The sequence below is a fragment of the Loxodonta africana genome, chromosome 3 (genome assembly GCF_030014295.1).
Source record: "Loxodonta africana isolate mLoxAfr1 chromosome 3, mLoxAfr1.hap2, whole genome shotgun sequence".
Classification (NCBI taxonomy): domain Eukaryota; kingdom Metazoa; phylum Chordata; class Mammalia; order Proboscidea; family Elephantidae; genus Loxodonta; species Loxodonta africana.
This window is the reverse complement of record NC_087344.1, coordinates 8,614,880-8,757,710: the sequence shown is the minus strand read 5'-3', so window position 1 is coordinate 8,757,710 and position 142,831 is coordinate 8,614,880. Positions and strand designations below refer to the sequence as shown.

Genomic DNA, 142,831 nt, shown 5'->3' with positions numbered 1-142,831 from the left:
CTATTTTAAGCCACTAAGTAATCTGACAGGCAACAATAAATAACAAATACCAAAACCCAAAAATGATAACCAGGACAGAAAAAATTACACTTGGAAGCCTGGTGTTCAAGTTGTCCACTTGTAACATCTCTGTTGTAGCAGCAGTAGATAACTAAAACATACACAAAGGAGAGGCGAATGACGAGGGAAAACGGAAAACTCCTCCCTGGATCTGGGCTTCTGAGGACGTCAGGAGGATGGTGGCCAGGAGTGCACCCACTGAACCCCGAAGAAGGTGTCATCGGCGTTGCGGGAGGCCTGCAGCGGCACTGTGAGGTTGGTGCAGAGGGTGTCGCCCTGGGCCAGCGGTGTCAGGCGCTGGGAGGCGACGGTGCAGCCGAGGTAGAAATTGAGACGCAGCAGGCTGACGCGGCGGGTGGCGGGGGCACAGATGCCCACGGCCAGGGTGGCCTCTCGGGGCGTGGTGGTCCTCGTGGACGAGCAGTTGGCCAGCGTCACCTGGATGTGTAGCTTGTAGATGCCATCACGCTGGACACGAAGCTGCCCGTTGTCCAGTGTGGGCCCGTGCAGGAAGGAGCGGCCCAGCGCGGGGCCCCCCTGCCAGCGCAGCCTAGGGTCCTGCTGCCGCAGGCCTGCGGGTGGAAAGGCAGGGATGAAAGGACGGAGGTTTAGGAAAACTGAGGGCCAAGCGGGCAGAGGGACAGTGGGGTAGAGGTATAGGGCGTCAGAGAGATAATGGGACACAGGGTCGGAGACCCAAAGTGTGAGAATGAGAGAGACAGGGAGACAGGAACTGGGGGTCATAGAGACAGAGGGATAGAGGGTCAGGGAGCCAAAGGGTCGGACACAAGAGACAGGAAGTGGACCTCACAGACACAGAGGGTCAGGTGAGACATCCAAAAGGTCAGAGAGAGATGGAGAAAGAGAAGTAGAGAGGGGGAAGTGAAGGGAGGAAAGAAAAAAAGAAGGAAGGGAGAAAGGAAAGAAAGAAAGAGATAGAGAGACAAAAAGAAAAAGACAGGAAATGGGAGTAATAGAGATAGTGGGATAGAGGGTCAGTGATCCAAGGGGCCAGAAAAGGGGGACAGGAAGTGAGGATCATAGAGAGAGTAGACTAGAGGTATTGAGCATCAGAGAGATAGAGAATAGAGGGTAGAGATTCAAAAGGTAAAAGACAGAAGTGGAGTTTATAGAGACAAAAGGATAGAGGGTCAAAGACCCAAAGGAGCAGAGGGCAGAGAGACAGAGGAACGGGGGTGCCTCCGTGACAAAATGGGATGGACACAGCTCCCAAACTTCCAGGGACTTTGATCTCAGGAAATGAGTGTGGAAACAGAGGAGGAAGGGGCTTAGACAGAGGTTGAGAAGGAGGGCAGTTCTTCCCACAGACAGCCCAATGACTCATTCCCTTCTCTCCTTCAGGGCTTAGCTCCAATGCCACTGTCTCAGGGAGGCCTTCTCTGATGACTTTATTTCCTTTTCTTTTTTATTGTGCTTTAGGTGAAGGTTTACGGAGCAAATTAGTTTCTTACTAAACAATTAGTGCACATATTGTTTTGTGACATTGGCTGCCAACCCCACGACATGTCAACACTGTCCCCTTCTTGACCTTGGGTCCCCCATTTCCATTCATCCAGCTTTCCTGTCCTCTCCTGCCTTCTTGTCCTTGCCCCTAGGCTCATGTGCCCATTTAGTCTCGTATACATGGTTGAGCTACATTTTTTTTACATGGTTGAGCTACATGTATTATTGTTTGTTTTATGGGCTTGTCTAATCTTTGGCTGAAAGGTCAACCTCAGGAGTGACTTCAGTATGGAGTTAAAAGGGTGTCCGAGAGCCATACTCTTGGGGTTTCTCCAGTCTCTGTTAGACCAGTAAGTCTGGTCTTTTTTTGTGAGTTTGAATTTTGCTCTACATTTTTCTCCAGCTCTGTCTGGGTCCCTTTATTGTGATCCCTGTCAAAACAGTCGATAGTGGTAGCCGGACACCATCTAGTTGTGCTGGACTCAGTAATGATTCCATTTTAAGTCACAGCGCCCAACCTTGGCATGCCTGATCCTTCTCCCTTTGCTTTGTCTTTCTCCAAAACATATCATGCATGAGACTCACTACACTTGACATGCTACACATTTTACTTGGGCGTTTACTAATCACCTGTCTCTCCTCCATAGCAGGGCAGCTTCTTTCTGGTAGGAATTTTTGTTTTGTTCACTGTTGGGGCACCTAGAACAGAGCCTAGCTCACCACAGTTGCTCAATGAATGTTGAAGGAATGGCAGCGATTGCTAGGGCTGTTGTTAGGTGCCATCGAGTTGATTCTGACTCACAGCGGCCCCATGTGACAGAGTAGAACTGCCCGATAGGGTTTCCTAGGCTGTCATCTTCACAGGAGCAGATCTCCAGTTCTTTCCTCCATGGAGCCACTGGTGGGTTCAAACCACCAACCTTTTGGTTACCAGCTGAGTGCTTTACTGTTGTGCCACCAGGGCTTCTTATAGGAATTATTGGTACTAGGGTAGCTGTTGTAGTTATTTTTGGCTCTTTCAGGGAAGGAGTTAAAATGTGAGGAAATTTGAGAAGATAGCATACACCCAGAAACACACTGCCTCCCTCTCTTCCTTTTCTTTCTTTCCTTCCTTCCTTTTTTCATTCTTTCCTTCTTCCTTACCTCGCTCCCCCCTCTCCGTCCATTTCTTTCCTTCTTTCTCTCTCCCGCTCCTCTCATCCTCTCCCTCCCTCCCTCATCTCTTCCCTCCCTCCTCTCTCATCCTCTCCCTCCCTCCCTCATCTCTTCCCTCCCTCCTCTCTCATCATCTCCCTCCCTCCCTCCCTCCATCCCTCCCTCATTCCCTCCATCTCTCTCACAAACACACACCCCTGCCCTGTGTTACCTGTGTGATTTAACTGGAGCTCAGCTATGTCCCACTGGAAGAAAAGACCAGAAAAAAGGACAGTTACCCAAGTGCTGGGGTTTTCAGTGCCTCCCCTCCAAGCCAGGAAGTCTCTTTTCTCTGCCTACTCTCATCCCCACCCCTCATCCCACAGGGCCTATGTGTGACTTTTTAAAAGATAAAGACCTCAATGAGGAAGTAGGGTTGAAGTAACAGGGAGCATGAAGATGATGGCAAGACCTTCAGAGGAACTTCCTAATTTCCTGGATCTACAAGGCGTGCGTGTGTGTGTCCCCTGAGCAGTCTCCAAAGGAGAGGACTATGGTTGGTGTCCAGGGCCCCCCAGTGAGCGTCTGCTGTCTGTCCTGTCCTAGGAGACCCCCCGGAAGCCCCCATCCCAGCTCTGTGAAGCCCCCAGCAGCCCCTGAGTCATCCTGGTGGGGAAACACCAGAAATAAGTCATCATCCAAGCCCACATAGATGGAGGCACCTTCCCCAGCTTCAGGTCTTCTTTCCGGCCCGGGATGCCCCTTCACCTCCACACCAGGTCCTGGGGTGGGACCGACTGTCGTCTAGCCCCAGGCAGTCTTGTACTGCCTCGCTTTGCCCCTTTCCAGCCAGATCACCCTCCCTGGCCTCTTCTGATTCACCTCAGTCTGTTTTTGCCTTGCTACTCTCGAGTTCCTCTGCCTGGTTGTCATTCTGCTCTCCAGATTGCCATCTCTCTGCCTCTCTGTTTCTCTCCTCCATTCCCCATCCCCTCCCCTGACCTTGGGCCCCACTCAGGGGTTCCCAGGCTCCCTGGGACAGAGGGAAGGTGGCAGATATGTGCCTCTCTCCCACTCGCCCTTCGTGACTCACCTCCCGTGACTCCTGAGGCTTCTGAAGGCAGAGGATGCAGCAGACCACCATGGTGCTAACCACACCAGTGAGAAATAGCAGGAAGACGCCCCGCAGGAGGGACGCCCAGGCCAGGCGGGGCACCAGGCAGCCCGAGCCCTCCTCCGCCATCACAGTCCTCAGCCAGCGCAGCATTCACTGCTCGAGGCAGGGTGAGGAGGAGGAGGAAGAGGAGGCAGTGGGCCAAGATGGGGAAGGAAACCTCAGCTCTTAGGAAGTTCTCGGGCACCTGCTTGCCCCGGCTTGCCAGGGACCAGCCCCGCCCCACTCTGGGGATGTCCTGCAGAAGGGAGGGACTTCGGCGTGTCCCATTGTGCAGGGGAGGGAAGTCCCCTCCAGCTTCGGGCAGCCCCACCTCCCTGGTGACATCAGATGGTCGTAGGGTGGCCTGAGTTGTCTGCGTGAAGTGGTTGACCTCCAAGCTTCCTACCTTGTTCTCCATCCTCATCCTTCTGGGTGCTCATTCATCGATTCATTCAACAACTCTCAGTTGAGCATCTCTTATGGACCATATACTATGTTGGGCTCTAGGGGTACAGCAAGCAGCCAGGGGTTGGGAGTGCTCCCCAAATGTCCACGTGCTCCTCTCTGTGTTCCCACCCTCCTTGGTGGTCAAGGAGGACCTGCCCAATGGGAAGAAAGTGAAAGTGAAGAGCCATCACTTCCGCCCCTGGCTCTCATAAACACCCCACGTTACCCTTCAGTTCTCCTCCCCTGTCCTCGGAGGCCACCTGTTCATCGTATTTATACTTTTGCTGTAGTCTGAAACTTCTAAGTGTTCACTTCTAATTTCTGCCCAATGCAGTTGTTGTCAGTTGACTTTGAGTCGATTCTGACTCATGACGACCCCATGTGTTGCAGAGTAGAACTGCTCCATAGGGTTTTCAATGGCTGTGACCTTTCAGAAGCAGATTGGCAGGACTTTCTTCCAAGATGCCTCTGGGTGGGTTCGAACTGCCAACCCATCGGCCAGTAGTTGAGCGCTTAACAGTTTGTGCTGCCAGGGACCTGTTCTTGATGGCTGTTGTTACAGATTGAATTGTGTTCCCAAAATATATGTGTTGTGAATCCCTATGCCTGTGGAGAGAAATCCCTGGGTGGAGCAAATGGTTAAATGCTCAACTACCAGCTGAAATGTTGGGGATTCACACCCACCCAGACATATCTTGGAAGACGGGCCTGGCGACCGGCTTCCGAAAGGTCACAGCCTAGAAAACCCTATGGAGCAGTTCTCCTCTGTACACATGGGGTTGCCATGAGTTGGAAGCGACTTGATGGCAACAAATAACAACAACAATACCGGTGGATGTAACCCCATTTGGGAGTGGGGTTTTCTTTGTTATGTTAATGAGGCAATTGTCAGTGTAGGATGTGTCTCAAGTCAAACACTATGAGATATAAAAGGCACAGAAGAAGCAAGCACAATGGGGAAAGATAGAGACCATGATTTATGAAGACCTTCAAGGACCCAAGGAACAGAAGCTAAAAAGAGGCAAGGACATCCCCCCAGAGCCAACGAAGAGAGAGCCTTCACCTAGAGCCTATAGCCTGAATTCGGATTTATAGTTTCCTAAACTGTGAGAAAATAAATTTCTTTTGTTTAAAGCTGCCCACTTGTGGTATTTCTGTGATAGCAGCCCTAGATAACTAAGACAGATGCGGAAAGACCACTTGACAGATGAGGAAATCCTCACAGGATTGTGACGGGACTAGTAACAGTGCATCAAATCACTAGCTAACCACTAATTCCTGTGGTGTGAACACTATTGGAGACAATGTGCAACAAGTGGGTGTGGCTGTGTTCTAAGAAACTCTATTTGTAGACAACTGAAATTGGAGTGTCATGCAGTTTCCACAGGTTACGAAATATTATCCTTTTTTATATATTTTTTGCCTCCTCAAATTAAAGAAAGTGAAAACCATTCTTAGCTCATGGGCTGTACAAAAACAGGGGGCTAGCTGGATTCGGCCTGCAGACTGGATGGAGTTTGCTGACACCTGGATTATATAATAGGGAGGGCATAGGGTGGAGAGGAGCCAGGAGCCTGGGTGGCAATGGGAGGGAGCCAGCCACAGGAGGAAAGACTGCACCAGGTGGTGAGCACAGCATGTGCAAAGGCCCTGTGGTGGGAATGAGCTTGGCACACTTACAGGCTTTACAAGAAGATCTGTGTGAGCAGGAGATGGAGGGAGACACTATGGGACATTGTAGGTTTGACGGGGAGTTTAGAGCATATTTACCGTGCTGCAGGAGAGCACCAAAGCAGCCCTGGTGATGCAGTGGTTAAGCCCTCGGCTGTCAACCAGAAGGTCAGTGGTTTGACCACACCAGCTGCTCTGTGGGAGAGAGATGTGGCAGTCTGCTTCTGTAAAGATTACAGCCTTGGAAACCTTCTGGGGCAAATCAACTTGATGGCAACGGGTTTGAGGACGGCACCATTGAATGATGGATTCTGACTAGTGTTTTTGAAATTCCCTTAAATGGCCACGTGGAGAAGGGACCACACAGGGCAGCTATGGTGGCAGGAAGAACAGGGAGGAGGTTTATGCAGGTGTCCAAGCAAGTGGTGATAGTTGCCTGGACTAGGGGGGTGGTGGCCAGGGCCATGAGAGGAAGGAGGTGGATATAGGATAGATTTCAGAGCTTGAGATAAAGGAATTTGCCGATGTGTGTGGGGGGCAGGGCTGAAAGAATGAGGGGTGTCAATTTGTGATCCAGGGGAGCACCCTAGGACCCCCACCCACCAAAGGAATTTCCTTCACTAAAGCCCCAACAAGACACCATGGTTGGTAAAGTAAGAGGGTCAGTGAAAATGAGGAACGCCCTTAATGAGATGAATTGACACAGTAGCTATGACACTTAACCATTGCAGTGGTCATGAAGATGGTTCAGGACTGGGCAACGTTTGGTTCTGTTATACATAAGATCACCATGACTCAGAGCCAACTCAATGGCAACGAACAACAGCAACAAAGCCCAAAGATTCCAGGTCTGGGTGTTCAGCTTATAACACCCCCAAAACGGGCCCCTTCCCCCAAATATCCCTGGCATGGTAACATTATCCTGGCAACTTCTCTCAACCTTTCTTTCTTTCCATGTGACACCCGATATGTCCTGGGGTCTAGCTCTGTCCACAAACTCCAGTTCCAGAACCTTCCATGCCCCGCCGTGCCGCGTTCCCACCGTGGGCCTTTGATGTCTGTGCAGCCCACCTGGTGCCCCTTCCCCGCCTCCATCTAGCTGCGTGCTGCCCACAGTGACCTGGCTGGAGGCATGTGGAGTTTTGCGTCTCTCAGCACACGGGCTCCAGTCTCAGCCTCGAGGTTTGGAAAGCTCACGCCTTTGCCAGCTTTAAGTTCAAAGCCTTCATCTGTGGGGCGGGCAACGCCAGAAATGCATCCAAAGCCCTTAGCGCAGTTCAAGCTCCTGGCAAGAGCTGGGTAAAGACCAACTCTCGACTCTGTTGTTTACCCCGTTGGATGAGTCTCCTAAGGCTGCTGTTAACAAAGTACCACCAGCTGGGTGGCTTGTGAGACCAGAGAGGCCTGGGTGGCTAAGTGGCAGAATTCTTGCCTTCCATACAGGAGACCTGGGTTCGATTCCCAGCCAACACACCTCATGCACGGCCACTGCCCATCTGTCCATGGAGCCTTGTGTGTTGCTAACCCTGATGGCTCAGTGGTTAAGTGCTGGGCTGCTAACCAGAAGGTTGGTGATTCGAACCCACCCAGCTGCTCTATGAGAGAAAGACCTGGCAATCTGCTTCTGTAAAGATTACAGCCTAGAAGAGTGTATGGGGCAGTTATATTATGTCGTGTTGTGTTGCTGTGAGTACAAAAGGAACTTGACGGCACCTAACACCACCACCATGATGCTGAACAGGTTTCGGCAGAGCTTCCAGACTAAGAGGGACTAGGAGGAAAGGCCTGGCAATCTACTTCCAAATACCAGCCAATGAAAACCCTATTACAGATCACAATGTTTGGCTCCACGACCAATCGTGGGGATGGCACAGAACCGGGCAGCGTTTTGTTCGCTGTGCGCGGAGTCACTGTGAGTCAGGCCTACTCAACAGCAGCTGATAACAACAGGAACATAAACGCAGAAAACAATCTGCAGCCTCTCTCAGCAATGAGATGTGAATGAAGCCCATTACATATTGACAGAAAACGGTACAAGATGACTAAAACCAAGGGCAATTGCAGGTGACTCAAGGATTTCAGGGTGAAAACACGAAACCATAAAATTACAAAAATATGAGAACTACATAAAAATTATGGTATAGCGAAGACTTTTCAAGCATGTTAAAATAAATAAAAAGGCACAAAATAAAGCATTTATATGTCGTGTATGTAAATTGGTACTTTCTCCTTTTAAAAATACCTTCAAGTGAATAAAAAATAGAAAAATAAAAATACTTTCAGGTTAAGAAGGGGAGAGTGTTGACATGTCATGGGGTTGGCGACCAATGTCACAAAACAATACGTGTATTAATTGTTTAATGAGAAACTAATTTACTCTGTAAACCTTTGTCTAAAGTACAATGATATAATAATTAAAACCTTCAAGTTAAAAAAAAAAAAAACCCACACACAAAAGACAAGCAGCAAGCTGGGGAGAAAAAAAAAGATTCGAAAGACCAATGATGTAAAAGAGGCTGATTTTCTTAACATATCAATAGAGTAACTTAGAGGTTAAGTCATTATGAGTAATGCCTATTGGAAAGATGGAAAAAAAAAGAATATGAATAGCTAGTTTATGAAAAGAAATACAAATGCTTATGGAAAGGAGCTATTTCATGACAAGAGAATTAGAAATTAAAACCACAATGAAAAATATTTTTCTTTTTCCCTGACGATTTGGCAGAGGGCAGTGGCGGCTAGGTAAAAGTCTTGCCTTCTTTGCTGGAGACCGGGGTTTGATTCCCGGCCAGTGCACCTCTTGTGCAGCTACCACCCAACCTGTCAGTAAAGGCTTATGTGTTGCTTTGATGTTGGACAGGTTTAAAGGGAGTTTTCAGACTAAGATGGACTAGGAAGAAAGGCCTAGAGATCTACTGCTGAAAACCAGCCAGTGAAAACCCTGTGGGTCACAAAGATCCTATCTGCAACCAATCATGGGGATGGTGCAGGACTGGGCACTTTTTCATTCTCCTGTATGGGGGGTCGCCATGAGTCAGGGCAGACTTCGCAGCGGTTAACAACAACAATAGCAAAAGACAGAAGCATCTGATTATTCATCGAATGGCAAGTGTGTGTGTGTGTGTGTGTGTGTGTGTGTGTGTGTGTGTGTAAATCGTTCTCATACCTGGCTACCGGGCTTTGAAATGGATGCAACCATGGAAAGAAAAACATCAACAAGCCTACCAGCAATTTTACCTGCTGGGCACCCAGGCCTGGTGGAAAGGTCACAGCCTTGAAAACCCTGTGGGGCCGTTCTCCTCTGCACACATGAGGTCGCCATGAGTCGGAATCAACTCGACAGTTAACAACAGCAACATGTCACAAATACCCACATACACGCACCTCAGTTCAGCGTGACATTACTTGTCTCAACAAAGATACAAAAAACACCTCAAGACCCATCCATGATTGAGGCCTTGGGTCATTGTTATTCTTATTTCCACTTTCGATATGAGCAGTTCAGAGAGAGAGAGAAGACCCACTTAGTCCACAAAGCCAGGGGCCTGGGGTGTGGGAGCCTGGGTTTGTATCTGGATTTGAATCACCTTCTTGACCAGGGGCTTCCCCGTCTCACCACCACACAATCGATCCCTCGTGTCCCAGCCTGCATCTCGTTTCTGAAGGTGGGGGCATCTTTTGTGATGTGGAGGGGTTTTCTGCAATCAAGGTTTCTTAGGCTGCAGGAAGGAGGTGTCAAGGCCGTCCCTTAGTGCCAAAGTCCCACCTCCCCCTGCTAATTCTGGAAAGTCAGGGGAGCTGGGGACCCAGCACAGGGGTGGGAGTTGAGGCAAGAGGCCCAGGGCCAATTTGGGCACAAGAAGTAAACCCCTTTCCTCCTAAGGGAAACCTCATGCCCACCAAGTAGACTTTTATCTGCCTTCTGCTTTTCCCGTTAGGATTTACGACACACATTTTTGGGGACACAATTCAATCCATAACGACAGCTATAACAAAAAGGTCCCTGAGACCGAAGCGCTGGGCTGAGGGCTGTGGGGACCACGGTCTCAGGCAACATCTAGCTCAATTGGGATAACACAGTTTATAAAGAATATGTTCTACATTGTACTTTGGTGAGTAGTGTCTGGGGTCTTAAAAGACTGTGAGTGGCCATCTAGGATACTTCACTGGCCTCACCTCTTTGGGAGCAAGGAAGACTGAAGAAAACTAAAGATACAAGGGAAAGAGTAGTCCAAAGGACTAATGGACCACATCTACCACAGCCTCCACCAGACTGAGTCCAGTGCAGCTAGGTGGTGCCCGGCCACCACCACTGACTGCCCTGACAGGGATCACAATGGAGAGTCCTGGACAGAGCTGGAGAAAAAGGTAGGGCAAAATTCTAACTCTAAAAGAAAGACCAGACTTGCTAGCCTGACAAAGACTGGAGAAACACTGAGAGTATGGCCCCTGGACAGTAATGAAGTGCTCCTGAGGTTTACCCTTCAGCCAAAGATTGACAGGCCCATAAAACAAAACGAGACTAAAGGAGCGCAGCAGCCCAGGGGCAAGGTCTAGAAGGCAAGAGGGGAAGGAAAGCTGGTAACAGGGAACCCAAGTTCGAGAAGGGGAGAGTGTTGACATGCCATGGAGTTGTTAACCAAGGTCATAGAACAATGCGTGCACTGACTGTTTAATGAGAAACTAGTTCGTTCTGTAAACCTTCATCTAAAGTACAATAAAAATAAAAATAAAAAGAGCAGGTCCTGAGTGGCAGAAATGGTTAAGCGCTCTACTACTAGGCAAAAGATTGGTGTTCGAACCTATCTAGCAGTAGTGCAGAAGAAAGGCCTGGCAGTCTGCTTCCGAAAGGTCACAGCCTTGAAAACCCTATGGAGCACAGTTCTACTCTGCACACATGGGGTCACCGTGAGTCAAAGTTGACGGCACCCAAAAACAACAAGCTTTTACCAGTGGACCCTTTTCCCACTGAACACTGGCAACTTCAGCATCCCTTTTTTATTCCCCTGGGAGTCCAGGGCAGGCTTCCTCTCTGTCTTGCCAGGGTTTGAGGTCACCAACAAAAAGCACAAACCACACGCTGCGATCGTGCAGGGAACAACACTTACGGAGAGAAGACACAGAATGAGAACAGCTTCCCTTATGGGCCCCGGTATCCCCAGGCCAGCAGGTTCCCCTCTTTGTGGCCGCTGTGGGGCACATGTCTCACTTATCTTGTGCCCTGGCGAAAGGAAAGACCCTGTTCCCTCCTGCCTGGAACAGATACAGAAGTGGGGGTGGCCACGTGCCATATGGTTTCTACGCATGAGCAGCAGACAGGCAGTGACCCTGTGCCTGGAAAGGACAGGGAGGCTTCTCTGATGAGGAGAAGGGACCGGGAGAGAGAGAGAGACCCAATTTGCAGCCTCCTTAACAGGGAATGTTCTGGGCCCTTTTTGGGTGGCCCAGATGGGAGCCATTGAGTCAGACCGTCCCCCCAACACTCTGTTCAACTTGACCGCCCTCCACTTTCCCTTTCCTGTGGTTGTCCTGAGCTGCTGAAAGGCGAGGCCCTGGGTGTTGTCTCTGCCAGAGTCCTGGACAAGAAGGGGACCAACACCCCACAGCCGCGAGACTTTCCCTAGCTTCCTATCCTGCCTCCCACCTCTAGGATCTCAACCTCCATTTCCCCCAACTCCATCCCTGGTCCTCTTCTCCATCCCACTAGCCACTAGGATTGGGAGAGTTGGAATTTTTTCCCCTTTCCTCCATAGCAAGGTCTTGTAGGATCCAGAGGCTAAAAACTCAGATTCTAAAGCCAGCCTGGGTGAGGCACGTGAGGCGCTTGCCTCAGGTGCAAAATTCATGGAGTCACCAAAAACTCATGTATCAAGGTAAGTAATAGTCTTAGGCAACATTTATTAATTTATTTTTTATTGTAGTGAATATATGTATATATACGGAAACCCCTGTGGTGTAGTGGCTAAGTGCTACGGCTGCTAACCAAGAAGAGGTTGGCAGTTTGAATCCACCAGGTGCTCCTTGGAAACCCTATGGGGAAGTTTTACTCTGTCCTATATAGGGTCGCTATGAGACAGAATCTACTCAACAACAGGTTTACATACGTATGTATGTATATATATATACTGTTGGGGCAGTGGTTAAGGGCTTGGCTGGTAAGCTAAAGGTCAGTAGTTTGGTGGTTTGAACCCACCAGCCTGTCCAAGGGAAAAGATGTGCCAGTCTACTTCCTAAAAGATTTACAGCCTTGGAAACCCTATGGGGCAGTTCTACTCTATCCTGTAGGGTCGCTATGAGTCGGAATCAACTCAATGGCAACAGGTTTGGTTTTTGGTTTTGGTTTGTATATATATATATATATATATATATATATATATATATAAATCAAGTCGATTTAGACTCATGGCAACCCCATGTATAGTAGACTGCCCCATAGGGTATTCTAGGCTGTAATCTTTATGACAGCCGATTGCCGGGTTTTTCTACCATGGGAGTGCTGAGTGGGTTCCAACTGCCAACCTTTTTTTCAACAGTAAATATCATGAAATCAAAATATAGATCAAGTGTTTCTCATGAAATGTTAGTGTCCGAATTAAGATGTGCTGTAAACATGAAATTCACAGCAAGTTCAGAGACTGGGTAAGAAAGAAAGTAGAATATCTCATCACGATTTTGTGCATTGATTAGATATTGAAATGATACTATTTGGGATATATTGGGTTAAAAAGAAATAGTATTAAAATTAATCTCAGCTGTTTCTTTTTACATTTTTTAAATGCATTTACTAGAAAATTTAAAATTCCATGTGTGGTTTCCATTATATTTCTCTGGTTACTTAACAGTCTGATTAAGACAAACGTCTCACGCTGCCCCACAGCGCCCCCTAATGGGAGCAAGTTGAGCCACAGCCATTCACAAAAACCAGTCGCCTTTGAGTCCATTCCGACTCATGGCCGCCCCCTGGTGTCAGAGTAGAACTGTGCTCAGCAGGGTTTTGAATGGCTGATTTTTTGGAAGTAAATCACCGTGTCTTTTCTTTGAAGTACCTCTGGGTAGACCACAAAGTAACACAAGCTGGGTGGCTTAAAACAACAAAAATGTAATATCTCCCATTTCTGGAGGCCAAAAGTCCAAGGTTGTCAGCAAGGCCATGCTCTCTTCGAAGGCTCCAGGGGAGGCTCCTTCCTTGCCTCATCCAGCTTCTGGTGGTCTCAGGCATTCCTTGGCTTGTGGCCACATCACTCCAATCTCTGCCTCCATCTTCACATGGCTGTCTGCCCTCTGTCTCTGTGTCTCTTCTCTTTTTATAAGGATGCCACTCAGATCAGGACCCACACTACTCCAATATGGGGGCCATTGGTGGGTCAGTGTGTTAAAACAAAAATACCACTAAGTCAATAGTAGAAATGAAGTTTATTTAACATAAACCCGTTGCCGTCGACTCCGACTCATAGGGACCCTCTAGGACAGAGTAGAACTGCCCTATTGAGTTTCCAAGGAGCAGCTGGTGGATTCGAACTGCCAACCTTTTCGTTAACAGCTATAGCTCTTAACCACTACACCACCAGGGTTTCCTTATTTAATATATGATTTGCAAATTGGGGTAACATTTCCACTAGGGAGTCCCAAAAAAAGTTCCAAAGAGGAAAGAACTTGCAGAGATTCTTATTTCCCACCTTATCACGTTTGCCATGGAAACTGGGCGAGAGCAGTGTTCACATAATGACAATTTACCCTAGCACACAGCTTCTGGTCTGACCTGGACTCTCTGTTTCTCGAAACTGACTGCACATGCAGAATTCTTCAAAAGAGCCTGTCTTACAGAGACTGGAGAAACCCTGAGAGTATGACCCCTGGAAACCCTTTCGGCTCAGTAATGAGTCACTCCTGAGGTTCACCTTTCAGCTAAAGATCAGACAGGCCCATAAAACAAAATGAGACTAAAGGCACACACCAGCCCTGGGGAAAGGACTAGAAGGCAGGAGGGGACAGGAAAGCTGGTAATAGGAAACCCAAGGTTGAGAAGGGGAGAGTGTTGACATGCCGTGGGGTTGTTAACCAGTGTCATAAAACAATACGTGTACTAACTGTTTAATGAGAAACTAGCTTGTTCTTTAAACCTTCATCTAAAGTACAATAAATAAATAAAAATGCCTGTCTTAGTCATCTAGCGCTGCTATACCAGAAATGCTACAAGTGGATGGCTTTAACAAACAGAAATTTATTCTCTCCAAGTCTAGGAGGCTAGAAGTCCGAATTCATGGCTCCAGCTCCAGGGGAAGGCTTTTTCTCTCTGTCAGCTCTGGGGGAAGGTCGTCATCATCAATCTTGCCCTGAGTCTGGGAACTTCTCAGCACAGGGACCCCAAAATCAAAGGACGTGCTCCACGCCCAGCTCTTCTTGCTTGGTGGTAATGAGGTCCCTCTCCTCTGTTCACATCTCTCTTTTATATCTCAAAAGAGATTGACTCAAGATACAATCCATTCCTGTAGATTGTGTCCTGCCTCATTAACATAACTGCCTCTAATCCTTAACATCATAGAGGTTAGGATTTACAACACGTAAGATAATCACATCAGATCACAGAATGATGGACAACCACACAATACTGGGAATCAAGGCCTAACCAAGTTGGTACACATTTTGGGGGGCATGATTCAATCCGTAATAGAGCCCAAGACCTAAATCACAAGTCTGTACTAAAGGTATTTAAAATAGGCTATTTTTTGCTTAACAGTGAGTTTAGGAAACCAGTAGTCTAAAGACTCAAGGTCCAAAGATCATTTCAGAGCAATAGCTTCAGGGGGTCACCTCAGCCTCCATAAACCAAAACCCACTTTCAGCCTCCCTAGAACCCAGAAGTCTGGATTCCACAAGAATTAGAACTCCGTTTCTCAAGAGGTAGAATTCTTGCTTCCCATATGGAAGACCCAGGTTCAATTCCACCCAGTGCCCCTCATGCGCAGCCACCACCCATCTGTCAGGGGAGGCTTGTGTGTTGCCGAACAGGTTTCAGCAGAACTTCCAGGCTAAGAGAGACTAGGAAGAAAGGCCTGGCGATTGACGTCCAAAAGTCAGCCAGTGAAAACCCTGATGATCACAACCAATCATGGGGATGGTGCAGGACAGGGCAGCATTTAGTTCCATTGTGCATGTGGGCACCATGAGTCGGGGCTGACTAACAACAACTTATCATCATTACAACTAGTGCAGTTGTGATGAAGCTAAGAATCTAACATTCTCAGCTTCATTTCTGTCAAGTGGGCTTTTGTTATTGAAACTGTTCAGATTCTCTTTCTGTTTTGTTTCTTAAACCTCTTTCCTTCTCATCCCTGCCCCCCGCACCACCACCACGTCCATTTCTTTTCTCTTTTTCCCTCTTTCCTTCTTCTTCTCATTTGCAGTCTGTATAAAACATGACACGGCCATTCTATTCCACTACTCCCTGGTTGCCTAGAAGTGGTTAATAATACATTTGGCTGAAAAAATGAGTTTAATAAAAATGGGTTTAGCCTGTGTTCAGCCCACCCCTTGGAAGGCTGTTCGGGATCACAACAGCTTGCTATGGAAATGGTTTGGCATTGCAGAGAAATGTAGCCGGGAATGGCACAAGGAAGCCAGGAGAAAAATCAAGCTCTTCATGGCACACAGGTGTTTTCCACACAAAATTCACTCTTCGGAAGCGCCTTCGTTATGGAAACAGTCCTTTTATCCTGCCTTTGAAAAGATCAGATGTTCACACTCAGGTTTGGGCCAAATGAAAAGTTCTTAAAGTCACTCATCACTGCATAAATGTTCTTGAAGGTTCTAATACCCACCCCCCCCCAAAAAAAATTTTTTTTTTAATCTGTTCCCATCGAGTCATAGCAACCATACAGGACAGGGTAGAACTGCTCCACAGGGTTTCCAAGGAACGGCTGGTAGATTCAAACTGCTGACCTTTTGGTTAGCAGCTGAGCCCTTAACCACTGAGCCACCAGGGCACTGGTTAATTAGCAGCCATTAGTCAAATAAAAACAGTCAGTTAAGAAGAGGTTGCCTGGAAGAAAAATCTTTTAACAACCACTGAAGGAAATCCTCAAATAAATTTGGAAGGATTGCAGGGGTGACGTGTTTGTACCCTTCTTGTAGTCAAACTGCTTTTCAACGTTTTGTGTTTAACGAGCCCTGGTGGTGCAGTGGTTAAAGTACTTGGCTGCTAACCAAAAGGTTGGCAGTTTGAACCAGGGCTTCGAGCTGATTCATTCTGGTTTGAACCCTAGCTTAGAGTTTGCATTTCCACCCCCAGATGTACTGAACCAATTTGAATGAACTGGTTTGAAAGAACCAGTTTGGAGCCCTGGTTTGAACCCACCAGCCGCTCCATGGGAGAAAGATGCGGCAGTCTACTTCTGTAAAGACTTCCAGCCATGGAAACCCTGTGGGGCAGTTCCACTCTGTCCTAAAGCGTCGCTATGAGTTGGAATGAACTCAACAGCAATGGTTTTTTTTTTTTTTTTTTTTTGCTGGTTTTATTAGGAGTCCCTGGGTGGTGCAAACAGTTTGCACTCATTTATTAACCTAAAGGTTGGAAGTTTGTACCCACCTAGCAGCACTGCCAAAGAAAGGCCTGGTGATCTCCTTCTATTAAGACTAGGGCCAAGAAAACCTTATGGAGCTTGGTTCTACTCTGACACAGACACACATGGGGTAACCATGATTTGGAATCAACTCCATGACAACTGAGTGGTTTTTTAAAAAATTTTATTGTGCTGTAAGTGGAAGTTTACAAATCAAGTCAGTCTCTCATATAAAAGTTTATACATGCCTTGCTATATACTCCTAATTGCTCTCCCCCTAATGAAACAGCACACTCCTTCCCTCCACTCTTTTCTTGTCCATTCAGCCAGCTTCTGACCCCCTCTGCCCTCCCATCTGCCCTCCAGACAGGAGATGCCAGCATAGTCTCATGTGTCTACTTAATCCAAGAAGCTCACACTTCACCAGTATCGTTTTTCTATCCCATAGTCCAGTCCAATCCCTGTCTGAAGAGTCAGCTTTGGGAATGGTTCCTGTCTTGGGCTAACAGAAGGTCTGGGGACCATAACCGCCAGGGTCCTTCTAGTCTCAGTCACACCATTAAGTCTGGTCTTTTTATGAGAATTTGGGGTTTGCATCCCACTGCTCTTCTGCTCCCTCAGGGGTTCTCTGTTTTGTTCCCTGTCAGAGCAGTCATCGGTTGTAGCCAGGCACCATTTAGTTCTTCCGGTTTCACAGCTGAGTGGTTTTATTGGCTAATCCTTTTCTTGTAAACAGGTGGTTTAACACTTTTTGTTGGATTTTTAGTTTGTATTTTAGCATAAAATAGTCATTGCTTTTATTATGCCTGTGGGGTTTTTTTCGGACCCCCCCAAAAAGAAATTGATTGAAAAAGTAATGCTTGCATTTGTAGTAACACACACGCAGACATACAGACAGACCAACAGTTCGAAAAGATCTACAATGAAAAGTTAAGCCTCTTGCTTGTGGTTGTTGTTTGGCGCCATAGAGTCAGTTCTGACTCCTAGCGACCCTGTGTACAACAGAACGAAACACTGCCCGGTCCTGCGCCATCCTCACATTCGTTGTTGTGCTTGAGCCCCTTGTTGTAGCCATTGCGTCAATCCATCTCATTGAGGGTCTTCCTCTTTTTTGCTGACCCTCTACTTTAGCAAGGATCATGCCCTTTTCCAAGGACTGTTCCCTCCTGATTACATGTCCAAAGTGTGTGAGATGAAGTCTTGCCATCCTCACTTCTAAGGAGTATTCTGGTTGTTCTTCTTCCAAGCCTCCTGCCTACTGTTATGTATATGCTTAGTTTATATTTATTATTTTTGCTGGAATGTTCTCAGAACATACAAACCTGTTGTAAAAGAGCATGGCGGAGACATAGTGTGGGACAGAGGTTACAGCCAGATTGTGGTTGCTGTTGGATGCTGTCTAGTCAATTCCAAATCATAGTGACCCCATGTAACAATGTAGAACTGCCCCATAGGGTTTCTTAGGCTGTAATCTTTACAGAAGCAGAACAGCAGGTCTTTCTCCTGGGGAGCCACTGGGTGGGTTTGAACCTCCAACCTTTCAGTTGAAATCCCAGCTCTTCCGTTTATTCTCTAGCTCTGCGAGGTTAGGCATATTATTGAGCCCTCCTGTACCCCAGTGTAGTGAGGAGGCTCTAAGACGACTCCCAAAGACTCACTGTTCCATATTCATGCCCTGTGTAATTCCCTCCCCTTGAGTGGGGGCTACAGGTCCCCGGGTGGCACAAATGATTTGCACTTGACTACTAACCTAAAGGCTGACAGTTCGAACCCACCCAGCAGTGCCTTAGAAGAAAGGCCTGGACATAATATAGTTTATATAAAGGAAATGTTCTACAGTCTATTTTGGTGAGTAGCATATGGGGCCTTAAAAGCTTGTGAGCGGCCATCTAAGATACTCCACAGTCCTACCCCACCTAGAGCAAAGGGAGAATGAAGAAAACCAAATACAAAAGGGAAAGATTAGTCCAAAGGACTAATGGACCACATCTACCACGGCCTCCACCAGACTGAGTCCAGCACAACTAGATGGTGCCTGGCTACCACCACTGACTGCTCTGACAGGGATCACAATAGAGGGTCCCAGATGGAGCTGGAGAAAAATGTAGGACAAAATTCTAACTCACAAAAAAAGACCAGACTTACTGGCCTGACAGAGCCTGGAGAAACTCTAAGAGTATGGCCTCCGGACACCCTTTTAGCTCAGTACTGAAGTCACTCCTGAGGTTCACCCTTCAGCCAAAGATTAGACAGGCCCATAAAACAAAATGAGGCTAAAGGGACACACTAACCCAGGAGCAAGGACTAGAAGGCGAAAGGGGACAGGAAAGCTCATGATAGGGGACCCAAGGTCCAGAATGGAGAGTGTTGACGTGTCATGGGTTTGGCAACAAATGTCACAAAACAATATGTGTACTAATTGTTTAATGAGAAGCTAGTTGGTTCTGTAAAACTTCGTCTTAAGTACAATAATAAAAAAAAGAAAGTGCAATCAAAAAAAGAAAAGAATGAAATTAAAAATGGGGAAAAAAGAGGAAGAAGAAAGAAAGGCCTGGTGATCTACTTCCATAAAGAGTTAAAAAAAAAAAAAAAAAAAAAACCCCATAAGGAGTACAATCAGTAAAAACCTATGGGCAGTTCTACTCCATAACACATGGGTTGCTATGAGTTGGAATTGGCTTGAGGGCAATGAGTTTGGTTTTTTTGAGTGTGGGCTGGACTCATTGACTTGCTTCTAACAAGTAATAGGATGTTCCTATGAGGTTAGGTTAAAAAAAAAAAATCTGTATAAGACCAAAGGGTCAACAGCTATTTTAAACCATAGATGAGAAGTTTGGGGGCCAGGGAGTTTAAGTTAGTGGGCGTGAAATGTCTAGAACAGAAATACCAAGAATGTTGACAAAATGTGAAGAATGTAACTAGTATCACTGATCAGCATGTCTAGAAACTACGGAATAGGAGCAGGGGTTGCTATGCGTATTTTTGCCAAAAATAAAATAAAATATTAATTAAAGATAAGATTAGGTAATAAAAAGACTGGCTTGTCTGTAGCGTACAGGGAAAGCCAGCTGCCATGTCCCTGTGGCCGTGTTGTGAGGACACTCCGGCAGCCTGTGGAAAGGCCTATGAAGAGATGAACTGAAGTCTCCAGGCAGCACGCACGTGAAAGAGCTTAGACGTGGATCCTGCAGCCCTAGCTGATCACGTGATCATCACCTCATGGGAGGCTGTGAGCTGCACCTGGATTCCTGACCCACAGAAACCATGAGACAATGACTCTCTGTTGCTTTAAGCTGATAAGTTTAAGGAAACTTTGTCACACAGCAATAGACAGCCTTTGCTGTTGTCAGTTGCCGCCTGTCAGTTCTGACTCATGGCGACCCCATGTGTGCAGAGTTTTCGACGGCTGGTTTTTTAGATCACCAGACCTTTCTTCCAAGGCACCTCTAAACCAAAAAACCTGTTGCCATTGAGTCGATTCCGGCTCATAGTGATGCTATAGGACAGAGTAGAACTGCCTCAGGGTTTCCAGGGAGCAGCTGGTGGGTCCCAAATGCCAACCTTTTGGTTGGCAGCCAAGCTCTTAACCACTGCACGACCAGGGCCAAGGCACCTCTGGGTGGACTTAAACCTCCAACCTTTTGGTTAGCAGCTGAGCACATTCACTATTTGCAACACCAGGGACTACGTACATATATACGGTCCCTAGTGTTGCATGATCCCCCAAAGCCCACTGGGTGGCATTTATAGAAACAAAAATCCTCACAACTGGGCCACTAAGCAACATCATGATAAATGGAGAAAATATTGAAGTTGTCACAAGATTTCATTTTACTTGGATCACAATCAATTCCCATGGAAGCAGCAGTCAAGAAATCAAACCACGTATTGCACTGGGCAAATCTGCTGCAAAGGATCTCTTTAAAGTGTTGAAAAGCAAAGATGTCACTTTGAAGACTAAAGTGCACCTGGCCCAAGACATGGTATTTTCAGTCGCCTCATATGCACGCGAAAGCTGGACAATGAATAAGGAAGATGGAGAATTGCTGTTGTCAGGTGCCGTCAAGTCGGTTCCGACTCACAACCACGCCATGCACCACAAAATGAAAACTGCCAGGTAGTGTCCCCGTGTGTATATATATAGTCTGTGTGTATATATATATACACACACATACACGCAGTGTCTATATATATATAGTGTCTGTACATATTTATACATATATTGTCTGTGTATATATAGTATATGTGTGTATACAAACCAAATCGAACCTTTTGCTACTGAGTCAATTCTGACCTTTTGGTAAGCAGTCATAGCTCTTAACCACTGAGCCACCAGGGCATGTATATATATATATATATATACATATATACATATATATATATACCAAAAAGAAAGCCAAACCCATTGCCATCGAGTCCGTTCCGTCTCATAGAGACCCTATAGGATAGAGTAGAACTGCCCCATAGGGTTTCCAAGGAGCAGCTGATGGATTCAAACTCCTGACCCTTTGGTTAGCAACCTAGCTCTTTACCACAGCACCACCAGGGCTCCATGTATACACAGTGTCTGTATATACGTATATAAACGTAACCCGTTTTAAAACAAGTACAGCCCTCTAATAACACAAATGGGAGCACACTATAAACCCTGCTCTGCCCTGACGTTTTGGTTTTCACTTCATGAGCAGATCGCAGCAATTCTCATCCGTCTGCACAGACGGCCACCTGGGCACCCTCCCACTTCTGTAGCCCCGTGGCCGCCTCCACCGCCCACTTCAGCTCTTCCACGGCCCTCACGATGTGCTGAACACGGTCCCCCAAAGCCTGCCGCGTGGTTTCAGCGGCTTCGTTACGCGGGCAAAACTTTCTCTGCCCAACAGCCGGGAGCCGAGTCCACTAGGGGGAAATGTTAGCCTTCCCTAGATCCCTTCTCGAGGGATCCTCCCTGCCCTGGTGTCCTATGACAGTGAGGAAGCGACGCTTCGGTAATAAGGGGTTACATGGGCCAGTGTTGGGATCCTGGGGAACTGACAAAGACTGGAGGGAGGGTAAGTGGTCTGGGAGTCAGAAGGGGGTGGGAGTTGCTGGAGGGCACCCACCCGTGTCTCCTCCTGGCCTAAGCAGTGCACCATCACTGCTCGATGGGAGGATTGGGGAGTGAAATGAAGGCAAAGACGAGATTCAGGGCGACTCTTCTGTAGCTTCCCTGGGTTATACCCAGAGGCTAAAATCCTTCCTGTAAACAGAGTGCATTCTTTCCTTCTACATATCCCTGACTGCGGAGTTTCTTCTGAGTTTCTGCCTACTTACTCCTAACAGTGTGAGGCATCGGTTTTTCAGTGATAACATTCTCACCTTCCATGCAAGAGGCTCCGGGTTCGATTTCTGGCCGATGCACCTCACACACACCAGCCACCCATCTGTCTGTGGAGGCTTTCATGGTGCTAGGATGCTAAACAAGTTTCACTGGAGCTCCCAGACTAAGACAGACTAGGAATAAAGGCCTGGCAATCTACTTCTGAAAATCAGTCGATGAAAACATTATGGAGCACCACAGTCCAATTAGCAACTCATCATGGGGGTGGAGCAGGGCCGGGTGGTGCTCCGTTCCATGGAGCATGGGGTCACCGTGAGTTAGGGGCTGTATCAACAGCAATGGCCTCAAGAGATTTGGGCAAGAAGTTTGCACTTGCTGGCTTGCTGTTCCACCATTCATTTACTTGACAGTTATTTACTGAGAGACAGCTCTATGCAGAGCCTGACTCTAGAGTGGGATTTTTCAGCCTCACCACTGTCAGCATTTGGGGTCAAGTCATTCTGTGTTGTAAGGGACTGTCCTGTGCATTGTAGGATGTTTAGCAACATCCCTGGACTCTTCCCATGAGAGGCCTGCAGTACCTACCCCAAGTCATGACAACCAAAAATATCTCCAGACATTACTAAGTATCCCCTGGCAGGCAAAATTGCCCCTGGTTGAGAACTACTACCTAGATGATAAAAGTACAGGGGAGTGAGACAGAAACGGTCCCTGCTGTTGTGGAATTTACGCTGAGTGGAGTAGGGGGAGTCCCTGGGTGCTGCAAACTGTTAACACGCTTGGCTGCCAACCCAAAGGTTGGAGGTTCAAGTCCACCCAGAGGCACCTCAGAAGAAAGGCCTGGCAATCTGCTTCTGAAAAAATCAGCCACGGAAAACCCCATGGAGCACAGTTCTACTCTGACACCCAGGGGTGCCAGGAGGTGGACCCGACTCAATGGCAACCGGTGGAGGAGGAGGAGGTGGTGAGAGAAAACACAAGTAATGGCGTGTGCTGAAGTTTCAGCTCGCACTCCAAGACACAAGGGTGATGGAATTGAGTTCCACAGTCAGGTGCAGATTTATAGAGGAAATAACTTGGAAAAAGCTTCCCACCTCTAAAGTCTACTCATCCACTGTGAGGGTATAAAAGGGTGAGGGGTGGAAACGGGGAGAAGGCTTTTAAAAGAATTTCTGTGCCGCTGGGAATGGAAGACAGTTTGGGGGTTCCTCAAAAAGTCAAACATATAATATGCTCTGTCGACTTTCACCTAAATCACACACACACACACACACCCCAAGTTAAACATAGGGTTATGATGTCGTGAGGTGCCATCGAGTCGATTCCAACTCATAGTGACCATATAGGACTGAGTAGAACTTCCCCATAGGGTTTTCTAGGCTGGAGCCTTTATGGGATCAGATTACCTTGTCTTTTCTCCCATGGATCCATTTGATGGTTCGAACGGACGACCTTTGCGTTAGCAGCCGAGCACTCAACCATTGTGCCGTACAGCCCAGCAATTCTGCTCCTAGGTAGGTACCCAAAAGACTTGAAAGCAGGAACTCAAACAGATATTTTTACAACGATGTTCTCTGCAGCACTATTCACAATAGCCGAAAGATGGAAATAGCCCAAATGTCCGTCAGCAGACGAATGAATAAACGCACTGTGGTGTATACACACAATGGAATATTATTCAGTCATGAAGAGAAATGAAGTCCTGATGCATGCTACAACCTGGATGAGCCTTGAAGACATTAGGTTCAGTGAAGATAGCCAATCAGAAAAGGACAAATATTGTGTGATCCCACTGGTATGAAATATCTAGAATAGGCAAATGTATAGAGACCAAAGTTTACTCATGGTTACCAGGGGCGGTAGGAGGGGGAAACAGGAAGTCACCGTTCAGGAAGTATTGAGTATCTGTTAATGGTAATGGAAAAGCTGACAGTGGATACTGGTGATAGTTATACAACAGGATCCATGTAACTGGTTTCACTGAATTGTACGTATAAAAACTACTGAAAGGGCAAATATTGTGTCATACGCATATTTTAAAAAATCAGTTGCCGTCAAATTGACGCTGGTGACCCCAAGTGTGTCAGAGTAGAACTGTGCTCAAAAAGGTTTTCCATGGCTGATTTTTCCGAAGTAGATCCCCAGGCCTTTCTTCCAAGGCACCTCCTCTATGTGGACTCGAACCGCCAACCTTTCAGAGAGCAGCTGAGCGTGTTCACCATTTGTGCCACCCAAAACCAAACCAAACCAGTTGCCGTGGAGCCAGCTCTGACTCTCGGGGACCCCGCGTGTGTCAGAGCAGAACTGCGTTCCATAGGGTTTTCCATGGCTGAGTTTCAGAAGTAGATTAACAGGCCTTTTTTCTGAGGAGCTCTGGATGCACTCAAACCCCCAAACTTTTGGTTAGCAGCCAAGCACGTTCATCGTTTGCACTACCCAAGGACTACTATATACATATTTTTATCCCAATTAAAAAATTAATAAAATTTCTGGGCAGAGACCTTCTGGTGTGTTGAGGGATGGGTGTGGAGAGGGGCCTGGTTGCCTCTCAACTGATCTAGGTGAGGGGATTTCCTGGGCCCACCTTCGCTCTAATGGGACCCTGAGTGCAGGATCTGTGATGCTGCCATTGTGGCCTGGCAAGAGGACTGGTGTCTGCCCCTTGCCAAAACATGTAGGATGGGAAAGGAGCTGGCTGGCACTTTTGGCAGCTGAGTAAAGGCGACTTGCTGCTAAATCAGGACCGGCTTTAAAGTGCTGAGTTTGTTTGGGCAGACGTGTTGGTTTCTCAGGAACTAGATGTCCACAGGAACAAGAGGGAGCTGGCGTGGGGGGCATCTTAGATCTTGCCCACTATGGCCTCCCAGAGGAGCAAACAGCCTGGGCAGAAACCAAGCTCCTGAATTCCTAGGGACTATGCTGCTAACCAAAAGGTTGGCAGTTCAAATCCACCAGGCGCTCCTTGGAAACTATGGGGCAGTTCTACTCTGCCCTGTTGGGTCACTATGAGTCAGAATTGACTCCACGGCAATGGGTTTGTTTTTTTTATAAGGAGGGAGGGTAGAGCAGTGGTGGTTCAGTGGTAGGATTCTTGCTTTCTGTGCAGGAGACCTGGGTTTGAGTCCCAGCCCGTGCACTTCATGCCTGGTGGTACAACAGTTATGTCTGGGCTGCTAAGAGAAAGGTTGCCAGTTTGAACCCGCCCAGTGGCTCCAGGGGTGAAAGACCTGGCGATTTGCTTCCATAAAGTTTACATCCTAGCAAGCCCTATGGGACAGTTCTACTCTGTCACACAGGGTCACTACGAGTTGGAATCCACTCGAGGGCAGCAACAGTAGGGGAGAACGACGGGTGCAGCTTTGCTTCAGGGTAGGTTTGAAGGATTGCCCTCACAGTCCCCTCTGAATAAATGTTTTTGGCTGAATTAACAAACGAATGGCAGGGACGAATTGCTGCAGTGCTAAATTGAAGACTCTCTCATGTGAAAATCTGCCAAAAGCAACCAATTAGAAGATCATGGAATCAATTTATGCAGTCACCATCAGTATTTGAATTAAAATGAAATAGTAGCAAATATGGAAGTGTGTTACACAAAGTATCGTCTCATGAATAAACGTTTTTAGTTATACTGTATACATGTTTGTGTGTACTGGGCCTCTGGGTTAACTGTATTTCCTGTTGTGTGTTGTTGTTAAAACAAGTTTGAAAGCCACCCAGCTACTAACTGTTGACGCTGGGCAAATTCACTCATTCTTTCTGGGCCTCAGTTTCCCGATCTGTAAAGTGGGGATAATTGGTAGCACCTTCTCAGGCACCTTCTCAGGATACGACTGTGAAATTTGACTGAGTTGTTGTTGTTGGGTAACATCGAGTCCCTTCTGACTCATAGTAACCCTATGTACAACAGGACGAAACACTCCCCAGTCCTGTGTCATCCTCACAATCTTTGTTATACTTGAGCCCATTGTTGCAGCCACTGTGTCAATCCATCTCGTTGAGGGTCTTCCTCTCTTTCACTGACTCTCTACTTTACCAAGCATGTTGTCCTTCTCCAGGCACTGGTCCCTCCTGATAACATGTCCAAAGTACATGAGAACAAGTCTTGCCAACCTTTCTGGCTTGACTGAGTTAGCACGTGAATGTTAAGGACACTGCCTGGAACATAAGAACAAGTTAATCAATGCTCACTGTTATGATTACTTGTTGAATGAATGAGCTGATGCCTAATCTTTTCTTTAATTGCCCTCCCTGCTTCTTTTCAGAACTAGCTTTTTCTCCTAGAGTTTCTTTCTCCTGATTTTAATTTGTACTGTTAAAACAAAAATCATATTAAGCCAACAACAGAAATTGATTGAACTTGATTGGATATATGGAGCCCTGGTGGCACTGTGGGTAAGCATTCAGCTGCTAACCAAAAGGTCAGTGGTTTGAACCCACCAGCCGCTCCCTGGAAACCCTTTGGGGCAGTTTTACTCTGCCCTTTGGGGTCTCTATGAGGCAGAATCGACTTGACAGCAAGGAGTTTTTTGTTTTGTTTTGTTTTGATTCAATATAAGATTTGCGCTATGAGTCGGAATTGACTCGAGGGCAATGGGTTTTATATGATTTGCAAATCAGGGTTAACATTTTCATTAGGAAGTAAAAAATGTTCCCAAGAGGAAAGAATTTCCAAAGAGTCTTATACCCCATCTTTTCAACATTGCCATGGAAACGGGGCCAGAACAGTGTTTACATAATGACAATTTATCCTAGCACACAGCTTCTGGTTTGACCTGTACTCTGCTTCTCAAAGCTGACTGTACACAGAGAATTCTTCAAAAGAGCGCAGTGCCTAAGTCAAAACGGTCTTTACTAAGGTTTACTAGGCTATATTGTTTGACTTTAAAGGTGACTTTAGGAGACCAGGGAGCCCTGTGGCACAGTGCTTAAGCATTTGGCTGCTAACCAAAATCTACCAGCCACTGCTTGGGAACCTTATAGGGCAGTTCTACTCTGCCCTATATGGTCACTCAGAGTCAGAATCGACTGGATGGCAACAGGTTTGGTTTTTTGGTTTAGAAAACCAGGGCAATGGCCTGGGTGAGTCACCCCAACTCCATGAAACCTCAAAACTGTATTTCACAAATGAAGTAAAACTGTTTCTCAGTACTCACACCCATTCTAACCTCTTTTCCCAAGCAACTATACATATTTTTACTTATTTATTCTGTTTGTTTTCCATGTCCCCCCACTAAAATATAAGCTCTATGAGAGTGGATGAGATGGTCGTCTGTCCTGTTCACAGCTAAGCCCCACCACCTACACACCAGGAGTGGCAAACATTTTCTCTAAAGGGACAGACAGTCTTCTGGGCTTTCCTTATGCATTTATGCTTATAACACATGGTTTTCTCGAAACTACTCAACTGGCAACTACTCAACTCTGTTCATGCTGCCTGAAACCAGCCTTCCTCATTGCTTAACAGAATGAGCATTGGTGTGTTTCAATAAAACTTTATTTACAAAAACAGGCAGGCTGAATTTGGCCCACAGGCCGTAGTTCCTCAACCCTTAAACTACTTGAAAATACTGGCTGCAATAATTTGAACCTGAGTTTCATATAGTTTTTACATGTCACAAGAGACTCTTCTCCTTTTGATTTTTTAACCATTTAAAAATGTTTATTTCAATTCTTAGCCCACGGCAATGTCATGGAATTGTACGTGTAGGAATTGTTGAATTGCTCTATCTTTTGCTGTGTATATTCTCAAAAAAAAAAAAAAAAAAGTACCAAACCAGAAACTATTTTTTTAATTCCTAGCTTGTGGGCCACACACAGATTTGGCCTAAGAGCCCTAGTTTGCTAACCCCTAACCCAGACTGTGCTTGTTGTTTGCCGTGAAGTGACCAAGTAGAACTGCCCCATAGGATTTTCTAGGCTATAAACTTTATAAAAGGAGCCCTAGTGGCACTGTGTTTAAGTGCTGGGCTGCTACCCAAAAGGTTGGTGGTTCAAACCCACCTCTCTGCAGGAGAAAGATGTGGCAGTCTGCTTCCAGAAAGATTACAGTCTTGGAAACCCTATGGGGCAGTTCTCCTTTGTCCTATATGGTCGCTACAAGTCAGAACCCACTCCACAACAACGGGTTAATCTTCATGAGAGCAAATGTTGTTGTTGTTAGGTGCTGTCGAGTCTGTTGCGACTCACAGTGACCCCGCGTACAACAGAATGAGACACTGCCTGGTCCTGCGCATTTCGCACGATCCTTGCTGTGTTTGAGCCCACTGTTGCAGCCACTGTGTCAAGCCATCTCCTTGAGGGTTCTCCTCTTTTTCACTGACCCTCTGCTTTACCAAGCATGATGTCCTTCTCCAGGGACTGATCCTTCATGATAACATGTCCAAAGTATGTGAAACATAGTCTCGCCATCCTTGCTTCTAAGGAACACTCTGGCTGCACTTCTTCTAAGACAGATTTGAGAGCAAATAGCCAGGTCTTTCTTCCGCACTTCCACTGCGTGGGTTCAAATCATTTACCTTCCATTAGCAGCAGAGCACATAACCATGGCACCACCAGGGCTCCTCAGATTGTGCCTAGGCGTCCGATGATCGCTTGTGGAACAAATATAGGTGCCTGTGTCCCTGCAACTTGTCCTTTTCCAAGCCAGCCACCGTCCCTGCCCCGCGCGCGCCTCCCTCTCGCCAACCTCCGGTGCGCGCGCGCCGCCGCCAGGCCCCACCCTCCCTCGAGGCAATTGGCTAGCCATCGGTCTCGGCCTGGGGGCGCCCTCTTTGACAGGCATGACGGGCATCCAATAGGCGACCGCAGAGACTCGCGCCCCGCCCCCCGCGCCCGTTGGGGGCGGGCCTGGGCGGGCCGTTGAGGGGTGGGGCGTGGGCCTGGTAACCGTTGCCGGTAACAACGCCCCGCCTCGTCCTGGCGGGAGGGCGGCGCGAGGCGGGCTAGCGGGCGGGCTGCGGGAGCGGGAGGAGGAGCGGCCGCCGCCGCCGCCGCCGCCGCCATAGAGACTGTAGCCGTGGAGACTGTTACTTACCAACGGGGACCAACACGCAGCAGCCGCCGCCGCCGCCGCGGGAGCCGCTGCCCGAACTCCCGGCCCGAACTCCAGGTGACCGATGCGACCGCCCTGGGCCCGGCCCGGCCGGGGGCGCGGGGGGCGGCGGGGACCCCGCGGGGGTTGGGGGCGCACCCCCGGTCACCCCAACGTCCGCACGACCCGCCCATGCACCCCGGTCCGGAGTGTGGGGCCCCCTGGCGACGCCCCCTCGCTCCTGCTCCGCAGACTCGGGGGAAGTGGGGACCCATCTCACTTTTCACGAGACTTCCTGGATCAGGGACGCCCGGGGACCCCTCTCTCACCTTTACCTTCAGGCTCCCTGAAATGGGGCACCCCGGAAACTCCTCTCTCACTTTTCTTTAAACTTCCTGAATTTGGGGCGCCGTGGGGACCCTTCCCTCACTCTTACTCTCAGGCTCCCTGAGTTGGGGATGCCTGGGTACCCTCTTCCTACTTTCACCCCAAAATCCCGGAGATTGGGACACCCCTAGGGCCACGCTCTCACTCTTACCCTCAGACTCGTTGAATTGGGGGCTTCCAGGAACCCTCTTTTCACTTTTACCCCCAAGTTCCTGAAATTGGGGCACCCGCAGGACCCCTCTCTCACTCTTGCCCTCAAACTCCCTGAATTGGAGGTGCCCTGAAGACCCCCCGCTCACTTTCACCCCAAAATCCTGGACTTAGGCATCCTGGGACCCCTTCTCATTTTGATCCCCAAATTCCCTGAATTTGGGGGCTCTGCCTGAGCCGCCTTCTCACTCTTTAACCAAAACTCGGTACGTTTGTCCTAGGGTGAACCCCCTTCTGACTTTTTCTCCGCAAACTCTCCAAAAATCGGGAGTCCGGGGGAACAGTTCCTCCCCTTTTGACCAAAAATCCTCGTGTTTCGGGTTCCTGGGACATCTACCCCCTCTCCCTTTTAGCCCTCACATCCCTCAGTTTGGGGGACCCTGGGTCCGCCCTTCCTTCCCCGCCCCTCTAGAAAGCTCCTTCGCACGCCCGCAGCTCCTCTATTTGGATGGCGAGGAAAGTTTCACCCAAGGTTTCGTTTTGTCGTAATTTATTAATTTATTATGTGGTTACAGAGCCGAGCCTGTGGCCCAAACTGCGCGGTGGCATTTTCTGCTGGTGTTGTGCCAGTGCATATGTGTGTGTTTGTGTGCTTAAACCCCACCCCTTGTCCCCCAGTACACACGCGCCCCCCAAATGCGCTTGATTCCTTTCTCTTTCTCTCTTGGAGCAGCCTTCCCGGTCCCCTGCTCTGTCCCGGGTTGGGCTTTGTCGCGGCTACGGTCTCGGAAAGTTGGGTTTCCAGGTCCCAGTGGCTATTTCCAGGGCTCCCGGGCTGGAACTGCCCCTGCTATTCTGGCGGCCGGCAGGGCAGTTCATCTTCTTATTTTAACCTCCCGGTGGCCCCCAGGAATGGGGGCGGGGGACACAGAAGGACAGATGTAGCGCCATTGCAGGGCTGCAGACCTCATTTGTGCCACAAGCACAAAATTCTTTTCTTGCTTTGTGCAATAAACTGTCAGTGCCGGCTCTGGCAAGTCTTTAAATTTTTTTTTCTCCCCCCCCAAGTCAGCGTTATTATCTGCAGATCCAAAATGTCAAACCTGTACGAGTTCATTCTCACTTTCAACTAAGACTTCTCCGCCCCCCCCCCACACAACATCAACGGCAATAACTTGTTTTTTGCCTGAACACATTGTCAACATGTTTTTATCCTTTCATGCTCTGAAACATTGTTGTTATGTAAACACTTTTACTCTCTGTCCCTCTGAGGGTTACTTGGGGAAGGGGGTTCCTGGTCTTTTTCCCTCTCTGAGTTTAAAGACTTGAACTAACTGGAAAATAACCTTACAAATGGCTTCTCACCTCCTCAGACCAGAGAAGTAACAGTTTATGGGAAGCCCTCCTAGGGAAGGAATTTTGTTTCCTTAATTGTCAGGGCTCCTCCACAGGGGAAGACAGACTGCCAAAGCACTGGAGTGTCGGACTGGTCGTTTTTTAGGCTTCTGCTAAAGGCTTCTCATGGTATAGGGTGAGAAAGATAACTGGTTTCTGATTAGGTGATATTTCAACTGCTTTGAATCGGGAATGAGTTCAGAAGTACAGTTGTTTGCAGTCCTGAATGATTTAGCCCTTTGGGTACATTCCTACCTCATCCCAGATGAACCTCCTAGTAAGGTCAAAAAGGGAAGGAGAGGGGAGGGACAGATTTCTTAATTACCCCAAGTAACAGGCAAGTCCTTCGAAATTCAGTTGTTATTTGCTTTCTGGGTGAAGGGCACATATTACCTGAAAGTGGTTTGTTGTGGTACTATTCATCTTTTAGCAATATCTATCATGGAAGCACTGCTAGGACCAGTCGATTCACCAGAAAGGCAGATGCCAGGAAATTGCTTATCTGGGCCTTATTTCGTAGGTCTAATTTGTAGTGTGCATCAGGGTTGTATCCTTTCTCCATACCTATTCAATCTGTATGCTGAGCAAATAATCCGAGAAGCTGGACTGTATGAAGAAGAATGGGGCATCAGGATCAGAAGAAGACTCATTAACAACCTGTGTCATGCAGATGACACAACTGTGCTTTCTGAAAGCAAAGAGGACTTGAAGCACTTACTGATGAAAATAGAAGACCACAGCTTTCAGTATGGATTACACCTCAACATAAAGAAAACAAAAATCCTCACGATGGGACCAATAAACACCATCATGATATGTGGAGAAAAGATTGAAATTGTCAAGGATTTTATTTTACTTGGATCCACAGTCAACATCTGTGGAAACAGTAGTCAAGAAATTAAACGACGTATTGCATTGGGCAAATCTGTTGCAAAGGACCTTTTTAAAGTATTAAAAAGCAAAGATGTCACTTTGAGGACTGAGGTGCACCTGACTCAAGCCGTGGTATTTTCAATCATGTGAAAGCTGGACAGTGAGTAAGGAAGACCGAAGAAGAATTGATGCCTTTGAACTGTGGTGTTGGTGAAGAATATTGAATATACCAGAAGAATGAACAAAGCTCTCAAGAAAGAAGTACAACCAGAATGCTCCCTACAGGCGAACATGGCAAGACTTTGTCTCACATACTTTGGACATGTTGTCAGGAGGGCCCAGTCCCTGGAGAAGGACATCATGCCTGGTAAAGTAGAGGGTCAGTGAAAAAGAGGAAGACCCTCAATGAGATGGATTGACACAGTGGCTACAACGGTGAGCTCAAGCATAACAACGATTGTGAGGATGGCGCAGGACTGGGTAATAGGGTCGCTATGAGTCGGAACCAACTCGACAGCACCTAACGACAACAACTTTTAGTTTCAGGTTAGAGTTATAACTAATTCATATTAATCAACAGTTAATTTATCTTTAATTAAATTTCTTTAACACTGTAATTGAATCCAAATTTGGAATGTACTTGTGAGATTTTTATAGTAACAAGTGGTTGTTTAGGTCCCTGGGTAGCACAGAGAATTTGCGAACCTCCCGCCGTTGAGTCGGTTCCGACTCATGGTGACCCCACATGTTACAGAGTAGCAGTGCTCCAGAGGGTTTTCTTGGCTGTAATTTTTATGGAAACAGATTGCCAGGCCTTTGTTCTGTGGTCCTGCTGGGGGGATGCAAACCACCAACTTTTTGGTTAATGGTTGAGTGTGAACCGTTTGGACCACCCCGGCATCTAGATAAGGACCATAGATATGACCTCATGTCAGTTCAGGTCCAGCATTGTCACAAGTGAGTCTGTGCCAAACTTAAGAAAATCTTCCAGTTTTCAGAGGTTTTTGGATTTCAGCATTGTCATAAGGGATCATGGACCTTTGTAGAAAAACAGACTTTCGACTCTCTTTCTATAATTAATGGCCATTAACTCCTTCTCTGCAGGCCGTGTTCTCCTGGGTATGTGTCTGGCGTGTACCATTTGCATCGAGTCAGCTCTGAATCATGGCAGCCCATGTGTGTCAGAGCAGAAGTGGGTCCACAGGGTTTTCAGTGGCTGATTTCCCAGAAGGAGATCACCAGGCCTTTCTTCCAACATGCCTCTGGGTGGACTCGAACCTCCAGCCTTTCAGTTAGCAGCTGAGCACTTGACTGTTTGCACCACCCAGGGACTCTGTTTGGCAACAGTATGTACTTAGTTTGTTGAATGAAAGAGTGTATGGGAATTAGAGAACTGAAAACCACCTGTATACCTCTTGGAAATCTCAAGATCAGCAAAAGAATTCTTATAGAAAAAAAAGAGAGTGAGAGAGAACTTTATGAGAGGAAGCCCTAGAATGAGTTGGAATCGACTCCACAGCAATGGTTTTCGTTTTTGGCAGGAAAGGGGAACCCCTGTGTGCAGCAAACAGTTAACACGCTCAACTTCTAACCGAAAGGTTGGAGGCTCAAGTCCACCCGAAGGAGCCTCAGAAGAAAGACCTGGCGATCTGGTTCTGAAAACCCAGTCATTGAAAACCCTGTGGGGCACAATTCTGCCCTGACGCGCACAGGGTCGCCACGAGTCTGGCAGCTCGGCGGCAGCTGGCCTGGCATTCTGAGGAGTGGGTGAAGGACAGTGGGAGGAAGAGCAGGGATTGCCCATGCCAAGTCTGGGGAGAGTTGGTGCCAGGGAAGCGCCATCTGACCGGCAAGGATGGCTCTATTACAATACTAAATGTAATTAAAGTTAAATTAGCTAAATATGGATTAATATTAATGACCAATAAGGCTGATATGAAACTAAAAATTAGATCCACGAAATAAGAACCAGATACACAGTGCAGGGGACTGGGTTCTAAGATCTTCCCAACAGAAAGAAGCTACCCAGCTGCCTGCAGGACACCCCCAGGTGGCTTCTTAGCACTGGCCTGTCGGGACCGTGAACTTGTATCTCCCTCTCACCAGCTCAGCAGCCAGTCGGAGCCTGGTAACATGGCAGCCACATTAAGTCCCACTGGGTTCTCCTCTCTGCTCACAACCTCCCATAGCTCCCATCTCACTTTGCGCAAAAGCCACAGTCTCTCCTGGCTCCCCCCACCCCATAGCTTTGTGACGCCGATCCCTTGTGCTCACTCAGCTTGGGCCCTCTGGCCTCTCGGAAGTTCCTCAAACCCTCTCTCTGGAAGGCTTCTTACCCAGGTATTGGTGGGGCTGGCTCCTACAAAGACCTCGCTTCCTTCAGCCCTTTTTGAAAATGTCACCACCTCCAGGAGGCCCTCCCAGGCCACCTACTCAAAATGACAGTGCTCCGACCCTTCTTGGCCTCATCTCCTGCTTGCTTTTTCTCCTTCGCACTGATCACCGTGAACACACACTGTAAATTAAAACCAGTTGCCGTCGAGTCGATTCTGACTCATGGCCACTCCACGTGTGTCAGGGTAGGACTGTGCTCCAATAAGGTTTTCAATGGCAGTAGATTTTTTGGAAGTAGATCACCAGCCCTTTCTTCCGAGGCAATTCAGGTGGACTCAAACTGCCAGCCTTTCGGTTAGCAGCTGAGTGCTTAATCATTTGCGGCACTCAGGGACTCCCACAGTGTGTCATACATGTTATTCTGTTATCACTATCCCCTCGTTAGAATGTCAGCTTGGGCAGGGCAGGGAATTCTGTCTTGTTTTATTAACTTCTTTATCCCTGGGGCCAAGAATAATGCCTAGCACCAAGCAGAGCGTATGATAAATATTTGTTAAATGAATGGGTAAATGGATTTCGTTGACACCTAGGGGGAACGCACGTGCAGAAATTAAGAGTTGCTTGTTACGGGCCATATGTTGCTGCCTATGAGACTGGTGGGCCTCCAAAGGGAAGAGTGAGGGAAAAATTATGGGCTACAACACTGGATGCTGCAGACATGGGCTTTGGGGCCCAGCAGATAAGGGGTTAAATTGCGGTGTCACCGTTTATTAGCTCATGGACTGGGTAAGGTTCAGCATCTGTGAACTAGGTAATAACACTTGTATGGTTGCCATGTTAGGAATAATATCTGTGAACTATTTTAGCACAGCTCCTGGCACGTAGTAGGTGTTCAACAGAGAGTTGCTATTATTATAGTTATTGTTATTATTAGAATGACGCAAACAAGCAGTAAGTGGCCTGGGATTATCTATTTTTTCTTTTGGTTTTCTGACCAGTGCCAAATGCTGAGGAGGCATGCGGTAAATCTTCCTCACTTGGTTGAGTGGTTGAGCCTTGCTGTTAATTGCCGGAGAAGGGCTCTGACTCATGACTCCCGTATGCAGAACAGAACGAGAGGTGCCCAGTCCTGTGTGGCCTTCATGATCGTTGATGTGCTCGAGTCCATCGTTGCAGCTGTTGAGTCAGTCCATCTCATGGAGGGTTTCCCTTGTTTTCTCTGACGCTCCACCTTACCAAACACAATGTCCCTTTCTAGTGATTGGTCTTTCCTGATGACGTATCCAAAGTAACAGCCGAAGACTCTCCTTGCCCGTGTCTAAGGAGCATTCTGGTTGTATTCTTTCCTAAAACTAATTTGTTTGTTCTTCTGGCAGTTCACGGTATAGTCAACATTCTTCGCCAACACCATAATTCAAACACGTCAGCTCATCTTCTGTCTTCCTTTTCCATTGTCCCATTTTCTCCCCACGTTTTACTTGGATCTGCAATTAACGCCCATGGAAGCAGCAGCCAAGAAATCACACGACATGTTGCATTGGGCACATCTGCTGCAAAAGACCTCTTCAAAGTTTTGAAAAGCAAAGAGGTCACTTTGGGGACTAAGGCATGCCTAACCTACGCCATGGTCTTTTCAATCGCCTTATGCACGCAAAGCTGGACAATGAAAAAGGAACACAGAAGAAAGAACTGATGCATTTGAACTGTGGTTAAGCCTTACACTGTCTGTTTTAGGGTGGGAAAACGCCTTACGTTAGGTTAGAAAGTCACTGATACAAATATGATACTCTACACATGTAAGCGTTCAACATAAACAAAAACAACAACAAAAAAAAGTCGCTTGGAGTCCTACATCTTGGTTGTGCTATATAAGTCCATCTTAAATTAGCCCCCAGACATCACACTTGCTGAGGAGGTTGTGAAATGGCCAGACTCTTCAGGCAGAACTTCTAGATGAGAACATTGTAAAATGAGTTTCCCTCCCCTGTTATCTCTGGCTCTTCGATGCCAACGCGGTCGAAGTTTTGGAAAGGAGCCATCTGGAGCCCAGACCCTGCCTGCTCTTCATGCCAGGACTTGAACTGGGTCTGTAGGAGCGTTCCACGTGGCCTCGCTCCTCACTGCTCCTCCGCGCTTTCCTCCTGAAATCACATTCCTGGTGTGTGACACACAGCCCTTCCTCGCAGGCTTTAAAACTCTGTTTTACGCCCTAGCAATTTCTCTCTCTTTTCCAAATTTTATTGCGGCGAACATATACCTAACCAAACATCCGCCGCTGCAACAGTTTCTTTGTGTTTAATTTAGTAACGTTGACTGCATTCTTCAGGTTGTACAGCCATCCTTGTTACCCTTTTCCACATCATTCCACCACCATTAACATAGGTTCACAGCCCCCTAAGCAGAAATACCCCCTTTCTCCCTCCCTCCCACCCCCGCTAACCACTTAATAAGCTTTGGTTTCTATATATCGTTTATTTCTCTTAAGTGAGATCACACACTATTTGCCCTTTGGTGACTGACTGATTTCGCTCAGTGTGATGTTTTCAGGGTCCATGCAGGCTGTGGCATGTGTCGGGACTGCATTCCTCTTCACGGCTCAGTAGTATTCCATTGTGTGTAGAGACCACATTGTGTTTCTCCATCATGTGTTGGTAGACCTCGGGGTTGTTCCCACCTTTTGGCTCTTGTGAAAAGTACCCCAGTGAATGTTGCTGTACAAGTTTCTGTTTGCGTTTCAGCCTTCAGTTCTTCTGCGTAGGTACCTAGGAGGGGGATTGCTAACCCTGGCAATTTCTTATTCTTATTTTTGTTTGGAATCCTATGAATTTCCTAAAATTATAGTTGACATCTCATGACCATAGATGATACTACGGTGCTAGGATAGCACCTGCCGTGGTTCATGTTTAAAAATGAATTAAGAATATGTACAGCTTATGTAATGGAGCCCTGGCCGCACAGCGGTTAAGCATTCAGCTGCTAACCAAAAGGTCGGCAGTTTGAATCCACCAGCCGCTCCTTGGAAACCCTGTGGGGCAGTTCTACTCTGTCCTATAGGGTCTCTATGAGTCAGAATCGACTTGACAGCAGTGGGTTTTTTTGTTTTACATGAATGGCCTGGTAGAGTGATTATTTGTTGTTTACTATGTAATGAAGCCTCGATGTGCTACATACAGTAAGCCTTTTTAAATTAAGATCTGTGCAGTTATTTTGAGCATGTATGTCTGTGAGTGTGTGTGTGTGTGTGTGAGTGAGAACAGGGGCAGGGCATAATTCACAACAAGAGATTCCCCATATGTGAACTTTAGCCACAAACTGAATGATAGAGGCAATAAAGGAGCCCTGGTGGCACAACGGTTAAGCGCTTGGCTGCAAACCAAAAGGTTGGTAGTTCGAACCCACCAAGCGACTCCACAGGAAAAAGACCTGGGGCAATCTGCTCCTGTAAAGATCACAGCGTAGAAAACCCTGTGGGGCAGAGTAGATAGGAACCTTAGGGGCAGTAAATTTATGCTAATGAGGGAGGAACAATTTGGAAAAGCATGGTGAGAATGGTTGCCCAACTCGAAGGGTGTACTCAGTGTCTCTGAATTGTACATGGAGAAATGGTCGAATTGGTGTATGTTCTCTGTGTATATTCTCAACAACAACAAAAAATAAATTATATATATATTTTTAAAAAACCCTATGGGGCAGTTCTGCTCTATCACGTTGGGTGGCGGGAGTTGAAAATTGACTCCACAGCACCCAACAACAACATCAGAGGCAATAAAACAGGGCGGGGTGGTGCTGACTGGGAGCCTCCCGTGTCCAGGGAAGCTCCTAAAGAGGTAACAGGTGAGCTGAGACCGAAATGGTGAGAAGGAGCCACCTTACGAAGTTCAAGGGAAGAGCCTCGCTGGTAGGGGTGGCAGGGGCAAAGGTCCTGTGGCGGGTGGAGTCTGCTGGGCCTGGTCAGGGCAGAGAAAGGCAGCCAGTGTCGCTGGAGCCCAGTGTGGGAAGGGCGGTGAGACAGCCTGGGAGTGTGTCTAGGCCACAGGGAAGAGTTTGGATGCCGTTGTGAATATGAGCAAGGTTATCCATAGGTTTCACCCCAGCGTGTAGCTGTCAATCTGTGGTGTTGAGCCGGGCACTGGAGGCCCTGCTGTCTTGACCCCTGACATTTGTTCATCATTCATTCATTCACTTATTGCCGTCTTTGAGTCAAACACCATTCTGTGAGGTTACAAAGATTAAAGATCAACAAGGAGGAGGAGACGGTCTCGAAAAGGGGATGTACCGCTGGCAGCTGGGCCATGGTGGGACAGTGGTGGAATCCTCACCTTCTGTGCAGACCTGGCTTCCGTTCCCAGCCGGGACACCCCATGGGCAGCTACCACCTGCCCGTCAGTGGAGGCTCGTGTGTTGCTACGATGCTGAACAGATTTCAGTGGCGCTTCCAGACTAAGATGGACTAGGAAGAAAGACCTGGCAATTAACTTCTGAAAATCAACTGATGAAAACCCCATGGATCACGGAATATTGTCGAAGACTTCGACTCACTTACTTTGAGTGTGTCATCAGGAGGGACCAATGGGCGGATAAGGACGTCATGTTTGGTAAAGTGGAGGGCCGGTGAAGGCACAGGACACCCTCCGTGAGATGGATTGATACAATAGCCATAACAGTGGACTCGGACATACTGGTGTCCGTGAAGATGATGCAGGACCAGGCGGCATTTTGTCCTGTTGTGCTTGGGGTGCCCTGAGTCAGAGCTGACTTGATGGCAACTAACAACAACGACGGCATGGGACCTGGTGACTCGCTGTGGGGTGCAGAGGGTGATACCCAGATGTCTGATTGTAGGGAAAGGGCAGAAGATGATGCGTCAGTGAACTAAGGGCCGTGGGAGAAGCTGGTCTGGGGAGAAGTGATGAGTTCACCGTGCGCTTGTGCAGTTGAAGATGTTTGTGGGCAGTTCTCCATCACCCGTTCCCGTGGAGACCGTTCTCCATCACCCGTTCCCGTGGAGACCGTTCTCCATCACCCGTTCCCGTGGAGACCGTTCTCCATCACCCGTTCCCGTGGAGACCGTTCTCCATCACCTGTTCCCCATCACCTGTTCCCGTGGAGACCGTTTTCCATTACCTGTTGCCATCGAGTTGATTTCGACTAATAGCCATCCTGTAGGACAGAGTAGAGCTGCCCCATAGGATTTCCAAGGCTGACATCTTTACGGAAGCAGGCTGCCACGTCTTTCTCCTGCGGACTGGCTGGTGGGCTTGAACTGCTGACCTTTCTATTAGCAGCTGAGTGCTTCATCATAGCACTAGTAGGGCTACTTAGTTTTCCATCAGGCAGTTGGATTTCCAGGCCTGGTGCTGCGGGGCAGTCAAGATTTCGGAACTGTCAGCATAGAAGTTGACATGAGAAGTCCCGAGAATGGATGGCATCACCCAAAAAGAGGGTGGAGAACGCGAAGAGGCGCATAAAGACAGCGCCATCAGAACTTACGTCCACCACTGACTGTCGAGGCAACTCCAACTCGCGGCGAGCCCACGTGTGTCAGAGCAGAACTGTGCTCCACAGGGTGTGTCAGAACAGAACTGTGCTCCACAGGGTGTGTCAGAGCAGAACTGTGCTCCACAGAGTGTGTCAGAGCAGAACTGTGCTCCACAGGGTGTGTCAGAGCAGAACTGTGCTCCACAGGGTGTGTCAGAACAGAACTGTGCTCCACAGGGTGTGCAGTGGCTGATTATTAGGAAGCAGATTGCCAGGACTTTCTTTCCAGGCACCTCTGGGTAGACTCCAGCCTCCAACTTTTTGGTTAGCAGCCGAGCACATTAACCATTTGCACCATCCAGGGACTCCCATCAAAACTTAGGAGGCAGGAAAGCAGTGAGGAGACAGCTGAGGAGGTTTTGGAGGGACTTAGTTGGAAGGAGAAGCTGGAATGAGAGGCTCAGAAGGCAAAGGCAGAGAGAACTTTAAGGACGGAGTGTCCATATCACCATGAAGAGGTCAGGCCCAACAGAGACTGGAAAGGTTAGACTTGGACAGTCGCCCCGAGAAAGGATCCCGACCTACCAAAGCACAGAAGGCCTGGCTCGGGAGCACCTCTCTCCCTGGAAAATTGTTGAATTCATGCCAGTGATATAGAAGTCTGTTCCTAACGTCATACCAGCACTCAATTATGCTGCTTATTTTTTTTTAATGCAAACTGTTTATCTTTTAGAAACAGCGCCATGTTTCCAAGGATACATTTCTGTCCAAAAGGTGATCTGTGGGGTAAGGCCTTGGAAGCTGCTTCCCCCCAAAATTACCAGCCCACAAAAATGTGTGCCTGCTCCACCCCGGCCAGCGTGAACCCAAAGAAAACACCACTCAGTGCTTTTTCCATGTCTCCCATTCTTCTGAGAATACGTATAAACTGATGAGGCCTGCTTTGAGAAAGAATACACTTGAAGATGCAGGCCTGCAGAACACGTGAAAGTATGCACTTCTAACTTGAAGAAGAATTCTTCATTTTCTAAAAGAATTCATTATAGTAGGGACTTCTTTTTATGAAGAACTCTCTGGGGTCTGTATTTATCCAGCAAGTATTTGTGGGTCCAATATATTTAACATCTGAGGAGCTTGTAATTAGTCAAGTGTTTAAATGTGTTAATATATCACCATGTGGAAAGTTAAGGAAGGAGATGCTAGAGAAATTTAAAAATGGTTAGCAACTGTTGGCAACTGACATTCAGACGTGAAGTTAAAACGTAAACTCGGTACATTTCAGGAGCAAAGCAGCGGTGTAAATCACGGCACGGTTATACCACAGGTTCTTTAAAATGACAGACAGGAATGAGTAGAAAGTATTTCTGGAAGCGCTGCAAGACTCAGTTAATTGCTAGCTTAGCTCCTTAGAAGCGAGGATGACGAGACTTCGGTTCGCTTACTTTGGACATGTCATCAGGAAAGACCAGTCACTACAAAAGGACATCGTGGTTGGTAAAGTAGAAGGTTAGTAAACATGAGAGAAACTCTCAACGGGATGGACTGACACAATGGATCAGCTCAAACATACCAACGATCGTGAAGATGGCGCCGGGTCAAGCAGTGTTTTGTTCTGCTATATGTAGGGTCACCATGAGTTGGAGCCGACCCGAGGGCAACTAACGACTGTTCACAACTAAGCATGTACTTAGTGGTTACTCAGCTCGCCAGGGACACTTGGCACACAGAAGAAAAGGTGCATCAACTGGCAGTTAGTGAATTTAACAAACGTCAGGACGGGGGGAGTTAGCAGCAGCGGCAAAGCATCCAGCATGGCGCCTCCGACTAGGCTTCTGGCTGTGGAAGCTTCTACCTGCCGTCCCGTGTGTGAGCCTGCTTCTCTCCCCATTCTAGCTCCGAAGGTGACTGGAGCCCTTTGTCCTTCTGGGTGCTGAAAGTAGCCCAGCCCTCCTGTCTTGTTCTGGAAGAACACTTCCCCAGCCTTGAACTCACCACCAGTATGGGTTCCATCATTGCTTCCATATCTTCTCCTGTCTCTGTGGCTCCTTGTGGGGACCTGGGGGTCCTTTATCTCATGAGTCCTACTCGTCCCTTGTTCTCCCACCTTCCTTGCCCGTGGCAACTTCTGGGACATGGCAAGAGGAACAAATGGGCACATCCTTTCTGTGTTAGTCATCCAAACTGATGAGCTGGCCCCACCCCTTTGTTGTGACCACATCCTGTTTAGCTCAGCATTCGAGGCTTGGCTCAGTCCAACCCTGTCTCCCTGTTAATTGCCTTTTGCTACTGCTCCGAATGGACTTGCCATACCTTAAACAAGTCTGATGCTTTCCCGTCCCCTACCTCTGGAGTGTCATTTCTACTTAGGAAAATCTTATTCTTCTCTCAAAACCCTTCTCAAATGTTCTCTGACTGTGGAACCTTGACCTTTTAACTGGTGAGCTAAGTGAAAAAGGAAAAAAAAAAGCCTAAGACTAAGGCAGCGTTTCTCCTGCTTGGCCCTGTTGACATTTGAAGCGGGATAATTCATGGCTGTGGGGGCCGTCCTGTGCACTGTAGGGTGTTGAGCAGCATCCCTGGTCTCCACCCACCAGATGCCAGTAGCGCCCCTGGCCCCGGTTGTGACAGCCCAAAGTGACTCCACATATTGCCAAGTGTCCTCTGTGGGGCAGAGTTTCAGGGGAAACCGCAGACTTATCATCTGGCCCTGACGACCACTCTGGGATTGCCACAGTACTTAGATTTAGCCCGGCAGGCCACTTGGGCCACAGTAGTGAGCTATGTGTGTGTCTCACTTCCTATTCTCAGCTGTAGGCTCCTGGAAGACAGAGGCAGCTGTTCCTACTGCTTGTCAGGGCAGTAGGGCTTCCTTGAGCCTAGCCTGTTCTTCGAGAGGCCGAGGCCCACATCAAGTAACGGGAACCTTTCGTTTTAACCAAAACCAAGACCGGAAACCCTTGTCTGAGATCTGAGAGCCTTACAAACTCCATGTTTTTTGGTTCAGGCTAAATTAACAATCCTCTTTTGCAATACAGGTAGGCCCTGACTTATGATGGGTTGGTTCCGATGTAAGTCAAATACCTCCTTTGTTTTTTTTTTAGTTTTCATTATTATCAGTATCTTTATGAGTCATTGAACATCTGAGAATGATAACATGAGCAAATTGCCCACTGCAACATTGTATATAGCACATATTACTAACAATATGATGTACCAAAAAAAAAAAAAAACACAGCAGGTGGTAGTAAGTGTGGTTGATTCATAACTCAAATACGTTCTAAGTTTGTGACTACCTGCGTATAGCTTTTTCTTTACCAAATCCCCAAAGGAAGTTTAATCAAAGACCCCTGTTAATTGATTGGCTCATGGGTGGTGCAGTTTGCACTTGCCTGCTAACCTGCAGGTTGGCAGTGTGAGCCCACCCAGCAGCACCTTGGAAGAAAGGCCTGGTGACCAGCTTCCAATAAGATTATACCCAACAAAACCCTGTGGAGCAGTTCTACTCTGTAACACATGGGGTCATCCTAAGTCAGGATCGACTTGATGGTAAAGGGTTGGGTTGGTTTTTACTGTAATTGACTTCCCTTTTCACCCAGCCATCAATTGTAGGTGATTTTCCAGAGAGGTGTGTGTGCTGGGGGGACTCCTACAAGGGAATGAAGTCTTACATCTAAACCACAGCATGGTCGCATTGTCAGGAGTTGTCTACACAGTAAACCTGTTGCTGTTGAGTCAATTCCAACTCACGGGGACCCCATGTGACAGAGTAGAACTACCCCATAGGGTTTTCTAGGCTGCCATCTTTATGGAAACAGATCACCAGGTCTTCCCCCCAAGGAACTGCTGGGTAGGTTTGAACCGCCAGTCTTCTGGTGAACAGCTGAGCGCTTAACCACTGCACTACCAGGGCTCCTTGTGTACACAGTTGTTGTCAGGTGCCATTGAGTTGGTTCCGACTCATAGTGACCCTACATACAACAGAACGAAACACTGCCTGGTCCTGCGCCATCCTCACAATCGTTTATGCTGAGCCCGCTGTTGCAGCCGCTGTGTCAGTCCATCTCGTTGAGGGTCTTCCTCTTTTTCGCTGACCCACTACTTTACCAAGCATGATGTCCTTCTCCAGGGACTGGTCCCTCCTGACAACATGTCCAAAGTACATGAGACAAAGTCTCGCCATCCTTGCTTCTAAGGAACATTCTGGCTGTACTTCTTCCAAGTCAGATTCGTTCATTCTTTTGGCAGTCCATGGTATATTCGATACTCTTCACCGACACCATAATTCAGAGGTGTCAATTCTTCCGTCTTCCTTATTCATTGTCCAGCTTTCACATGCACATGATGCAATCGAAAATACCATGGCTTGGGGTCAGGTGCACCTTAGTCCTCAAGGTGACATCTTTGCTTTTTGACACTTTAAAGAGGTCTTTTGCAGCAGATTTGCCCAATGCAACGGTCTTTTGATTTCTTGACTGCTGCTTCCATGGGTGTGAGTTGTGAATTCAAGTAAAATGAAATCCTTGACAACTTCAATCTTTTCTCCATTTATCATGATGTTGTTTATCTGTCCAGTTGTGAGGATTTTCGTTTTCTTTATGCTGAGGGGTAATCCATACTGAAGGCTGTGGTCTTTGATCTTCATCAGTAAGTGCTTCAAGTCCTCTTCACTTTCAGCAAGCAAGGTTGTGTCATCTGCGTAACGCTGGTTGTTAATGAGTCTTCCTCCAGTCCTGATGCCCTGTTCTTCTCCATGTGATTGTATGTAGAGTGCCTGGTGGATTCGAACTGCCGACCTTTGGGTTAGCAACTGTAGCTGTTGACCACTACACGACCAGGGTTTCCTGTGTACACAGCTGAGACTATTAAATGCTGAATCCAATGTCTAAGCCTATTGTAATGTCTTGACTTATTTCTTCTTTTGCTTTGGAACTTTTCAAAGATTTCAGTCTGTTTAAAAGTTGATTTGTAACAAATATAGAGCTGTGTGCATCTATTAGAATTGTATATTGTGGAAAGAAAAAATGAGTTTGTCAATTTATCATTGAAACACAGCACTCCAAATTTGTCCAATGAATACATTCTCCTTTTTGTGATGACGAAAAGCAAGGTTATGGGGCAAGTTATCAGTATATTAAACCTGAGGTTTTGATGTGGCTCAAACAATTTGTGCGGGGTCGGAAAGCCCCACACACTGCTGGGCCAGCTGAGAAAATCAGCCCAGTGACAGAGTTAATGGGACCGCATCAAAGTTCCTCACTTTGTGGGTAAATATTGCTAACCTTGGTTTCCTTCCTTTTTGTTGTTGTTGTTGTTAATTGCTGCCCAGTCAATTCTGACTCATAGTGACCCCATGTGACAGAGTAGAACCGCCCCATAGGGTTTCCTAGGCTGCAATCTTTATGGGAGCAGATCGCCAAGTCTTTTCTCCCGTGGAGCCACTGGGTGGTTCGAACTGTCAGTCTTTCAGTTAGAAGCTGAGCGCTTAACTGTTGCGCCCCCGGGGCTCCTTGGTTTCCTTCCTACAGATCGTATTTCCCCAGAGTGTTGTCTACCTCAGCGTGGTTTTTCCCAAACCAGAACTCTTTCCCTTTCCAGTTCCCTCTCAGGCCCTCTCCCTACATCTGGGAGAAGTCTCATGTGGGTGCTAGGGCATCTTTGTCGTCGTTAGTTGCCCTTGAATCAGAGTGGTAACCCCATGTGTGTCAGAGTCAGGCTCATTTTTCAGAAGCAGGTCGCCAGGCTTTTCTTCCAAGGTGCCTCTGGGTTGCCTCAAACCCCCAACCTTTCAGTTAGCACGTCCACCATCTGCACCACCCAGGGACCTCTCTTTTCTCTTTACGAAAACCCATTGCCATCAAGTCCATTCTGACTTATAGCAGCCCTGTAGGACAGAGCAGAACTGCCCTGAAGGGTTGCCAAAGCAGTAAAAAAAAAAAAAAAAATTTAATTGTACTTTAGATGAAGGTTTACAGAGCAAACTAGTTTCTCATAAACAATTAATACACATATTGTTTTGTCACATTGGTTGCCAACTCCACGAAATGTCAACACTCTCCCCTTTTTGACCTCAGCTTCCCATTCCCAGCTTTCCTATCCCCTCCTGCTTTCTCATCCTTGCCCCTGGACTGGCGTACCCCTTTAGTCTCATTTTGTTTTATAGACCTCTCTAGCCTTTGGCCTTTTCCCAAGAAAGGTGATCCAACCAAATGCGGAAATCATCGAACACTATCATCAATATCACACACAAGCAAAATTTTGCTGAAGATCATTCAAAAACGGCTGCAGCAGTATATCGACAGGGAACTGCCAGAAATTCAGGCCCGTTTCAGAAGAGGACATGGAACCAGGGATATCATTGCTGATGTCAGATGGATCCTGGCTGAAAGCAGAGAATACCAGAAGGATGTTTACCTGTGTTTTATTGACTATGTTAAGGTATTTGACTGTGTGGATCATAATAAATTATGGATAACATTGCAAAGAATGGGGATTCCAGAACACTTAATTGTGCTCATGAGGAACCTTTGCATAGATCAAGAGACAGTTGTTCAGACAGAACAAGGGGATACTGATGGGTTTAAAGTCAGGAAAGGTGTGTGTCAGGATTGTATCCTTTCACTATACCTATTCAATCTGTGTGCTGAGCAAATAATCCAAGAAGCTGGACTATATGAAGAAGAACGGGGCATCAAGATTGGAGGAACACTTACTAACCACCTCCGATATGCAGATGACACAACCTTGCTTGCTGAAAGTGAAGAGGACTTGAAGCACTTACTAATGAAGATAAAAGACCACAGCCTTCAGTATGGATTACACCTCAACATAAAGAAAACAAAAATCTTCACAGCTGGACCAATGAGTAGCATCATGATAAATGGAGAAAAGATTGATGTTGTCAAGGATTTTATTTTACTTGGATCCACAGTCAACAACCTTGGAAGCAGCAGTCAAGAAATCAAAAGACCCATTGCATTGGACAAAGGACCTCTTTAAAGTGTTAAAAAGCAAAGCTGTTACCTTGAAGACTAAGGTGTGCCTGACCCAAGCCGTGGTGTTTTCAGTCGCCTTATATGCATACGAAAGCTGGACAATGAATAAGGAAGACTGAAGAAGAATTGATGCCTTTGAATTGTGGTGTTGGCAAAGAATATTGAATATACCATGGACTGCCAAAAGAAACGAACAAATCTGTCTTGGAAGAAGTACAACCAGAATCCTCCTTAGAAGCATGGATGGGGAGATTACATCTTACATTCTTTGGACATGTTATCAGGGAGGATCAGTCTCTCGAGAAGGACATCAGGCTTGGTAGACTAGTGAGTCAGTGAAAAAGAGGAAGACCCTCAAGGTGATGGGTTGTCACAGTGGCTGCAGCAGTGGGCTCAAGCATAACGACGACCGTGAGCATGGCTCAGAACAGGGCAGTGTTTTATTCTGTGGTGCTTAGGGTCACTATGAGGCAGAGCCAACTCAACAGCACCTAACAACAACAACAACAAATCTTTGGCTGAAGGGCGAACCTCATGAGTGACTTCATTACTGAGCTATAAGGGTGTCTGGGGCCATACCCTCAGGGTTTCTCCAGTCTCTGTAAAAGCCGTAAATCTTTACGGAAGCAGAGTGCCACATCTTTCTCCCATGGAGTGCCTGGTGGATTTAAACTGCCAACCTTCTGGTTAGCAGCTGAACGCTTAACCACTGTGCCACCAGGGCTCTTTCCATTTCTTTTCAGAGGTGTTAATATCAGCCATTTACCCCTGCACCCAAGGAGAGAGCCGCCACGTCTGAAGTTTCCACCCAGGAGCCCCGAATTTCTAGTTAGACCCTTACGATATTTATCAGGAAGAGAGGTACTTTTTAATGCCGGTCAAAATATAAACCAATTAGACAGGCCGAGGTAAACCTCATGGATAGCAAAGTTCTCTTATTGTTTTGAAATAATGGTTATGTTCAGTTGCCTGGCACAGATCTCTTGGATAAAATATGCTGCTGTTTCACTAACCATTCGCCTCCACCGGTCTACATAAGATCTTTCAAAGCTATGGTGATGACCTTTCCAATTCTTGCTTAAGAGAACTGGGGACATTTGGACACAGGAAAATAATTTTAATCAGCCATCATTCATATGACCCTATAAAAACTCCCTAACTGAGCCCTGAGAGCGCCCTCACCTTCCACGTGAGAGACCCAGGGTTAATTCCTGGACAGTAGACCTCATGCGCAGCCACCACCCACCTGTCAGTAGAGGCTTACATTTGCGAGGATGCTGAACAGGTTCCAGCAGAGCCTGCAGACTGAGACAGACTAGGAAGAAAGGCCTGGTGATCGATTACTGAAGAGCAACCAGTGAAAACCCTATGGGTCACAATGGTCTGATCTGCAGTCGATTATGGGGATGGCGCTGGACCAGACAGCGTTTCATTCTGTTGTGCTCAGGGTCGGCGTGAGTCGGGGGCCGATTTGACGGCAGCTAACGATACGAGTTTCAAGGGTGGAGACTGTCTTTGGCTCCTTTTATTGGCACAAGCAGCTACCCTTCGTGTAGGGCGGAGCGGTCCGTACATCCTGACAAATGCCTGTTAATGAGTAAATCCTTCCTCTCAGGCGTCAAACCAAACAAGGAGGATTTGCAAGAAAGGCAGAGAGCAGTATACTGGGCGTAGAATGAAGGATGGGACCAAAAGCAGCTCACAGTCGGGAGTAGCTAGACTTTAAAAGGAGCGACTGTTAGATCGCTAAGGCTAGGATTTTAAAATAAAGGGTTGCCAGGGTATCAGCTGCCAGACCCCTACTGTGTGCTTGGCATTTTGCACATGTTACTTCTGTTGTAGTGGTTAGCTGCTGTCGAGTGAGGTGGCCCTGACTCATGGCGACCCCGTGCACGGTGGAACGAAACGCTGCCCGGTGCTGCGCCATCCCCGTGATTAGGTGTGGATCAGACTGTTGTGATCCACAGGATTTTCACTGGTCGAACGTTGGTCGCCAGGCCTTTCTTCTTAGTCCGTCTTAGCCTGGAAGTGCCTCTGAAACCTGCTCAGCCTCCTAGCAACACATAAGGCTGAGGGGATCCTTCCCGCTACTAAACCCAGTTGACCCGATTTTTGCCCACAGTGCTGTCTCAGTCTAGGGTCTTCTTTATAGCCTCAGAGAGGGTTAGGCCCAGGCCCCAGGTTGAAGAACAAGGCTTCAGTGAAGCAGAAATGCATAATTGTCAGGTCCCAGGGCCCCTGGGTGGTACAAACAGTGAACATGCTCCATTTCTGACCAAAAGATTGGAGGTTTGCGTTCACCCAGAGGCGCCTCAGAAGAAAGGTCTGGCGATCTTCCAAAACGTCAGCCATTGAAAACCCTGTGGAACACAGCTCTGCTTTGACACACATGGGTCGACAGAGTCAGAGTCAACTCCGTGGCGACCGGTTTGCTGGTTGGCCTGCAAGCTGGACACTCTGCCCTCCGCCAAAGCCCAAGTCATGCAGGACTCAGCTCCTTGCTCCTCCCCCCGAGGGTTCCGTCCTCGTTTATCGGAGGTGCCATCCCCTCACTTGCCTAAGCTGGGGCTGGGGTCGCCTTCTCTCCCCCTCTCCTTCATCCGCTAGCCCCCATCCCCTATTCTAGCACGGTTCCTAGAGGTCCCACTACTCAGATGCCTCTGGACTTGATCCTTTCCTTTCCATGTTTCTTCATGCTGTCCCAGCTCAGACTCTCTAATTCAGGACTGTTCAAGTAACCTTCAAGGAGCCCCAGTGGCACAACTGTCAAGTGATCAGCTAACTGAAAGATTGATGGTTCTAACCCACACAGAAGTACCTCAGAAAAAAAGCCTGGCAATCCGCTTCTGAAAGTTCACAGCCTTGAGAACCCTATGGAGCAGCTCTTCTCTGCACACATGGGGTTGCCACGAGTCGGAACGGACTCAATGGCGGCTAACAACAGCACCCCAGGATGGAGTCCAGGGGCTCTGCCAGCATTCACAGCCTTCCTCCTCCTGTGGCCCAGCCCTGCCCTTGAAGTGGACCATCCTCTGCCGCCTGCCCCCTGCCTCCCGCTGCGGTGTGACCCTGCCTGTCCTGCAGGGCCCAGGACACGGCACCTCCCTGTCCCTCTGCCTGTGAGTTGTTGGCACTAGTCCTCTACCCGGCAGCCTTCACGTGTTGCCACGCGAGGAGTCATTTGCATGTATGTCCCTTTCTCGGTCACAGCATAAACCCCTTGAGGACAGAGACCACATCTAACTGTTGTAGGATGCGCAGGGTAATTATTTGTTGAATTGACTCCAGGTCTTAGAAGGCATGATTATTTAGATCTAAAAATCACTTTGCCCTGAGGTTCACCCTTCAGCCAAAGATTAGACGGACCTGTAAAACAAAACGAGACGAAAGGGGCACACCAGCCCAGGGGCAAGGACCAGAAGGCAGGAGGGGACAGGAAAGCTGGTAATGGGGAGCCCAAGGTCGAGAAGGGAGAGTGTGGACGTGTCGTGGGTGGGCAACCAATGTCACCAAACAGTATGTGTATTAATTGCTTAATGAGAAGTTACTTGCTCTGTGAACCTTCATCTAACGCACAATTAAATGAATAAATAAAATTCACTTTGCTTCCTTTCTCCATAAAATAGGGTCTCTTAAGATATTTGTGAAGTCCCGGTTTGGTGGTTTTAGCTTCAGAGTCTTCTCAACCATTGCTGTGCAATGGAAACATAATGCAAGCCACGTGGGTGGTTTTCAAATATTCCTTCTAACAAGTAAAAAGAAATATGTGAAATTACCTTAATAATAGCTTTTATTCAGTCCAATATATCCAAAGGAGCCCTGGTGCTGCAGTGGTTAAACGCTTGGCTGCCCCGCGGGAGAAAGATGCGGCAGTCTGCTTCCGTGAAGATTACAGCCTCGGAACCCCTCGGGCCAGTTCTACTCTGTCCTACAGGGTCGCTAGGAGTTGGAATCCACTTGACAGCACCTAATGACAACACCCAGTATATCCAAATATTGTCATTTCCACATGTAATTTAGATGAGAAAATCATTATTGAGATCTTTCACATTCTTTTTTTGTAAGAATGCCTTTTTGAAAGCATTCGACATTCACAGCACATCTCGGTTCTGACCGACCACGTTGCAAGTGCCTGGCAGCCACGTGTGGCCAGTGGCTCCTGTGTCAGACAGCCCAGGTCAAGGTGTTAAGTAAGGACAGGCTACAATGCTTAGGCAGCCTCTTTTCCTTTTAAGGCAATCGCTGTATTATCTAAGGGGCCCGGTGGTGCAAAGGTTAAGTGCTTGGCTGCTAAATGAAAGGTCAGCAGCTTGAACCCACCCAGCAGCTCGGCTGAAGAAAGACCTGGCGATCTGCTCTTGTAAAGATTGCAGCCCGGGAAACCCTATGGGCAGTTCTACTCTGTCACATGGGGTCACCATGAATCGGAATCAGCTCCATGGCATCCACCACCACCAACATTATTAGCTACTTAGCAGTGCTCAGATACTTAATGGCCACTAAGGTTAAGGTCACTGACAGGGTCTGAGTCACACGGGTCCACTGGACTTGAATGTTTTCCATTTTCTTAAGTGATCACAGTTGGACTTGGCAGCCCAGGTCGTCCACTTTGAGTCATTGGAGCCATTTAATCCCAGAATTCCATAGGGACCATTTTAGGACTTTGGGATCATGCTTACGGATATTCCCAACAAGTCTGTTTACTTACTCTTTTAAACTGTGAAAGTCATACTGTTTTATTGTATATAAACTTCAAACAGTACAGGAAAATTTGTTGTTGTTAGGTGCTGTCAAGTTGATTTTGACTCGTAGTGACCCCGTGTGACAGAGCACAGTTGCTCTAGAGGGTTTTCTTCACTGTGATCTTTACGGGACTAGACTGCCAGGTCTTTCTCCCTTAGAGCCACTGGGTGGGTTTGAACCGCCAACCTTTTGGTTAACAGCTGAGGGCTTAACCATTGTGCTACCAGGCTTCCTTCACAGAAAAATATGGAGAGAATAAACGAGCCTCTGGCTTCATCCTACCCTCTCCCCCAGCCCTCCCACCACTACTAAAAGTTTGGTGTGGATTCTTGCGGGTATGTTTTATGCATATAAAACATACACACTGATACCTTTTTGTTCATTATGTTTTAATTGAGATATAATTCTAATACCATAAAATCCACCATTTAAAAGTGCCTGACTCAGTGGTTTTTAGTATATTCCTAGACTTGTGCAAACATCACCACTGCCTAACCTAGAACATGTTCATCACCCCAGAAAGAACCCCTGTGCCCATTAGCAGTCGCAACCAGTTCCCCGACTCCCCAGCCCCTAGCGACCGCTCGTCTACCGTCTGTCTTTATAAATCTAAATAGACTTGTATGACACGTGGTCTTTTGTGTCTGGCTTCTTTCATTTAGCATGACGTTTTCAAGGTTCAGCCATGCTGTAGCCTGGCTCAGTTGCTGTCAAGTCAGCTCTGACTTATGGCGCCCCCAGGTGTGTCAGAGCAGAACTGTGCTTCACAGGGTTTTCCATGGCTGAGTTTTCAGAAGTAGATCACCAGGCCTTTCCTCTGAGGTGCCTCTGGGTAGACTCGAACCACCCATCTTTGTGTTAGCAGCTGAGTACATTAACCATTTATACCACCCAGGGACAAAAAGCCAGTTGGCATGGAGTTGACTCCAGCTCACAGAGACCACATCTGTGTCAGAGCAGAACTGTGCTTCACAGGGTTTTCAGTGGCTGGTGTTTTTGGTAGTGGACCACCAGGTCTTTGTTCCGAGGTGCCTCTAGATGGCTCAGACCTCCAGCCTTTGGAGCAGCGGTGAGCGTGTTCACAGTTTGCACTGCCCGGGGACTCCTAGGAGAAGCCCTGGAAATCCCTCTGTGGACCAGCCCCTCCATCTAGACCTTGCCCCCGTCGGTCCTGCTCTGCCCATATCACAACCACATGTGACTCACCACAGCCGTCCCCAGGAGCTACACCCGTTCCTGTGGGTGCCTCTGGGGGAAGCCCAGCTGCTGGGCCGGTTGGAGCCGCCGCAAGTTTGTGCTTGTCTTTAAATCTGCACTGAGGCTAACAACGGTGTTTTTCCACCCTTCTGAGTTCTCGTTGATGTTGTTCGTTGCCACCGAGTCCATCTCTACTCATGGCAACCCCCTGTGTGCAGAGTAGGACTGTGCTCCATAGGGTTTGCAATGGCTGTGTTTTTGGATGTAGATCTCCAGGCCTTTCTTCCAAGGTACCTCTGAGTGGGTTCAGACCTACAACCTTTCAGCTAGTAGTCAAGGACTTAACCTTTTGTGCCACCCAGGGGCTCCTCCCTATTAATAAAAAAAGCAAAAAAACCCAAACCCGTTGCCTTTGAGTCGATTCTGACTCATAGCAACTGAGTAGAACTGCCTCATAGGGTTTCCAAGGAGCCCATGGTAGATTTGAACTGCCCATCTTTGGTTAGCAGCCGTAGCTCTTAACCACAGCACCACCAGCGTTTCCTTACTAATAGGTGGTTGAAAACTCTTTGCTACCTTTGTACACCACCGGAAGCGTTTCTTCCTCTGCACTCCCAACAGAAGGCCCTTCCATGGGCCACCGCCCTCTAGAAACAGCCTCAGTGGGTCACTGCCCTCCATGATGGCGCTGAGTGACTTGTGTCCTGTTGCCTGGACCTGCCCTTTCCAGCTCGCGTGGGTAGCTAGAACCTCTTTCTTTCTCTTCTTGACAACATGGCATAGGTTCTCTCCCTTAACTCTACCGGAACAGTTTTAAACCAGAATTCCTTTGACTTAATCCTGGAATAAAATTATTAGCTTTTCTTTAATCTTAGTTTTTCTCCTGTTTTAAATTCAGTGGGTCATATTTTTCTTTTTAATACCCTTTAAAACGTCTGAGACACTAACCTACACTGATGTTCCTTTTTCGGTTGGTCACACACGTGGAATCTTCCAGAAACTACCTGCTCCTCTATTCTCCAGTGGTAGCGGTCATTTGCTTAGGGCTTGGCCCAGAAAGTCTGCAGTTCTCTTGACTCCCGAACTGGGGCATATTGTCATTTCAAATTTCTGATTGTGAGATGCCTCCTCTAGCTGTCCGTTCTTTATTCATTCCCCTAGGCTTATTCGCTTTATGGGACACACCCAACCAAATGTTTTGGTACTTTATACTCAGCACTCCTAAAACAGACTTTCTTACACTTTTTTCCCTCCCTGTCACGGGAGGTTTTTAAAGAGAAAGCCTCTTAGGGATAATATAACTAACAAAAATAATAACAACAACAGTTGCCATCGAGTCAATTCCAACTCATAGTGCCCCTAGAGGGCAGAGTAGAACTGCCCCATAGGGTTTCCAAGGCTGTAATCTTTATGGAAGCAGACCGCCACATCTTATCTCCCCCAGAGTGGCTGGTGGGTTTGAACCACCAACCTGTCAGCCGCCAAGCACTTAACCACTGTGCTACCAAGGCTCCTTATGATTAGTATTCCAGGGTTTTTTTTTTTTATTGTGCTTTAGATGAAGGTTTATAGAACAAGCTAGTTTCTCATTAAACAGTTAGTACACATATTGTATTATGAGATTGGTTAACAACCCCATGACATGTCAATGCTCTCCCTTCTCAACCTCGGGTTCCTTTTTACCGGCTTTCTTGTTCTCTCCTGTCTTCTAGTACTTGCCCCTGGACTGGTGTGCCCCTTTAGTCTCGTTTTGTTTTCTGAGCCTGTCTAATCTTTGGCTGAAGGGTAAACCTCAGGAGTAACTTCATTACTGAGCTAAAAGAGTGTCTAGGGGGCATACTCTTGGGGTTTCTCCAGTCTCTGTCAGACCAGTAAGTCTGGTCTTTTTTTGTGAGTTAGAATTTTGTTCTGTATTTTTCTCCAGCTCCGTCCAGGACCCTGTTATTGTGATCCCTGTCAGAGCAGTCAGGGGTGGTAGCCGGGCACCATCTAGTTGTCTGGACTCAGTCTGGTGGAGGCTGTGGTAGATGTGGCCCATTAGTCCTTTGGACTAATCTTTCCCTTGTGTCTTTAGTTTTCTTCATTCTCCCTTGCTCCTGACAGGGTGAGACCGGTGTTGTATCTCAGATGGCCACTCACAGGCTTTTAAGACCCTAGACACTACTCACCAAAGTAGAATGTAGAACGTTTTCTTTATAAACTCTGCCAGTTGAGCTAGATGTTCCCTGATACCAAGGGTGTTTTTGTTAACAAAGTTTATTTCTGAAAATATTGAAAAGCACTTTGACCTTGTATGCCCTCACGGCTGACTTTCTCAGTGTTGTGAGTAACATCTCATTGCTCAGAAGGCCAAGAGTGCAGGAGCAGTCTCAGTCTCTGGACCGTCTTCTTCCTGTCTGGCATGTGGCAAAACTTGCAGTGTCATCTTTAAAAATATTATTGCTGCAATAAAATTCTCCTGACATAAAATATACTGTTTCAGGGGACGATGAGTCCATGTTCACGGGGAGGAACAATTGGGAAAAGGGGGCTGAGAACATTTGCACAACCTGAAGCACGTCATCAGTGTCACCGAGCTGTACACGTAGAAACGATTGAATCGATGTATGTCCTACCGAGTATGCTTTCCACAGCAATAAAAAAATGACTGTTTTCATCATTTAAAATGTACCATTCAGGGTTTTTTTTTTTTTAATATGTATATTCAAGATGTTGTATAACCCTCGCTAACGTCTAATTCCGGAACATTTCCGTCACCCCAAAAAGAAACCCTGAACCCATTAGCAGTCGCTTCCCAGGGCCAGAGGCAACTGCTCACCCGTTTTCTGTCTCCATGAATTTGCCTGTCCTGGACCGTTGGTGTAGACAGAGCTGTAACGTGGTGTTTTGATCTGGCTTCTTTCACTGAGCAATGCATCCAAGGTCATCAGTGCTTCATCCCTTTTTATGACTGAGTAACACTCCATCGTATGGACGGACCACGTTGTGTTTACCCATTCAGTTGATGGGCCCTAGAGTTGTTTCTGCTTTTTGAATAATGCCGCTGTGAACACTCATGTGCACATTTTTGTACGGACATATATGTTTTCGTTTCTCTTGGGTATATACCTAGGAGGAGTATGTGGTTCAGATGGTAGCTCTGTGTTCAGCTGTTCGAGGAACTGCCAGACTTCTTCCACGGCAGCTGCACCATTTGACATTCCCACCAGCGATAGATGAGGGTTGCCATTTTCCACATTCTCACCAACACCTGTTGTTTTCCTTTTTTAAACGATTGTTATAGCCAACCACTATAGTAGATAGGACTATGGAGCCGTTCTACTCTGCACAGATGGGGTTGTCATGAGTCGGCATTGAAGCCACGTCAACTAACAACAACAACAAAGCGGGTGTGAAGTGGTATCTCGTTGTGGTTTTGATTTGCATTTCCCTGTTGTTGTTGTTGGGTGAGGTAGGGTCCATTTTCGATTCATAACGGCCTCATGGGACAGAGTAGAACTGCCCCGGAGGGTTTTCTAGGCTGTCATCTTTACGGGAGCAGATTGCCAGGTCTTTGTCCTGCTGAGCCACTGGGTAGGTTCAAACCGCCAACCTTTCCGTTAGCAGTGAGTGCTTAACCACTGTGCCACCAGGGGTCCTTTGCATTTCCCTAGCGACTAAAAAATGTTGAGCATCTTTTCACATGTGTTTTGGCCATTTGTACATCTTCTTTGGAAGACGTCCAGACTCCAGTGTGTCATCTTTGAAAACGTTCTTCATCCATACGTGAGCTACCTCCGTGAAATGCCGGAAACCCTGAGTCCTGAAGGTGCGCGCGTGTGGCAGAGCTGTGCGGAGGGCAAGGCCCCAGGATCGCGGTGACGCAGACGCTGTCCTCCCCCTGCCTCCTTGGGACATCACTCCATCTCTGGGCTGTCAGTCCCCCCCCCCGTGTGTGCCCTTGACCATTTGAACACCAGGACTTCTAGAATGTTCTGTGTAATGACATGAGCTGTTTGATACCTGTCCGCTTATTTATCCAGACTTATTTTAGGCTCTTTTTTAGAGACAAGCGTTTGGGTCTAATACAGGGTTGACAAACCAGCCCAAGGACTGCATCTGACCCACCACCTGTTTTTATACGGCCTGCGTGCTAAGAATGGTTTTTTTACGCTTATAAATGGTTGAAAAAGTCAAAAGGAGAATATTTCATGACTCATGAAATTACATGAAATTCAGTTTTCAGGGTCCATAAATAAAGTTTTATTGGCACATAGCCATACACATCCATTTACATATTGTCAGTGACTATTTTGATGTCCCTACGTGGTGCAATTGGTTGGCACACTGGCTGCTAGCAAAAGGTTAGCAGTTCAAGTCCATCTGGAGGTGCCTCAGAAGAAAGGCCTGGTGACCTGCTTTCAAAACAACAGCCATCGAAAACCCTGTGGAGCACAGCTCTGCTCTGACATACTTGGGCTCGCCAGGGGTCAGAGTTGACTTAACGGCAACTGGTTTGGTTTTGTGGCTTTTTTTCTTTCCTTAACAACAGCCGTAAGCAAACTGTAGATTCAACATCCTTTTCTTTTCTTCCGTGTACTTTGACTGCGCCTTTTTTGAAACACGAGGGTACACTTGTAAATTACACAGTGGTTGGGCCTCTGCAGGAGAAAGATGTGGCGGTCTGCTTCCGTAAAGGAGCAGCCGAAGCAGTTCTGCTCTGGCCCGTAGGGTTGCTATGAGTCAGAGCTGACTCAACGGCAGCGGGTTTCAGGTTTCGGTTTGGCGTTTATAAGGAGCACTTAACGCTGAATTAATAAACATGCGGTATCTGTGTGCTGTGATGACTTAAACAAAGAGTGTAATCACCTACATTAAAAATTTGTAGAAGCCATCATTTACTTTCAATTAACTAAATGCTTAATTAGTTAACCTTACATTTTATGAGCTGAATATTACTTGCCTTTGTTATAAAATAATATCATTCCAGCCCGGCTTCCATATATAGGTCTTGGAAGCATTACGGAAGATGTTGAAGTCATAAATAATGCGGTAGCTTCCTCTCTGGTTTTCTTGCTTCCATTCTTTCTTCCTGTAGTCAAAAAAGTGTGGTGTTGTTGTTGGGTGCCGTTGAGTCAATGTTCAACTCATAGTGACCCCATGGGACAGAAAAGAACTGCCCCATAGGGTTTCTTAGGCTGTGATCGTTATGAACAGGAGCCCTGGCGATGCAGTGGTTACAGCGCTCTGCTGCTAACTGAAAGGTCGGTGGTTCGAACCTGCCAGCCACTCTGTGGAAGAAGGTTGTGGGAGCTTGCGCCCATAAATATTTATAGCCCTGGGAACTCTATGGAGTAGTTCTGCTCTGTCCTGTAGGGGTGCTATGAGTCGGAATCGACTCGACAGTAATGGGTTCGGTTTGGAGTCTTTACAGGAGCAGATTGCCAGGTCTTTCTTCCACAGAGCTCCTGGGTAGGTTTAAACTACTGCTAACCTTTCAGTTAGCAGCTGAGTGCTTAACCCTTGTGTCACCAGGGCTCCTTTAAAAAGTTATGCATTACTCTTGAAAACATAACTCAGATCATATTAAACCCTCCTGGGCTTTCCTCAGCAATTAGAATAAAACCCAGACTTCTGACCGTGCCCTCAAGGCCTCTGCGGACCTCTCCAGCCCCTGCCCTCCCCTACCACAGGGCCTTTGCACCTGCTTTTTCCTGTGCCAGAGTGCTTTCTACCCCATGTCCCCATGGCTGGTCACTCCTTGGCAGCTGTGAGGTCTCAGTTCAACGCCACCCTCAGAGACGGTCCCTAACTGGTCCATCGAGAGGCCGGGAGCCCCTTCCCGCCATCACCCCAGCTCTGTCGGTCTGCTGCCACGGTCACAGCACCAATCTCTGGGGAGTCACCCTGTGTACCTGGTTGCTGGGGTGTTCTCCGACTGCCGCCCGAGGATGCACACGCTCCAGGAGCAGACCTTTCCGCATACGCCTTCACCCATGCATCCTCAGTCTGGAACAGTGCCCGGTACTTAGGAGATTAACTTTTTTCTGTCTGTCTGTCTATCTGTCATCTATCTCTCTATCTATTTCTATCAGCCCATCCTCCCACCCACCCATTCATTCATTCTTTCATACATTTATTTGCCCATTCATTCATTCAGGTGAAATTGGCATACCATTGACGTCACATTCACATTTTGGGTATAGAGCTCTGCAAGGTCCTGTAACCATCACCACAAACGGGACACAGAGTGGTTCTAGCCCTCCACAGAGTTCCCTCACGCTGCTCTTCCATAAGCCGACCTGCCCACCCTGACCCCTGGCACCCACCAATCTGCCCTTGGTACCTGTAGTTGTACCTGTTCTGAAACGTCGTATAACTGAAAGCGTACTGTGTGTAGCTTTTGAGGTGGATGTTTTTCATTCAGCAAAACACGTATGAGCTTCATCTCCGATGTGTGTGTATCAGTCGTTTGTTCCTGAGTTTTTCTGAGTAGTATCCCGTTGTGTGGTGGCACCACAGTTTGTTTATCCGGTAAATTTTCTTCTAATGTGTAACATTGAATTAATGTCAGAGCCTCTGGTTATATGTATGTCATCTGTACTCTGTTGTCGGGGGCTGTTGAGCCGGTTTTAACTCATGGCAACCCCACGTGACAGAGTAGAACCGCCCCATAGGGTTTCCTACGCTGTAATCTTTACGGGAACAGATCGCCAGGTCTTTCTCCTGCAGAATCATTGAGTGGGTTCAAACTGCCAACCTTTTGGTTAACAGCCAAGTGCTTAACCTTTTGCGCCACCCAGGCTCCTTACCCATACTCTAGACAAACTGAATTGAATGGTATTGGTGTTCTGTGCCCAAACAGCATTCTGTCAATATGGTTTGCTAATTTACAGGAACCAACGTGCCTTAGAATGCTTACAAATTTATCACAATTTTTAGAATGATATGTAGGTATCATAAGAAACATATTCCTATAAAGGACCCCACAGACAGAAGGAAATTAAGAAATGAAGTTTCTCTCTCATCTGTCTCTGTTACCTCCTGTGAGGTAAGCAGTGGTAACCATTCTGGTTGTTCCCTTCTAGACCTTTTACATGTATTGCCCTGTTGCATAGCACATATACCGTTGCTGCTGTTGTTAGGCACTGTCAAGTTGGGCCCGACACCTAGCGACCCTGCGGACAACGGAACGAAACACGGCCCGGTCCTGCGCCATCCTCACAATCGTCGTTATGCTTGAGCCCATCGTCGCAGCCACTGTCAGTCCATCTCTTCGAGGGTCTTCCTCTTTTTCGCTGACTGCCTACTTCGCCAAGCATGATGCCCTTCTCAGGGACTGGTCCCTCCTGATAACATGTCCGAAGTCTGTGAGACGTAACCTCGCCATCCTCACTTCTGAGTAGCACCCTGGCTGTACTTCTTCCAAAGCAGATTGGTTCGTTCTTCTGGCAGTCCGTGGTATATTCAGTATTCTTTGCCAACACCACAATTCAAAGGCATCGATTCTTCTTCATAGCATATATAGCTGCCACCTTCTTTCTTTTCTTTTTTATATATGTGTTAATTCTACAAATTCTACAAATATTTGACAGCCTGCTATGTGCCGGGCACTGCCTCCTTGATATCTTTCCATATCAGTTCACAAAATACGCCTCGTTCTTTTTTAAAAAAACTTTAACCAGTTTGTGTGTGTGTGTGGTGAAAATATACACAACAAAACATGTGCCAATTCAACAATTTCTGCCTGTACAGCTCAGTGACATTGATTACATTCTTCACGTGGTGCAACCATTCTCGCTCTCCTTTTCCAGGTTTTTCCACCACCGTTAACATAACCTCAGTGCTCCCTAAGCAAAACCTTTCCTCCTCATTCTTTTTGATGATGGCACAGGGTGACAGCCATGGCGTACGGTAATTCCTTTAACCGTTTCCCTCTTGATGGACGTCTATTTCCAGTTTTTGTGACATCAGATCATGTCACCAGGGACATGCTTGTACATTACTCTATTTACTTCCTTATTTTTGTAGCTTTATTGAGATGTATTCCACATACTGTAGAGTACCTCCATTTGAAGTGTAAAATTCAGAGATTTTTAGTCTATTCACAGAGTGACGCAACCATCACCACTATCTAACTTTAAAACATTTTCATCACCCCGAAAAGAACCCTATACCCATTAGTGGTCACTTCCCATCCACCAGCCCCTGAAACCAAAACAAAACCCACTGCCGTCGAGTCGGTTCCGACTCATAGCGACCCTGTAGCCCCTAGGCAACCACTAATGTACTTTCTGTCTTTATGGATTTGCCTGTTCTGGACATGCCGTGTGATTGGAATTGGACAATGAGTGACCGTTCGTGACCGACTTCCTTCACTTAGCACAAAGTTTGCAAGGGTGACCGGTGTCGTGAGTAGCCTGTATCAGCGCTTCATTTCTTTTTATGGCTGAATAATATTCTGTTGTATGGACAGACCACGTTTTTCCCCCAAACTTTTTTTTTTTTTATTGTGCTTTAGGTGCAAGTTTACAACTCAAATTAGTTTGTCATACAAAAATTTGTACACACATTGTTATGTGACCCTAGTTGCTCTGCCTATGATGTGACGGCACACTCCTTTCTACCCGGGATTTCCCGTGTCCGTTCAGCTCCTGTCCCTTCCTGCCCTCTCATCTCCTCTCCAGACGGGAGCTGCCCACACAGTCTCATGTGTCTACTTGAGCTAAGAAGCTCACTCCTCACCAGTATCATTTTATCTCTTAGAGTCCAGTCCCATCGCTGTCTGAAGAGTTGGCTTTGAGAATGGTTTTAGTTCTGGGTTAACAGAGAGTTGGGGGCCGTGTCTCCTGGGGGTTCTTCCAGTCTTAATCAGATCCTTAAGTCTGGTGTTTTTACTAGGATTTCAGTTCTGCGCCCCACTGTTCTGCGGCTCCGATGGACGGCACATTTTGCCCCGGGTTGCTCGCACTTTGTTGGCTGTCGTGAACAGTGCCGCCGTGAACGTGCGCGGACAAGTGTTTGCGCGGCCGTGTAAGGTTGCATCGTTAGGTGCCATGGAGTCGATTCCAACCCACAGCAACCCCATGTGACAGAGTAGAACTGCCCCATAGGGTTTTCCAGGCTGTAATCTTACCCAAGCAGATCGCCAGGTCTTTCTCCCACTGGATGGTTTGAACCGCCGACCTTTGCGCCAAGTGCTTAACCCTTGTGCCCCCAGTGCTCCTTATGCCTTTTGCACGTGTATTTCCACAAGATAAATTCTGAGAGAGGAAGAAGACACCACTTCCGGCCTGCTCTCGGTCCCCTGACCACGTAGGTTTGGACACACCCTGAGTCTTGAGGGATGCCAGGAACATAAGCCACACGTGGTGGCACCCGTCCATCCTAGCTACTGTTTGCATGTGGGTATTCAGAGTACAAGCAAAGAAGGCCCTGCCATGGCTGGCCGCTCGTTCCCTTAACGCTGCAGTGTTTCCACAAGCAGTAAAGACTCCTTTTGGTGACTAGGAGCAAAACTAACCAGTTGCCCAACCCACCTGGAGCAAAGGAGACTGAAGAACACCAAACACACAAGGAAAATATTAGCCCAAGAGACAGAAAGGGCGACATAAACCAGAGACTGCGTCAGCCTAAGACAAGAACTAGATGGTGCCGGGCTATCACCGATGACTGCCCTGACAGGGAACGCGACAGAGAATCCCTGATGGAGCAGGAGAAAAGTGGGTTGCAGAACTCAAAGTCTAGTAAAAACACCAGACTAAATAGTCTGAGTGAGACTGGAGGGACCCTAGAAGACATGGCCTCCGGACTCTGTTAGCCCAAAACCGAAACTATTCCTGAAGCCCACTCTTCAGACAAAGATTAGACTGGACTATAAGACATAAAATGATACTCGTGAGGAGAGTGCTTCTTAGCTCAAGTAGGTACATGAGACTAAATGGGCAGCTCCTGTCTGGAGGCGAGATAAGAAGGCAAAAAGGGTCAAGAGCTCATTGAGTGGACATGGGAAATCCGGGGTGGAAAGGAGGAGTGTGCTGTCACATTATAGGGAGAGCAACTAGGGTCACATAACAATGTGTGTGTAAATTTTCGTATGAGAAATTAACTTGAACTGTAAGCTTTTACTTAAAGCCCAATTAAAAAAAAAAAGACTAACCAGTTACTGTCTAGTTAAGTTAGTTCCTTCCAGTTCATGGTGACCCCGTGTGTGCCCGAGTAGAACTGTGATCCATAGAATTTTCAGTGGCTGATTTTTCGGAATTGACTTGATGGCAACTGGTTTGGTTTGGTTTTTGAATTTTTCAGAAGGAGATCACCAGGCCTTTCTTCCGAGGTGCCTCTGGGTAGACTTGAACTGCCAAACTTTCAGTTAGTAGTTAAGCATGTTAATTGTTTGCACTACCCGGGAACTCCAAGGAGCAGTATTAAAATGAGCCATTAGCTATGTGCTTTCCTGCCGTACCCACTTCTGGTTTTTCTCCTCCTTCTCTATCTCGCTAGGGGGCTATTTCCAGCAGAGGCTGTCCCTCCTGTTGGGTGGGGTTGGTTGATGTCAAGACAAAGAGTCCCACCACCTCTTCCCTTCCCAGCCACCATTGCTGCTTGGCCTTGTACACGCCTCCCTCGGCACATGCCCAGCTCATGGGGAAAGCGACAGGCGCCTTTGCCTTTCTTTGAATTAGCGCTAGTGAAGGAGTAGACGAGCCACCACTTTATAGATCCAAAGCCGGAAACTTGTAGTACAGAAGAGAAAGTAAAAAGTCCTCTCCTTATGGAGAATTGGAGGCCACGGGTGGTGTAACAGTGAATGTTCTCGGCTGCTAACAGAAAGGTTGGAGGTTCGAGTCCATGCAGAGGCACCTCGGAAGAAAGGCCTGGCAGTCTACTTCAGAAAACTCAGCCACTGAGAGCCCTGTGGAACACAGTTCTACTCTGACACACATGGGGTCGCCATGAGTTGGAATCAACGCAGCGGCACCTGGTTTTGTGGAGGATTGAAGAAACTCATGGCTCTCTCTGTTACTGGGAAGGAAGGCCCTAAACGGTCTGTACCGACTCTCAGGTGCCAGGTGATTATGGAATGTTCACCGCGGGTGAAGCTGGACATGGTGGGAGAATTTTGCATGCTCGGAGGTATCATGGGGAGGACAGGTATTTTTTCTTCTCCTAACTTTATCTTTGGTGGAAATATGCATAACAGAAACACCCGTTCACAGTTTTCTACACGTTCAGTGACATTGGTTACATTCTTTGCAGTGTGTCCCATTCCCGCTGTCTCCCCATGTTGTTCCCCACCATCGACTCAGACTGTGTTCCCTGACCTCCTCCTCTGTGGTTTAGCGTTGCTGTTGTCACTGTGCTATTGTATAGATAATTCTTTAAAAGAGCGCGCTGCTTCAGGGGAGTATTCTTTATTAGTTGAGCTAAACTGGTTTAGTTTAAAGATGACTTCATGGGATAGCTTCAGTTCAAGGCTTAAAGATTATCTCAGGGCAATAGATGCGGAGATTCCCAGTGGGTCTCCCGAATGGGTCCAGTAAGTCTGGTTTCTGTAAAATCGAAATTCTGTTCCACAGCTTTCCTCTTTTTGATCAGGATCCATCTAGTGGTCCTTGATCAAAACATGCAGTAATGGTAGCCGGGTACTGCTGCTCTTCTGATCTCCTGTCAAAGGAGGCAGTTGTTCATGGAGGCAATGAGACCTGCAGTCCAGTTTCTTCTCCATTTCCTGCCTCTCCTTCTTCCTCTCCCGTTAGGTGAATAGCGATCAATTGTTATATCTTAGATGCCTGCTCGCCAGTTTTAAGACTGAGGATGGGGCTTTTTAAGAAGGGGCAAAGCTGGGGGCAGCCTGGCCTGGCCTGTAGCTACTCTCTGAGGCCAGGGAGACCCTGAACGAACCCACAACAGTCCCGTGGACTCGGGAACCGTGTGAGAGGAGCCCTGTGGGTGCAAGGGCCAGAACCAGGTTGACATCACCCGTGGCCGCCTCTCAGCCTCACTGAAGCCGCCCACCTGCGGCTGCAGCCAGGCCCTGCCACGCCGCCCCCTCTGAGCCAGAAGGAAGGAGGATTTAATGAGAATGTGCACCCTAAAGAGTGATGTCGGGGGTGGGGCTGGCAGCCCCCTGCCGCCCCCAGCCTCTGGGAAACCTGTAGGGACCCCTGTTACTCAGCAAGTCCAACGTCCCCTAGACAACCCAGAAAAAGGGAAGCTGTCAGACCCCAGGCTCTGCCAGGGGGGATGCTCCTGCCCCTCGGGCTGTGGGCACACAGGTGGCCTGCCCCACCACCTCGTTAGCAGCCCAGACTGCATCCCTCAAGGCCCCTCACAGACCATGGTCTCCTCATGACCCAGCCCATGCCAGTGCTCCTCTTTCTCTGGCCAAGACCCAGGACTCTGCAATGGCAGCCAACTCAGAGGTGCTAGTGCCCCTGGCACGTGTCCCCTCATAGCCGGAGCAGCTCGTCTCTGGGACCTTGGTGCTTGGGAGGCTCTGGGCTGGTCCCCCCGGGCCCCAACTGCCCCTCCCCGAGGCAGGCCTGCCCTTGGCTGTTCTTTCTCCACAGGGGCCGTCACAGGCAGGTACCGCTCTGACAATAAATGTGCTTTCCCCACACACAAAAAAAGAGAGAAGGGGCAAAGGGACTGATGATAAAATCTCATTTTTATACTAGTAACGCTTGAGGCAGTGGTGGTTCGGTGGTAGAATTCTCACCTTCCACGCTGGAGACCTGGTTTCGATTCCTGGCCGAGGCACCTCATGGGCAGCCAGCACCTGCCCATCAGAGGAGGCCAGCATGTTGCCAGGATGCCGAACAGGTTTCAGCAGAGCTTCTAAGACTAGGAAGAAAGGCCTGGTGATTGACTTCTGAAAATCAGCCAATGACAACCCTGTGGATCTCAGTGGACTGGTCGATCTGCAGCCGCTCACGGGGATGGCACAGGACCGGGCAGCATTTCTCTCCGTGCGCACGGGGCAGCCGTGAGTCGGGGCCGAGTCCGCGGCAGCCGACGACACCGCAGGCTCATCTGGAAGGAGAGCTGCTGCACTTGGCGTCGTGCTGGGAGAGAGACAAACATGGAGTGTTCCACTGAAGTGACAAACCCCACAAGTATGCCCTGGAATGAATATAGCGCACAGCACAAGGCACTCCCTGAAGGCTTTCTCAAGATTACTTGTTTTGGAAATCACAAATAGCAGAGAGCATTACTACTTGTAGAGTCGTGGATGTTTAAAAAGGCAAAAGTCAGCCGACGACTGGGTTACGTGACAACAGGGCAGATTCTGACAATGACAACAATGACCGTTTGTTGTTAGTTGCCATCGAGTCAGCTCCGACTCGTGGCGACCCCACGTACAGCGAACAAAATATTGCCAGTCCTGTACCATCTACACAGTCGTTGGTGGTCACGTCCGTCGTTATGACCGCTGTGTATTTTGAGCACCTTCCAGACTGGGGGCTCATCTTCCAGCACTGTATGGGACAGTTTTCAGTTGTGATCCATAGGGTTTTCATTGGCCAGTGTTCAGGAGTTGATTGCCAGTCCTTTCTTCCTCATCTGTCTTAGTCTGGACGCTCCACTGAAACCATGGGTGACCCTGCTGGTAATTGAAATATCAGTGTCGTAACTTCCAGCACCACAGCAACACGCAGGCTATCACAGCACAACAAACAGACAGATGGTGGGTAGTAACCTTTAGAAGGCTTCTATTGGTTCAGCCTTACTTTTTTCCTCATTCAGACACTTTGAAGTTTTGTTTGAATGGAACAATCTCAAGTATTTTTTAAAATTTCTGCCGAAGTCATAATAACTGCTTTTGCAATGATGGTTGAGATTACCCAACAGCCAGTAGATATGTTAGCCGCCAAGACTTCTGGAAACAAGGTGAAACGGAAGAGTGTGGAACGTGGGTAGGGAATGGGCTTGCTCGTCCAAGTCGGCATTTCTTTTTGCGAGTCTACACGTTGAACGGGAGAGAAGAGGTGAGTGAGGAGGGAAGATGGAACAGGCGGCTGATGGCTGTTTGAGTTACACCTCATGGCAACCATCTTTCTCTCTCCTTCCACCTTTCAAGTACACTGAGAACATTTTATTCCATTTTCATCCAAAATTATCTTTTGCTCTGGTTTGGGAGCTGACTTAATACAGAGCTGAGAATGGAGAAACCAAAAACAGAACTAGACAAAACTGGGCGTTTGTCCCTTCCCGCTGTGGAGGGTGTGAGTTGCCTGCCGGGTTCGCCGTCCGTCTGCTGTCATACCCAAACCCGCACTGGAAGAAAGCGTTTGCTGAGAGAGAGGAAAATGCATTTCGAACCTTGGTGTAATAGAAGAGTCATTTAATTTGTGCTGTGGTGCCTTTTAGAAGCCCTGGTGGTTCAATGGTTAAACGCTTGCCTGCTAACCGAAAGGTCAAACCTAGGAGCTGCTCCATGGGAGAAAGATGTGGCGGTCTGCCTCTGGAAAGGTTCTAGCCTTAGAAACCCTGCGGGGCCGCTCCACTCTGTCCTGTAGGGTCACTATGAGTCAGAATGGACCCAATAGCAATGGGTTTTTACGGTGCCTCTTTAAGTCGTCCCTCCCAAGCTTTCGATTAGATTGACTTTCTAAAGCAGAAGGGGTTTCAGTGTATCTTCTTAGAGTTCGTTAGGATTAATTAGTTTAAAAACTTAAAATCCTTCCAAGATGTCCCTCTTTGGGCTTCATTAGAGTAATGAGTTTAACAAAAAGACTGTTTTTCTCCACTTTGTCAGGGCTCACTGAGACTTTGCTTTGGGGTTGCAACTTGCATGGGGACAGAAATAGAATGTCCTTTTGTTCTTGTTGGATTGGACAGCAGGGCTTGTGATGAGGAAGGAAGATGACGGATGGAGTAAATACCTCTAATTTGGCCTTTGGTGGCTTCGTTTTCACTCCTTCAGAGATCCCCGGGTCTTGCTGGAGGGATCTTTGCCTCGATGTCCTGTCAGGGGCCAATCGAGATCCATCTGTCCCCAGAAGATGGATGACCACATCAAGACAGGCAAGATCCTAGCTCTCCCTGAGACGGCCAGGAGCCCTCTGGACAGGCCATCCACCTGCTGTCCTGAGGATGCGAGCTCAGCATTACAAACTCTTACAGCAAGATCCCTGGCCTCGCGCGTTTCTCTTGTATTAAACTTCTCCGTAATCTTGCAGAGTTCAAGCATGACGTAACAAGAAGTTGCTTTTATTCTTCCACGTGACTCTAGAAGGTTTTCTACCTAACGTTTCGTATTCGTACACTGACGTGGAAAAAAAAATAGTTAGGTGTCTTAAAACTTATTGTTAGGTGCCATTGAGTCGGCTTCAACTCACGGCAACCTTTCACATAACAGAACGAAACTTGGTGCTGTCCTGTGCCATCTTCGTGGTGATGGGTTATGTTTGAGTCCATTGCTGTGGCTATTGTCTCAGTCCATCTGGTGGAGGGTTTCCCTCCTTGTTGCTGACCCCCTACTTGACCAAGCATGATGCTCTTTTCTAGCAGCCGATGACATGTCCAAAGTAAGTGTGTCGGAGTCTTGCCATCCTCGCTCCTGAGGAGCATTCTGGTTGTATTTCCTCTGACAGTGATTTGTTCATTCCCTTGGCAGTCCACGGTGTGGTCAGTATCCTTCCCCAATACCACAGTTCACACGAGTCTGCGGCGTACTAAAATTGCTGTTGGCCTTGTTAGTCAAGCCGATTTCAACTCACGGCGACCCCATGCGTGCAGAGTGAAACTTCTCCATGGGCTTTTCAAGGCTGTGACCTTTCAGAAGCAGATCGCCAGGCCTTTCTTCTGCGTCACCTCTGGGTGGGTTCAAACCACCACCCTTATAGCTAGTAGTCATGCGCTTAACCATCTGCACCACCCGGGGCCTCCACGTATTAAAACTAATCTCTGGTAATACTCAAACACGGAAAGTGAACGTTTGGGTGGGTTTGAAAAGAGATGTGTGGTAACTATAAAGAAAATGGCAAAAGAGCAGCTTTTGGGGGGGAGGAGGCTAGGGGGTTGCACACGAAGGAGGGTCTTCTGTCTGCTAGCCGCGGTGGGACCATTGTGGGGGGGTGGTCATGTGGCCCACTCCCAGCCTCAGCTTGCCCACCTAAGCCCAGGCCTGCTGTAGACTCTGCTGTGAGGTCTGTAGACGTGGAATGCCCAGGCCCTGCCTGGTGGCTTCCCACCCCTGCACCCTACTGAGGTTAGGGGCTGGCAGGAATAGACTCGGGAGGGCCCTAGAATCCTAACGCGGGCCTCCATGCTCACAGAATAGGAGTGGGGACTCGGCCCTCTGAGGGACCCCTCTCTGACACGGTGTCAGCTCAGCTGCATGCACGTTCCTGCTTTGCCTTCTCGTCAGTTCTCAGTGCAGCTACCACAGGGAGCTGTCAGATGCAGGTCCCATCCGGTCAGTCCTGGCACAAACCCTTCCATCACTTCCTGTTCACTCTCAGCAAAAGCCACGCCCCTCGCGGTGACCTGCGTGGGCCTCTCACCTCCCTGCCTGCTGGTTCACTTGGCCCCAGTCTCACGCCAGGCGTGGCCCCAGCTCAGACTCTTTACATTGGCCGTTCCCTCCACAAGGAACACTCTTCCCCAGCTACCTCATGGCTCCGCCCCCCCCATCTCTTTACATCAGTGACCCTTCTCAGAGAGGCCTTAAAATTGCAAGCCACTCCCATCCCGACACTCCTGATCTCTGCTTCCTTTTTCTCTTTGGCACTTATTACCCCCTGACATGCTACAGCAAAACCTGCGAAAGCTGCTACCTGTGTAAGGTGGAAACCTGACAGAGAAGAAAAACTCAAATATTTCCCACTAACACGAGCAGTAGAAAAGTGGTGAGACTGTACCCTGTCAAAGGCGGAAGACTTGAGACCTGGAAAAACAAGGCAGTCCCATTGAGTTCTGGCTCTCACAGGTTTCGGTGTATGTTTTTCTTATCTATTTTGTTTATTGTCTGTATTCTGCCCCCACAAATACTAGAATATAAGCTCCTTGAGGGAAGGGAATTGTGCCTGTTTTGATTACTGGCAAATGTCTGGTACACGGTAAAACTAAAACCAAGCCTGATGCCGTCGAGTTGATTCTGACTCATGGCGGCCCACGTGTTAGAGTAGAACTGCCTCATAGGGTTTTTTGGCCATAAACTTTATAGCAGATCACTAGGCCCATCTTCTGTGGAGCTGCCGGATTGGTTCGAGGCACCAACCTTTAGGTTAGTGTTGTTGCTAGGTGCCGTTGAGTTGGTTCCAACTCATAGCGACCCTATGTACAATAGAACAAAAGGTTAGTAAAGCAAAAAAAAAAAAAAAAAACAAAACCAAACCTGTTGCCATTGAGTCGATTCCGACTCATAGCAATCCTATAGGTCAGAGTAGAACTGCCCCATAGTTTCCAAGGAGTGCCTGGTGGATTCGAACTGCCAGCCTTTTGGTTAGCAGCCGTAGCTCTTTAACCACTGTGCCACCAGGGTTTCCAATAGGTTAGTAGTTGAGTGCAAATCATTTACACCATCATTCAAAACTATTTTTGATTGAAATGAATAGATACTGCAAGTAGAGTTCCCTCTTCATTCTTTCTCTGGGTATGGGACCTGGGGTCTTCACAGCTGTGCATGGGAGCCTCTCTTTGCATGGAGGGAGTCCAGGCAAGATACAGTGACGCGCCCCCGGGCAGTACCCAGTCAGAGACCCTCCCGCCACTTCTGCTTTTGTTCCTGGTTGTCTTCCCTCCAGGACTAGAGAGCAACGTGGTCACCCCTCCTCATTACCACTTAGCCACGGCTGGACGGCCCAGGAGTCTACCTTCAAATTCCCCACCTCCCTGGAGCCCAGGTTCAAATTCTGACAGCGTGGACTCAGCCTTTCCTTCTCAGGGAGACATGGCCCAGTCCGTCCTGTTTATCCAGGGAGCAACCTCGGAATGATACCTTAAGAAAACAAGGCTTCTGTGCACCCATGGTATCTGTCTCAAAGGGCATGTCTCATCAAAGGAACAAGCCTCAGCTAAGAGCTGAAGGGTATGCCTTAACAACACACACATCTATGAGTGCGGTGTGTTTTTATCATTGAAAACGGTGAGCTATTTATGCTGCATGCTTCCCATTCCATCAAAATGTTTTAAGATCCTTGGCACGCTCTCCAAAAATAAAACCATCATTTAGAACGCTACGTTCCCCTAGTGGTGCTGTCCTCTCCTGGCCCAGAGCAGGTGTAAAAGCCACAGGGAGCCCATACGTAGGAGGCCCTGGGTGTATAAGCAGTGAACGTGCTTGGCTGCTAACCAAAAAGTTGGTGGTTCAAGTCTACCCAGAGGTGCCTCGGAAGAAAGGCCTGGCAATCTCCTTCTGAAAACAGCCATTGAAAACTCAATGGGGCACAGTTCTACTCTGACACACATGGGGTCCCCATGAGTCAGAGTCAACTTGACAGCAACTGGCTAGTCCATACCTAGACAGTGCTGTTGCTGAGGAGGGGTGGCTGTGATGGTTTGCCGGTCAGCCGAACTGGTTTCTCTGTATGTCAAGGACCCTCTCTGGAGCTGAGTGCCCCATGTGCAGCAGAAGAGCTGCTTCCCTCTGTCTGGGGGCATGTGGTGTCACCTGGTTTGCTCTTGGAAGGTTCTCGCGCTCCTCAAGTACGTAGGGGTGGCAGGTGGGGTGCACTGATCCCCGACACTAGAAGTTCCTTCCGGAAAAGTCATCTAAGGCATTTCAAATGCTGAGTCAGTGGTTCCGCTTGCACCTATCTCATAGGCTCCTGTGCTTTAAAAAGGCTTTTTCACTTTTACCCCCCCTCTTTGGACATTTTTTTCCAATCACTTAATCCCCGATTAGTTTTAGCTTATGTGATCACTGCCTGGAAAACACTCGTGCAGTTCTGAGCTCGCCCACACTGTTTGTTTGACGAGAAGTCAGTTCTTTGCTCTGAGAGGAAAAGGCACTTTCTCCTCCCCACATGAGGAAGGCTTACACAAGTCCCTCCCCCACGCCTCCCTCACCCAGAGCTGGTCCTGCTCCGGTTTTGTTATTTGAGAACAAATATGGTAAACTGTTTTCCCCTCGGTTACTATAGAGAAGAGATTATTTGCCTTTCTCTTAGGGCTTCTGAAAATAATAGATTACATATTTGGGAGGGTTTTTTTTAGATCTGGTTAATGTGAGGTAGAGGGGATTGCTCCGCGGATGACATTGTTTAGTTTGGGAAGTATTCTCTCCGTTGCCGGGCAACAGGCTCTTGGAAACGGGAGTGGACGGCGTTGTCCCTGGCAACCGTTGTTACTCAGCAAACAATGAGAGCCAGGCAGACAGCGCCAAGCCTGTGGACTCCAGGTTTTAATTGAACATCTGCATGTATTTTTGTTTCCCCTCTGATTAAATTATGTTGCGTTGCTTCGCTGGGACAGGTAGCCTGGGTCCATCCATTTGGGGTCTATTTACAGGCACGCGTGTTGTTATGTTGAGGTCTCATCCTCTAGAAACAGAGACGGGCTTTGGAAAAAAAGCAAACTTCTAGCCATCTGAATATGTCCTAGACTTATTTTCGTCTCAAGCGGAATTTCTTTTTTTGATCTAATTCCTCGTGTTTATAAAATCATTACTTGGCTTAACCGATGACCCTATAACACTGATAAATCCGCAAAGCTTCAAGCTCTGTTCCTGTGCTCAGTAATGACAGAAATACCAGGAGTTGAACCCTGCTGGCTCGCTTGGAAAGACATTTACGCGGAGCGCTGGCTGGTGATGGAAACCAAGCCGGACCCTTCTGGTTCAGGTGGTTCGATGCTGCTGCTAAGGAGTTGGGTCCCCAGGCGGCGCCCCCCCACCCCACCCCGGAACGCGTATATGGTGCTTAATTAGGGGAAGCAAGTGGGTTTTCCCTAAGGGGGAGGAGAAAGCTTTACCCGAGTGATGGGCACTTTGCAGCCACATGATGAATTTTAATCAAAACACTTGCGCCTCCCCCACCTCCTCGTTGGCCAGCTGGGAGAGCGATTGTTTACAAGGGTTTGTTGCTTCTGTAAACGGTGCCACTGAACTTCATTCAGAGCCCAGGACCCATTTTTTTCCCTCCTCTGTGCCCCGCCCCCCACACCCACCCCACCTCCCAGCCAGGACTATAAATTGAGAAAGGTTCCCCAAGACAGGTTTCTGATGGGGACCTTTTTCTTTACTCCTCTTGAGTGAAATCTGTCTGACTGACGCAGCAACAACTGCCAAAGGGCTGCCTGTAACTGAACCCACCAGGCGGCCTGTCTGTAACAGCTTGCTCGGTGAGCCTTGCTTTCGTTGTATGGATTTTTCAAATTAAAGGGCAGCTGACTTTGTAGCTGAGTGCCCCAAGAAATGTTCACCGCCCTCTTAGACCAGCAGTACAGCTAACGTCTGGAGACCCTTCGAAAGTATCTGAACAAGCTTCCCAACTTTCTTTTGCAGCCGAAACTTCTAATGGAGTGTCATTGGTGTTGTATAACAAACGAAAGTGAACCGGTTAGTCGTCAGCCCTGTTAGGTGCCATAATTAAGATCCAATTACAGCAAGGGTTGCTGGACTCGAAATGAGTAAGCTCTGACTTACACGAAGACTCCCCCAAAGGTTAATGAAAATGCACGACTTCCTGCAACCTGTTGCTGGGGGGATTGTTGCAAAAATTCATTAACCAAAACCCATTGCTGTCCAGTCAGTTTCAACTCGTGGTGACCCCATGTGTTTCAGAGTAGAACTGCGCTCCATAGGGTTTTCTTGGCTGTAAATCTTTATGGAAACAGACCACCAGGTCTTTCTTCCACGGTGTAGCTGGTGGGTTCAAACTGCCAACCTATAAGTTAGTAGTCAAGTGCAAGCTGTGCCCCCCAGGGACCTGAAGGTCATTGTCGTTGTTAGTGCTGTGGAGTGGATTCTGACTTATAGCGACCCCATGTGACAGAGTAGAACTGGCCCAGAGTAGAACTGACAGAGTAGAGCAGGTCGCCAGGTCTTTTCTCCCGGAGAGCAGCTGGTGGATTCGAATTGCTGACCTTATGGTTAGCACCTGAACCAGCGGCATTTAAAAAAAGAAATTCTTGAAAAAGAAATGCTATTCTGCATCCCAGAACGTTCTGGAATGCAGCTTTGTACCAGGTCCCAGTTTAGGCGAGTCATTCTTCAGGCATTATAATCTTTTTTAAAATCTTTCTTTTCAATCGATCATTTTTTAAATTTCCCACAGAAATACTTTCCTCCACTTAACATCTTTGGGTAAATGTTATGGGCTGAATTGTGTCTCCCCCAAAATACATGTTGTAAATCCTAAACTCTGTGCCTGTGGTTATAATCCCATTTGGAAATGGGTTGTCTGTGTGATGTTAATGAGGCAGGATTAGTGTAGGGTATGTTTTAAGTCAATCTCTTTTGAAATATAAAAGAGATTAAATCAGCAAGGGAAGGAAGGAGAGATGGGGACCTAGAAATACCAAGTCACATGCAGATCACCTAGGAGCAGAAGCTCAGAAGAGACAAGGACCTTCCCCCAGAGCCGACAGAGAAAGAAAGCCTTCCCCTAGAGCCAGCGCCCTGAATTTGGGCTTGTAGCCTCCTAAACTGTGAGAAAATAAACTTCTGTTTGTTAAAGCCACCCGCTTGTGGTCTTTCTGTTATAGCAGCACCAGGTAACCAAGACAGTAAGGTTTTATGTCTCTAAGGTAGGAGAGCAAAGGCTAGGTGATTTCGAAGCCCCGCCCCCATCCCCCCACTTCCCCAGTGCTGTGGCTAAGTGGGGGATCTTGAGTTTGAGTGAGGAGGTCTCTCTGATTTTTTAATTCCACAGTAAAGTTCTGACAAGGGGGGAGGTGACAGTAGATTGGGGGTAAATTGGAAAGGGCCCCTGTGCTGCTATTGTTGTCAGCTGCCATCGGGTCAGCCCCTGGCTCACGGCAACCACATGTGCGATGGAAGGAGACGCTGCCCGATCCTGAGCCATCCCCGTGATCCGTTGCAGATCAGAGCATTGCAATACATAGGTTTTCATTGGCTGATTTTCGGGAGCGGATCTCTAGGCCTTTCTTCCTAGTCTCTCTTAGTCTGGAAGTTCCACTGAAACCTCTTCAGCGCCCAAGCAACACGCAAGCCCCTGCTGACAGCCGGGTGGTGGCTGCGCAGAGGTGCACTGGCAGAAGGATAGAGTGGACAAAAAGTACAACTCCAACTGGAATTTATTTCAGTCATTAAGAGCTCATTAACATAAGCTAAATTCTAGAAGCTTCCAAAGCAGAAAACTAAGCCCGTGTAATTCTGAGTTCTCTTCAGCATGGAGGGAAAAGCAGTTTCTGTGAGGTTGAAATGGGGAGATGGTGTGGAACTTGGGCGACTCAGGGGTGTTTAAGAGCAAGCCCTTTCTTCTGTTAAAGGGGTGACAAGAGCCGAAAGACCTGGTGCAAATCCAGGTTCTGCCACTTCTTGCTTTGTGGCCTCGGGCTAGTCACGTGGCCTTTCTGAGCTGAAGATTATTGTTTCTAGACTGGGGAGAGGAATAGCAAAACCTACCTCAGCGTCCCAGGGAAGCTCACACGGGTAAGGAGTATTGCATGGAGGGAGGCGGGGCCCAATCAGCAGCCGGTCTGGGCGCTGGCTGTCGCGTGGCTGTTGTCTTGTCCCTGTGGCCCCCAGCCCTCTTCCTGTTCGCTAGATCATGTTTCACTCAGCCAGCACCCGCTGGGATCGGGCTTGCAGTGAGGCACATCAGGTACGCCCGTCCGCTTCCTCCTCCCAACCCCTTTCTCAGATGAAGAAGGCAAGGCCCGCGGTCATGTTCAACACATGACGGAACTAGGATTTGACCTTGGCCGCGTCTGGTTCCAAAGCTCATCCTCGTTCCTCAGCTCTGTGTTGCTACTCTGTGGACAGAGTCTGGCTTGGTGTTCACCTCAGCATTTATTCAGAGGTGTTGTAGTTGCCATTGCCGACTCATGGCGACCCTGTGAACAACAGAATGAAACACTGCTCAGTCCTGCACCATCTTCACCATCATTGGTCTGCTCAAGTCCGTGGTTGCGGCCACTGTGTATTTTGAGAACCTTCCGACCTAGGGGACTCATCTCCGGCACTGTATCAGGTAACATTCTGTTGCAATCCACAGGGTTTCCATTGGCTGATTTTCAGAAGTAGATTGCCAGGCCCTTCTTCCTAGCCCATCGTAGTCTGGAAGCTCCACTGAAACCTGTTCAGCATCATCACAACACAAGCCTCCACAGACAGATGGGTGGTGGCTGCATATGACGTGCCTTGGGAATCCAGACCAGGTCTCACCGTAAGCGATGAGAATCCATGGGAGGGCTTTTCGGTGCCAAGAGAGTGGCAGGACATTGTTATCTTTGGAATCAGCCTGATGTCACAGAAAAATGCTGAGAGAAGGTTGAGGCTGGAAGCAGGGAGGCTAGTTAGAAGGCAAATACAATAGGCCAAGGTATGAGGTGACGAGGCAGGGATCACACTGAAATAGCAGCAACAAGGCTGGAAGGAAAGGGAGACTGGTGAGATCAGGTCAGGTGGGACAGCAGACTGAGTCACCCTAAGGTGTCGGCACAAGGCAGAGGGGGATGCTGATGACTAGAACATTGAGTGGCTTAGGAAACGCAGAAGACACGGCAAGCCTGGAGGGAAGAGGTTCCATTTGTAGAGTCACCGGAGGGGCAGCCAGGTAGAGGGGTCTGGGCAGCAACAGGAAATGCGAGTCTAGAGTTCGGCAATTGGGACTAAGGTGGAAGTCATGGTGGGATGGGGCCTCTGCCCCGAGTGTGATGAGGCAGGTGGGGGTGCAGAGGATGGGGCTTGAGGACACTTAAAACTGGTGGGGCAAATGGGCATGGGCAGAGAACCAGAAGATGCTCTCAGAGGGAGGATGAGAACAGACGACAGCGATGCCCAGAAACAAAGAGGACAGAAATCTGAGGAACAACACCAAACCACACGGAGAAGTCAAGTTCAGACTAACCCTGAACATGGCCCTTGAAGACCTCAGGGAGACCAGTGAGCAGAAGTGAGAATGCAGAGGGAAGGGAAATGGGTGGGAGGCGAAGAAGGCACGACACAGACTCCTTTCCAAGAACCTGGACCGTCAAAGAAAGAAGAATCAGAATCTTGAGAGAAGATGAAGGTCTAATGAGTGGGGGCCATGGTGGTGGGACGTTGTTCTAACACAGTGTGATGTGAACTTGTCTAGAAGCTAAACAGATGGAGCCTGTGCAGAGGGCAGATTATGGGCCTGATTGACAAGTCCTCTCAGGGAGATGGAAGGTTCTAGAACAGGTGTTGGCAGCCTCTCTTATACAGGGTGAGGGAGTATTTTCAGATTTGGGGCCATACAACCTCTTTGGAGACCACTCCATTCTGCTGTAGTTTTGTGAAAGCTGCCATAGATTATATGTAAATAAATGAGTGTGGCTGTGTACCAATAAAACTTTACTGACAAAACCAGAGTGTGGGCCTGTATTTGGCCTGCGGGCTATAGTTTGCCGATCCCTGGTCTAGAGCACAAGTGAAAGGATCAGTCTTCCTCAAGAAGAAAGGGGGCTTCTTCCTCTGAGGATGGAGGTAAAGAGGAGGATAACTGTAAGTGGGGGGAGAGACAGCTCACCCTTTTTCCCGTCAAAGAATAAGGACACACTGGAAATAGGCAAGGGTGAAATGGGGTCTTAAAGAAAGTGTAAAGGATTTGAAATAATCTCAGGAAGAAAGAAGTGGCTGACCAGGTCACAAGTCAGTGTTTTAGTTTTCGCTGGGTTCTGTCGTAGCTGCTCAACTCTGGCGTTGTAGTGCAAAAGCCACTGTACCCAAACCAGATGCCGTGGAGTTGACTCCAACTCCTGTAAGCTCCAAGTGTGTCAGAGTAGAATTGTGCTCCATAGGGTTGTCAAGGGCTGATTTTTCAGAAGTAGATGGCCAGGCCTTTCTTCCGAGGCACGTCTGGTGGATTTGAAATGCCAAGCTTTCATTTAACATCACTGGTAGTAGGCAAAGAGAGGAGTTGAGATGTCGGGACCTGGGATCTGGACTGGATAGAGGAGGAAGTGAGGCAAGGAGGGGTCAGATGAAAGAGAAGAGGCGAAGCAGGAAGGGCCTGGAGGATGTAGGGGATGGAAGCCAGCGCGTAGTCAGGATGTGTGACTGAGGGCTGGAAGATGAGGAGGTTGTGTCAGAAAGCGGGATGATGGGGGTTACAATTCCAGAGCAGAATCACGGGGTGAGAGAAGTGTCTATAGAGAAAGAACTGTATTTTGAGGTTTACTTCCATCTGTGTGTGTGTATGAATATGTAAATGTAGAGTTCCCCCCTCTTTTACTACACGAATCATTGATTTTTTTTTTTCTCTTTTGAGAGTCATTAACATTCCATTTAATAGGAAAATACCTGGAGCGATGAAAATGACAGAATTTTAGGAGTGGTTTTGGCCATTTTTCTTGCGTTAGCCTGTGGAGGACAGAGGCTGAGAGTCAGGTTTGTGTGTGTGCGTTGTGTGTGAGAGAGAGAGTGTGTGTGCGTGTATGATCATGCATGCGTGAGTGTGAATGTACGTGTATAATCGTGAGTGCAGTAAGTGGGCATGTGTAATTATATGACAGAATATTGTGACTGTGTGTACGTGAGTGTGTGAGAGAAGGTGAGTGCGTTCACTGGGTGTGAGTTGTGTGAGCGTGTTTGTGGTGTGTATGTGTGTGTGAGCGTTGTGTGGTGTGTATGAATGTGCGTGAGCGTGTGTGTGGTGTGTATGTGTGTGTGGTGTGTGTGTGTGAGCGTGTGTGTGGTGTGTATGAATGTGTGTGAGCGTGTGTGTGGTGTGTGTATGTGTGTGAGCGTGTGTGTGGTGTGTATATGTGTGTGAGCGTGTATATGTGTGTGTGAGCGTGTGTGGTGTGTATGAATGTGTGTGAGCGTGTGTGGTGTATATATGTGTGTGTGAGTGTGTGTGTTGTGTGTGAGCGTGTGTGTATGAATATGCGTGTGTGTGGTGTGTATGTGTGTGTGTGAGCGTGTGTGTGGTATGTATGTGTGTGTGAGTGTGTGTGTGGTGTGTATGTGTGTGCGAGCGTGTGTGTGGTGTGTATGAACGTGTGTGAGCGTGTGTGTGGTGTATATGTGTGTGAGTGTGTGTGTGGTGTGTGTGTGTGAGAGCGTGTGTGTGGTGTGTATGAATGTGTGAGTGTGTGAGCATGTGTGAGTGTGTGAGCATGTGTGTGGTGTGTGTGTGTGTATGCGTGCCTGTGACCCCCTCACGCCCCCTGTCCGAGCATAGATCAGCTGTTCCGTGCGTCCTCATGCGTCCTCATGCACGTCTCCTTTCTCCTCACTCCCAAGTGTGGGGCCCCAACACCCCCTAATCTAGGGAGAATTTCCGTTTCCTAGAAACCGAGTCCTGTGGTGTTTTCAGTTACTTCTAACGAGCGATGGGTCGGATCGCATGCCAGGAGAACATTTGCTGGTTAAAGTGTGGGTGAGGGCCCAGTGGTCTCTAAGTCAGGTTTTCCTTGAATTCGTTACGTGGTAGGTGGCAGTTCAAATCAGACCACACCGGAGATGATATGACCATGGCTGAGTTGGACATTTTAAAAAATTAATAGTCAAATCCTTTGTCTTTAAGAGGGAAGCAGCTGGGTGTTTCACCCATGGCGACCGGGTAAGGCCGATGTCCATTCTGTTCGAGGACACCCATTGGAAGCGGCCCGCCTGAGGAACTGAGAAACGGAGCCTGCCACCTTAAAGGCCGACAGGGGCCTTGCTGCCTCCCAGCTCCCCCTGCGGCCCGTCTGGAGCCCTTCTGGAGCCAGTTTTCAAGGGCTGGGGTCTGACCCTCTGCTAGAGAAAGAAGGGCAAGCTTGGCTACTGAGAAGAAAACAGGCACAGAAGCCCAATTCTTACCCAAAGAAAAAGGAATTTGCATTCTGAAATTACTTGATTTCAGAGAAACTCAGAGTCGACACTGGTCCTTGAAAGCCCATTGCTACCAAAGGAAAAAAAAAAAAAACAAGTGCCAGAAGGATGACCGCACTCCCGCGTGGTCAGGTGGAGAAGGCACAGCATTGCCCTTGATACAAGCTGAAGCCTAATATTCTCCAAGAGAGCGGGTAGCCTTCAAAGGGTCCAGTTGTCGGTTTTTTTCCCCCTTCTAATTCCACACCCCTTGTTTGGCTCCGAGTCCCTGGGGGGTACACGTGGTTAAACACTCGTCTACTAATTGAGAGGTTGGTGGTTTGAACCTACCTAGAGGCACCTCGGAAGAAAGGCCTGGCAACCTGCTTCTGAAAGGTCACAGCCATTGAAAACCCTATGGACCAGCTCTACTTCGCACACATGGGGTCGCTATGAATTGGAGTCGACTCAATGGCAACTGGTTTTTGTTTTGTGATTTTGGGTCTGGCTAAATTGTAATAATTCCGTGTTCAGACCCCTGTGGTACCCTTCTTCTTATTCTTCCTGTCCTTAGCAGGTCTATGATTGCTTTTTCCTCAAGGGCTATTTGTCCAGCTCGCTTCTGGGGCATTGCACATTCATTGAGCGAGGTGGTCCTCACCCAGAGTAATTCTGCCCCCCAGGGGACACTCGGCGATGTCGGACATTTGTGGTTGTTATGACTTGGAGGTGGGTGCTACTGACATCAAGTGGGTGGAGGCCAGGGATGCTGCTATACACCCTCCAGTGCAGCGGGTGGCCCCACCCAAGAGAAGAATCCGGGCCTCACCTCGGCAGTGCCAAGGGGGAGGGACCCTGCTTGAGCACCTACTGAGTGCTGAGCACCTCAGTGGGTGCGGTGGGAGTGACCCAACAGCCATAAAGGATGTGTTTTCTACCACTGAACATAAGAGTCTAGTTTCCGGCAAGAAGAAATGGGCCTTTAAGCTCCTCAAACATCTGAGCACCTGGAGCCGAGCAGAGCCACAGGGAAGGTGGACAGTTGAGACAGAGCCTAAAATGCGTGAGGGGCAGTGGTGACTCAGTGGTAGGATTCTCGCCTTCCATGCAGGAGACCCGGGTTCGATTCCTGGCCAATGCGCTTCAGGTGCAGCCACCACCTGTCAGTGGAGGGTTGTGTGTTCCGCGATGCTGGCCAGCTTTCAGCAGAGCTTCCAGACTAAGACAGACTAGGAAGAGAGGCCTGGTGATCTGCTTCCAAAAATCAGCCAGCCAAAACCCTATGGGTCACAACGGTCTGATCTGTAGCCGGTCGTGGGGATGGCACATGACAAGGCAGTGTTTCATCCAGTGGAGCATGGGGTGGCCGTGAGTCGGGCCTGACTGGACGGCAGCCAAGGAGGACAACGTCATAGATCAGATGTTACTCAGCCAAATGTGCACGGCTCGTTCCTCACACCGTCCCCCGTACTGAGGGGTCCCAAGAGTAGGAAACGGGCTGATTTTCCGAGCCCCCATGTAACATCAGGGATGTGAACATTAGCAGCACAGCAGAACCTGGCACTGGAAACCCTCCTGAGAGTTCTGGGCTTGTTCCTGCTTGTTAATAGGGAAGAAATTAATTGCTTTCTTGGGGCAAATGAACTCTTGTGCCATCTGGAAGCCTCTGGGTACCAGGCGGGAGCTGGATGGTTTCTGAGCCAGTGGTCTGCAGGCCGGAAGAGGTGTCTGTCTCCCCAAAGCCTATAGCCAACCAGAACGAAGGCACCCACAAACGCGTCGGTCTGCTCTTCCCCAACATCCCCTCCAAAGATGGCAAAATGTTTTCTAAATATTGATCAGGCTTGTGTGAGGCAGGTGATGTCTCTGTTTGGCAGATGGGGCCCAGGAACAGAAGTGCGATTGCTCAAGGTCACGGTGAGTCAGCGCAAAGCTAGGAACCAGGCCCAGAAATTGCTCGCAGCGCTCTCTGCACTTCCCTTCCTGTCATTGCTGGTTACTAGGTGACCGGGGTATTTTCCTGTCAACAGAAGCCTCTTCCCTTTGTGCCCGGGCACATTTATTCCTCGTGGCCTGAATCCGGGGCCGCTGGCAGTCGCGGCCCCCTTTTTGCCCCGTCACGTAAACCCAGGAGACGGAGGCGGAGGTTCCTCCCGGGGAGTTCTCCTCGGCAGCTTCTCCTTCCAGAGGTCAGCTGCGCCTTTTGTTCGCGTGGATTCCAAACACCGGGCCTGCTGAGGCACTGATGATTCTCAGCGTCCGCACTTGGTTTCTTGAGTCAGCCCTTATCTTGGACTCGTTGGCAAAGGAAACGCGCTCAGCGTGTTTTTGTGCCACGAGGGAGCTGTGGGCCAGCCAGCCTGCTGGTTGGGCCGAGTTAGGCTGGGCGCTGGGGCGTGCTCCCAGCCGCTCTCCTTTTTACTGGTTATACTGGTTGACGCAATGGCCAAGCAATGGACTCAGACGTAGCAGCAATCGTGAAAGTAGCGCGAGACTGGGCAACATTTCATTCTGTTGTGCGCGGGGTCGCCGTGAGCGGAGCCGCCTCAAAGGCGACTGACAAGAAAGCAACGCCCAATGCCTTTGAGCTGTTGTTGGCAGAGGATATGGAGTACACCGGGAGCTACCAAAAGACGGACACATCAGTCTCAGGAGAAGTACAATCAGAACGTTGCTTAGAAGCGAGCATGGCAAGACTTCGGCTGGCTCACTTGGAACACGTCATCAAGAAAGTCCAATTGCTGGCAAAGGACGTCATGGTGGCTAAAGTGGAGGGTCAGCAAAAACAACGGAAACCCTCCTTGAGATGGGTTGACACGGTGGCCGCAACAATGACTCAAGCGTACCACCATCACGAAGGTGGTGCAGGACCGGATGACGTTTTGTTCTGTTGTACATAAGGTCACCGTGAGTCGGAGCCAACTCGAAGGCAGCTAAAGACAACAGAGGCACCTGGGTACCAGTCTCCTTCTGGGTCTTCCTCTAGAGGGGCCAAGAAAGAGCGTCCAGGTCCCCATCATGGGGAAGAGAAATAAAAGAGAGGACAGGTGCACGTGATAGAGCAAGGACAGAATGATTCCCAGTTCTGATCACAAATTCAAGTTCAAAGCCGAAGCACAGACTTTCACTCACACCTGCAAGACCTTGTCCAGCGTGACTGATCACCGAGGAGCCTGACCTGGCTGAGCAGCAAAGAGAGAGTACAGCGGGAAGCGTGCTCGACTTTGTTGTTGTTGTCGTTCGGTGCCATCGAGTCGCCCCCGACCCATGGTGGCCCCAGTGCACAACAGAATGAAATGCCTCCCGGTCCTGCACCGTCCCCCTGATCTGTTGTGGATCAGACCGCTGTGATCCACAGGGTTTTCATTGCCTGAATTGTGGAAGTACATCGCCAGGCCTTTCTTCCTAGTCCATCTTAGTCTGGAAGCTCTGCTAAAACCTGTCAGCATCCCAGCGACACACAAGCCTCCACCCACAGACGGGTGGTATCTGCACGTGAGGTGGACTGGCCGAGAATCAAACCCTGGTCTCCAGTATGGAAGGCGGGAATTCTGCCACTGAGGCACCGCTGCCTCACGTGACTCCGGAATTTCCTAAGTGGAGGCCCAGTACACACTGAATGTGACTCATTGGTGCCTGTGTCCGTGGACCCTGCCCCCTCCCTTCTTACCTGCCCCACCACTGTGCCAGATGGCCGAGCATATTCTGAGATTCATCCATGTGTGTGGCAGTAGCCATTCCTTCCTACTAATGAATAGTATTTGGCGCAAAGGTTAAGCACTTGGCTGGTAGCCAAAAGGTTGGCGGTTTGAACCCACCCAGCAGCTCCTCGGGAGGAAGACCTGGCTAGCTGTGTCCGTAAAGATTGAAACAAAAAACAAAAAACCCACTACTGCCGAGTCAATTTCAACTCGTAATGACCCTCTAGGACAGAGTAGAACTGCCCCATAGGGTTTGCAAGGAGCAGGTGCTGGATTCGAACTGCCAACCTTTTGGTTAACAGCCAAGCTCTTCACCACTGCACTACCAAGGCTCTGTAAAGGTTGTTGTTGTTGTTGTTGTTAGGTGCTGTCGAGTCGGTTCCAACTCATAGCGACCCTACGCACAACAGATCGAAACACTGCCCGGTCCTGAGCCATCCTTAGAATCATTGTTATGCTTGAGCTCATTGTTGAAGCCACTGTGTCAAAGATTACAGCCTAGAAAACCCTATGGGGCAGTTCTACTCTGCCACATGGCCTCGACAGGAGTCAGAATCGACTGGACAGCACCCAGCAACAACATTCCATTGTATGAGTACACCACAATTTCTTCTCCCTTCTCTGATGGTTAGTAACACTTTTTGGCTATTGTGAATAAAGCTGATATGACTATGCTTCTAGAAGTTTTTTTGAGGACATGTTTTTCTTTCTCTTGGATAATATCTAGGAGTCGTCCCTTGGTGGTGTAAACACTTAAGTGGCTGACTAGCTAAAAGTTCGGCAGTTTGAACCCGCTCAGCGGCGCCTCAGGAGACAAACCTGGAAAACCCTGTGGAGGTCAGCTCTACTCTGCACATTTGGGGTCGCCATGAGTTGCGATTGACACAAGGGCAACTAACAACAACGGACATCTAGGAGAGGAACTCTGGGTTAAAGGGTATTTGTTAGTGGCCGTTGAGTTGGCTCCGACTCATGGCGACCCCGTGTACAACACGATAAACTGTTGCCTGGTCCTGCGCCATCCTCACGACTGTCGGTATGCTCAAGTCCATTGTTGCGGCCACTGTGTGTTTTGAGTGTCTTTCAATCTAGGGAGCTCATCTTCCAGCACTGTGTTGGACAATACTCCGTCACATGGGGTTGCTGTGAGTTGGAATCAACTAGATGGCACACAACAACTGCGGTGAGAGTTTAGAGGTATCTCATGTGGTTTTAATTTTCATTGGAGCCCTGGGGTGCCACGGTGTTTAAGAGCTATGGCTGCAAACCAAAACGATGGCAGTTCAAGTCCACCATCTGCTCCTTGGAAACTCTATGGAACAGTTCTCTGTCCTGTACGGTCGCTATGAGTCAGAATTGACTCAACAGGAACAGGTTTGGTTTTGGTTTTCTGGTTCCTTCATGATTAATGATGTTGAGCATTTTTCATGTGCTTTTTTTCCGGCATCTATGTATCTTCCTGGAAACCCCGGTGGCGTAGTGGTTAAGTGCTACGGCTGCTAACCAAGAGGCCAGCAGTTCCAATCCTTCAGGCACACTTTCTTTGGAAATTCTGTGGGGCAGCTCTACTCTGTCCCATAGGGTCACTATGAGTCCGAATCGACTCGATGGCAGTGGATTTTTTTTGGGGGGGGGGGAGGGAGGGGCTTGTGAAATGCCTGTTCAAGTTTTTTTTGCTCATTTTCACTGTTAGGTTGTTTGTCTTTTGTTATTGAGTAGTAGGAGCTCTTTACATATTCTGGATAAAAGTCCTTCATCAGATATTTGTTTTGCAGTCTTCCAGTCAGTGGCTTGCCTATTCGTTTTCTTAATAAAATCTTTTGATAAGCAGAAGTTTTTCATCTTGATGAAATCTAATTTATCAAGTTTTTCTTTTATGCTTATTGCTTTCTGCATATTGTCAGAGAAACCTTTCCCTGCCCTTGTTTTCTTTTAGAAGTTTTATAATTTCAGCTTTTGTGTGTAGGTTTATGATCTAACTGAAGTAATTTCTGTGTATGGTGTGGGGTCATGTTCGTTTTCCATATAGATCTCCTCTTGATCCAGCACCATCTGTTGAAAAGACTTCCTTTTGTGGCACCTTTGTCAAAAATCACTTGACAATGTAATTGTGAGTTATATTGATTATATATTGCTGGATTTGGTTTATTAATTTATTAATATTTTATAGAGTATTTTTGAATGAATATTCATGAGGGACATTGATTTAAATACTTCTCTAGTAATATCTTTACCAAGTTTTAGTATCAGGGTTTTGCTGACCTCATGAAATCAGTGAAGAGCTCCTTCCTCCTCTCTTTTCTGATGGGATTTCTGTAATATTGTTGTTACTTCGTTTCTCAGTATTTGATGAAACTGACCAGGGAAACTCTGTGCCTGGAGTTTTCTGTGTAGGGAAGTTTTTGATAACATGTTCAGTTTCTTTCTTTGCTATATGGCAACTCACCTTTTCTATTTCATCTTGTGTGAGTTTTAATATGTTATTTTTCAAAAAAGTGTTCCTTTGATCTAAGTTGGCAAATTTATTGGCTAAAGTTGTTCATAATAGTTCCTTATTATCCTTTTGATGTCTGCGGGGTCTGTAGTGGTATATCTCATTTCATTTGTGATATTGGCAATTTGTGTTTTTTCTGTTTCTTTCTTGTTCAGTCTTGCTAGGGAGTTGTCAGTCTTTTCAAAGAGCTGACTTTTGGCATTTTCTCATTCATTTTGTTCTTTATTATTTCCTTCTACTTAATTTAAATTTAACTTGCTTGTCTTTTTATAGCTTCTTAAGGTAGAAAACTTAGATGATTAATCTTTACACCTCTCTTTGTGATATAAGGCTATACAGTCACACGCTTCCATCTAAGCACTGCTTTAGTGCCATCCCATAATTTTTATATGTGATGTGTTTATTATCAGTTCAGGATATTTTCTGATTTCCCTTGTGGTTTATCCTTTGACCTATGGGTTATTTTAGAAGTGTGTTTTTAAATTTCTGAATATCCCAGTTTTTTCTAGATACCTTATTGATCCCCAATTTTATTTCACTGTGATCAAAATACACACATGCTGTGTAAAAGTTCAGTCTTTTGAAATGTATTGAGACTTGTTTTATGGCCTAGAATATGGCCCATCTTAGTGAATAGTCCATATGCATTTGGAAAAAAAGAATATGCAAATTTTGGTTGTAGTGTTCTATAAATATCAGATCAGTGTGGCTGATAGTGTCATTCAGTTCAATGTCCTTGTTGATATTTTTGTTCTTCTATCAGAATTACTGAGAGAAGGGTGTTTAAAGCTCCAATTATGATTGTTTGTTTTTCCCTTTAATTCTGTTAGTGTTTGACCCATGTATTTTGAATGTATTATTAGGTGCGTACGTATCTATAATGATTATGCCTTCCTGATAATTGATTGATCATTTTGTCATTAAATTTCCCTCTTTATCTCTGCTGGTACTCCTTGTCTGGAAGTCTGTTTTGTCTGTCGTAGCCACTGCAGCTTTCTTATGGTTGTGCGATATGTCTTTTTCCATCCTATTGTATTTTCCACAAGAAACCCTGGTGGTGCAGTGGTTAAACGCTTGACTGCTAACTGAAGGGCCGGTGATATGAACCACCAGAGGCTTCGCTGGAGAAAGATGTGCCAGCCTGCTTCAACAGAGATTACAGCCTTGGACGCTGTGTGGGCGGTTCTACTCTGTCCTGTAGGGCTGCTGTGAGTCCGAATCTACTAACAGCAACACTTTTTTGTTTTGTTTTGTTTTTATTTTATCGTATTTTCCAACTCAACTGCTTTTTGAAATACAAATTCCATGTGTCACTATCAGTTTTATAAAGTACTCTATCAGTTTTATAAAGTACTCAGTGTCCGAAATGCTATAGATACAATTTTTATATAATATGCTATCAGATATCATACTAAGGAGTTAGTAAAGTAGTCATTCATTTGATAAATATGTATCAGCTGCCCAAGTTCATGGCATTTAAACATTACACCAGAACCATCTCACGGGACTCTCTTATTCCTAACATGCTTTTCGTCCTATGTTATTGTTGGGTGCCATTGAGTCATTTTAGACTCACAGTGGCCCCATGTGACAGAGTAAAACTGCCTCACAGGGCTTCCTAGGCTGTAATCTTTACAGAAGGGGAACGCCAGGTCTTTCTGCCACGAAGCCACTGGAAAAGTGGCTTTTCGGTTAGACAGACCTAGCGCTTAATCATTGTAGCACCAGGGCTCCTTCTTCATCATATGAACCCCCAAAAATGACCTGTCCGTTGTGCTCAAAAGCCTGCGGTAAGTTATAAGGACTCTTTATAACTTATACCTGGCTCTGGGGCTTCTAGGATTTTTTGACTCAATGATATTCATGACTTCATGAGCTTCAATGGCAGCACCTTGGTCACTTCAGACCACAGAGTTGAGATCATCTTAGTTTGTCTTTAAATGTTAGCAGATCCATGCTCCAAATAATTTTAGTTGCCCCTTCTGGCCTTTCCCTATCCTGTCATGTTTATGAGACGGGGCCACAAGGACTACATCCTGCATCAGAAACCCGTGTACCTCATGGTTTTGAATTCAAACAGTAATTTTTCTAACCATCTTCCAAAACCATGCCACTTTATCAAACCCAAATTATATAGACCAGGGGTCAGCAACTATGGCCCATGGGCCTAATCTGACCCACCACTTATTTTGTAAATAAAGTTTTATTGGGACACACCCAAGGCCATTTGTTTATGTATTAGCAATGGCTTCTTTTGCACCACAACAGCAAAGTCCAGTCGTTTTAATGGAGACTACGTGGACCTGTTGTTGTTAGATGCCATCAAGTCCATTCCGACTCAGGGAGACCCAAGTGTGCAGAGAAAAATGCACTTCCTGTGGTTTTCAAGGCTGTGACCTTTTGGAAGCAGATCGCCAGGCTTTACTTCCAAGGCACCTCTGGATGGGTTTGAACCACTAATCTTTCAATAGTAATCCAGCGCTTAACATTTGTGCCATCCAGGAACTCCGTCCATATGGACCACAAACCTAAAATATTTATTCTCTGAGCCTTCACCGAAAACGTTTGCTGACCCCTGGTCTACACAATGTAAGCTAAACAATGCGATACATGTAGACGACGCATGGTAAACAGTGCGTTGGACTAGGGAGCACATTAACGTGAAAGCTCTGTGTGATATTCAGTAACTTGCATTCTGGATGGTGCCATCTGGCCATAGTGAGCAGAACAAGGTCCGTCTATCCCCAACACTTCCCTGGGCCCTCCTGATTTAAATAAGACTGAGACTTTGGACAAAATTATTTCTGTGTGTAGAACAAGGAACTGATCTCAGCCAAGTAGCTTTCTCGCCTTATCATTCATGGATTCTTTTCACAAAGCGTTCTAGTCACATTATTTCCTCGCAAGATCATTGACGTTATCCCCTTTATGACTTCAGATGGGAACAAAGTGGTGTACGGTGTGCAAATGGCCAATTTAAACCTTTAGAGAAAACTCTTTAAAAGAGATTTTGATTAAGAAACTTCCAACAGAATAATTCCAGCGGTCGGTTCTGTCAAGATGAGAGAGTAGGTCAGTGAGCTAGGAAATAGATGATTGGAAATTCACAATCTCTCCCTTCTGAAAGAGGAAAAGAATGTAGGAGCTATCTGGCTAAGGATTTATTTAATGCCCAGCCGACCACTGCGTGGCTCTGGGGACATCTAGTGGTTGACAAGGGCTGAGTCATGCTCACAGGGGACAAGCATGGGCTGGTGGACCTCGGGGGTACCAGAAGCATTGAGGAGGAGGAGGAGAAGGGGGGGGCTATGGGAATATCCCCCTTTGATAAAGATGGGATTAAACCAGCATACTCAGGTTCAAACACACACGCACACACACACACACACACACACACACACACAGCTCTTTCTGCTTTCCTTGGGCAAATTATTTTAATCTGTTATCAATTTTTTTTTTTTTACATTAAAAAAAGGCCTTTTCTCCCTCTTCATTTATTCTTGGAGGTGGGAGCTTTTGGGGTGATAGATGACATATAAAAAGTCTAGCTACTGTCTATAGACTTCTGACTCTGTGCCAGGCACTGTGCTAACCACATGTGTGATGTGTGCTGAATGCTTCAGTCCTCACCGCGCCCCCTAGAGGCAAGAGCTGGGGCGATTCTGCACGTGAAGAAGTCACCTCCCTTCTCAAGTCTATTTAACTGCTGCTTTTAGATGCCCAAGGTCACCAGCTGCTTATTTAAAAGTGAAGACAGTTTGATCCAGGGCTTTCAACTAATTGGCTCTGGTCCCTGCTGAGAATTTGGATTTCTAACAAGTTCCTGGGTGACACTAATACTGCTGGTTAGGGACTAATTCTGAGAACCACTAGTAAAGTCCTATGAAACCAAACCAGTTGCTGTCGAGTCAGTTCTGACTCATAGCGACCCTACAGGATAGAGTAGAGCTAACCCATAGGGCTTCCAAGGCTGTAAATCTTTACGGAAGTAGACTGCCACATCTTTCTCCTGCAGCGTGGCTGGTGGCTTCGAACCGCTGACCTTTTGGTTGGCAGCCAAGCGCTTTAACCACTGTACTACTAGAGCTCCGCTAGTAGAGCAGTGGCTTGCAAAATTGATTATACATAAGAATCACCTGGTGATCGCTTTAAGATCTAGACTCTGCTTCAGTATATGTGGAGTAGAAATGCAAATTCTCAGCAGGGGTTTGAGCCAGAACAAACTGGTTCAAAGCCCTGCTTTGATCTTTACTATTTTCATAGCATGAATTTGTGTCGCCTACCACTTGTGCTGATGCTGACTCTTTTTGTATAGAATTTTTTTTAACTACCTGCTTCAAAGAATTACATATCTGACAGCAAAGAAATCGATTTTGCTGCTCTTATAGGTGACCTCTCTCTAAAGAGGCACACTTATTTCCTGCTAAAATTCCTGAGGACTTCTGGGGAGCCAGGGATAGGATGTGTGGTGTCCCCCCGGGAGACATTTGACAGCATCTAAAGACATTTTTGATTGTCACAGCTGGGGGTAAGGGACGCTATGGGCATCGAGTGGGTGGAGAGCAGGAATGCGCTCAGCACCCTGCAGTGCACAGGACAGCCCCACCCCAGAGAAGGATGCGGCCCCGAATGTCATCAATGCCGAGGGGGAGAAGGCCTCCCCTAGAGAATGCACTTGTAGTTTGGGGTCGCACAGCTCCCCTAATGGCACACACTCATCAGGAGTTTTCAGTTTGCTGGATAAACAAGGAAATGATTAAGCAAGCCCTTCAAAAGGTTTTAACCTGGTCAGACTGGAAAAGGGGCAGGCTGGTGACCCCAGCCGTCTTTTGAGGAAGGACTGAGTTTGTGTGATGATGGTCATGGCCAGAACCTTTTGTTGTTGTTGTTGTATATTTGGAAACCCATTCTCTGCACCCCCTCCCCTCTCTTTTTCTATGGAATAATCGTGCAACTCTTTCGCCACCTCTGACTTACCTAGTATCACTAGGGTTTCCGCAAGTAAACTTTGAAGATTGTTGGTAATTTGGACTTGTCTGGGTGGTACAGATGGTTAATTACTCAGCTGCTAACTGAAAGGTTGGAGGTTCAAATCCACCCAGAGATGAGTCGGAAGGAAGGCCTGGTGATCTGCTTCCCAAAAACCAGCCATTGCAAACGCTGTGGAGCACAGTTTCACTCTGCCACACGTGGGGTCTCCAGGAGTCAGAATCAGCCCGACAGCAACTGGCGTAGCACTTGCACGTCTTTGTACTTGTTTGAATTTTCCCCTTTGGGCCTCGTGACTTCCACCCGCCCCACTCAATCTCTCTCCGCCTTCCTCTAGAGCTGAGCATGCAGAATTCCGAGGGTGGATCGGAGTCGCCAGCTTCCGTGGCTCTGCGTCCGTCTCCGTCGGCAGCAGCCCCAGCACCCGGGGCCCAGCCCGTGCCCGCCTCACCGCAGGTAACAGAACAGCCCAGCCCTGCTGCCGGGTGCCTCCAGGGGAAAACCCAGGCCGCCCACATGCCGACTCACTCATTCCCGGGTTAAAAAACACTGGAATCGGTAGAGAGAGGACTCTGCATTTTTCCGAATTGACTTATCGCCCCAAGAGAGCTGCTATCAAAATAGCCAGGCCTTTGTTATTTCGGTTTCTCGTTATTTGTTAAATAAGCCACACCCAGGAAAAGATGACAGGAGCTGGAAAAGAAATGGCTCTCCTAAATCCAGCGTAGTTTCTGCTTCTCTTGTGTGTGTACATGTGTGTGTCTGTGTGTGAGAGAGAGAGGAATATATATAACAAACCTTTTGCCATTCCGGTATTTTTTACATGTCCAGTTCAGTGACATTAACTGCATTCTTCACCTGCCACCATCACCGATATCCGTTTCCATCTGTTCTTACCTCTTCATGGAAGTTTTCTCATACCTCAGAAGTTACCCTGTCATCCTGGAATACATTATGGATAAGACAAGAAATAAGGTAGAATTCTTAGTGTTTGGTGCAAAATTAGTATCTGGTGGCGCAGTGGTTAAAGCGCTCAGCTGCCAGTCAAAAGGTTGGAGGTTCGAACCCACCAGCCGTTCCGTGGAAGAAAGATGTGGCAGTCTGCTTCGGTAAAGATCACAGCCTTGGAGACCTTATGGGGCAGTTCTACTCTGTCCTACAGGGTCACTATGAGTCGGAATTGACTTGACAGCAACGGGTCTGGCTTTTGAGGTTCATTCTCTGCTTCTGACTATGTTTTGTTGTGACTCATGGCAGAAACCCGGAAGGAGAGAGAGCCCGAATATGAAGATTCTCTATCTGCAAATTTTAAAGAACATACTCGTCCTAATGCCAGATTCAGTTTTGCACCCCAAATCACCCACTGCCATCGTTTCCAAGGAGCAGCTAGTGGATTCGAACTGCCGACCTTTGGGTTAGCAGCTGAACTCTTAACCACTGCGCCACCAGCAACAATCTGAAAATTAGGAGCACGGCGAAAAGAAATCATGAAGGGGAAAAATATAGTTCAGCAAAAGCAAAAAGGCAGACATAGAAACAGTTTAGGTTTAGGTCTCTGGGTGGACAAAAGGTTTGCACTTGACTGCTAACCTAAAGAAGGAGCCCTGGAGGTGCAGTGGTTACAGCACTCAGCTAGGAAGCCCTTTGCAGTTCCAGTCTCTCCTATAGGGTTGGTACGAGTCAGAATCAACTCGAGGGTACACAACAACACCTAACCTAAAGGTTGGTGGTTCAAACCCCCCCAGCGGCACCGTGGAAGAAAGGCCTGGCGATCTGCTTCTGTAAAGTCTACAGCCAAGAAAACCCTGTGGAGCAGTTTTACTCTGTAACACGTGGGGTCACCATGAGGCCAAATTGACTTGATGGCAACAGGTTAGAAACAATTTACTCAATTTAGAATGTGCAGTTCTACAACTTCAGCTTTTATGTCTGTCAAATATGGCAGTGGAGGCGGGGGGAGTCTTGGAGGGTCATCTGGGGGCGCCAAGAATGAATGACCAGACCCCATCTTCCTGCCGCAAGTCCTGGCCTTCCTGAACTTGTCTGAGCCAGCCCTCCTGCCTGCTGCTCCCTGGGTCCTTCTCCCAAGCCCCTCTCGCAGGCAGCTCCTGGGTAGGGTCCATGTCCCTCTCCAGCAGCCACAGCAGGACAGGTCCCAATGTCTCTGCCGAGGCCATCGCATCCACCCAGGATCTCACTTGGCAGCCCCTCGCAGGGCCCTTCCAGGCTTCCATCCCCGCTACAGATGCTTCCAGCTCCCACCCTCCCTGGCAGCCTCCTCGGCGGCCCTTCCTCTCCTTCCAGTGAGTGTGAAGAACTGGATTTTAGAAATTATTTGAATCTAATTAAATGTAAACACCCCCGTGGCTACACACCTAGTAGCCCCCGTATTGGAAACAAATACAAATATTGTATACAGATACCTCATAAAGTACCACGTACAAATGTGAACCCTTTGTCTTCCTGTTTATCTATCTACCTATTATGTATGTATTGATCTATTTAGTTTTAACTGAGGCAAAACTCATGCCAAATTCACCCTTTTAAAGTGAACAGTTCAGCGACATTCAGTACGTTCGCCAAGCTGTACAACCATCACCACTGTCTAGCTCCAGAACATTCTCTTCACCTCGAAAGGAAAAGCCCGTTAAGTAATGACTCCCCGCCCTCCTCTCCCCCAGCCGCTGGCAACCACTAATCTGCTTTCTGCCTCCGTGGATTTGCCTAGCGTAGTATTTCTTATAAGTGAGATCATACAATATTAGTCCTTGTGTGTCTGGCTTCTCTCGCTCAGCAGAATGTTTTCAAGGTCCATCCGTGTCATAGCAGGTATCCCAACTTCATTCCTTTTTATGGCTGAGTAATATTCCATTGTGTTGATGGGCCCCATATTGTTATTCATTCATCCTATTTCTTTTTGTACCGTTTGTGTCCTTTTTATCTCTGGTTGTGGCTCACGGGGGGCTGGACCCCATTGGAGTCTCTTAGTGCCCAGTGCCCCCCTCAGCTAGTGGGTAGATGCCGGTTTGCTGATGTCATTAATACTGTCTTTGTGTTTTAATTAATCACATTTCTTGAATGCTAGAGGGCAGTGTGGGGGTGCGGTGGGAGTGGGGGTTTGAGAACTCCGAGTTGTTTAGAAAACGAAGCATTGCAGAGTCACCACCGTTGTGTGCTGTCGAGTTGATTCCGACTCAAAGCAACCCCATGTGACAGAGTAGAGCTGCCTCATAGGTTTTTCTAGGCTGTAACCTTTTACGGGAACAGATTGCCAGGTCTTTCCTCCCACAGAGCCACTGCTGAACTTTCAGTTAGCAGCTGAGCACTTAACCACTGTGCCACCAGGGCTTCTTAGAGCCACCACTACCAGGGACATTTAAGGACCACATTGGAAAATCATAGTCAATGGCTTCCAAAGCCCTGGCTTTCAGTAAACAAACAGCCCTTCTGCTCCCCTCTTGATTTTGGGGTACATTTTGATCCTTCACATTTTCATAGCTTTTACGGGCAATTAGTAGCCCAAGAAAAGTAACCAAGCCACCCTGTAAGGACTGACCTGTGAGACCAGAGAGCGGGGTGGGGCCAAAGAACAAGGGACTTGAACACAGAAAACCTGGATAGACTCTGGGTGCTGGGAGTCCGTATTCTGAGGCTGTCAGGTGGTGCTTAGCCACTCTGGACACATTTTCGCTCGTGTGAAAATGGGGACATGTCCTGTGTGGACTGGAAAATCTGGGGGTGCTACAGAACACTCGTTCAGGGGAAGGTGGTATGGACGACTTTCCAGATGGTTCTCACGAACCTTTCCCCCTCATGCCAGGGATACCTCGCAGACTAGAGCATCGAGAAAAAGCTACCTGGGGGTGGGCAGGGGCACACGTGCTTCTGTGTGTGTGTGTCTGTGTGAGTCTGTGTGTATATGTGTGTGACTGTGTGTGAGTTCGTGTGTGTGAGTCTGTGTGTATGTGTGTATGAGAATCTGTGTGGGTGTGTCTGTGTGTGGTCTGTGTGTGTGTGGGTCCGTGTGTGTCTGTGTGTGGGTCTGTGTGTGTGTGGGTCCATGTGTGTGCATGAGTGTGTCTTTGTGTGAGTCCATGTATGTATGAGTCTGTGTGTCTGTATGTGTGAGTCTGTGCATATGTTTGAGGCTGTGTGTGTGTGTCTTTGTGTGGGTCCATGTATGTGTGAGTCTATGAGTGTGCGTGTTAGCCTGTGTGCGTACTGTACATGAGTGTATGTGTGCACCCTTGTGTACATCGCGTGTTGCGCATGTGTGCAGCAAGTTGCGAATGTGCGTGGGCCTGTTTGTCAGCCCCTTGACAGAACAGCAGTGGAGGAGGCAGGCAGTAGCTCTGTGTGTTTGCTGCGCGAGCTCTGACACGTGTAAACGGCCTTCTCGCCCCTTCCCTTCCAGCGGGTGTTGGTCCAGGCAGCGGGCTCGGCTCCCAAAGGGGCCCAGATGCAGCCGATTTCCCTCCCCAGGGTGCAGCAGGTGCCGCAGCAGGTAAGGACAGCTCCGCTGGCTTGGAGCTCGGAGCGCGGCTCTTGTCAGGTGCAGGCAGTGGATTCTGGCTCATAGCTACCCCCGTGATAGAGCAGAACTGCCCTGTAGGGTTGTTGTTTTTTTTAAATAATTTTTTTTTGCTGTTGTTGAGAATATACACAGCAGAACATATACCAGTCTGACAATTTCTGCGTGTACACTTCAGTGACATGGGTGTGTCCTTCAAGCCATGCAACCATTCTCACTCCCCTTTTCCGAATTGTTCTTGCCCCATTAACATAAACTCATTAAGTTTCCTCTCTCCTCTTTCCCATGGGTTTTCTTGGCTGCAGTCTTTATGGGAGCAGGTCGCCAAGTCATTCTCCCGTGGAGCCTCTGGGTGGGTTTGAACTGCCAACCTTTCAGTTAGCAGCCAAGCACTTAACCATCATACTACCTGGTCTCCCTATGGGAAGGCAGCTAGCATTTAGCAATCCAGAATTGTTGCTTCACAGCAAATCCTTCTTTGTCCTTGCTGCTCCTTTTTGTTTGGTATCTTCAGTTTCTTGCCCTGAAGGTTCTTCCGGCAGCTACGCAAAAAAAAAAAAAAAAATATATATATATATATATATATATATATACACATATATAGTTTGCTGCAGCTAGCTTTGCCATAAGCCCAGGTCTTCCATTCACTCATAATTCGGCAAGCATTTGGTGAGAGAGCGAACGCCTAGTGGCACTAGGCGGAAGCACAGAGAGATAGGAAGGGTTTCCAGATCAGAGGAATGAGGAGCCTCCCAGAGAGACAATCCTACATGCAAGCGAGTACTCGCCCTTGGATGAGTGCTTCCCCTGAAATTAAATTACTGGAGAATAAAGCTTGAACTAACCTGCCATGCAATAACACCGATCATGTATTTAAATATAATCGGCAGGCTCTGTCACAACCACTCCGCTCTGCCATTGGACTCTGAAAGCAGCCATGGATGATGAGTAATGAGTGGGTGTGGCCATGTGACAATAAAGCTTTATTTATAAAAATGGTGGGCCAGATTTGGCCCGAGGGCCAGAGTTTGCGGACCCCTGCTGTGTCAGATGCTGTTAAAATTAATCCAGGCTCCTGCCCCAAAGGAACCAAGAGTGAGATACAGACACGTTCAAGACCAGAGAATGGGTCTCTCTTTAAAGGGCTCCTGCCTAGATTGGTAGCGAGTTTAGAGGCGCTTCTCTGGCGACTTTATCAATGAGAACTGGGAAAATTTGTAGGGTTATGGAAAGCAAAGGCTCAGGCAATCCCAGCAGGAACCCAGGCCTTCAGGCCAGGCCCCAAGTGTTACTTCCTCACTCATCTGTCCATATGACATCATTGAGAGAGAAGAGAAGTAAGCCAATGTGTGACTCCAGAAGCTTCCCCACCCTCGGTGCCTGGGCCTGCTCTCCATCTCTCTCTCTTTACCTCGGTGTCTCTGACCTGCTGGGTGACTCTGCATGTCACCTGGCCCCCTGGGCTTTGATTTCCTCTCCTAGGAACACCACCCAACATTTCTAGAACTGTCTCTCGGCATGCTTGTTGTTCCAGGGACTTGTGCATTTTGCAAGTGTAAACCATGGCTGGGTATCCTAGCAGGTGGGCATCAGCCCTGTCCTGCATCTCCAAGTAATGGCTTTTAGGGATGGCCATGGTGAAACCTGAGCATAGTCAACACTTTGGCCCTCAAATTCGTCACTCTAAAATTAGGCTTAGAGTGCTGAGTTGAGCATCCATTAAGATCCCCTCAGCTAGGAGGACTGAGAGTCAGAAATTGGAGGAGGAAATGGAATGTGTGGCTAGTTGCTTCCATGTACAACTGCCTCTTTTGCCATGAAACCAGAACCGACTGGTGTCTGGCCGCCATTACTAAAAATTTCGATCAAAGATTCTATAGAAGAATCCTGATCAAAAGGGAAGAAAATGTAGAGAACAGAATTTCAAATACTCATAGAACCCAGACTTTCTGGAGCCATTGAGGTGGATGAACCCCCAAAACTATTGATTGGAGATAATCTTTAAACTTTAAACCAAAATTATCCCCTGAACTCTTCTTCCAACCAAATAATAATAATAAAAAACCAAACCCATTGCCACTGAATTGATTCCAACTCCTAGCGACCCCATAGGACAGAGTAGAACTGACCCATACGATTTCCAAAGAGCGCCTGGTGGATTTGAACTGCCGACCTTTTGCTTAGCAGCCGTAGCGCTTAACCATTAGGCCACCAGGATTTTCAACCAAGTAATAGTTTAGCTTAATTGGTAAAGAATGTCTGCCTTGAGCATTGTGCTCTTTGAAGGAACTATCTATGTGAGATCAAATGGACAACAGCAACTCGAAGGTCAGATAGGAAGTTTAGGGGGCAGTGAGTTTATGTTAATGGGGGAGGAACAATTTGGGAAAGGAGGGTGAGAATGGCTGCACAACTCAAAGAATATAATCAATGTCACTGAATTATACTTGTAGAAAGTATTGAATTGTATGTTTTGCTGTGTAAACTCTCAACAACAAAAATAAATGTGAGATTTTGAGGTTTTGTACATAGAGTGCTGGGTTTCCACCACTAGGGCCAGCGTCCCCACGGTCATTTACTGGGGCGTTGAACTGACTTTCCCATGGTGTTGGGTGGGAGGGGGTGGGATTCTTCCCTTGCCCTCCTCTGTCCATCTGCCTACTGCCTTCACCTCTGCTCAGGCCTTCATCCCAAGTATGACTCCAGGACCCCTGTCTCTACCCGGGACGGGGTACCAGGGCCCCCCAAAGAAAGCATCGGGGGACCACATGATCCCTCTGCCCTGGCAGGGGCGGTTTGCACTCCAAGGGCCGAGTTCTATCTTTGACTCGGGCTTCCTGCCCAGCAGCATCGCCCCTTCTGCCCCCGGGGGCTGCAGGCCCTTCGCCCTGTGCGGTGTGGCCGTCAGGAGTCCATGCGGAGTGGGCAGGCCATGGGGAGCTTGTGAGCTTCAGCACCGTGAGCTGTCAGCCGGCTCTTCCTCTCCACTCCCTGGACACACTTAGGACAGGACTGGAGCTGTCATTGTTTCTTGCCCCCAGGAAACAGATGGCAACAGGAACTCTGGCTCATTGGAAACTCTGTTAACGTTTGGGCTCCTGTGGAATGTGTAGTCTTTACTGTCTCAGCTGCTAACGGAAAAGTCAGCGGTTCAACCCCAGCAGCTCCAAGGGAGAAAGCCCTGGCCATCAGCTTCCGTAAAAATCACAGCCTAGAAAACCCTATGGGGCAGCTCTCCTCCACCCCATGGGGTCGCTGTGAGTCAGAATCGACTCAGCGACACACAACAACAGCAACACTGCCTCTCCCAGTTTCTTTCTAGAAGGGCCGACTGTGGGTGGGAAAACTATAATTTAGTGCTTATTAAACGCAGATAAAGAGCCGTACAAGGTATTTTCAGCTTAAATGATCTGGAAGGACGCCACGAGGAACTGGCTGTCTGTGACGCAGCATGTGGTGTTGTTGCAGGTCCAGCCGGTGCACCACGTCTACCCGGCCCAGGTGCAGTACGTGGAGGGGGGCGACACCGTCTACACCAATGGAGCCATGTATGTGTTCTTGCTCCCTCTCCCCTTCCTTTACGACTCCTCCACCTCTTTCTGTTTGGGGCTGTGTTTCAGCAAATTTTTCACCCTTATCATTTTGATGGCATTGCTGGTCATGCAAATGGGTAAAACACTCAGCTCCCAACCACAAGGTTGGAGGTTCGAGTCTGCTCAGAGGTGCCTCAGAAGAAAGGCCTCGTGATCTACTTCCAAAAAATGAGCCATTGGAAACCCTATGGAGCACAGTTCTACTCTGACACATGTGGGGTCGCCATGAGTTGGGTTCGACTGAACAGCCACTGGTACTGGTTTAGTTCTACGCAGTTTTATACCTGGGTATGGATTCGTGTAACCTGCCCCATGGTAACGATACAGAAGGGCCTGTGTCTGCAAAGGAGCTCCCACATGCGACCCCTTTTCACTCGTAGAATTTTGAGAGGATGAGTTTTTGGTTAGCCAGCCCGCGAGCCTGAGTGCTTCCAGTGAAACGTTTCGGTTGTGTTGCCTGGGAATTTCACATGCCATGATGCCATATGTCACGGGGCTCCAGTTTTCCCAGGCAGTGTGGCGGGATTCCTTTGAGACTGAGAGAAGGCACTTAAAGCGGATAGGGTTCCACAGTGACCTCTCTTTCTGACAGACGGACAGCCTACACCTACAATCCTGAGCCCCAGATATACGCCCCAAGCAGCGCCGCGTCCTACTTCGAGGCCCCGGGTGGTGCCCAGGTGACTGTGGCGGCCTCGTCCCCGCCGGCAGTCGCGTCCCACAGCATGGTGGGCATCGCCATGGACGTCGCAGGGACCCCCATCGTCTCCAGTGCAGGCGCCTATCTCATCCACGGGGGGCTGGAGAGCACGAGGCACTCGCTGGCCCACACGTCCAGGTCGTCGCCAGCCACGGTACGTAGGAGGCCCCGCCCAGGGGCCAGCAGGTGGCCCATGACAGACTCGCAGCAGCAGCTGGACGGCGAGTAAGAGGCAGCGGAGGAGAGAGAGGGCTGTCTGCTGTGGGTCCAGGCGGCTGTGAGCAGGAGTCCCCCCTGCCTCAGACAGGCCATGTGACCCACAGCACGTCTCTCAATCTCCTTGAAACTCAGTTTCCCCCTCGGTAAGAAGAGGAGGGTAAATCACTCTTCAGAGGCTGCTGTCAATTTTGAATGTGAGTGAAGCACTCCCACTAGTGGGAGCCGCTGCTGTGGCTCTGCTGTTACCACCGTGATTGTTAACCTCTTAGAGGCGCACACTGGTCCATCTGTATATAAAAAGCTGGTCTGAGTTAAACAAGAGGAAATTCCCCTTAAGAACTATACTGACTTTTTCTCACCATGCTCCTATCCAAAGTAATGACTTACCTGCTTTAAAAAAATTCACCTGCTTTGAAAACTCTATTTTCCATGTTTACTTTTATTTTTAAAAACAATGTAGAGTAAAATGAATTCTTTTTGGTGCACAGTCCTATGAGTTTTAGCACGTATAGATTCGTGTGGCCACCACCACAATCAAGAATGAGAATTCCATCACCCAAAATTCCCTCGTGGTGTTCCTTTGTAGTCATAATCTGCTCCCACCCACGACCCCTGGCAACCACCCATCTCTTCTCCATCACGATAATTTTGTCTTCTCAGAAAAGCTGTACAGTGGAATTGCACAGCATGTGACCTTTTGATATTGGCTGCTTTCACTCAGTATAGTGCCTTCATCAAGGTATTGGACGAAGCTGTAGTTCATTCGTTTTTGTTGCCAAGTAGTCTTCCGTATTGCTAGTTTGTTGATCCTTTTACCAGTTGAGGGATGTTTGGGTTGTTTCCAGTTTGGAGTTACGAATCAAACTGCTATAACCATTCACGTAGAGGTTTTTGTATGGGTGTATGTTTTCCCTTCTTGGGTAAATACCTACAAGTGGGACTTCTGGCTCACACGGTAAGTGTATGTTTAACTTCATAAGAAATCACCAGTTCTCCCGTGTGGTTGTACCATCTTGCATTCCCTCCACCAATGTAGGAGAGTTCTCGCTGCTCCATTTCGTTGTTGTCAACACTTGGTATTGTCAGTGTTTTTTATTTTAGTCATTCCAATAGGTGTGTAGAGCTTCCTCCCAGTGGTTTCAAGTTGCATTTCCTTTATAGCTAATGATGCTAAGGAGCTTTTTGTTTACTTTTTTGCCTCCCGTATATGTTCTTTGATGACGTTCAAGTCATTTGTCTGTTTCTTACCTGGGTTTTTTGTTTCTTACTGTTGAGTTTTGAGAATTCTTTATATATTCTGGATACATGTCCTCTGTCAGATATGTGATTTGCAAATATTTCCTCCAAGTGTTTAGTGTGTCTTTTTATTCTTCAGTGTCTTTTGCTGAGAAAAAAAAAATTTTATTTTGGTTGAATTCAATGTCTCACATTTCTTCTTTGGGTGGTGCTTCTGCTGTCGTGTTAAGAACTCTTTGCCTTTCCACGGATTACGAAGATTTTATCCTGTGTTTTCTTTTCAGTGTTTTTTATTTTTATAGTTTACATTTAGATGTGTTTTACTTTGAGTTAATTTTGGCAGAAGGTATAAGGTTTAGGTCAAAGTTGATTTTTTTGCACTTGAAACAGCCCGTTGCTCCGGTATCATTTGTTGAAGACTGTCCTTTCTCCATTGGATTGCTTTTGCACTTTGGTCAAAAATCACCTGGCCCCGTGTGTGGGCCGTTTCAGGCTTTCCTCCTCCGTGTTTGGTCTCTGTGTCTCTCCTTCTGCCAGTACCGCACTGCCTTCATTACCACAGCTTCACGTTGGTGGTGGCGTTGTTCATTGCCATCGAGTCAGCTCTGAGTCATGGCACCCTTATGTAGAACAGAATGAAACGTTGCCTGTCCTGTGTCACCTTCGTGATCACTGGTGTGCCTGAGACCATTGTTGCAGTTTTTGTGTCAATCTGTCTCATCGAGGGTTTCCCTCATTTTCACTGACCCTGTACTTTACCAAACATATGTCCTTTTCTAGCAACTGGTCTTTCCTAGTGACGTGTCCAAAGTAAGCCAGCCAAAGTCTTGCTTCTAAGGAGCATTCTGATTCTATTTCTTCTAAGACTGATTTGTTCATTCCTTTGGCAGTCCACGGTATATTCAGTATTCTGTGCCAACACCACAGTTCGAATGCATCAATTCTTCTCCTTGCCTCCTTTTTCGTTTCATTTCATATATGCACGTGAAAGCTGGATAATGAAAAAGGGAGGGAAAAAAAAACCCTAAAAATTAGAATCTTGGAAAACTTACATCTGCCACCAAAAGCTTTACCAGCTTCCCAATAGTTAATGACTTCTCTGGTGAGGTTGGTGGTGATATTAACAAATGTGATTTTTCAATGCCATTTCACGAAATATGTCAACATTTGAAAGAGCTGCAAACTCAATGAACCAATGTTTTCCAAGTGACAAATGCATGATGTTACAAAACTATCCATATAGGTAAAAGATCCATTTAAATTTCAAAAGATGGGTTTTTAAAATTTGTTATATATTTTTATGTAAAATTTTATTATAAAAAGCCCTGGTTGCTCAATGGTTAAGCACTCAACCACCAACCAAAAGTTTGGCAGTTTGAACCTACTTGCAGCTCTGTGGAAGAAAGACCTGGCAATCTGCTCCTGTTAGGATTACAGCCTATAAAATCTTATGGGGCAGTTCTTCTTCGTCACACAGGGTCACTATGAGTTGAAATTAACTCAGCGGCACCTAATGACAACAACAAAATTCATATAACATAAAATGCACCGTTTTTACCTTTTCAAAGTATGTAATTAAGTGGCTTCCAGTACATTCACGGTGTCACGCAACCATCACCACTGCCTGAGTCCAGAACGTTTCCATCATCCCCAAAAGAAAGCCCCTACCCACTAGCAGTTCCTGTTCTTTCCCCCTAGGCAACCACCAGTCTGCTTTCTGTATATGTGGGTTTGCCACTTCTGGATATTTCATATACATGGAATCATACAACGTGTGGTCTTTTGTGACTGCTTTTTTCACTTAGCACAATGTTTTCAAAGAGGAAGACTCATTAACAACCTTACATATGCAGATGATACAACCTTGCTTGGGGAAAGTGAAGACTTGAAGCACTCACTGAGGAAGATCAAAGACCACAGCCTTCAGTATGGATTACACCTCAGCATAAAACGAAAATCCTCACAGCTGGACCAATAAGCAACATCATGATAAATGGAGAAAAGACTGAAGCTGTCAAGGATTTTATTGTACTTGGATCCACAATCAACACCCATGGAAGCAGCAGTCAAGAAATTGAAGGACGTATTGCATTGGGCAAATCTGCTGCAAAAGACCTCTTTTAAAGTATTAAAAGATGTCACTTTGAGGACTCAGGTACAACTGGCCCAAGCCATGGTATTTTCAGTCACCTCATATGTGTGCAAAAGCTGGACAATAAGTAAGGAAAACTGAAGAAGAATTGATGCCTTTGAATTATAGTGTTGGTGAAGAATGCCGAATATATCATGGACTGCCAGAACAATGAACAAATCTGTTTGGGAAGAAGTACAGCCAGAATGCTCCTTAGAAACAAGGACGGAGAGACTTCCTCTCATGTACCCCGGACATATTATCAGGAGGGACCAGTCCCTGGAGAAGGACAGCATGCTTGGTAAAGTAGAGGGTCAGTGAAAAAGAGGAAGACCCTCAGCAAGATGGATTGACACAGTGGCTGCAGTGATGGGCTCAGGCACAGCAATCATTGTGCGGATGGTGCAGGACAGGGCAGTGTTTCATTCTATCGCACATAGAGTTGCTATGAGTCAGAACCGACTCGACGGCACCTAACAACATGCGTGTTGTAGCACGTACCAGTACTTTGTTCTTGTTTATGACCAAACAATATTGTATGCTTATCCATTCACCAGTTGATGGATACTTGCCCTCTTAACAATATTAAATCTTCCAGTCCATGAACATGGGATGCCTTTCCGTTTATTTAGTTCTTTAATTTCTTTCAACAGTGTTTTGTAGTTACAGTGTACACATCTTGCACCTTCTTGTTAAATTTATTCCTAAGTATTTTATTCTTTTGGACGCTATTGTAAATGGAATTTTTTTCTTAGTTTCATTTTCAGATTGTTCATTGCTAGTGCATATAAATGCAACAGGCTTTTGTGTGTTGATTCTGTATCCTGCTGAATTTATTTATCACCTCTACTAGTTTTCTGTGGATTCTTTGGGATTTTCTAGATATGGGAATATGCTACCTGCAAATGTAAATAGCTTTACTTCTTCCTTTCCAAGTCAGATACCTATTACTTCTTTTTCGTGCCTAACGCCTTGGTTTGAACCTCCAGTGCAATGTTACATAGAAGTGGCAAGAACAGAGGTTCTTGTCTGCTTCCTGACCTTAAGTAGAAAGCTTTCGGCCTTTTACCATTAAAATGTTAGCTGTGGGTTTTTCATAAATGCCCGTTACCAGGTTGAGTAAGTTCCCTTATATTCCTAGTTTGTCCAAGGTTTTTTGTCATGAAAGGGTGTGGGATTTTCTCAAATGCTTTTTCTATATCAACTGCAATGACTGGGGTTTTCTCCTTAATTCTATTAACATGTTGTATTTTTTTGGAAGTGCTAAGGAGAATTGGTGTTAATTTTTCTTTAAACATTTGATAGAATTTACCATTGAAGCCATGTGGTCCTGCACTTGGAGGGAAGTTTTGGGGTTACTGATTCAATCTCCTTATTTGTTATAGATGTATTCAAATTTTCTATACTTGCTGAGTTTGGGTATAGTATCAAAGAAGATAGTCCCAAATTATCTGAAAAGGCTATTAAAATACTGATCCTTTTCCAACTACATACAGATTTTTTTTTCATATACTTCAACTAAAACGACATATTGCAAGAGATTGAAATGCGGAAGCAGATGTGAGGAGCCAGCTGTCTTTTTCATAAGCCAAACATTAAAGAGATTTGTAAAAAATGTAAAACCATTTCCCTCTTCTAAATTTTCTTTTCTTTTGGAAAATATAGCTATTTCTCATTTAAAAATTGTAATTTATGTCAACCAGTAATGATTTTATTATTTTTTTTAATGAATATATAAATGTTTTTACTTTTTCTATTTTAATTTCTAATCTGAAATATTGATAGATTTAACTCCCGAAAGCAAGCACTTTTTGGGGAGTTCAAAAATAATTTGTAATAAAGGGCTCATTTGACCAAAAAGGTTGAGGCCCACTGTGCTGGAGAAAATGGTATTTTCTTCCCTTCCTAGTCAGCTGCGCATTAGACAAGACCACCCACAGAGTCACAGGACGGCACAAATTGTTGTTAAACGCTGGACTATTAGCGAAAAGTTTGGCAGTTCAAACCCACCTAGAGGTGCCTCGGAACACAGGCCTGGCAATCTGCTTCCGAAAGGTCACAGCCTTGAAAACCCTATACGGAGCAGTTCTACTCTGCACGCCTGGGGTCACCATGAGTCGGCATTAACTCAACAGCAACTAACGACAACGACAACCCAAGGGTAGGGTAGGCTCCAGGAAGTCCACTCACAGCTGGGCAGTCATGTTCCAGGTGGAAGGGAGTGCTTCTGAGTACCTGCCCAGACTCCTCCCTGCTTGGTGGGGACGGCCAGAGAAGTATACCTGTGGGCACTAACCTGACTGATGGCCAGGCTTCAGGTCAAAGGCCCACGACGGGTGGGGAAGGGATACATGTATTTCTTCTCTTCAGCGTAGGGGTGGCTACTGCCCTCCCCAGCTGGCCTGTGCCCTGGGCTGACAGGTGGGGAAGGTCCCCTGACCCCCGACCCTTCCCGGCACCTGTCTGCACTTCCTCCACTTGAAGGGACAGTGAGGCTCATCTTCCAGGTTCCCCTCAGTGTTTCTTAGGCCGGCCCTAGCAGTCTTAGTTATCTCCACCCACCCACTGCCATCGAGTTGATTCTGACTCACCACGACCCCATAGGGTTTCCAGGGCTGTAAATCTCCACGGAAGCAGGTTGTCACATCTGTCTCCTGTGGAGCCGCTGGTGGTTTTGACCGCTGACCTTTCACTTAGCAGCCAATTGCTTTAACCACTGCACCACCAGGGCTCCTTGCTCAGTTACATAAAAAACCCACCACTACATAAAAGTGCTGCTGAAATACAAACACCACTAGCTGGTTGCCTTAAAGAATACAAATTTATATCCTCTCAGTTCCGGAGGCTAGGAGTCTAAATTCAGGGCGTGGCTCTGGGGGGAGGTCCTTCCTTGTCAACTTAGGCTTCCAGTTGCTGCGGCAACCCTTGGCGTTTCTGGGCCTGTAAAGTCGCCTGCCTCCCTTGTTGTCAGATAGAGTCTGTCTTCCGCCTTGTGTATCTTTGTGTCTGCGCTGCTCTTTATATGAAACTCAGAAGTTTCATTGGGTGACACAAATAGTTAAGTGCTCAACTACTAGCCAAAAGGTTGGCAGCTCCAACCCACCCGGAGGCGCCTCTGCTTCCTAAAAGTAACAACTTTATAAACCTTATGCAGCAGTTCCACACTGCACACCTGGGGTCACCATGAGTCAGAATTGACTTGACGGCCACTAACAACAACGGCCATACTGGCGTGGTCCCAACTGATTGATCATATTACCTTAGATTGAATTATGGAAGGCCATTACATTGCATCCCGTTACATCACGTTACATCCACAGGCACCGGGGCTGGGACTCCAACACAATTCCGTCCCTAAAACCAGGCTTCCAGTAGATCTGTCATAAAAGTGACACCCACATCCCCTTTAGCTTCTGGCAGGTTTAGCTAATGAGAAAAAGCAGAACAATGGTGGTACAAGAGACGACAGGAGAGCTGTAACTCACACTTGACCTCAGCTCCAGGGAACCAGTTCAGCTGCCCGCTCTCAAATACACACTCTACCCGCTTTTCACAGAAGCAGCACTGAAGTCGTTGCCTGCCCTGGATGTTTCCGGATGTGTACTTGGCATTGGTTTCCTTCGCTGTCACGGTGCAGACGCAGCAGATTGCAAGTGTCCGTTCTTGACGGACAGTCCAGGTTACACCTGAGATGTGCGCACGTGGCGTAGAGAGACTCAGTTTAAGGAGCTGCTCACATGGTTGGGGGCTGGCGAGGACGAACCGCGGGGCCAGGGCTTTGCCGACACCATGGGTTGCCCAGGAAGTAAATGTTGGCCAACTGCCCTCGGAGGAGTCCTGGTGGTGCAAATGGTTGGGCATTCAGCTGCTAGCTGCAAGGTCGGCTGTTCAAATCCCCACAGGGGTGTCTCGATCTACTTCCAAAAACCCTATGGAGCACACACAGTTCTACTTTGACATGCATTGGAACTGACTAGACAGCAAAGGGTTTGTTTTTTGGTTTGGATTGTACTTGGTGCCAGCCATCTGATTCTCTCTAGCAGCTGATAACCGGGTCTGGGGGTATATCTTGGAGCCCTGGTGGCGCAGTGGTTAAGACCTCGGCTGCTAACCGGAGGTCGGCGATCTGAATCCACCAGCCGCTCCTTGGAAGCCCTATGGGGCAGCTCTACTCTGTCCTGCAGGGTTGCTGTGAGTCAGAATCGACTCCACAGCAACGAGTTTGGCTTGGGTTTTGGGGGGGGTATATATTTTTTTTTATATCTTAGTTTCCTAGGGCTGCTGTAATGAAATACCACAAAGCGGGTGGCTTTAAAGAACAAATGTATTGTCTGAAGTCTAGAAGTCCGAAAATGAGGGCGCCAGCAGGCCGTGCTCTCTCCCTGCCAGCTCCGGGGTGAGATCTTTCCTCGACTCTCAGCTTCTGTAGCCCCAGGCGTTTCTTGACATTCCTTGGCTTATAGACAAATCCTGACATGCTGTTTTCCCGTGTGTGTGACCGTCTCCATGTCTGTTCTGCCTTTTGTAAGACCGGACTCAGGAGGGCCCAGGACTAGGACCCACCCTTGTTAACTGTCAACATCTTCAAAGAAAGACCCTACTTCCAAACAAGGTCACATTCATAGGTGCAGGGGCCAGGACTTCAATACGTGTCCTTAGGAGTCACAAGTTAACCCATACCAGGAGTAGCGGCTGACTTTGCTTACACCTGAGTTTACGAAGCGACTCGGTATTGACGCGGTACGCGTGTACGCACGCATGCATGCTGTTACGATTGAATTACGAGCTCTCCCCAGATAGCTGCGTTCTGCTGCTGCTGCGTGGTGGACCCTGGGAGAGCTTGCGTGTGGTGAAGTGACATTCCTGCCACAGCTTTCACGCACGGTGACTGTGGCACATGCCCCCCCCCCGCCCCACCCCGTGTCCAGCCTTGTTTGCATCTTGTAGGCGCTTTTATCAAGATTTGGATATTAATAAAAACAAATCTTGGCTGACGCTAACCATCTGATTTCCTTTTTTTCTTCTTCTTCCATTTTATTTTGTTTTTTGTTCTGCACACATTTTCTGTAGCTTGAAATGGCGATTGAAAACCTCCAAAAAAATGAAGGGATTACATCACACAAAAGCAGTTTACTCAACAGCCACGTAAGTGCGTGTCTGTCTTTACGGTCTGCCCTGCGCTGCGCGTAACCCTTGTAGACGTTTCACGAACCGGTGACGCGGGGCTGGGGATGCCCCAGAGGCTCCTGTAGCTAGTGTTCCTGTGATCAGCTCTTGGGAAGAAATGGGGATTTGAGAAAAGCGTAGAGCGGCTCGTTCCTGCTAGTCTGAGCTGCGTGAGGTTTTTCTCCTTCACTTGCCTCGTGGGAGAATTGGAGGCCATTTGTCCTGAGACAGTCGGTTGTCAAATCCCTTGTCTCTGGGCAGCGTTGGAGCAGGATGGCATCGGAGGTGACTGTCGATGAGTCTTTATTCCAGGGACAGCTGAGAAGAGAAGCTGTGTCTCCCGAAGCTCCTCCCCTCTCACCTTGCCTCTCTCCCAAATGTTGGAAATTTGGCTTTGCACGTGACCGGAAACTTGTTCGGCTTTTTGAAAACAGGAGAGACCGTTGAAGTCAGAATGTTCTGCTAGCAGCTGCTTTCTGGCCTTGACACTGGGATTTGACACTCTCCTGAGAACTGAGCATCAAGGAAAAAGAAATCCCCTCTAGTCAGGCACGAGCCTAACTGAGACCCAGTCAGCCCATCGTACCAGCCCACTTTCAAAGTCAGGGGCTACTAGAGAGACAGTGATTCCAGAGGCGGAAGCCCAGCTGGAGAAAGGTCTGGAAGCCCTCCCGGTTTGAGGCTGGCCCTGGGCATGGTCAGCTGCACAGGAAACGCTGGCTTGGTTTGTCATCCTGATGTCACCCTGCTGGCCTGCCACAGAGACACCGCAGCCTCTGGCTGCTTGTCTTGAAGCAGGAAAAAAGAAGTACGTTCCAGCCCCTGCTCAGTGCCCACCCCGCAGGCTAGAGGGGACATGGCCCCCTGTTGTGCACCACTGCCAGGGCGATGTCATCTGTGGGATGCCCTTGGGGAGAGGCCCCCGAGTCGTAAACTCAGAGTATGCGCTGTAGAAATAAGGAGCAGACATTCTGCAGCTCTCAAGCCAGGACATGTGGCCACTGTGGCAGCCTGTGGGGTCGCCCGCGTTGGGTCAGCACTGGGGAGACCCCACGAGGAAGGCAGAGGCAGGCGCAGACCACAGGCGGCCCTGCCCCCACGGGAGATTGACAGTGTCTGCGGGAAATGCCTGAGCTGCTTGTCTCCAGGGGTGCAATGCTTCCAGCCTTCTAACGCCATTCAGCAGAGGACAGGCCCTCTCTGATCTTCTGCCGATCTATGCTCCATGTTCGGTTTCCACCAGGTACCACCTCCCGTCCCCGTTCTCTCCCAGGAGTCCCTGTTGAGAGGTCTTCTCCCCTCAGGAACTGCAATAAGTAGGATTCGGTGTCTGATGATTTAGCAAGGGCCTTGGGTGGCACAGATCATCTGCATTCAGCTGCTAACTCACTCAGTGGTGACACGGAAGAAAGGCCTGGTGACCTCCTTCTGAAAACATCAGCCGTCGAAAGCCCTGTGGAGCACAGTTCTGCTCCGACACACGGGGGCGCCATGACTTGGGATGGACAGCAACAGGCTTTTTTTTTTTTTTTTTTTGAAGCAAAGGAAATAGACATGAGATCTTTCCAAAACGTCAGTCTCACACACTGGAGTGAAATAGACCTTGGTGTTGTCTTGGCAAATGTGAGAGCAGGAGAGGAGATGCACAGAGTGTGATCCAGCTGATGGACGTGGCACTCCGTACAGCCGGTGCCTGTCGCGGTTTCTCTGGCCAGGCCTGCCCTCTGGCCTGCAGTGCTCCCCTGTGAGCCTGTCACCTGGCTGCCCGTGGCTGAGATCTCTAGTGCTGGGCAATAGAAATCTGGAAGTCTGTGAGGGAGGGGGGCGGCCACAGCCACATACCAATTCCTTCCCCAGCCCAACCCAGGGCTCGCCCCCAAGAGAGGAAAGGGCAGCGGACGGAGGTGGTCATACCTGCCTCCCTGAGGGCGTGTCCAGAACCCTCTCTGCCAGGCACAGGCACGTGGGGGGAGGGGGGCAGTGCTGCAGTGACCCAGCTTCCCCAGTGTCCCCAGAACTTCCTGCCACGGACCATGCCTCCCCGCAGCCAGCTGGTGAGTGGGGTCCGTGTGCCAGGCACGGGGTCCGTGTGCCAGGCCCAGGCTCCAGCTGATCAGCACCAAAACAGGAGGGAAAGAAGGAGGCACAGAAACTGCCTCCAGGGGCTCAGAATTTGAGGGCAGGAAATCACACCCAGGTTAAACCTCAGCGTTCACAGCAGCAGACCGCTTGTGGAGGGTGTTGGCAGGGACAGGGTGTCTGTGTCCTGCCGTCGGTGGGTGTTTCCTTTTGGATGCACTCTCAGGGTGGGAGGGGTCCCCTGGGGCCCAGAGCTGGGAGGACTTTCCAGGCCCAGCGGACAGACATCGGGGTCAGCTGGAGGCTTCCGACTCCTGCTTCCTCTGGTGCTCTCCCCGAAGCTGGGAGGTCTGTAAGCCTGGGGGGTCTGCCTGTTGAAAGAACTTCCCCTGCCTGCCCTGGTCGGCAGGTGTGGGAATCCCCGGAGGAGGGGGCCTTGAGGGGTTTCTAAGATGCGTCTTGGGAGAATGAAAATGGGCATAGTCTTCTAGGGGAAGGAGGTGAAGAAGCTTGGGGTAGGGGCAAAGCATATCTTCACCTATCTGGAGGTCACTCTAACCTCTCTTGGGGTGTAGCCGCCATCCTGGGAAAGCCTTGGTCAAGGTCCCACCAAGAGCAGAGGGGGCCGTGAGCACCTGGGAAGTGTTGGATGCTTCTCACCAGGACTCCTTGCAGCTGCCACCCTGCGGACAGGGTCGTCACTGCCCCCCAGATCCTCTCCCTAGAGCCCTTGCCCCTCAATGACTCAGGGACCCACACAGCAGGTTCCTGAGCCCCAGTCACCGGGAGGAACCACCATTTGCTAAAATAAACTGACATCTTCTCCAGCCCCTGGGCAACAGAGCCGTTGAGATGGATTTTATGCCGATTACATGACTTTTTTTTTTAAACCAAGAAACAAATTCTTGAAGTTCACGTAGCCCTCAGTTAGTTGCCAACCGTAGACAGACATCACAGCCAGGTGCGTCACCTGCAGACCAAGGCAGGGTCAGTGAGAGCTGGCAGCCTCATGGGAGGGGCCTCCTGTGCAAAGGTTGCTCCAAGCAGGAATCTTGGGTGTATTGCCGTTTTCTTTCCATAGCCCCCGCCTCATGCGCTGCCCAGCTGGCCTCATCTGCCTCCTGGTGGGAAATGCTATTTCCACACCAGCGGCTGCCATTGGCTCCCAGCCCAGATCTCCCTCCCCTCCCAAGGTGTTTATCCACCTGCAGCTTGAAGGAGCATCTCCGCGCTGCACATGTCCACCATGTCCAATGCTGAGCTCTTGACCTTCACCCCCTCCCAAGAGGACCCTCCTCCCACCATCTTCCCCATGCCGGTCCCAGCAGCTCAAACCTCATCTAGTGCTGCTATAACAGAAATACCATAAGCGGATGGCTTTAACAAAGAGAAATTTATTCTCTCACAGCCTAGCAGGCTACAAGTCCAAATTCAGGGCATCAGCTCCAGGGGAAGGCTTTCTCTCTCTGTCGGCCTTCTCATCACTCTTCCCCCAGACTAGAAGTTTCTCCATGCAGGGACCCCGGGTCTAAAGGATGCGCTGTACTCCCAGCACTGCTTTCTTGATGGTATGAGGTCCCCCCTCTCTCTGCTCGCTTCTGTCTTTTATATCTCAAGAGAGATTGCCCCAAGACACAATCCAATCTTATAGATTGAGTCCTGCCTCACTAACACAACTGCCACTCATCCTCCCTCATTAACATCATAGAGGCAGGATTTACAACATACAGGAAAATCACACAATACCAGGAATCATGGCCCAGCCAAATGGATCCACACAGTTTTGGGGGTACATAATTCAATCCATGACACCCCTTTTGCTCCCACGGGTCCCCTCTAGTCCCTCTGCCCATGCTCTCTGACTTGACCTTGAAGATTTGTCCAGAATCAGGCCCCTTCTGGCCACCTCCACAGTCCCGCACCACCACGTCACCTGCTGCCCTCTGCCTCCATCCAGCCAGCTATCGCCTCTTCTCAAAGCACCCGCCAGAGGGCACCCTGCGACAACAAGTCAGACCACCTCCCTTCCCCCTCCCCCCCCCCCCCCAGAATCCACCAGGGTACCACTAGCTCCAAGTAGAAGCCAGGTCATCAGAACAGCCCATGAGGGGCTGCAAGCCCTGCCCTGCCCCCTCCTATCCTCCCCTCCTCCTCTCCCCCTCCCCCACTTCAGCCACACAGGCCTCTTCACTGTTCCTCCAATTAGCCAGGCATGGTCCTGCCTCAGGGCCTTGGCATAGGCTGTTCCCTCCACCAGAAATACTCTTTCTCAGATATCCACATGGCCAGCTCCTCCTCAGCCTCCAAGTCTCTGTTCAAATGTCACCTCCTCCAAGAATCCCTCCCAAGTTCCCTTGCATAGTCATTTCCATTTCATCCCTGCCCTTCCCTCCTTCTCCAGGCACAGACCTGCCCCAGGGTCTTTGCATAGGCTGTGCCTTCTGCCTAGATTGCTCTTCCCCAGATACCCATGCCCCCTCCACCTCCTCCCACCTTCTTCAGGTCTTTTGCCACTCAGCACTCTCAGTGAGTCTTCTGTGACTCCCCAATATAAAATCACAGCTCTCCCTTCAGCCACCTCCGTGCTGGAATCCTGTCTCCTTTCCTGGGTTAGTTTTTCTCAGCACTTAACACCATCTCGCATTCTGCACATTTTCCTTATTTATGGTAGGTCTCATCCCCCACGAGAACAGAAGCTTCACAAGGGCAGGGATTCTGGTTTGTCTTCCTCACTGTTGTGTCTCTGGCACCTAGAACAGGGCCCAGCATTAAGCTGGCTCTCGATAAATGTGTGATGAATGGATGGAGAGCTAGGTGTTTAAAGTAGGATTGTATCAACACAAAACAAACTCTGGAGCTCTGCTGAGCTACTAAGTTGCTAGTATGTGGCACCTCAAGAGTCAATGTCAAGTGCACCCCCCGTGGGGGCAGGGCAGGGCGGGGCACAAGTCTGGACTTGAAGGCGCCTCCTACTGATCTGCTCCCACAAGCTCAGCTGCTGAACCCCTGCGGAGCACGGCTCTACGCTGACACGTGGGGCCGCTGTGAGTCGGAGCTGACTTAATGGCAACTGACTTGGAGGCCTGGGGTGGTGCCCAGTGGTTACCACACTTGGCTGCTGGTCAAAGGTTGGAGGTTCAAGTCTGCCTGGAAGGTGCCTCAGAAGAAAGGCCTGGCAATCTGCTGCTGAAAAGTCAGCCGTGGAAAACCCTATGGAACACAGCTCTGCCCTGACACACATGGGGTAGTGGTGATGTGGTGTCCGTTTTCTGTGTAGTTACTTTCGACTGAGCGGGAAGAACTTCTTGCCAAGATAGCCACATTGCCTTTTGCCATCACCATAGTTACTCAGAGAACTGGACTTTCAGTTTAAATAGTACAGGGGGCTGGTGCGAAAGAGGTCCTCTTTTTCAAACCTTTCTTTTACCTCGTGAGCCCGCTTATCCTGTGCCCGAGGCCCCTGGTAAGTGGGTGGAGGAAGAGGTAGGTCTTAGAAGCCATCCCTCAGGACTCCTAGTCCAGAGCTTCTCCCAGCCCGCCTCCCGAAAAATTAGGACTCAGGCTCTCTCTTTGTTTCCTAGGGCAGCTGTAACAAAAATACCACACGTAGGTAACTTGAGAGAACAGACACATATTGTCTCACATTTGGGGGAATCAGAGCATTAGCTGTAGTGAAAGGACCCTCCTCATCCGTAGCCCTGGGCGTTCCTGGGTGTTCTTTGGCTTTGTAGCTTGTAGATCTGTCCTCACATGGTCTCTTCCCCCGCATGTGTCTCCCCCCATGTCTGTTTCCCCTTTTTATAAGGCACCACTCAGAAGAGTTTAGATTTAGGACCCACCTTACTCCAGTCTGACCTCATTAACCATGTTCTCCTCCCAGACGTCCCAGCTACATGGGCCCTCGGCCTCCCAGGCCAAGGGAGGGAAGGGATGAGCCCAGGTGTGTTCACAGTGACCAGGTGGGGGGTGAAGAGGAGGCATATGCTCCAAAGATCCAAGGGGTAAGAGGGCAGAGCTACCAATGACTGAACTGTTTACTAACTTCAAAATTAAGGATTTAGTTCATGGTACAAACGGTTAACACACTCGACTGCTAACCAAAAGGTTGGAAGTTGAAGTCTGCTTAGAGGCACCTCAGAGGAAAGGCTTGGTGAACTGCTTCGGAAAAATCAGCCATTGAAAACCCTGTAGAGCACAGCTCTACTCTGATACACATGGGACACCATGAATTGGAGTCGACTTGATGGGAACTGTTATTTTTTATTTTTTTTTAATGCAGAGATGCAGGGAGTGGGGCTGATGGGTCCCGTTAATTTTCTTTAATCCTCTTTCTTGTGGCCTAAGAACTTATTTCCATTCCTCTAGGTTGAGGTAGGTCCCTGTGTAGCACAAACAGTTAAGCGTCCAACTACTAGCCGAAAGGTTGGCAGTTTGAACCCACCCAGACGCACGCTGGAGGACAGGCCTGGCAATCTGCTTCTGAAGGGTCCCAGCCTTGAACTACACACGGAGCGTGGTTCTCTCCACACATGGGGTCGCCGTGAGTCGAAATCAACTCGACGGCAACTAACAAGAACAACAGCAGGGTTTAGGAGCTACGTGGTACAGTGTTTGGCATTCAAGCTGTGTGTGGCCTGTGGGGGTGTTTGATTAGGAAGACAGAATCTAACAGGTTGCAGTCCTATGCAGATTTTTATCAAATAAGCCAAAGAACCCAAAAACAGGCTGAAAAATGAAGGAATATATGAATGAACTAAAGTAGACTATTAATTCAAGTGCTTAGAATCTCTTGAACGCAAGTCCATGATAGTAAAAACGAATTTCCTAGTCCTGTTTGGTAGCGGAGCACCCCGTAGTGCTCTTCGGATTCAAGGTGCCCACTGTAGCATTTTTCGGGGCTCTGACAATGTGAACGTGTCTCCCTCTGTCCAGCTCCAGTGGCTGTTGGATAATTACGAAACGGCCGAAGGCGTGAGCCTGCCCAGGAGCTCCCTCTACAACCACTACCTTCGACACTGCCAGGAACACAAGCTAGACCCTGTGAACGCTGCCTCCTTTGGGAAACTGATCCGCTCCGTGTTCATGGGCCTGAGGACACGACGCCTGGGAACCAGGTGGGTGATGGATGAGTCCATGGGTCTGATGCCCCGACTCCCCAGTTCCTTTAAGCAGAAATTGAGTTTCCGGGGCAATGTGGGGTTTCTTCCTTCTGGGGAGGTGTCCTAACCCTGAACCTGACTCAGTGAGCCTGGAGACACCTTGAGTTAACCATGTCCTGGGCGCAGACACCTTAAGCTTGATGACTAGCCAAAAGGTTGGCAGTTCAAACCCACCCTGAGGTGCCTCGGGAGAAAGACCTAGTAACCTACTTCCAAAAACCCTACAGAGCAGCTCTAGCCTGCATACATGGGGTCTCCAGGAGTTGGGGCTGACTCGACAGCAACTAACACCAACGCTGACCTGAAGGTTTGAAGCCAGCCAGTGGTGCTGCAGGAGAGAGACCTGGTGACCTGTTTCTGTAAAGGTGACAGCCAAGAAGGCGTACGGAGCCCAGTTCTAGTCTGGAACACAGCAGGTTGCTATGAGTCAGAGCTGACTCCAGGGCAGTGGGTTTGGGTCTTTGGTTTTGGACCCTGGCGGTAGCCGCAGTCTGCTCTCTCCCTTAGGAGCCGGTGATGGGACATGGGGGTGCGATTCAGTTCTTTCTCTTCATTTGAAATTTTCCATAAAAGCGAGTTTTTTTTTTAAAGCACTTTCTTGATTATCTGAGTCCCGGGTGGTGTAAACAGTTCACGCACTCGGCTGCTCACTGAAAGGCTGGAAGTTTGAGTCTACCCAGAGGCACCTCGGAAGTGAGCCCTGGTGATCTACTTCCAAAAACCCAGCCATTGAAAACCCTGTGGAGCACAGTTCTTCTCTGACACACATGGGGTTGCCATGAGTTGGAATCAACTTGATTGCAGTTGGGTTTTTGGGGTTAGACAAAATTGGATGGGTTTCCTCGCTGCAGGACTTCTCAGAGCCTTTATGGTACTAAAATGCCAGAGGGGACTCCACGAGAGGCATGTTGGGTGCAGAACTTCCTCAGCTTGTTTGCTGAGGAACAGCTCACGGACATCACACCGAGAGCCCCCAATGAAAGGCAAGCGAGTGCCCTGGCTTGTAAAGGGCGTCTGCCGAGAGCTGACCCGTGGCGTTGGTTTCCAGGGGCAACTCCAAGTACCACTACTATGGGATCCGCCTGAAGCCAGAGTCCCCGCTGAACCGGCTGCAGGAGGACACGCAGTACATGGCCATGCGGCAGCAGCCCATGCACCAAAAGCCCAGGTGGGTGCGGGGGCCCTCAGACGCTACCCCCCTTTGGAGGAGGGACCACCCACCCGCTGTGGGGAAAACACTCACATCCACACTGGTCTCCAGGGTCTGGGGGGAGCGAGACACCATGCCCACACGGCAGGACTTGCAGAGAGCAAGAGATGAGGGAGGCTGTGTGTCCTAGCCACGGCTCTCTAGAGAGAGAACCAGCGAGAGAGAGGAAAGAGCGAGAGCGTGTGTGTGTGTGTGTGTGGGTGCATATTTGTTGTTGTTGATGCTGACTCACAGAGACTCCGTGACAGAGTAGGACTGTCCCACAGGATTTTCTAGGTTGTGATAGAGAGCAAGAGATAGTGTGTGTGTGTGTACACACGTACATACATACATAATACGTGTGTATGTGTGCGTGTAAAAAAAAAAAAATTTTTTTTTTTAAAAAAACAAGCCCATTGCCATCAAGCCCATTCCGACTCATAGCAACCCTATAGGAGAGAGTAGAACTGCCATATAGAGTCTCCAAAGAGCAGCTGGAGCTGGTAGATTCAAACTGCCAACGTTTTGGTTAAGCTGTATCACTTAACCATGGGCCACCAGGGCTCTCTCTCTCTCTCTCTATATATACACACGCACACACGTGTATAGATCTTTGGGTGGCACAAATGAATAAGTGCTCGCCTGGAAACTGAAAGGTTGGCGGTTTGAGTCCACCCAGGGACACCTCAAAAGAAAGGCCTGGCAATCTGAGCTACTTTTGAAAAATCAGCCATTGAAAACCCTATGGTATAGAACTACCATACGATCCAGCAATCCCACTCCTCGGAATATACCCTAGAGAAATAAGAGCCTTTACACGAACAGATACATGCACACCCATGTTCATTGCAGCACTGTTTACAATAGCAAAGAGATGGAAGCAACCAAGGTGCCCATCAACGGATGAAAGGATAAATAAATTATGGTATATTCGCCTGATGGGATACTATGCATCGATAAAGAACAGTGAGGAATCTGTGAAACATTTCATAACATGGAGGAACCTGGAAGGCATTATGCTGAGTGAAATTAGTCAGATGCAGAAGGACAAATACTGTATGGGACCACTATTATAAGATCTTGAGAAACAGTATAAACTGAGAAAACCCTATGGAGCACAGTTCTACTCTGACACACATGAGGTCGCCGTGAGTCAGGATCAACTTGACAGCAGGTGGTTTGGTGTGTGTGTGTTTGTGTGTGTGTGTGTGTGTGTACTTACATATATATGTCAAGAGTAGGGTACCCCTGGTGGCAGAGTGGTTAAGAGCTCAGCTGCTAACCAAAAGGCTGGCAGTTCGAATCACCAGCCACTCCTTGGAAACCCTATGGGGCAGTTCTTCTCTGTCCTATAGGGTCACTATGAGTTAGAGTTGACTCATGGGCAATGAGTTTTCAAGAGGGGGAGGGCTTACTTTAAGGAATTGGCTCACATGATTAGGGTGGGAGTGGGGCAAGTCCCAAATCCGTAGGTAAGGCGACAGGCTGGAGACTCCTACAGGTTTGTGTCCCCAAATCCATAGAGCAGGGGACAGAAGAGTACAGAGTAAGGGTGTTCTGACAAGATGTCTGTTTATAGTCTGGAGGCTGAAAACACCCCAGGGAAACTCCCTTTGTGCTCCTAAGTCCTTCAACCAATTGGATGAGGCCCACTCACATTTTGGAAGCTAACCGGCTTTACTTGAGGCCAATTGATTTAATTACACAGAACTACTTCATAACAGCAGCTAGACTAGTGTCTGGTCAAACATCTCAGCACCAGAGCTGAGCCACGTTGACATAAAATTCACCTCCACACAGTGGATACAGCCTCATCCAGAGAGAGAACTACGAAAATAAGCAAAGTGTAATAACCCCAGAAAATTACTCACAATAGCCCAATCCAAGAAAAGGGCCTTATATATTTAAGTCACTGCTACTTCCTGACATTTTGATCCAATGGCTGGCAAGGCTGGGTCATTTTCTGGAATGTTCTTCTCCATCCATCACAAAGCTCTTCATCTTTTTAGGCAAGGGTCAGCAGACTATTCCTGTGAAGCACCACTCAGTCAATATTTTCAGTTTTGCAGACCTGACAGTCTCTGTTGCTGCTACTCAGTGCTGCTGCGGTGGCACAAAAGAAGACATGAATGATACATAAATGAAAGAGCATGGCTGTGTGCCAATAAAACTTTATTTACAAACACAGTTGGCAGGCCAGATTTGGCCTGCAGGCTATAGTTTGCCAACCTGTGGTTTAAGACCCCCAGTCAAGTGTCAGCTCCCTGGGGCACCTGTCTCCCCACCGGCCACCCTCTCTCCCCAGCTTCTGCCCCAGAGTCTAGACTGCTCTGGTCATGAGCACTTTGAGCACGCTCACCTCTGTGTGACTCCTTCATGCCTGGCGCCCAGCCTGTTGCATGGAGAGGCCACTTGGCGAGGCTGTGACTCTAAAACCCAGTGTAGCTGTTATAAAGTACCCCAGTGACTCCTAACCAGATGGCCAGTCGTGGGAGTTGGAGGTCACAGAAAAAAGTCTCCAGAACATTCTCCAGGAGCCAACAGATAAGAATGGAACCAGTAGTCCACTTTGTACCTTGGTTTCCACAGACATGGACCACATAGCTTCTTGTTGTTGCTATTGAGTCCGGCCTTTGCAGATACCTCTAGAAGCCAGGCAGGGTGCTGTTTTAGGAGAAGCTCCTTCAGGCTGGGATTCTCTCCCTCTGTGTGGGAGGCTTGGGTTTGATTCTCAGCCAGTGCACTCGTGTGCAGCCACCACCCGTCTGTCCGTGGAGGCTTTCCTGTTGCTGGGATGCTGAACAGGTTTGAGCGGAGGTTCCCAGCTAAAACAGACTAGGAAGAAAGGCCTGGTGATCTACTTCCAAAAATCAGCCAGTGAGAGCCCTATGGAGCAGAACAGTCTGATCCACAACCGATCACGGAGATGGCGCAGGACCGGGCCGCATCTTGTTTGTTGTGCATCGGGTCACCGTGAGTCAGGACCGACCCCACAGCAGCCAACAACAGCACAGTTGTCGGGACAGGTTTCTGTCGCTCACATTTGAAAATCCATGCCTGAGGTGGTCTTGCTTGGATGCTCCTGGCTTCACCCCCGAGCCCTCTGATGTGGCTTTCCTCCCACCCTCAGTACCCCTGGCTCCGCCTTCCATATGAGGGGAGCCAACGGCTTCTGGCTCTGGCTCGCCCTGCCTTGCCCCCCATGCAGCCCCCTGCCACCTCCCCACTCTGGAGGTCCCTCCTGGGTTGAGGTTTCCCCCAGGCTCTGTCGGCTTTGTGGCTTAGGGCAAGATGGACTTCTCAGGGTTCCCTTGGAGACCACACAACGGAGAGATGTTTGTGATTCTACATGAAGAAGTTCGCTGGTCTTCTAAGAAAAAACAATTTTTTTTTTTTAATCCCCAGTGCTTATAGGAGCACTATTCACAGTTGCCAAAAGATGAATGGATAAACAAAACGTGATGTATACACACAATGGGATGGTGTTGTTGTTGTTGTTGTCAAGTGCCGTGGCGTCGTTTCTGACTCACAGCAACCCCATGTCCAACAGAAGAGAACACTGCCCGGTCCCGTGCCATCCCCACAACCATCGCTATGCCTGAGCCCAGTGTCGTAGCCACTGTGTCAATCCATCTCGCTGAGGGTCTTCCACTTTTTTACTGAATATTACTCAGCCACAAAGAGAAATGATACACGCTACAACATGTCTGAGCCTTGAAAACACCATGCCGCATGAAAGAAGCCAGACACAAGAGGACAAATAGTGTGATCCCACTTCTGTGAAATGTCTGGGCTAGGCAAATACGAGCCTCGAAAACACCACGCTGAGTGAAAGAAGCCAGGCACAAGAGGACAAATAGTGGGATCCCACTTCTGTGAAATGTCTGGGCTAGGCAAATGTATAGAGACAGAAAACAGGTTAGTGGCTGCTGGGGAGGGGGAGATGGGGATGTGGGGAGTTATTGGTTAAGGGGGTACAGAGTTTCTGTTTGGGGCGATGACTAACATGGAGGTAGATCGTGGTGACGATCGCACAGCGTGGGGAACATAGTGTTACTAAGTCGTACACTGAAAAATGGCTAAAACAGCAGAGGTTTGTTATACCAGTAACCCCCCCATTTACGACATGTTCGAATTAGGACGAACCACACTTACGGCTGCCCCTCTGTTTATAAATATATATACGTAGAATCGTTGGTAATATGTACTACATACAACGTTGCAGCCCATACTTTGCCGATGTGATCATTCGTATGCCAACCCCCAAAGACAAATAAAAGTCGAATTTATAAAGATACTGATAATAAAAGGCAATAATAATGAGAACTACAAAAAAAAAAATTATTCAACTTACGTCACAACCAACATACGACAGAGTCATTGGAATGGGACCCTGTCCTAAGTCAGGCACTTCCCGCGTATATTTTTACCACACGCACAAAAAGAAACCCAAAGGGAATCCTGCTCAGGCTGCAATCCTGGGGCCCATCCCAGGCCATGCTGCTGGAGCTCACAGTGACATCTGACCAGGTACCGGCCGACCCAGAAGACAGACAGCCTCGGGGACAGCAGCTCCAACAGCAGTCTGCACAGCACACCGGAACAGGCCATGGCCGCCCAGAGCCAGCACCACCAGCAGTACATAGGTGAGAGCCTGCGCCCCAGTGTCCCCGGTAGGTCCCAGGGGGCGGGGCCTGCTCTACAACCTCGACGTCCAGTGTCCCCGGTAGGTCCCAGGGGGCGGGGCCTGCTCTACAACCTCGCCGTCCAGTCGGCTTTTCTAGAGGCTCCTGGGTCTCAGCATCAGCAGCATCTGAAGGGATGTGACTTCAACAATCTTTTTCGTATAAGACTCTTAGTTCCCTAGTGCTGCTGTAACAGAAATACAACAAGAGGGTGGCTTTCTCAAACACATTTATTTCCTCACAGTTTAGGAGGCTAGGAAGGAGCACTTGGCTGGTAACTGAAAGGTCGGGGGTTGGAACCCACCCAGCGGCTCCTCGGAATAAAGACCTGGCAATCTTTCTGTAAAGATTACAGCCTAGGAAACCCTATGGGACAGTTCTGCTCTGTCACATGGGGTCCCTGTGAGTCAGAACTGACTTGACGGCACACAACAACAACAACAGGAGGCTAACCGTCTGCATTTAGGGGGCCGCCTCTTTGGGAAAGCTTTCTCTCTGTGTTGGCTGTGGGGGAAGGTCCTTCTCGCTTTTCAGCTTCTGTTCCTCGGCTCCTTGGTGATCGTCATGTGGCATCAGGCTTCCCTCTGTTCGTGCTTCCTTCTCTGTGTCTAATCCGCCCCTCGCGCACGTCTCAAAAGTGAGTGGCTTAAGGCACACCTACACTGATACGGCCTCATTAACAGAACAAAGCCCTATTCCCAGATGGGATTATGTCCTCAGGTATAAAATCCAAAACCTAACCCGTTGTGGTCAAGTCAGTTCCAACTCATAACGACCCACTAGGACAGATCAGAACTGCCCCATAGGGTTTCTAAGGAGTGGCTGGTGGATTCGAACTGCCAGCCTTTCAGTTAGGACCCAAACTCTTAACCACCGCACCACCAGGGCTCTCCTCCACAGGTATAGAGTTTAGGATTTACAACACATATTTTGCGGGCGGACACAATTCCATCCATAACAGAGAACTTTTAAGTTAGAAGAAAGTTCTAGAAAACCTGCTTTCTGTTAATCCCTGAGATTCTAAGAATAATCAGCATATGCCCCAAAAATGAATGTATAAAATGACTGTCAGAAAAAGAAGTAAAACGAAATTGCCCCCAGAAAGCCTACCAGACATTGTGTTTAAAAACCTGTCAGCCAGCCCCGAGGCAGCAGGAGAAATGGGCCTCGATGCCTGGGCTTTCCTCCTGGCCTCCCTGGGGCATTGAAGGGTGCTCCACTAGAGCAGGTGCCATCGAGTTGACCCTGGCTCGTGGCAACCCCCTGCGTGTCGGAGTAGAACTGGACTCCGTAAGGTTTTCGATGGCTGACTTTCCGGAAGTAGGTCACCAGGCCTTTCTTCCGAAGCGTCTCTGAGTGGACTCAAATGTCCAGCCTTTTGGTTAGGAGCCGAGTGCACCGACCATTACACCACCTAGGGACTCCCTAAGGGTGCACAGGACTCCCTAAACATGAGTCTCCTGTCCCAGTTGGCCTGACACGAGGCAGCCTCGTCCTGTCCCTGGGGGCCACGCAGCTGGCTGAGCGGCGGCAGCAGCCCCATCTCTCCCACAGGGTCTGCGCCACAGGGCCCCCAGTGAAGGCACTCTGTGTCAGGGCTCAGACGAATGCTGAGAAACTCAGCAGCCTCTGTGGTTTTAGTGCTGGGCAGAGTGCACGTACCAGGCCTTCCGAGAGGTCAAGGCGGTGTCATTGCATCTCCCGGGAAGTCACCAGGGCACCAGGGCCCTTGACCAGCAGCCAGAGCAGTTCCCACTGCTGGTGACCATAAGCCTCGTGGCCTCGGAGTGCACACTGTGCCAAGCCCTGGGCTCATCTTTATCTGTGTCAGCATGTTTAACATCCCTGGGAGGTGGCCAGCTTGGCCCCTGTTCATACCCAAGGTTATAAAGTCGAGTGACTCGTGTAGGGAGCCAGGACTTCCCCGGGGCTGCCCGCCAGCCACCAGCATCCCCAGCGGATGGGCGTCCCAGCCCAGCTTCTGCATGCGGCCTGGCGGCGTGCTCTGTGGACTGGCGGCGCGCTCTGCTAATGGGCCGTCGTGCTCAGGGCTCCGGCCTGACACTTCGTTCTCTCTGCCTAGATGTCTCCCACGTCTTCCCGGAGTTCCCGGCCCCAGACCTGGGCGGTGTGCTACTGCAGGGGGACCTCACACTGCGCGACGTCAAGGCCCTGCAGCTGGCCTACAGGCGGCACTGCGAGGTGACCGCTGCCCATCCAGGGCCCTTGTGTGTAGGGCCTCATGCTTTCCTGGGGTGGGGGGGACGCTTTCCGTGGCCGCCTGGACTATCTTCACTCAGTGCCCCCAGCCCCAAGCTGCAGGTGCTCCAGGAGATGGGAAAGGAGAGGCGTGGCCGCCCCTCAGGCCTCCTCCCTCTGGCAAGGAAGCAGTCACAACGCCCTCTCTGAGCTGGGCTCCTTCCCCTCATTCTAGTCCCTGAGCTGCTTTCCGTGGGTTTCCAAGCACCCGCCGGGCCTGCGTGGCACTGCGGCACGTCCTGAGGACAGACCAGGTGAGCCGCATGGGGCACGCAAGGATGCTGCTGACCCATCGTGTCTCCCCCAGGCCACGTTAGATGTCGTGATGAACCTCCAGTTCCACTATGTGGAGAAGCTCTGGCTTGCTTTCTGGAGCTCCAAAGCCACCGCCAGCGACGGCCCCACCTCCATAGCTACCAGGTAACCTGCCTCCCGTGGCTCCACCCTGGCCAGCCTGCCACCGCCTTGTTTCACAGGTCCCCCGGATTCGGGCCTCCAGGCTGTCACCTGCTGACGCCTGCTGGTAACCCACAAACCAGTGTGTTAACTTTGTAAAAACTTGTGCTCTCATCCCCTTTATGTGATGCATTGTTTCATACTTTTTATAATTAATATGTATGTAATATTATATGTTAGTATGCTATGTTTATGTGTAATATGAGGAACCCTGGTGGTGCAGTGATTAAAGCGCTTGGCTGCCAACCTAAAAGTCGGTCAGTGGTTCAAACCCACCAGCTGCTCCACAGAAGAATACGTGGCGGTCCGATTACAGCCTTGGAAACTCTACAGGTCAGGTCTGCTCTATCCTATAGGGTCGCTATGAGTCGGAATTAACTTGACAGCAACAGGTTTGGATTTTTGGTGGTTTTTTGTGTGGGGGGGGTATACGTAATATAAGGCACACCTTAGAGATATTGCAGGTTCGGTTCTAGGCCACTGCGATAAAGCGAGTCACGCAAATTTTTTTTTGTTTCCCAATGCATATAAAAGTTCTGTTTACACTATGTTGTGGTCTGTTAAGTGTGCAATAACATTATGTCTCCAAAGACAATGTACATACCTTGATTAAAAAGTACTTGATTGCTAAAAAAATGCTAACCATCATCTGAGCCTTCATAATCCGTTGCTGGTGGAGGGCCCTGCCTTGACGCTGATGGCTGCTGACTGATCAGGGTGGTGGCTGCTGGAGACTGGGGTGGCTGCTGAAGACTGGGGTGGCTGCTGAAGACTGGGGTGGCTGTGGCAATTTCTTAAAATAAGACACCAGTGCAGTTTGCGGCACTGACTGACTCTTCCTTTCACAAAAGATTTCTCTGTAGCACGTGAGGCTGTTTGATAGCATTTTACCCAGGGTAGAACCTTTTTCAGAATTGGAGTCAATCCTCTTAACCCCTGCTGCTGCTTTGCCAACGCAGTTTATGTCATACTCTAAATCGTTTGTTGTCGTCGGAACAGTGTTCACAGCATCTTTACCAGGAGGAGATTCCATCTTAGGAGGCCACTTTCTTTGCTCCTCCAGGAGAAGCAGCTCCTCGTCCGTTAAAGCTTTACCACGAGATGCAGCCAGTCAGTCACGTCTTCAGGCTCCCCTGCTAATTCCAGTTCTCTTGCTGTTTCCACCACATCTGCAGTGACTTCCTCCACTGAAGTCTTGAACTCTCACAGTCATCCATGAGGGTTGGAATCAGCTTCTTCCAAACTCCAGTTAATGTTAACATTTTGACCATCTCCCATGAATCATGAATGTTCTTAAATGGCATTTAGAGTAGTGAATCCTTTCCTGAAGGTTTTCAATTTACTTTGCTCAGATCTGTCAGTGGAATTAGCCCTATGGAGCAGTTCTACCCTGTCCTCTAGGGTCACTATGAGTCGTAATAAACTTGACAGCAATGGGTTTGGTTTGGTTTTATCGGAGGAATCAATATTTATGGCAGCTATAACCTTATTATTATTTCTTAAATAATAAGACTTGAAAGTCGGAATTACTCCTTGACCCATGGGCTGCAGACTGGATGTCGTGTTAGCAGGCATGAAAACAACATTAATCTCCTTGTACCTCTCCATCAGAGCTCTTGGGTGACCAGGTGCATTGTCAAGGAGCAGTAATATTTTGAAAGGAATCTTTTTCTGAGCACTAGGTCTCAACAGTGGGCTTAAAATAGTCAGTAAACCATGTTGTAAACAGATGTGTCCTCATCCAGGCTTTGTTGTTCTATTTATAGAGCACAGGCAGAGGAGAGTTAGCGTAATTCCTAAGGGCCCTAGGATTTTCAGAATGGTAAATGAGCACTGGCTTCAACTTAAAGTCTCCAGCTGCGTTAGCTCCTAACAAAAGAGCCCCTAACTGTCCTTTGAAGCTTTGAAACCAGGTGTTGACTTCTCTCTAGCTTAAGAAAATCCTAGATGGCATCTTTTTCCAATATAAGGCTGTTTTACATGCACCGAAAGTATGTTATTTAGTGTAGCTGCTTCATCAATGATCTTAGCTAGACCTTCTGGATAACTTGCTGCAGCTTCTACATCAGCCCTTGCTGCTCCACCTTGCACTTTTATGTTACAGAGACTGTTTCTTTCCTCAAGCCTCATGAACCAACTTCTGCTAGCTTCACGCTGTTCTTCTGCAGCTTCTCACCTCTCTGAGCCCTTGTAGACTTGAAGAGAATTAGGGCCTTGGTCTGGACCAGGCTTTGGCTTAAGGGAATGTTGTGGCTGGTTAGATCTTTTATCCAGACCACTAAAACTCTCCATACGAGCAATAAGGCTGCTTCGTTTTCTTATCATTCACGTGTTCTCTGGAGTAGCACTTAATTTCTTGCAGGAACTTTCCCTTTGCATTCACAGCTTGGCTAACTCTTTGGCACAAGAGGCCTAGCTTTTGGCCTGTCTTGGCTTTCGACATGCCTTCCTTACTAAGCTTAATCATTTCTAGCTTTTGATTGAAAGTGAGAGACATACAACTCTTCCTTTCACTTGGACGCTTAGAGGCCATTGTAGGGTTACTAACTGGCCGAATTTAAACATTGTTGTGTCTCAGGGAATAGAGAGGCTCAGGGACAGGAAGAAAGGCTGGGGAATGGTGGTGGGTGGAGCGGTCAGAACACACATAGCATTTATCCATTAAGTGTATGTGGGCGTGGTTCGTGGCCCCCCAAAACAATTACAACAGTAACATCAAAGATCACTGATCGCGGATCACCATAACAGATACAATAATAATGAAAAGGTTGAAATATCGTGAGAACTACCAAAATGTGACACAGAGACAAGAAGTGAGCACACGCTGTTGGGAAAATAGCACTGATAGACTCGCTCGATGCAGGGTTGCCACAAACCTTCAATTTGTCGAAAATGCAGTATCTGCGAGGTACAATAAAACAAGGTATGCCTGTAAAAACTATATGTTAGTACGCAGTTATAAATTATAATATAAAGTTACAGATATGTAAATTACAAGAAGCATAAAACTGTATATGCCCACGTTGTTTTGTCGTTAGGTACCATCAAGTAGATTTTCAACTCCTAGTGACCCCGTAGGACAGAGCAGCACTGCCCCATAGGGTTTTCTCGGCCCTGATCTTTACAGGAGCAGGTTGCCAGGTCTTTCTCCTGTGAAGCCGCTGGGTGGGTTCAAGCTGTGACCTTTCTGTTAGCAGCTGAGCACTTCACTGTTGCGCCACTCGGGCTCCTTGTATGTCCGTATGAGGGAGGATTAACTATCGTTCAGGACAGTGATACACGCCTTCCCCCACTTACTGACTGCCGCGGTATTGGCATTTCCCATTTACAACAACACTAAAAAATCCGCTCTCCGACTATTTTGCACATTAACGACCTACGTGTGGCTGTCGTGAAGGCAGAGGTGGGAGCCTGTACTTAAATGTAATCGTATAATTACAATTCACTCATATTGCCCCTTCAGCCCTTTTCAAATCAGACTTTGTTTTCGCATGGAGGGGTTTAGCGGTGACCCTGGTGCACTCCCAGACAGAGGCGACCTGCTTGGTGATGCAGCTTGTAGCGCCGTGAATGCATCGCGGCGGCCACAGGCCGGGCAGGGGCGGCCCTGCGGGAGGGACACAGGCCCCCAGACTGCAGCCTCCGAGCAGCGGGACGGCCGGAGCCGGGACGCGGGGACAGGGCGCGACACCCGCCACGGTGCGAAGGGCGGCCGCCCAGGGCTCCGCTGACATCGTCCTCCTGGTTTCCCTCCAGTGAAGAAGAGCCAGAAGGTGCCATCATCCCGAAGGACAAGCTGATTTCCCTGTGCAAACAGGACCCCATCCTGAGGTGGATGCGGAGCTGCGACCACATCCTGTACCAGGCGCTGGTGGAGACGCTCATCCCCGACGTGCTGCGGCCCGTGCCCAGTAAGAGCGCCGCCCGCGCGCGTCCCGGGGTCCCCCCACCCCTCCTCTCCGCTTGTAAACCTGCGTGTCTACAGCTACCTCATGGCAAGTTGCCGTCGAGCTGATTCCGACTCACGATGGCCCCACGCGTGGCAGAGCAGAACTGCGCTCCGCAGGGGTTCAGTGGCCGAGTTCTGGAAAGTAGCTCACCAGGCCTTTCTTTGGAGGTACCTCCGGAGGGGCTTGAACCGCCAACCTTTCGGTTAGCAGCCAAGCGAGTTAACCTTTTGTGCACCCCCAGGGATTCCACAGCTACTTTATCCGCACCGATTTTTCAGAGTCGGCGTGTAGAGGATCCACACGGGACAGCAGCCATTCTGTCAGGCCCTGGAATAGGTTTGCTCGTGCCTCTGCGCTTTTCCTTATTACTGGCCGCTGTTGAGTATCGACTCGAGAATCGATTCGACGGCACTGGGTTTGGTTTTGGGCCCCAGCAAAGGGCTGGAGTTAGAAGAGTTACGAGCTGGTGGCTCCTCCCTATGCCGAGAGCACCCGCCACCAGGGGGCACTCGCAGTGCCCGGCTGGCAGGCTCCTAACTCACTGTCTCCCCACAGGATCACAGTGACTCTCCGGCACAGTGTCGTCCCAAATGGAAGACGGGGGTGCTCAGGCACAGCTGCCCCTTAACCAATTAATAAATTACTGCATGCGGCACGAGTGGTAATACCCAGCAGTAAAAAGCCAAAACCAAACTCACTGCCGTCAAGTCGATTCTGACTCATAGTGACCCTACAGAACAGAGTAGAACTGCCCCACAGAGTTTCCAAGGAACCGGCTGGTGGATTCAAACTGCTGACCTTTTGGTTAGCAGCCGAGCTCTTAACCACTGTGCCAACACGGCTCCTAGCAAGTGATCTCTAAAAATGTGTGCTTTTTAGTACTAGGCAAATTTCTGTCCTTCTTAATGAGCTGGCATACTTCTTTTTGCCAGGAAATGGGAAATAGCAAACTATGGCATTTCTCCTTTGGCCTGGTTGCTAGCAACGGCTCCTTCTAAAATACTGCTCAGTTAGTCTCTGTATTAAGGTTTCAGTTTGGGGTATGTTTCCTTTCACATTTCTATGATTTTTTCCCCTCTTTTTTAACAGTCTGATTATTTGTTTCTTATGATAAACCTTCTCCAGATAAACTTAGAAGTTGGTAGAATATATATATGTGTGTGTGCATCAGGGATTCTCCACGTTGGTACTGCTGACATGGGGCCTGGATCGCTCTCTGGGATGGGGCCGTCCTGTGCACTGTAGGGTGTTGTGCAGCATCCCTGGCCTCCACGCACTCGATGTCAGCAGCACCCCTACCCAGTCGTGATACCCACAAATGTCCTCAGACATCTCCAAGTGCCTCCTGGGGGGGAGAACCATGCCAGTTGGGAACCACCACCTTAGATAGATGGGTGGGTGGGTGGATGGATGCATGGATGCATGAATGGATGGATGCGTGGATGGATGGATGGACAGACGGATGGGTAGATGGCTGGGTGGGTGGGTGGTTGGATACATGGATGATTGGATGAACAGACAGATGGATCGATAGAGATAGGTGGCACTGAAAAACCCCTAATTCTTACTCAACACCAGGTTTCCTCCGTGTCCTAAATTCTCAGTCATCCCTGGGCCTAAGCAGCCCTTCTTTTTCCCTCTGTGTTGCATATTCCTCACGGGTGGGAACTTTCACTGCATTTGCCTCTGTTACGCTTCATCCTGATTTGGGTGGGCAGGGCACTGCCTTGCCCACTGTTGATCTCATGGTTTGCATCTTCCAGGCACCTTGACACAGGCCATCCGTAATTTTGCCAAGAGCTTAGAAGGCTGGTTGACAAATGCCATGAGCGACTTTCCCCAGCAGGTCATCCAGACCAAGGTAACTGGCCGGGGGTGGCATCTGAGCTCCCAGACCACGGCTGGTCACAGAGAGCTGGGGAGCTGTTGCCTGGGAGCTGGGCCCACGCCACTTACTACTCAGGCTCTGCTGGGTTCACTGGGAGGGAGCAGGGAGCAGCTCAGACGAGGCAGCGGACATGAGGAACACTCTGCCCAGAGAGGCGGGCCTCTTCTCACATGTCCTGTGGGTCATTGCTCCTTCCGGGAAGCCCCGGGATGCTGCTGACATGGGTTAGGTGCTCACAGGGAGAGGTGACAGGTTTGATACGTCTGGGTGGAGGCAGACAAGACTGAATGTTCACGTCCACGCTCATCATAGAGAGAGACATTTAATCTCTTAGCTGTTAATATCACTACAGTCTTGGTGACAACAGAGTATTCGAAATGTGGAGATTTGGCCTCCACGTGGAAAAGAGAACGACCATCTGTCATTCTCATCAGCATTTCTGGAAAAGCTGCCGTGTGCAGTCGAGGGCCAGATCTGGCGCGCCTGGTCTCCCCGCCTGCAATTGGGAATTGATCTGTCAGGCTGGTGGTTCTCAGACTTCCGTGGGTGTCAGCATTGTCTAAAACCAGCTGCTGTCAAGTCAGCCCCGACTCATGGCGACCCCATGTGTGCCAGGGTAGGGCTGTTGCCATAGGGTGTTTGGTGGCTGATGTTTGGAAGTAGTTTGCCAGGCTTTTCTTCCAAGGCAGCTTTGGGTGGACTTGAACCTCCAACCTGTTGTTTAGCTGCTGAGCTTGTTAACCGTTCACACCACCCAGGGACTCCGAGTGCCTGATCTACCCACTATTATTTGGAATTGATCTGTTAGGCCAGCAATTCTCATACATCCGTATGCATAAGAATCACCTAAACCCAAAAAACCCATTGCTAACAAATCTATTCCAACACGTAACGACCCTGTAGGACAGAACAGAACTGCCCCATAGGGTTTCCAATCTTTATGGAAAGACTTCCACGTCTTTCTCCTGCAGAGCAGCTGGTGGGTTCAAACCACCAGCCTTTGGTTAGCAGCCAAGCACTTTAACGACTGCACCACCAGGGCTCCTAAGAATCACTTAGGTAGTTTTTAAAACTACAGATTCCCAGGCCACACCCCAAAAAGTCTGATCTTGTAGGTTCCGGGCACAGCCCAGGACTCTGGATTTTCATGGCCACCTAAGAAAGGCTAGCAGCAGGACGTAACCACTCTGTCCTGAACTCTGGTCCCTGGGGCCGGGGTGTCTTTCGCAGGAGCCACCTTTTGCATTGGTCGCTCTATATCATTCACGCCTCCTTAAGCTTCGGTCCTTAAGAATGTGGGAAAGGTGGGATTGCTCTTTCCTGCTCTCTCCTGCCTGCAATCTCTCTGAGCCCACGGCGCAGCTCCCAAGGAGAGGGGAGAGCAGGCCCTGCCCACGGGCTGCGGGCCTCCCGCTGACCCCCCAAGTCCTCCGCCGCAGGTCGGCGTGGTCGGTGCCTTTGCCCAGACTCTGCGGAGATACACGTCGCTCAACCACCTGGCACAGGCGGCCCGGGCGGTGCTGCAGAACACATCCCAGATAAACCAGATGCTTACCGACCTCAACCGCGTGGACTTCGCCAACGTGCAGGTGACCTCCTCAGACACAGGTCCCCGCGGCCGGCCGAGGGTAGGACAAGGCACGGGGCCCCGAGCTGCAGAGCAGACACAGCCGCTTGTGCCCACAGCCTGCGCTCCAGGGGTCTGAGGCTCCCACCCTCTAGAGAGCTGCCCACACCCGCGGCACCTAGCACGGGGCAAGGCCCACGTGCCTGTTGAACGAATGCAGGTTCAAGGTCATGTATGTGTACACATGCACGCGTACTTAGGAGAATGACCACTTTTTAAAAAGACGTATATATAAATATATATATGTTGTTGTTGTTGTTATTAGCTGTGGTTGAGTTGGCTCTGACTCATGGCGACCCCACGCACAATGCTGCCTGGTTCTGCGCCATTGCCACGGTCGGTTGTGGATTGGACCATTGTGATCCATAGGGTTTTCATTGGCTGATTTTCAGAAGTTGATTGCCAGGCCTTTCTTCCTAGTCAGTCTTAGTCTGAAAGTTCCACTGCAACCTGTTCAGCATCCTAGGAACACAGGTCTCCACTGGCAGATGGGTGGTGGCTGTGCCTGAGGTGCCTTGGGCGGGAATCAAACCCGGGCCTCCTGCACGGACAGCAAGAATCCCACCCCTGAACCACCACTGCCCCCGTGATAGAAATAAAACACACACACATATTCACAAAGGTGACCACTTAAAAAAAAAAACAGGACATGGTATGATAAGAATGTTGGCTCAGCAAGGCCTGGACCCTTATGTCCTCAGGAGCCGGGCAGGTGCCGGGTCTGGACCTCTGTGTCTGCCCCGGTGAATCAGGTCGTAACAGCACTCAGCTCATGGGTGTCCAGGACCAAGTGTGAGAGCGCGTGTGAGCTCAGCGTGGTGTGCGCTGGGCACTGGTGCTCGGGAGGCAGCCTCGGTGGGGGTGAGTGAGGGCTGCCCCGTGCGGGTCCCTAGCCCCGTCCTGACCTGCCACCCTGTGCCATAGGAGCAAGCGTCGTGGGTATGCCAGTGCGAGGAGAGCGTGGTGCAGCGGCTGGAGCAGGACTTCAAGCTGACCTTGCAGCAGCAGAGCTCCCTGGACCAGTGGGCCAGCTGGCTGGACAACGTGGTCACCCAGGTCCTGAAGCAGCACGCCGGCAGCCCCAGCTTTCCCAAGGCCGCGAGGCAGTTTCTGCTGAAGTGGTCCTTCTATAGGTAAGGCCCCCTTGCATCTCCCAGAGAGACTTCCCAGGAGGGCAGCGGCTGGGGGCTCTCTGAGCTTGGAGAAAACGGGGCCCAGGTGGGCTGGGGCACTGGCTGGTGTTGTTATGTTGTTAGCCGCCATCGAGTGGCCCCGACTCGTGGCGAACCCAGGCATAACAGAACAAAACGCTGCCCAGTCCTGTGCCATCCCCACGATGCGTTGTGGATTTGACCATTGTGATTCATAAGGTCTTCACTGGCTGGTTTTTTGGAAGTCCATCTTGGTCTAGGCACTCTGCTGAAACCCATTCAGGATCCTACCCCGATGGCAGGCAGTGGTGGTTGTGCTTGAGGTACCTTGGCCGGGAATCAAACGGAGGGCCCCTGCATGGAAGGCCAGAATTCTACCCCGGAGAGCTCTTCCCAGCCCAGCAGGAAGGGCGACAGTTCTCCACAGAAAGGAAACCAGAACGCATACAGTAGAATGTCACTCAGCCTCAGAGAGAAATGAAGGCCTGACACATGCCACAACATGGATGAACCTCGAAAACATTATGTCAAGCCAAAGAAGTCAGACGCAAAAGGACAGATACTGTTTGAGCTCCCTCCTGGTGACCCCTGTGTGCAGAGTAGAACTGCCCCATAGGGTTTTCAAGGCTGTGACCTTTCAGAAACAAATCGCCAGGCCTGTCTTCTGGGGGCCTCTGGCTGGGTTCGAACCACCAGCCTTTCAGCTGATAGTCAAGTGCTTAACCATTGGCATCACCCAGGATTGCCTTTGAAATATCTAGAATAGGCAAGTGTACAGAGATCAGTTTGTTTGTGGTTACCAGGACAGGAGGGAGAGGGAAAGGGGGGACTCATTGCTTAGGGGACACTGAGCTTCTATTCAGGGTGATGGAGGAATCCGGGGACAGATAATGGATGGCTGACCCACATGATGAACATAATTCATGTCACTGACTTGTCCATGTGAAGACTGTTGAAATGTCACATACTTTGTTACGTATATAGTCACCACGTATGTTACATATACATCCTGGATGTCAGAAGTCATGGGGTTAAAACGGGGCACTGCAGAGACCTCCATGGACTGACTGGAGAGATGGTCCCGCCTGCTCAGCACCCGGAATGCTGGCGGCCGGGCCGTGCCCACCCCTGCTGGTGGGCAGAGCTTGGAGATCCTGTCTGGTCTGGAGAAAAGGCCTGTAGATACTAGGAGTGGAAATCCTGCGGAGAAACGCCAGGTTCCTGCCTCACACATTTTCGGAAGCTCAGCCCCTCTGCAAACGGACACCTGTCTGAGTTCCTCAAGCTTTCTAGTGCATGTTACAGGTTGCCTTGTGTCCCTCAAAAGAGCTGTTGAAGTCCTAACCACCGGGACCTGTAAATGTGACCTTGTTTGGAAACAGGGTCTTTGAAGATGTTACTAGTTCAGTTAACAGGAGGTCATACTGGAGGAGGGTGGTTTCTACTCTAACATTACTGATTGCGATGGTCAGTTTTCTGTGTCAGCTTGGCTAGGCTCTGGCTCCCGGTTGTTTGGCCAAATGCTAGTCTAGATGCTGTTATGAAGTAGTAGTTAAGTGTGATTAAATCAGTTGGCCTTAAGTAAAGCAGATGACCTTCCATAACGTGGGTGGGCCTCACCCCATCAGTTGAAGGCCTGAGGAACAAAAAGGGAGTTTTCCCAAGGTCGTGTTATTATCCAGACTACAAACAGACATCCACCAGGACTCCTCAACTCTTCACTCTTGTCATCGTCTTACCTATAGAATCTCCAGCCTATTGCCTGAACTACAGATTCTAGGCTTGCCAGCACCCACAATCTTGTGAGCCAGTTCTTTAAAACAGATAGACGAATGGACAGACGGATAGGTAAATCCTGGTTCTGTTTCTCTAGAGGGCCCTGACTGAGCATTTTGGAACTGAGAGTGAGTGGTGGTGTGCAGAAAGAGCAGATGAGACACAGACATATACTGGTGGAGGAAACCTTGTGAGGAGCTGTCTACAAGCCAAGGAATGCCTGGGGTTACCAACAAAGAGGGATCTCCCCCTAGAGATGATGCCCTGATTTGGACTTGTAGCTTCCAGAACTGTGAGAATGAGCAATTTCTGTTTTTAAAAGCCACCCACTTGTGGTATTTATGTTATGGCAGCACTAGATTCCAGAGTCCATGCACAGCCTGGCCCTGGGACATTTCAAATAATTCAATAAACTGGTTTGTTATCTGCCGTCCTTCCTGACTCATCTGCACCCAATTGCTGAAACATAAGCTGTTTGGGCAGTGCTTATATTGTGTCTCTCATCTTTCCGTGTCTCTTTCTGCTCTTTTTATTGCTTCAAGATTGATTAGACGTAGATAACCAGGATAATGTAAGTTTTGAGATAGGACATGCGGAGTTTGGGGCTATGTGGCACAGGTGTTTGTGGGCCAGAGGTTTTGATCAAGTGCCGTGTTATGTAATTCCTTTGGATCGAGAGTTGGTAGAATTTTTCCGTAAAGAGCTGGATAATAAATATCTTTGGCTTTGCAGGCAGTGTGGTCAGTTGCCACTACTCATCTCTGTGGCTGAATCAGGAAAGTAGCTGGAGATGATCTGTCAATGAATGTTCGTGCCCGTGTGCCAATAAAATTTTATTTATGGACACAGAAAATGAATCTCATATCATGTGCGCATCTCACGAAATAGTCTTTTTTTTTTTTTTTTTTAACAAAGTTTGTTAAAAATGTACAAACTGCAAGCTTTCAGGCTGTACAAAAACAGGCACAGGACTGAATTTGGCCCCTGGATTGTAGTTTGCCAATCCCTGCTGTAGATGAGAGAGACTTAAACATCCTGAAAGTCTGTCTTGTGTTCAAACCACAGACTCTGAGGAGTGAAAGGAGGAGGGCTAAGGAACTGGGGCCTTACTGACTGGGGGGAGCCAGCTTCTAGTCTCTGCTCTGACCTGGAGTATTTATCCAAGAACGCAGCTCTTAAGGCTGTACTGGAGACACGCACACTGAGGTTTTCAAGTGGCCTCTTGTAAGGGCAAGTGCTCCTGTCGCCCGTGTTCCCTCTGGCGGAGAGGCCCATCCCCACCCATCAGTCCCACCTGAGGTCACAGCTGTGACGTTGGCGATGGGGAGGCCCCTCGTAAGCCAGGAGGGTCTAAGGAGCACCCGAGGAGCACGGAGCCCGAGGGTAGCTGGGTCAGGTTGCCCGTGGCCCCATCTCAGGCCCCATGTGCCTCCAGCTCCATGGTGATCCGGGACCTGACCCTGCGCAGTGCCGCCAGCTTCGGCTCCTTCCACCTGATCCGCCTGCTCTATGACGAGTACATGTTCTACCTGGTGGAGCACCGTGTCGCTGAGGCGACGGGAGAGACGCCCATCGCCGTGATGGCAGAGGTGAGCCCTTCCCGGCCCACGGGCCCCTGGGGGGGCAGACAAGGCCAGGCCTGTGCGGGGAGGGTGGCCTCTGAGACGTGGACGCTGGAGCACGAACAGAGGGGAGGCCCATGAGACCCAGCTTCCAATCCCGGCTCCTCATCCACCTACTTGCTATGACCTCGGCCAGGATCTCCCGCCTCTAAGCGAGGCCTCAAACACCAGCCCCCTCGTGGTTTTGTGTGTGTGATAAAACATATTCCATTTGAGCCATTTTACAGTGGACAACTCAGTGGTATTAAGTGCATTGATAATGTAGTGCAACCGGCAGCACTGTCTAGCTCCAGGGCGTTTTCATCATTCCAAGGAGAAGCCCCGTACCCGTCAGTAGTCACTCCCTGTTCTCTTCTCCCCCAAGCCCTAGGCAATCACTAAGCTACTCTCTCCATGGACCTGCCTCTTCTGGACTCTTCATATACATGGAATCTTACAATATGTGGCCTTCTGTGACTGACTTTTTTCACTCAGCATAATGTTTTCAAGGTCCATCCATGTTGTAGCATGTATCAACTTCATTCCTCTTTACAGCTGGATAACAGTCCCTTGTATGGATAGGTCACCTTTTGTTAATCCATTCGTCTGTTCACCACTTTGGCTGTCTCCACCCTTTGCTATTGCGAACAGTGCCGCTAGGAACCCGGATGTACAAGTATCTGTTCGAGAACCAGTTTTCATTTCTTCCGGGTGTGCACCCGGGAGCGGAATTGCTGGGTCGTGTGGGGAAGAAATGAGGTGATCTTGTCCAGCTTTTAGGACGTCTAGGCCCATGATAAATGGCAGCTTTCCTCAGTGGCCGTGGCACTCCAGGGGGGCAGTGACTGGGGACCCACAACCGGCCCTGACCCTGTGAGGAGATGTCTTGTGCCCAGCACATTGGCATGGGCACTGGGCCCTAGAGGGAGACCCTGGGTAACAGAGGTGGCTCTCCCCACCTCTCCCACTATAAGCCAGACTCAGCCATACCCAGGGGGTTCTTGTCACCAGCTCCCTGTCCCCGTGGCTGCCCTGAGTAGTTGGCAACCCTGGAAAGGAGAATCAGAGGGGACCCCCAGACACCCAACAGCGTCCAAACCATTTCTCAGTAGCAGAACGCAAATCACCTCCCAAATGGTAAAAGCCCTGCTCACTGTGATTGCCTAAGGGGCAGTTCTGCTGACGTTCTCGAACCCCCCTGAAAAATAAACGGCCAGCCCTAAGTGGCGGTCCCTGAACTTGGGCTTCTCTCTTTCAGTTCAATGACCTTACCTCACTGTCGCTGACGCTGCTCGACAAAGGTGGGTGCATCCCAGCTCCATTGGGGCTTATTCCTCACGGTTGGGGCTGGCTCTCCCGCCCTGTAACGAGCAGGTGGAGTCATTGGGTGGTGCAGATGGTTAACGCACTCAGCTGCTAATTGAAAGGCTAGAAGTTTGGATCCACCCGGAGGGTACTGGAAGAAAGGCCTAGCCATCTAATTCCAAAAATCAACCATTGAAAACCCGCTGGAGCGCAGTTCTACTGTGACACGCATGGGGTCGTCATGAGTCAGAGCTGACTGGACGGCAGCTGGTTCAAGAAGCCAGTAGAATCCAGCACAGCCCTGAGGCCAGGTTGAGGGTGCTGGGGAGCTAGCACCTGGATCAGCAGGGGACTCTGCAAGAAGGAGGCTCTGTCCTCCTTCCCCAGCAGCCTGCTCGCGTGCAGAGCTTTGGGGACACATTTAATCCCACTTCCCAGCACCCTCCACGCTGGGAAAGGACCCTCCCGCCGCATGGGGGGTGGGCCTGGGCAGCAGCCCCTTCCTTGCCCCGTGTGGTCAAAGGACCAGCCCCCAGCCCTGCCATGGAGGGCGGAACCCCAGCAGCCACAGCCCTGCAGGGACAGAGATCTGCCTCGCGCAGGAAGCCTAGTATTCAGGGGTGAAAGGGTAGGCAAGGCAAGCCAGGGCCACTTGGCCCAGAGGCCCAGGCAGGTCTCCCAGGGCTGCAGGCCCCTTCTGCCGCCCACCTCAGTGCCCCCACAGCATCCTGCCTGAGGCTCTGCAGCTCTGAACTGTGCTTCTCTCTCTCCCCCTCCGCTGCCCCCCAACGTGGACCCTGCAGACGACATCAGTGATGACCGAGTGAGCGAGGAGGCTGAGGCAGAGGCCCGCAGCCTGGGTGAGCCCCTGGTGAAGCGTGAGCGCAGCGACCCCAACCACGCCCTGCAGAGCATCTAGCACCGGGGCCTCGGGCTTCCAGAAGGTCCCGGCGGCCACCCGGGAGCTGGACGGCCCAGCGCTGACCGCACAGGGCCTCTTAGACAGCGCAGGGTGCACTGACCCCAGGGCCCGGGGTCAGCGCGGCCACAGGCTCGAAATTCTCAAAGAAGGAAGTGGTGTCATCTCAGCGAAGCTCATTCGTACAGCCCCTACATGCATGGGGCTGCGTCCGTGGTGTCTCTGAGAAGGGAAGTGGGACCTGCCTAGCAGCCCTCCTGTACCCACACCAGGTGCTCTTTCACGCTCCGAATGTACCTGCTGGAACCGCAAACTCTTGGTCCGAGTCCCAGACATCCAGCCTTCAGGAGCTGAGCGAGTTGGTGTCTTCCAGGTTTTCTTCTCCATGTTAACTGATACCAATTTTCACCATGATTAAAAAGAGAAAAACCTCAGGCAGAGCGTGGGAGGAAAGCGACAGCCTCTTCCCCTTCTCGTCCACCGCCGCAGGTCCAGGCTTCCACGGAGTTCTCCCTCAGGGACGGAGCAGGGGCCGTCACCGCCTGTGGCCTTCCTTAGACAGACCGTCTGTGGCTCCTGACCTCCCTCCCGGGCTAGGCTGAGGCAGGGAGCAGGCTGCTCACGGCCTGCAGACGCACGTGGGAGATACACAACAGATGCCAAAGGACTTGAGATGCAGCTGCCAGTGTCTCCATGTCCCTGGACAGATCCACAGCCATGGCCCCACGTGGCTCTCAGAACAAGCCACAGGAACAGAGCCCAGCGTGCCAAGACACAGTGTTGCCTTTACGAAATCAAAACCAGAAGTTTTATCAGCAACAGGAACAATTTGGAATTTTGCCCAAGTTCAGCCAACGGCTGGGTCTGGAATGCCTTTGTTTCTCGTGGGTTCCAAGTGGGCCGGGGGCGTCTGGCGGTCAGAGGTACCACCCCGCCCTGTCTGCACAAGCCCCAGGGCCCCTGTGCCATTCCACAGAATCTTCCAGAATGCCTGCCTTTAACTCCGCAACCCTGAAGCCGCCTGACCCGGTCAAGTCCCACCTGGAACTGTTCAAACGGATACCGAGGGCTCACGCAGCCCGGAACTCTACATGGTGGGTTTTTATCCGATTGTAACATGTAGCTGCTGCGCTGGGTTAGCTCTGTGCAATAGTTCTGTCCCGAAAACAGCTGCAGCGCAGAAAGACACACCTCTGGTCTTGCAAGCGCCGACTTATGAGATAATAGTTTTTGTTTTTGGAAATATGTTTATACGGATAGTTTTGTGCCGTGGTTGTTACTAGAACGTTTCCTGTGAACATGTATACTGCAGTATATTCGGTCCCAAATATTTTTTCTCATTCACAAAGAAGGTACTAATATAAACTCACGTGGCCTTTTAGAACCTTCCAGAACAACAAGGGACGCACTGTGCTTTTCCAGGCCTGCGCCTGGGGTTTGGGGAGGGGAGGGGGGAAGGAAGAGAGAGATCCATGTTTATTTTAGAAGCAAAAAACTCCGTAATAATCTCAGTGTTGGGTCTTAGAGTTCAAGACTTAGATGAAGTCAGACAGAAAGAATGTTTTTAAAACCTGTCTCTCCTTTCCTGGGAGACTTTTCCGCTCACTGGTAGTGGATTGTAATGACCTGGCTTTCCTTCCCACATGTGGTAACCAGAACAAACTGGGTTTCTGCCTTAAGCGCCTTCTGTTCCTTTGCAGGGATTCCACAAGGAGGAATATAAATGACAGTAAAGCACACAAGCCTTCCATTCTTGTTTCTTGTAGCAATAAACGCATCGACCATGCCCATTTTGGGAGTCACAGTTCACACCCCAGCCCCAGCCCACCCCTACGATGCCCCAGGAGGGGGCAGCCCTCCCCTGGCCAGCCCCACCTTCCCTGGGCAGTCAGCCCCGCCAGCTTGGGCCCGAGAGAGGTAGCAGCCACTAAGCCACTTTCCCCTCCTCTCGGCCGCCTTGGCTGCTGTTCTAGAACCTTCCAGAATAAATGGAGCACCCCCATTAGCAAACCCGCCCTTGAGCCCATAATGGCAGGAAAGCATTTCCTTGCCCAGGGTGGTTGGTGTCTCCTCTGGAAACAGACTAGACCTGTTCAGGGCCAGCAAAGTAAGTAGATGCTCTGTGGCTGGTAGAGCCCACCGCATTGTTCTGAGGGTGTGTTCGGTGGAGAGATGGGGCTGCGCCTCAGACTCCCTTAAGGACCAGTGTGCGTACCTGTTGGAAACCAGGTGGTTCCTGGGCCCCATCCCCTATGAACCTGCCTAGGTGGATTGGGGTGGGGCCGGTGATCCCAGTGTTGCAACCTCCCCCGCTCAGGGACTCTGACACGGGGCAGGGGCGGGGGGTACTTTGGAGAAACCCCACAGAGGAGAGTCCCCGGCTGTCTTAGGCTGGGTTCTCTAGAGAAGCAAATCCAGTAAAGCATAAAAATATATATATTAAAAAAAAAACCTGTTGCCGTCAAGTCGATTCCAACTCATAGCAACCCTACAGGACAGAGTAGAACTGCCCCGCAGTGTTTCCAAGGAGCGCCTGGTGGGTTCGAACTGCCGACCTTTTGGTTAGCAGCCATAGCTCACGTAGAGATTTCTATCAAGGAAACGGCTCACGCGGTGGGAGAGGCTGGAACATCCCCAGGATAGAGGCTTCTGATTCACGCAGCCGCAGGGGCTAGCGAACCCAAGATGAGCAGATCAGAGAGCAGGGCTCTTGCTCACAGGCTGTGACGACCTACGAGTGTGAAGATCGGCAGGTAAGCTGCTAGCTCAAGCCCCAAGAACCAGAGGTCAGACGAACAGGAGGCAGCTGCAGGCAAAAAACCAAAACGTCCACTCCCATTCGGATGCAGGCCACACGCCCAAGGAAACTCCCTTTCAACAGACCGGCCCCTCCCAGCAGATCCCATCGTGGGGGTGATGACATATAAATACTGAGAATCATGGCCCAGCCAAGCTGACACACAATCTTAGCCATCGCAGAAGGACCCATAGGGAAGAGAATGTTCCGAAGAGGGGGGATACCATTTACAGGCAGCTGCCCCTAAAAGCTGCTTCTCGGGTGCCAGGCCAGCATCCCAAAGCACCCCACAGATACTCTGCCTTGGCCCCGCCCAGTCCCCTCTGTCCCAGAAAGAGGGCCCTGCACTTTCATTTTGTACTGGGCCCCCCAAACTACGTGGCCACTCCTGGGGGAGCTCCCAGGACCCCACTGCCAGGCCTCTGAGCAGGGCTGCCAGGGCTCTGGGGTCCACCGCACTCCCCTCACCACTTACCTTGTCAGACCTCCCTGCTCTGAGCGCCCCTGAGGTGAATGGAGCCCTGAGCATTAGCTCCCCCCAGCCCTCACCCTCTAAGTCTCAGGCCCAGTCCTGGGGCCTCACAGCCTTTAGCGCCCCCTCTGGACTTGCTGACGGTTGCAGCTGGGGCTCCAAGGCAGAAGGAGACCCAGAACCTGCGCTTAGGGCTCAAGTGGTGGGTGTGTGAGGGGAGACTCAAGAGGACGTGAATCCCCCAGAGTTGGAGCTACATCAAGGGAGGAGGCCCGCTGAGAGCCACAGCCTCAAGTCCCTTGGAGCCCACCAGGTGGGGCCCCAGGGCGCAGGTGCCTTAAAAACAAGGGGAACTCCAGCCCCCCAGGAGCCTCAGGGAGGTACCGACAAGTCATAGTGGGTTCCTTACTGGAGCCTTCTCCTGTCCTATCACCCCATCTTTTTTTTTTTTGTAATTGAAAGTATACACAGCAGAACATACACCAATTCAACCATTTCTCCACGTACGATTCAGTGCCACCGAGTACACTCTTCAAGCTGGGCAGCCATTCTCACCCTCCTCTTCTGAACTGTTCCTCCCCCACTAACATGAACTCACTGCCCCCTAAGCTTTTTGTCTGACCTTTCAGGTTGCTGTTGTCAATTTGACCCTTTTTGTTGTTAGGTGCTGTCGAGTTGGTTCCGACTCATAGCAACCCTAGGTACAACCAAATGAAACACTATGTGGTCCTGCGCCGTCCTCACAGTCGTCGCTATGTTTGAGCCCATTGTCCCGGCCACTGTGTCAATCCATCTCAGCGAGGGTCTTCCTCTTTTCTGCTGACCCTCTACTTTACCAAGCATGATGTCCTTCTCCAGGGACTGGTCCCTCCTGATAACATGTCCAAAGTGCGTGAGATGAAGTCTTGCCACCCTCACTTTTAAGGAGCATTCTGGCTGTACTTCTTCCAAGACAGATCTGTTCTTCCTTCTGGCAGTCCATGGGATATTCAGTATTCTTCATCGACACCATAATCCAAGGGCATCAGTTCTTCTTCAGTCTTCCTCATTCATTGTCCAGCTAGTGCACCCATAATGAGGTGACTGAAAATACGGTGTCATTAAGGTCGAGTCCACTTTGAAGAGGCAGCTCTTCCCCAGTTGTCTTTTGAGTGCCTTCCAAACGGAGGGGCTCGTCTTCTGGCACTGTATTAGACAGCGTTCTGCTGCTATTCACAAGGTTTGCGCTGGGTCATTGCTTCCGAAGTAGGCCACCTGGTCCTTCTTCCTAGACGCTGGTGGTCTGGAAGCTCCACTGAAACTTGTTCGCCATGGGTGACCCTGCTGGTATGTGAAATACCAGTGGCACAGCTCCCAGCGTCACAGCAACGGGCAAGCCACCCCAGTACAACAAACTGACAGTTCTTAAAAGAACATAACTCTAACCCTAATGCTCAAGGATGAGATTCTTTACTAAATAAGCTCGCTATTGTTTAGTTTAAAGAAGACTTCAGGAT

General features: G+C 48.8%; 2 protein-coding genes across 11 annotated transcripts in view; one reads left to right on the top strand and one right to left on the bottom strand.

Annotated features, from left to right (window-relative positions):
• The window catches only part of CD70 (CD70 molecule), a 7,298-nt gene extending 2,783 nt beyond the window's left edge, over nucleotides 1–4,515 (bottom strand). The window contains exons 1-3 of one of the 2 annotated variants that reach the window (XR_010321176.1): nucleotides 3,752–4,515; nucleotides 2,891–2,924; nucleotides 163–632 (exon numbers count right to left, since the gene is read on the bottom strand). Coding sequence is in view for 1 of the 2 variants with exons in the window: in XM_064280385.1 (XP_064136455.1) it covers nucleotides 229–632; nucleotides 2,891–2,924; nucleotides 3,752–3,925 (612 nt within the window). In the remaining variant the exon portion in view is untranslated. Of the gene's footprint in view, nucleotides 633–2,890; nucleotides 2,925–3,751 lie in introns of both variants that reach the window. The other variant, XM_064280385.1, reaches the window with a different exon arrangement.
• A 24,250-nt stretch (nucleotides 4,516–28,765) lies between these two features.
• Nucleotides 28,766–139,309, top strand: RFX2 (regulatory factor X2). 9 transcript variants are annotated; one of them, XM_064280377.1, is made up of 19 exons: nucleotides 28,767–28,916; nucleotides 90,784–90,902; nucleotides 91,278–91,421; nucleotides 94,861–94,950; nucleotides 98,446–98,525; nucleotides 99,163–99,424; nucleotides 107,927–108,001; nucleotides 115,034–115,215; nucleotides 116,309–116,428; nucleotides 120,980–121,095; nucleotides 123,218–123,336; nucleotides 123,701–123,813; nucleotides 127,606–127,760; nucleotides 129,563–129,660; nucleotides 131,154–131,276; nucleotides 132,239–132,447; nucleotides 135,677–135,830; nucleotides 137,101–137,143; nucleotides 137,951–139,309. In XM_064280377.1, the coding sequence occupies exons 2-19, from the start codon at nucleotides 90,792–90,794 to the stop codon at nucleotides 138,064–138,066; spliced, it is 2,310 nt and encodes a 769-aa protein (XP_064136447.1). In that variant the 5' UTR covers nucleotides 28,767–28,916; nucleotides 90,784–90,791; the 3' UTR covers nucleotides 138,067–139,309. The 9 variants fall into 9 exon arrangements, with proteins under 9 accessions (XP_064136449.1, XP_064136447.1, XP_064136446.1 ...); XM_064280376.1 differs by having other exon boundaries at nucleotides 28,768–28,916; nucleotides 131,127–131,276; XM_064280380.1 differs by lacking the exon at nucleotides 91,278–91,421 and having other exon boundaries at nucleotides 28,768–28,916; nucleotides 131,127–131,276.
• Nucleotides 139,310–142,831: the final 3,522 nt, after the last annotated feature.

Excerpts from the sequence above, each read along its gene's own strand:
- RFX2 (XM_064280376.1), top strand. The coding sequence starts at position 90,792 with ATGCAGAATTCCGAGGGTGGATCGGAGTCGCCAGCTTCCGTGGCTCTG. Across the intron at positions 135,831-137,100 it reads CCATCGCCGTGATGGCAGAG|TTCAATGACCTTACCTCACT; the intron begins GTGAGCCCTTCC and ends TCTCTCTTTCAG. Across the intron at positions 137,144-137,950 it reads GCTGACGCTGCTCGACAAAG|ACGACATCAGTGATGACCGA; the intron begins GTGGGTGCATCC and ends TGGACCCTGCAG.